This window comes from Camellia sinensis, chromosome 12 (genome assembly GCF_055761805.1).
Source record: "Camellia sinensis isolate YWXY chromosome 12, ASM5576180v1, whole genome shotgun sequence".
Lineage (NCBI taxonomy): Eukaryota > Viridiplantae > Streptophyta > Magnoliopsida > Ericales > Theaceae > Camellia > Camellia sinensis.
In genome coordinates this window covers 84,061,682-84,205,860 of record NC_138972.1, presented here as the reverse complement: position 1 = coordinate 84,205,860, position 144,179 = coordinate 84,061,682, and the positions used below count along the sequence as shown (strand labels likewise).

Here is a 144,179-nt window from a genome sequence, read left to right as displayed (position 1 = left end):
ATGTCAAAAAAATTCATCACACATGGAGGGTAATAGTGACAAAATGTGATAATATTTTTCGTCATGACAAATTCATTTAGCAATGAAATAAAGAATTCATGACAAAATTAATCATCCACCTAAGCCAACTATTGGACAAAAAATTTCTTTAGGGATGAAAAATTTTGTCACTAATTCCATAATATTTTTTTCTACATTATATACCTATTTTTATCAAAATCTAAATTTTAGTTCAACAAATATAACCCAATTCATGTTGAAACCTGTTTAATGTAACAATTCCATCACAATTTAACTTAACCTGCTATAAATCAACACATTTATGAATTAACAAAATGAAAATATTCATTCATTACAAATAATTTCATCCTAATACAACAAAATAGTACAATATCCACAAAATATCCAACAATTATGACTAGTGCAATTCCATAAAACATCCAACAATAACTAGTACAATTCTACAAAGTACGTGTCCTTATCAAACAAAAATGAATATTCAAGCAAATTAGATCATTGTTGCAAGTAAAAATGCCACCACAATCCAATCTGCAAATAAATAAATAAATTAAAAGCTTTAGTAACTAATCAATTATACAAACAATTAAAAATATTAGTAACTAATTAATTCACAATTAGATCAATTATACAATTTATTCCTCTAACGAATTTTTTTCAAGATTATGGGAACAAAAAATTAATTTTAAGGCTAATTCACAAATGGTGTATCCCATTAATGTGTCGTAAGTTTATACAACTTATATTGGTCCCTCCCAAGGTGTTTCTATTGGTTCCTAAACAAATCTGTGGCTATGTGATAATTTAGCCTTTTGACAGTCTTTTTTGAAGCTTCAAGTATGGAGGAAAAAGCATTTTTTAGGCTAATTGACAATTTATACATCCCTTGCACGTGTTGTAAGTTTCTACAACTTATATTGGTCCCTCCCAAGGAGTTTGTATCGGTTCTTGGACACATTTGTGGCTGTTTAACAATTTAGCAATTTGAGGGGCTTTTTTTAATGCAAGTACGAAACATTTTTTTGTATCTAATACACAAATAGTGCATCCTATGCATGTGTTGTAAGTTCCTACAAGTAATATTGGTCTTTCTCAATGTGTTTGAGCCAAATCAAGGGAACTTTCATGGCTGTTTGATGATTTGGCCTTCAAGCCTAATTATTTAAAAATCGATTTTCTAATCTAATTCTCAAATGATGCACCCCGTGCATATTTCGTAAGTTTTTACGAGGTATATTGGTTATTCTTGTGGTGTGTGTGTTGGTTCTAATGACATTCGTGACTATTTGAAAATTTTGCCATTCATTGGCCATTTTTTAAGCCTAAGTATAGGAAAAAAGCATTTTCCAGGCTAATTCAAAGATGGAGAATAGTGCCATAAGTTCCTACAAGTTAAATTGGTCCCTCCTAAGGTTTTTGTGTTAGTTCTCATGTACATTCGTAGTTATTTGATAATATAATCCTCCAACGGAATTTTTCTAATATTATGGAGAAAAAAAAAGAAGAAGTGTTTTTTAGGCAAATTCACAAATGGTACATCCCATTCATGTGACTTAACTTCTTACAAGTTATATTGGTCCCTTCCAACGTGTTTGTGTTGATTCCCATGCACATTCGTAGTTGTGCGATAATTTAGCCCTTCAACAACCCTTTTTTTGAAGCTTAAGTATGAAAAAAATCATTTTTTTTGTCTAATACATAAACAGTGCATCTCATGCATATGCCGTAAGTTCCTACTAGTTATAATGGTCCCTCCCAAGTTGGGTGTTTTTGTTTTCAGGCACTTCCATAGCTGTTTAACTATATGGCCCTCCAATAGCTTTTTTTGAACTAGTTCCCAAATTGGGTGTCCTATGCGTGTTTCCAATACTTCCTAATTCTTCAAACATATATTCTTTTATAAAAATTGTTATATTAAATTTACTATACTTTACCAAGAAGTATGTCACCTTGGGGAATTCCGCTATAACATAATCAATTATCTAACTAAGAAATTGATCTCTTCGTTATGAAATTTTTTATACAATAATCTCTTGTAGACACCCCATTTTTGACCGACCTTAAGACTCAGACGTCACCAATCGAGCGCTCGATGATGATGCATATTGTGCTCGTTCTGAGGTTTCAGAGTCTCGGCTGCGAGCCTGGTCTCCGGACTTCGGGGCTCTTTTGTGCTTTGCCTCGGTTTGCGAACCAGGTCCTGTTTTCTCTGTTTTCTCTTCCCGAAGGGAGGGAGAGGTCTCGTAGACCATCTCTCAGTAGCCGTAGGCTACGTTTCGTGGTCGTAGGCCATTTTTCCCATTTGGAGACCGGTTTTCGATTTTCAGAGCCATCGGCCGTGTGCCTTGGTTCGGGACCGCTTAACTACCTCCGTTTGCTCCGATTTTTGGCACACACCTTGTTTCCTCTCTTTTGAGGGACGCTGTGGCCTGAGAGACCACTTTCGTGGTCGCACGCCACTTCTAGTACCTAACAGCCTGTTTTCGGGGCCCCAGGCCGCGTGTTTTGGCCCCCGAACCTTCGTTTTGCATCGGTTAGGGTTCATTTTTGGTATGGACCCTATTTTCATTGTTAGGAGGGTGGTAGTATGGTGGGAGACCAGCAATTCTTTTGGAAACCATTTTCTCTCTCGTCCAGCCGGTTGTCTTGGCAGAAAGCTGGTTTTCCTCACTTTTGGCCATCATTTCTGGTCTCCCATACCACTATTGTGTTTTACTCACCTGGGAGGCCACCAATATGGGTAGGCCGACCAGCTTTTCTTCCTGACCCTTTTAAACCTTGCTAGAAAGCTGGTTTTTCTCACTCCTGGGCCACATTTTCTGGTCTCCCACCATACAGCTGTATTCTACTCATCTGGGAGGCCACCTTTCTAGTATGGCTGACCAGCTTTACACCTTGACCCTTTTGAACCCTGGTCGGCCGACCACTTGAATTGGTCGGCCAACCATCTCCTTTTTGGCCCTCCTGAGTGCAACACAACTGTGCCAGCTGTGAAGCACTTGACCCTTCCTCCGAGATTTTGAGCCTTTTGTTTGTCTTCTTAAGGAAGATTTGATCCTTTTGCTTAGCTTCAAGGAGAAGCTTGACCCTTTTGGTTAAGCTTCTTTAAGAAGCTTTGACCCTTTCTTGAGGCTTCTCCAAGAAGCCTTAGCTCTCTCCCTCTATAAAACAAACCTTCCCTCTCCATTTGCAAGGGTTAGACACATTTGGCTAAGATAGATACACCCCACCCTCTATAGCTCTCTTCTTCAAGCTCCAAACCCTAATATTCTTGGCTATTTACACTACACCTCATAGCCTACCACCTCCACCATCCATTCAATCACCCCAGAGCTGTTTTTCAGAGGTTGAAGGCTCACCTTCTTGGTCCAAAACTTGCTGCATTACTGTGCTACAAGGGTAAGTCATCATTTCTCCCATTTTTGCATTATTTTGCTTCATAAATTAGCCCTATTTGCAAGCATTTATGAGTTTCGTCTCAAACTTAAAAGTGTCTTATTTTGGGCTCCTCTTGAAGTTTGATTAAGGATACTTTTCTGTTTGAGGTCATCTACCTTCTTGTATGCCCCATCCCTTTTTGTAGGCTTATTTTGCTTCCTATCTTAGCCTTGCTTACAAGCGTTTTTGGGTTTTGACATGAACTGAAAAATTTTTCTTTTGAGCTTATAAACATGTTTTCTTAAGATCATTTTTCTATTGGGGGTCATCTACCCCCTTTCATGCTTCATTTCCTCATGTTTTGAGCTATGCATTTGAGCATTTGCATTGGCCTTGGTTTGGCCTTTTAGCCACTGAAATCCAGTGGCTTAGATGTGTCTTTGAGCTTCAAAATCATAGAGGGGTGGCCCTCTCACCCCTTGTTCTCTTTACTAGCTTTATTGGCCTTCCAAAGGAGCCCCTACTTGCATGTTGTGAAGTCACATTTTCGGCCCTATTTGGTGAGTTTTAAGGTCTGCCTTAGCTTTGTCCGGAGCCCTTTTGGACATATTTTGTCTCCCTCATGCATGTGTGGAACAATCCTCTTCAAGGCCTTTCAAAGGGACCTTTCATTGCATGCTTCATTGACCCCATTTCAGGGCCTTTTTGGTGAGTTTTAGGACCCTCATAACTGATTTCCAGAGGTGGTTTTGCCATGTTGCATGTCTATCTTGTATGTGTTGAACAACCCTCTTATTGGCCTCTCAAGGGAGCACCTCATTCTAGTATGTGTTCACTGAGTTTACATGGGTTTTTGGGGTTTATTTGACATGCCATGTCTCTGTTTTTAGTTGGTTTGGTGACCTCTCTTGTGCTTCATATACATTTAGTGAAAACCATGCTTACTAGCCTATGTTGCATGCTGTTTTGGCTCTTCATGTTAGCACTTTTTGGCCACGCCTTAAACTGATCTTAGGCATATTTGGACTGCTTTAGCTCTGTTTTTTGGTCTCATGGTCGAATGATGTTTGTTTTGCATGCTTGTGGTTCAATACACTTGCTTAGCTTTGAGTTTCGGGGTCTATTACATGCATATACTGAGGTATTTTCTTGTTTTGGGCCCATTATACATCATATTTCAGAGCTTGTTTGAATGCCACATTTCCATGTTTTATACTCCTTAAGTGTGCTTGAGAGTCGGGCTTGTATGCCTCATTTACCGACCATTGAATGAGCTCCATTTCGTTGCATTTCGAGCCATCATTTTAGGCCATTTCCCCACTATTTCAAACCTGCCTAGGGTCTATTTGGGGTTGTTTTTGCCATTAGTGCACCCTAGCTTGCATTGTGTGCCATGTTTGCATGTTTCGGGACCATTTTGTATCATGTTTCAGAGCTGAAATTTGTGTGTTTGTATGCCATATTGCATCCTTTTCCATGCTTTGGTAGAGTGGCATTTGATGCCTTAGGATCGATCCCTTGCATCGTGCATGTTTGTATGTATTTCGGTTGTCTCATTTCCATCATATGGCCACTGATGTAAGTGTGGCTAAGGTCCACTCATGTTGGTGTAAGTCCATCATGCATTGTGTATGCCATTTCAGTCCATAGCATTGCGTATGTTAGGTTGTATGTTAGAGCATTGTGTATGCCATGTTGCATCACGTGCATTGTGTATGCCATCTTAGTCCATAGCATTGCGTATGCTAGGTTACATGTTAGTCGCATTGTGTATGCCATCTCATTTGCATTGTGTTTGGGATAGGAGTTAGCCCAAGCACGGGAAACGGGAGATGTTCCGTACTCCAAGTGACGAAACGTGTCTCAATTCCCGGTCGCCGACACTCTGGATTAACCATGATGGAGTTTAGGTCTTGTTGTGTTTCCATGTGCATTCATTTCACATCGAGTCGTGCAATTCGACTCCTCGGCCATCTTGCATCGAGATGCGTGATTAGTGACACGAGGATCGAGGTGTGCATACATATGTAAAAATACTTTGCCATGCCCCTTTCTTGCTCTCTGTTGCAGCAAATCAAAAATTAGCAACTTTCTAAAGCCTTGCACAGCATTCCGGGATTAGTTGCAAACAGAGGCGAATCGGGACATCACAACGGATTTCCGCGCAAGGCAACTTGAGCATGCATCTTTCATCATTCGGAACAGAACTGAGGCGGTCCATGAATTTGCATGCTAGTTTATTTGCTTTCCTAGTTAATTTGTTAATTAATTAGGATTTTGTAATATTTAATCATTCATTCGGACTGTAATTATTTATTTGGATTGTATTATTTATTCGGACCCTCTGAGCGAGGGCAATGTTGTAATAAGTGTGCGTAAGTGTGATGCTTATCTTCCAACCCCACGTCTTTCTCTCTTTTATTTACCAGCTTCTGATGGTTAGATTAGGGCATGTTTCAATTAGCATACTTATGCTTGCATGTTTGCATCATTCATCTGTATTGCATGCACCAGGCTCGGCGCATCATGCTAACAGCATTGTACTTCAATTCCGAGTTGAATACATGTTATCCGTTGCATTTCATATGCCATGTTTAAAATAGCCGAGCCTATTGTAGTTGCATTTTTGCATGTATTGCATTAGGCATTTCTGTATAGTTAGGATCATGCATGGATTTCTAACATAGCTTCTGTTTTGGCTTGGAGTACTCGGTAAGTATTTATGCTTTAGCATCCTTGCATGTGTGTGAGTGATTACCATGATAGCATGCTTACCATGAGGCTAATTACTTATGTGATATATCTGCCCGAATGCTTGTGGGTGAAGGTTGGATTATCTGAATTGGAATAATGCATTGACTGTGAGTTTTAAGCCCACTAGATAGTGGCAAAACCATGTTTTCTAAGCCCATCCGAGGGTGGCAAAATCTGCATTTTAAGCCTACTTGTGAGTAGCAAACCGCTTTAAAAAATAAATATGAAATGTTTTGTTCCAATTCAGGCGATCCAGTCTATACTTGTATGCTGTGCGCATCACATAGTAAATCTAGGCTAATAATCGGAATAAGAGCACATAATATTTTCAAAACTTGATATCATGGTTAATAGAAGCCGATCTTTGATCGGGCGAGCGGGGGTGCTCACGAAGTGACCTTCCCCAATCGTACCCAAGTTTCCGAGCGAGGTAACTTTGGTGATGACGGACATGTGGCCTTAGGCAATGAGTCAGGATTTCCTAAATTTTCCCAAACAAAACATTTAGGTGGCGACTCTGTATCTGGCAAAGCAATCCATGCTTGGCACTTCTTTCAAAAAATCTGTTTTAAAAAATGATTTGTCAGATTTGGACTCTTTGATGATTCATCGGTCTTGCATTTCACTCTGCGAGATTAGATACAGGACCATGACATTGAGTCTTGAGCTGTAGTGAGCCTAATGAACAAAACGGGGGGGATTTCCCTCCCGGGACTTTCGGGGACGTCTACAGTTTCTGGCGACTCTGCTGGGGATGTTAGAGAACTTGACTCGAACTCATGATATCTTGTTTTGATTACACTTATGTGTTTCTTTGCATTGCATGTGCATTGGTGCGCCTAGGACACCGTGTTTGCCGTATGCTATTCCTGAACGGTTTGCCGGAGGCTCACTTCGAGAAGCGTGCCATAAGGCTGACCGGTTGCGGGCTCTGCCACGACGGGAACACAAATCTCGGTTTTACCGGGGCACCCTTTTTGACCATTTGACCTAGTGCATATCGAAATCCATAGTGACCATTCCAAAGCTAGAACAGGTTACTTACCCGATTATAGGTTGTTTGAAACCACTGCGTGCATAGTGAAATCTTAGTTCCTGACAAAATAGGACAGGGAAACCCTACCCCAACATAGGGGTGTTTTGGCTCTCACTTTTTTGTTATGTGCTTTAGAGTGCGTCTCTACAGGAATGCATGTATCAGTTTGGAAGTTTGGGTATCAGGCCTGCGGGTACCAGTTCAGTATTTTGGGAATTAGTTATTTGCGGGTATCAGATTCAATTTTTGGGGACAGCGATTTGGGGATAATGATCAGTGTTGGAGAACAGTATTTTCAGCTTATCAACTGTGTGTTGTGATGCCCAACTGTGTGTTGTGTATTTATTTTAAGCCGTTATGCTGTCCGTTTGTTTGGTTGTTTATTTCCTTATCATTGCTTTATTTGTCTTTCTGCTAGGGGTAGTTTAGCACAATTGCTTCAGACCAAGCAGATATTCCCCAAGCACACTGGACTAGAGGTCATCGACTTAATCGATTTGAGGATCTGGTTGACGGACAAACAGTGTTATACTCTTTACCCCTGGTTATCAGACGGAGGCCGAGAAAACGCAGTGTATCTGAGCAGAGGTTACCAGAGCAGTGGTCTACCCCGTCAGTGGACAGTCGAGCTGAGGTCTCAATTGTTGCCATAGAGATAGTTATACCAGTCAGTCAAATGGATTAGCAGAACACGTCAGGGATGGAGGCAATGATGCGTCAACTCCAAGAGAGCATGAAAGCCATGCAGGAGGACGCTGTCTGTCAAGCAGAATTTTCCAAACAGCAGGCCGTTGTCATGGCCCAACAGGCAGAGTTAATTACCCGGCTACAACAGCAAACCGGAGCATCTGCTTCGCACCAAGCTCCTCCCCTACCAGGAGTTCCGCCCCTCGCGGAGGTACCAGATGTCCAGGGAGAGACGGACATTCCGACAGGGCTGGCTCCGCCCCCGATTCTACCTCAATTGTCCAAGGCACCTACGCCTATCAATCAATCGGACTCTCCCTTCGAGTTCGAAGTGGACCCTACAGCATTAAAGTTGAGCAAGCTCGAAAAGTTGTTCAAGAAATCCCAAGGGGTGAAGTCTATCCTGGACATTGAAGACGGGTATACCGACGTGGCTGTGACGTTACCAAATAGGTTCAAAATGCCACAAATCGACCGCTTTTACGGATCCGGGGATCCCATGGTGCATCTCCAGTTGCTCTCAGATATACTACGGCCGATGGGCCTCACCAGACCGCAAAAGCTTTTATTATTCGGCCGAACCCTGTCGGGTGTGGCCGCTATCTGGTACGCAAAATTAGAAGACGATGTTAAGTGGAACTGGGATGAGATGGCCGAGGCTTTCATTGCACAATACTCCTATAATACTCAAATCGAGATTACGACCCGTGATCTTGAGACAACAAGGAAGGAGCCTAAAGAGAGCTTTTCGGATTTTATAGCCCGGTGGAGGGCCAAGGCCTCAATGATGGCCTTAAGGCCTACTGATAAAGATCAAATTCGGATGATTGTGCGCAGTCTCCAACCCAAACTGATGTAGAAAATGATTGTGCTCCCTTTCCCTACCTTTTCAGATTTGCACGAGATGGGGGTGCAAATTGAGGATGCTATGAAACAAGGTCTGATTGACCAAGATAGAGAGCAACCCAGAAGAACCTTCAACCGCAACAACAATACAGGCACCAGTAATGCCGTAAATGCTAGAGCTTCAGAAGTAAGCATGGTCACCACCATTCCCCCTCCCAGACCCATGGCAGCTACATCTTTCTCCGGCGCATCCAGAAGCAACACACAAACCACCAAATACCAACCTCGAGGCCAAAAACCTTCACCCCATTATATATGCCCCTGTCCAAGGCTCTAGGGGTATTAATCAGGAAAGGGCACTTAAAGCCCCTGGAGCCGAGGCCATTGCCAAATCCACTCCCTCCCTCTCATAACCCAGCAAAATACTGAGCATATCACCAACAATATGGTCACGACACTGACCAATGTTTTAGATTGCGTCACAAGATTCAGGATCTAGTTGACAAGCAGGTGATCATGCCTCCAGAAAAATCCAATGTAACAACAAACCCTCTCCCACCACACAACCAAGCTCCACCCCCAAACATATCAACTTTATCCAGACTGGGGTCGTGTCTTACGATCCTAGCATATGTATCACCCCGTCCCACCTACCCAAGCTGGAGGTGCTCCTTCTTGACTGCACTGACTTGTGCATGTTGGACATCTCCAGAACCCAACCTGGACCAATGGTGGTGACTGTCGAAGACAAAATAGGAGAGATTTCAGGGGAGAATGGGATTGTTGAGTCAGAATCTGAGGAATTTGGGAGTTTTGCTGAGGAGGAATATAGCCCGAGTGACTACATTCTATCAGTAGGCCAGGTTGGGCCAAATGTGGAATTGCCGGTAGGGGCAGAGCTTTGTGTGATACAGGGGGATGAATTTGGTCAGAGGATAGATGACGTGGTAGCTGTGGAAGAGGACTTTGCTAACCTCCAATTTTTCGACGAACAAGATCCAGAGGGCATGGTAGTCAACTGGTTAGATTTTGAGGAGTCAGCAGAGGTCACCGGGTGGCTTGATGACCTACCAGATGTTGTCGACGAAACTCAGTTGGAATGGGGCCCGGCAGGGGCAAGAACATCATTTGTGGCTGGAAGGGTCGGAGACCAGAATGCATTGCTGGAGAGCGCCGGTGCTAAGAATTTCGCTCAGGACTTGGGCATTGTGAATGCGGGAAGTGTCGAGCAGCCAGCTGTACTGATGCAGTTGGAACAAAAAGGAGTCAAAGAGTTTGAGGGAATCAGAAAAGCCAAGGCCCCTGAGGGGATTGAAAATGCTGCGTGCACAACGATAGAGAATGCTGCGAGCATGTGGACGGAAAATACTGTGAGTACAATTGAACCGGAGCTGGATAGGTGTCTGTTGGCTGCTGATGGAATGTGGTGGGAGGACGATGATCTATGTCTTGCCCACACAGATGAGGATTGGGGGAGCAACCAGCCAGACGATACTTGGTACATCGACGAAGTCGATCATATGAATAGAAGCAGGCGGTACTTTAAGCCCCCGCACCTAGATCAACCAGAGGCGCTGGGAAGGATAAGGAGGCTGAGAAACAGAAAGAAATGCAACTCGAAGAAGAGGCTGTATTGAAATAGTTGAAAAAGATACAAGCAAACATCTCCATCTGGGGACTGCTTATGGCATCGCGAGTGCATCGACAAGCTGTCTTATCGGCCATGGACAGGGCCAAGCTCTCAATAGACACCACGCCAGAACAACTGGTGGGCTTAGTTTTTCTGGGAGGGGCTACCCCGATGTTGACTTTCTCCAACAAAGAATTACCACCTGAGGGTGTGAACCACAACAAGCCACTCTACATCTCTGTGGAGTGCAGAAACAAATGGATACCCGTGTTGTTTGTCGACACAAGATCCGCCATCAATGTTTGCCCGGCAAGGACTGCATATGCAATAGGTTTAAAGACCGCGGACTTTGTGCCGACAGCCCAGGTGATTCGGGCATATGATAACACTAGCAGAGAAGTAATGGGGACAGTGAAAATTCAGCCCAAGGTTGGGCCGGGACAGCATGAGGTAGACTTTCACGTCTTAGAAGTTCCTGCGACCTTCAATCTACTTTTGGGGCGGCAGTGGTTGCACCAAGTGAAGGCAGTTTCGTCCACCTTACATCAGATGGTGAAATACCCCCATGGGAATGGAGTAGCCATTGTTTTTGGGAATTCATCGATCCATCCACCGCCAGAAGTGTCTACACCAGTCCTGGAAATTGAGCACGGTATGGAGGATGTGTTCTTATCCGGTTTCACTTTGGTTGAGGCCCGGGTCGTGCAGAACATCTTAGCTGTTAATGAGGGGGAGTATGTTAGCGCACAATCAGTATCCCTCATGAACAAGCTTCAACATATCCCCGGGATGAGATTGGGAAAGAGCGGCCGGAAGGGCGTTGTAGCGTTAGCCGAAGTTCCACACAACCCACACACCTTTGGCTTGGGTTATCTGCCCACCAAAGAGGATTGGGTGAGAAAAGGCAAGGAGATGGCCGGGAGAGCCAAAGCAAAGAGGGCAGGGAAGCCTTTTGAGTTAATGCACTGACCTATCCAGGGTACCCTAAACGGACGCTTTGTCCGGGAGGGGGAGGACTTTCCATTTTGTGGCTTCCCGGAACCATGGTTGAACGCGGAGAGGAAGCGCGTGCCCGGGTTTGAGATCTTCTTCGACCTGCATTTATTCGGGGATGATGTTGTCGAGGAGCAGACAGACCCATTGGCTGAGGCTGGGCAGAGCAAGAAAGTGGAGTCTGAGGACGCCGAAAGTGAAATGGGGGTAGCACTGGCGTGTCTACTTTCAGATCCTCCGATCAAACAGAAGTGCTTGGGAGATAACTTCTCGGTATACGTGATCGGGAATGAAACGGCTGCGGGCCTACCAGCAAACATTTTGGATGCATCTATCGCACCCTCTCTCATGTGGCAGTATGAAGAGGGATTTTTGTCAAGCAGCACCGGGTCAGGTAGTGAGCCAGAATCTGATTCCACCGAATTTGTTGAGTCGGAATCAGGTTCCAGCTCGACTGAGTATGAGTCCGGTATTCCAGGGAGTGATAACCCGGATACCACAGTCCTGTCCAGGTCGTCTTTTTCTTTCTCTTTTGAGTCTGTTATAACTGAAGAATCGGACGATTTGGATGTGCTTAACGAGAATGATGTAGGTGTGGTTTCTGAGTACTTTTCTATGCCCTTGATTTATTGCATTAACTTAGACTTTCAAAATTTTGATGAAAACGACGAGGAAGAAATTCCTCCGATTTTGTAACGCTTAATTGAACAAGAGCAGGAAAGATTTGTTAAACCCTTAATGGATGAAATCATTACTGTGAATATTGGTACTGAGGAGGACCCGTGGCTGGTCCAGATCGGGTCCACGTTGTCTTCGGAGGAACACGAACGCTTAGTCGTTTTATTAAAAGATTTCAAAGATGTTTTCACGTGGTCCTACGAAGACATGCCTGGAATCGATCCTGAGATTGTACAGCACCGGATCCCTCTTGACCCCGAGGCCTGACCCGTTAAACAAAAACTCAGAAGGATCCGCCCGGACTGGGCTCTCAAGATTAAGGAAGAGGTCACTAAGTAAATTGACGCAGGGTTCCTACTGGTATTCGAATACCCGACTTGGTTAGCCAACATAGTTCCGGTGCCGAAGAAGGATGGCAGGATCCGGGTGTGCTTGGATTTCAGGGATTTGAACAGAGCTAGTTCGAAGGACAACTTTCCCTTGCCGCATATTGACGAGTTAGTGGACTTCACAACGGGGCATGCTTTGCTTTCGTTCATGGATGGCTTCTCAGGCTATAATCAGATAGTGATGGCACTTGAAGACCGAGAAAAGACTGCATTCACCACCCCGTGGGGGACTTATTGCTACATGGTAATGCCATTTGGGCTGAAGAACGCTGGAGCTACATATTAACGGGCCGCAACCATAATATTGCACGACATGATCCACAAAGAGGTTGAGGTGTATGTGGACGACATGATTGTCAAGTCCAAAGAAAGAGAGAGCCACTACACCACCTTGCAAAAGTTCTTTCAAAGGATCAGAGAATTTCGGTTGCGGCTGAATCCTCAGAAATGTACGTTTGGGGTTACAGTAGGGAAAATGTTGGGGTTTCTGATCACATAGAGAGGTATCGAAGTCGACCCTTCCAAAATCAAGGCCATCTTAGAAATGCCACCACCAAGGACTGAAAAGGAGGTGCGAGGCTTTCTGGGTAAAGTGCAATTCATAAGACGGTTTATCTCAAAATTAACCTTGACTTGTGAACCACTTTTTGGCCTCCTGAAGAAAAGAAAGAAGTTCCAATGGGACGGCCGATGCCAAGTTGCTTTTGAACAAATCAAGGAATACTTACAGAACCCACCTGTGCTGTCACCGCCTGAGTCGGGGAAGCCGTTGATTTTGTATCTTTCAGTAACTGAGACTACAATGGGTTGTATTCTCGCGCAAGAATCAGAGGACAAAGTGGAGAGAGCCATCTACTACCTAAGCAAGAAGATGCTAGAGTATGAGACTCGCTACACACCATTGGAGAAGGCTTGCCTAGCTTTGGTATGGGCTACCAGGAAGCTGCGGCACTACCTGTTAGCTTACTTCGTAATGTTGGTTTCACGACTAGATCCCATCAAATATCTTTTCGAGAAATCGACACTTACGGGTAGGCTAGCTCGTTGGTTGCTGTTGCTTTCCGAATTCGATCTGAAGTATGTGACACGCAAGTCAGTCAAGGGAAGAGCGGTAGCAGAGTTCTTAGGCGATCATCCAATTGAAGGAGGTGAAGTAGTTGAGTACTTATTCCCAGATGAGGCCATTTTGCATATCGAAGATGAGTTTTGGATGATGTACTTTGACGGAGCGTCAAACCAATATGGGTATGGGATAGGGGTGTTGCTGATAGCACCTGACAACTCCCGTATCCTTTTAGCATTTAAACTCCGATTCAAAGTCTCGAACAATAAAGCAGAGTACGAAGCATGCATTGCTGGTTTAGAAGCGGCCCTGGAACTAGGGACAAGACGGTTGGACGTCATTGGGGACTTGAACCTTGTTGTATCCCAAGCTAAGGGGGATTGGAAGGTCAAAGAGGAAAAGATGATAATGTACCACCAAACCTTAGACCTACTGATTCCTTGGTTTGAGAAGCTAAACTTCACTCACCTACTAAGAGAAAACAATAGGTTCACAGATTCACTAGCAACTCTATCTTCCATGATAGACATCCCGTTTGGAGTCCGGATGTGTCCGGTCATTATCAACCAGAAATTTGTGCCGGCTTACGAGTCGATTGCCGCTATAGATGAGGTTCAAGATGAGAACCCCTGGTATTACGATATTTGGAATTTCTTGGAGAAGGAAGCATATCCACTAGGGGTAAATGCCAAGGATAAAAGGGCAATCAGAAGAATGGCCGTTCAGTTCATTATCTGCGGAGGTAAATTGTATAAGAGAGGTCATCTGGGAATGCATAAACTGTGCGTTGAAGCTGAAGAATCAAAATGCCTGATGGAGGCCATCTATAGAGGGGAATGCGGTGCGCATATGAACGGGGTAATGCTAGCGCGAAAGATCCTCAGACAAGGTTATTATTGGTCCACCATGGAGGAGGATTGTATCGGTTTTGTTCGGCGATGCCACAAGTGTCAGATCCACGCGAACCGCATGAACATTCCGTCGTCGAAGCTGTACAATATGACTTCGCCATGGCCATTTTCAGTTTGGGGAATCGATATGATCGGGGCTGTCACTCCAAAGGGGTCGAATGGGCATGAGTTCATCCTAGTTGCGATAGATTATTTCACGAAGTGGGTTGAGGCCCAATCTTATGCGGTGTTGAAGGCGTCGCACGTTGCAAAGTTTATCAGAAACATCATCTGTCGTTTTGGGATCCTAAATGAGGTCATTTCAGCTAATGGTTCCCACTTCAAGAAGGAAGTGATTGACTTGTTGGAGAAATACAACGTGGCTTTTCATAAGGCATCCATATACCGGCCACAAACCAATAGAGCGGTTGAGGCCGCCAACAAGAACATCAAGCACATACTGCAGAAGATGGTGGAAACCTATCGGGATTGGCCAGATAAGCTGCCGTTTGCTCTGTGGGGTTACCAGACTTCAATTAGAACTTCTACTAGGGCGACTCCGTATTCATTAGTTTATGGGATGGAGGCCATTCTACCTATCGAGATTGAGGTTCTGTCTTTACGAGTGTTGGCCGAGTGTCAAATAGCCGAAGCAGATTGGCAGCAGAGCAAATTTGAAGAACTCATACTCTTTGATGAGAGAAGACTGAAAGCACTGTACCATGTTCAAGGTTATCAGCGCAGAATTGCCAGGGCTTTCAACAAGAAAGTTAAGTCCAGGAATTTGAAAGAAAGAGATTTGGTGCTCAAAGACAACCGAGCTCCCATCCAGGACCCTAGGGGCAAGTTTAGACCCAATTGGACTGGTCCTTATATCATCAAGTCCATCTGGTCGGGTGGAGCTATCGTTCTGATGGACCTAGATGGCCTAGAGTTCTCACAACCGATCAATATGGATAAGTTGAAGAAATATTACCCCTGAGTGGCTCACTAGGCCGAAAACCCGAAAGGGCGACCTAGGCAAAAGTCAGAGCACAAAAATTTTTTGAAATTATAAAAACTGAGCTCGCAAGGTTGAAAACCCGCAAATGGCGGTCTTGAAAAAAGTTAGAGCATATAAGGAGAGTGAAAATACTCGAGTGAACCTAGGCCTGAACTATGTAAGGCTTGATTTCCATCTTTGGGATACGTAGGCAACTTCATCCTGAAGTTCAACCATAAACTTTTCCCCGATCAACTTTGCCCATTTGATCATCTTGGCCATCTTTGTCTATTCAGTATTCAAGAGTTCGGTTATGATCTCTGGTGCAGTGCTTTTCAGACTAGGGGCAACTTTCCGTTGCTGTGCAGTGCCGCGGTACTATTCAGACTAGGGGCAACTTTCCAGTTGCTAGGATCTGAGGTTGTGCATCTCAATGACGGATTTCAGGCGTGTCTAGTTCTGATCCATATCGAAAATGGTTTTGAAAAGTTTTAATAAAAGTTGACTTTGTTCAAAATTAATCTTTTTACAACTTAGACCATTTTTGGACCAGAGCGAAAAATTTTCAGTACCCACAACCTTCAATTTCATTGATTTCAAATACAGAGTCTTCCTGCTCTTGCATACAAATTGAAGTTATTTTTTATTACATTCATAAAGAAAAATTGAAAGTACTAATAAAGTAATAAATCCGGGGCATAGATAAGTTAGGTGTTCCTGCGCCCCCTCCCAGAGCTGGTCGAAGCCTCTGATGCCAAAGTGGGCCCTTCTTGTGCCTTTTCATTGAGCCAATCCAAGCACTCATCAGACAAAGTGCAACTAAAAGTGAGAGCGGGGGCTAGGAGCTCTCTGGTCCTCCATGCTGTAGCATACCTAGCAAGCTGTGCGCCTTGGACTAGGAATGCAGCAGGGTACTCTATCCCCTCTGGCGGGCAAGTCTAATCATGTCCGAACTGGCGCCGGAACCGGAACGGAAAATAGAAGGCACAGTGTGTCATGCCAATCAATTGAATCCCAGGTTGACGGGTCATGTTGTAACTCATTGCTGGCAGATTGAGCCAAGGGCAGCGCCAAGCGATGCGGTTTGCAAACAAACTGCACATCTACTTGTACCACCACCCCTCATCCAGGGCGTCGACCAGGCGTTGTCGAAAAAAGTAGCCGTGAGCTGAGTATGCTGGGCAAGACTCCACAATCTGTAACTTGTCTATCAACCACACCTCGGGAGGGATGAAAAATGAGAGAATAAAGAATAGAGAGATGTACGATGAGAGAAAAGAAAGAAAAGGGTTTTGTGAGAAAAACTGAGCCTGAGGGCCGAGTGATGTGAGCAATACATATATGAGGTTAGGTGGGAAACATTACCTGTAATAGTAGTGGGCTCCCAGCAAGCCTAGCCGTTTCCCGGTGATGAAAAGCATCTAAGCCCATCAATGTCTCAGCCAATGTCATGGCGATGCAGCTCTTGCCCTCCTTCAAACCTTGGGCAACCTCGATCAACCGGACACTGAATCCACCAGAACCTGGGGCAAGCAAGAAATGAGATAGCAAGCATAGGCAAAGCGCGTGTCGCCGATAGCCCTGCCAATGATGGTCGCCGCGGTCACCAGCATCAGAAAACCAGCGAACCAAGCTTGGGATGTCTAGCTCCCCGTCGTGAACCAATGATCGAGCATCATGCAAAGTGAGGCCGCACATTCGTACTAGGGCTTGAATGTGGCCAAATCGGAGTTGAGGCAAGATTTCCTCATTGCGCTCGGATTCCATCAAAGCTTGGAAATCTTCGAAAGTAGGACACATTTCTTGCCCGCTAAAGCTAAAAATGTGTGTTACCGGATTCTAGAACCTTGCCGCGGCATAAAGGAAAGGAAGATGCAGCGGAGTACGGCCCAGCGTGAATAGTGCATTCAAGCCGAAGCCCCGGAAGTTTAACTTTTCCGAGCCATCCAGAGAAGCAATCCAAGCTGTAAGATTTTGGATGAGGAATGCCTCCATTTTGATGCAAAACTGAGATAAAATGAATGAACCCCGAAGCTGGGACTTTTATAGAGGATAAGGCACTGTTCGGGGGACACGTGTCAACAAACTGGTGGTTGCCAAGCCAGGTGGTCGGCCGACCACCTTTTCTTGTAGGCCGACCACCCCTTTGGTCTTCATTGAAAAAACTGGTCGGCCAGCTCCCTTAGGTGGTCAGCCATGGAGGAAAGAGGGGCTTTGGTCTTGTCCTAGCCTCTAGAAGAAAGTTCCTAGCATTTCCATGCATCGGGAGTGTTGAAGGTGCGAGTTTTCCTCTATTTCGGATGCGTTCCGTCACTCCGATCGTCCGAAATACATTTTGTTTATCGAGTTGCTGTTAAGTCTTGCTTATCGAGTTGATGTTTTGTTTATCGAGTTGTCGTTTTGGTTATCGAGTCGCTGTTTTGTTTATGGAGTTGTTAGTTTTGTCGAGTTGGCGAGTTTTGTGTATCGAGTTGTTACTCTTTGTTTGATCAACATTGTTGTGTCTTACTTATCCAGTTGTAAGTTTAATCAACATTGTTGTGTCTTGCTTATTGAGTTGTAGACTTGCTAAGGTTTCGTTGTTTCTTAGTAAGTTAAGTTGTTAACTTGTTTAGTTTGTTGTGTCGGTTCACTACCTGACTCGGCAATTTTCGATGCACAATTCCATTCAATCTCATTTTTGTGCAAAATGATGCGATGCAATGCTAAGAACATAAAATACAACACTTTTTTCAAAAAGCTGTTTCATTCAATCATGCTTCCTTTGTTACAACATTTTACAACACGGGTACAAGTTTTACAGAAAATAAAACTGCCTAATAATGTACAATATACTACAACTACTAGTAAAAAAGGCAAATAAAGCAGGGAACAACTGCATCAGTGCTATCAACTGCAAGAATAAGAAGCCCCCTTCGTCCTCTTCTGCGGAACAGCCTCTGCACCATCATCATCATCTGAATTGGGGCTGTCATCCTCGGAACCCTCCTCGGTCTCATCTCTACTACCGGAATCGGAACCAGAGCCACCCTCTCTGTCAGCGGATGTCTCTGACTGGGGATGCGCAGGCTCCTCCTCCTCACTGGACTCCTCTTCTACAACAGGTGCTCTGCGTCTGCCTCGGCCGCGAGTCGAACCCCCCCTCCCAACTCCCCGGGAAGGCCTAGATGACCCGACCTGTGGCTCAGTATATAGCGGAGGCATCTAAAAAGAAAGAGTGCAATTCAAATACATCAGCCAAAATATGTATATCAGATGCACAGACAAGAAAGCTACATAGAGTGGATGTATGCAGATATAGTACATGAATGTGGTGTGTGTGTCAAATGTGCTCTACACATACAGTCAATCAATGCAGTGAAATGTTCAAGTTCAGCATGTCATCAAAAGTATGATAAATGCAAGAAAACGAAAGAGTACCGGGACACCGAGGATAGGCAACTGTGCCTCCCTCTGCAAGACCATGCCCTCAAGTGAGGCCACCAATCTGAGCATCCCCTTCATGTACTCTCTGGGTGGTTGCAGATACAAGCTCAAATCATCAATGAATAAATGAGTGCCTAAATATTTGAGTGATAAATGAAAAGCAGTGGAGCATACCGATGGTGAGTCAGGATCACTGACGTATCGGTGATCAGGCATAGGAGGCTCTATTGGAATCGGGTAGGAAGTCCCGTATCGCCAACCCGTCAACTCAGTCGGAATGTTTGGCCATTCGGCATGATGATAAGTCGGGGGGATAGGGGGAACCAGTCTAGCCCCATCTCTCGATGTGCCGGCTCTGCTGGTCGAAGGGACATCTACAGCCCGGGGTCGGCTCGATGATGGCATGCCAGTAGACCTCCTCGTGGAAGTACGAACACTGTCAACGGGGGCATCAAGTATGTATGACGGTAGGTCGCATAGTCCCCCTCCTCTGAATGTAGCAATACGTCTGTACCCAACATGGCACTAGCGACCTCTTGGGGAGTGAGCCTCCCAGTGAGCCGCATATCGTCCGGAGGTGCTAAGGGGATATCCTGATGAGGGTAGCCCATCGTCTGGCGCATGAAACGTTCCCCCAGGAACCAGGCCCTGCCAGCTGGCCCCTCAAACAGGATCCTGTACCGAGAAGAGGCCCATCCCCCAACATACTGAAATCGGGTGTTTCCATCCAAGGGCGCCCAGGGCTGCAATGTGACCTGCGGATAACCGATGCATAAGCTAATTAGAAATCGTAAATGTGCAAGATGAGTCAAAGATGAAAACACGGAGGACTGAGAGTTCTGAATTACCTCTGTCAGCTGCACTGTGTCAAAAAACAGCCGCGGTAGGGTAAAGTCTCTCGAGCTCTGGGCCAATACTGGCCCTCAAACACGAGCGAGTAAGGGATCATAAGAGGCACCTCCACCTCAAGCTCCGGGGCTAGTGTAGAGAAGTATGCGAAAACTCATAGCTGTGGAAAATAGGGCAATAGCCATCAGAATACAGAATGCTGAGTGCAGAATGTACAGAGAATGCAGAATGTTGAGAGCAGAGTGCAAAGTACAGAATGTGAAGTGTGCCGTATGTACAATGTACAAATAATGAAAAACAAATATAAATCAAGAGGGTAGAAAATACCTCCCAGGCTCTCCAGTAGCCACCGACTATGTTCCCCCGTCCGCGAGAGGTCGCGTTCATGAAGCAGTAAAAGGTAGCTAAGCTGGCGCCACCCCAATCATACTGGCTGACCCGTGAGAGGTCTACCAGAGCACTTAGCAGATAAAGCCCGACAGTGTTCCCCCTATCGGAGAATAGAGTGGTCCTGAAGAGGAACATCAAAAACCCTCGAGTATACTGCTCTACCTCCTCGGGAGTCTCGGGCACCATCTCTCTGAAATGTGTAGAAAACCAGGTGTACCGGACCCTGCCTGAGGATTTGTCCACCGGTGGGTGAGCTCCCAACAGATAGATCCAGGCGGCCTCCCACTCGCCCATATCCTCATCATAAGGGATCGGCCAGCCTCCCATGTCAAGGCCTGTCAGTATGGCAAAATCGAACGGGGTCATAGTCATGTCTCCGGTGGCTGAGAAATGGAAGGAGTTGGTGGTGTCCCACCATCTCTCTACAAGAGCCCCCATCAATGTCTTGCTAGCAGGATAGTGAGATATCCTTATGCAAAAGGGTCCGAACCCTGCCTGGTCAACCCAATCACGAACGGCCTCCGGGAGCTTTGTGTACCACTCCCTCGCAACGATGGAGCCATATCCTTGTGTAACACGGGAAGACACCTACATTCATAATGAACACATGTATTCAGTTTCAGAATAAAATGAATAAGCTGCGTGCAAATGAAATGTATGAGTTGTGTGCAAACCAAATCAGATACAATGCTGTGAGCTGCGTACAAATACAAGTATGCACTGTGCGTTCACCTCAAATTTGGGCTGCGTGTTCACATTAATTTCAAGTTCTAAGATTGTGATGTCTCAAGCAATCGGAGCCTAAATGCATATGTACTGCAGTCCTCCAGAATTAGCTACATGAAACATGAATTTATTGTTTTAAACTTAACATTCATGTTTGGATAAATTTTTTTTTTTTTTTTTGATAAGTAATAATTCATGTTTTGATTTTGCTGCTAAAAGAAGAAGGTTCAACTAAAAATCAAACTTACATCATCCAGCAACATACTATTGCAATAAGAACCAATGTAAGATGGATCCTGCATCACATAATGCGCATTAACCACACACACACACACACACACACAAGGAAAAGAAAAAGATTTGTATTCTGAACATTATTAGCAAGCTTAGTGAACTACATTAAGACGTCTTCCTAAACATTATTAGCAAGCTTAGTGAACTACATTAAGACGTCTTCCTAAACATTATTAGCAAGTTTAGTGAACTACATGAATCTAGATGTTCTTTAGACTCTTATGAAACAGTCAATCTAAGTACCTCCCAAATTCATAAATTCACTAGTACCATAAACAAAATTGAAAAGATTTGTATTCTGAAAGATAAATCCAAAACTGTTCACTATCCAATCCAATTATGATAGACTATGAACAGAGATTTATGAAATTGATGAGAGGACCATGTGACAAGGGTTTGTTAAAAAATAAAAAAAATAATAAAAAAAGTAAACAGAGCTGTAATGTATATATATATATATATATAATTTAATAAGTAATTAGAAACTAAGAGGGGAATAGACATCTTTGCTAGGACACTAAAATAGGGTTGAGGCTGCAGAACTCCCAAATATATTGATTTACTAGAAATTTTGAGTCAATATATCAAATAGCATTCCCGATCCATTAATGAAATACACTCATATGTGACATCAAGAAATTCAAAAATAAATAAAAAAAGGAAGAAGAAGAAGTTCAAAACTCACAAAAAACATATCTTAATGATGTATATAAATATTGGCTTATTAGAATTTTAGTATATACTTAAACGTCTAACTTTATTTCCTCATAAATTTATAATAGACTAATTTTTCACATGTATTATGAACGGAATAGAACTAAATGAAGGTCCAACAAAATCTCACATGTCTCTAGAATGAATCACAAGTAAATATATATATATATATATATATATATATATATATTTCAAAAGAAACTTTAACCAATCAAATAGACCATATTGAATAGCCTAAGACTATGAAGCATTATAACAGCTCTTATAAAAGTTTATATCAAGAGAGTGGAAAACGTTTGCATGCCCATGAATCTGATTAACAATTTGACTAAGTTATGTGAGACTCTACACATTAGGTTACTCAAGAGTGCCAATTAGAAAAGAGCATCCTCTGTAAACCCTGCCACTGACGCATTTTGTGTCACTATCTAAAGCCTGGAAGGAAGAACTGCATTAGATAGCTAACTATAAACTTACGGTTTAAAATTTTGTTTTTCAAAAAAAAAAAAAGTTTGGTTACACAAAGCCTGATAGCTGGATTATGTATCAACCACCACGTTGGTGTGGTTTTCTCGAGTATCTTGGTATCCTGATTGTTAAAAAAATTCAATAGAAATTTTGATAATATCTAAGTTATGATTTCTGGCATATGGCATCATCAAAACAATTCCACCTCAATACCATTTTTCATGATGAGAATGCTATTAAAGTAATAACCAATGGTCAGCGGTCATTGTAGAAACAAAATAATGATGCTCATAGTCCTAATCATAGTGGAATACTTACAAGTTCAAGCTGTCGAACACTGCGAATTTCTCTTGGCAGAGTAACTTTTTTGTTTGGATCTTGTTGACATGATCTCATTAATAATTCTAAACAAAACTCTAACATAAGTTGTTACTAATAGCGGGAATCAATCACAGAAAAATAACCGAGATTCTAATACCAGAATTAAACAAGACAACAATGAAATGGAAAAAAAAGAAAAAGAAAGAAGAAGTGAAAATAATTTCGGAACTATATGACTAACCTCTCTTTGTTTCTAGTTCAGCAAGTTTGATGTAAATCTCCACCATTTGTTTCATCTATATATTGATTTTTAGGATGAACTACAGTCTACTGTTTAAATAATTTTTTTATTAAATTAAAAATTTAGTCTAAAAATAATTAACTTCTTTTTGTGGTAAAAATAATTTTTTTATTAAATTAAAAATTTAGTCTAAAAAAAATTAACTTCTTTTGATTTTTATGAGAAAATTAAAAATTATATTCGATTTGATTTTTTAAAATTTTTTTTTTGAATTATCATTTTTGTTTATAAATATTTTCGTCAATGTTTTATACTTAATAGTTACACCTAACCTAAATGCATCTAAAAAAAATTAAAAAATAAATTGACTAAAATATCATAAAAATTCATTACGAACAGATGAAAATTTGAATAAAAATCTGTGCACATTTTTGTTCAGATTTTTGTTTGCTTTTAATAATTTTTCTTTTCATATTTAGTTATTATTTTTATTTTTTTACATGTGTCTATTCTTAATATATTTACAAAGTACAAAATGTTGACTAAAATATGGAAATTTTTTTTTATAAAAACAAACGAAAATCCGTTTAAAATAATTTCTGAGAATTTAAACCAACAAAATTAAAAGTCCAAAAACTAGTGAAGAATAACATTTTTATCACTAATTTGTTTGGTTTTGAGTTTTCATTTTTCGTTTGTCTTTAGAAAACTTTTTTAAGTTGTAGTTATTATTTTTTTTCTTTTTTTAAATACACCTAATCTAAATATATACTTAAAAAAAATTATATTTGTGAAAAAATATATAAATAATTCAATAAAAATATGAAAATACACTAAATTTTTATATTTTTTGTAGTGAATTTTTGAAAGTGTTTTCATAAATTTTATGCTTTTTAAGTTTACCTGAATTAAAGGGATATAAAAAGTAAATAAGTATATATATATATATATATATTAAACTATTAAAAAAAGGTTGACTGAAAAAATACAGATTAGAAATTTATTCTTTAAAACTTCAAAATAAACAGGGGGATGCTATCTTAATTTTGAAAATTGGCAAGAAATTCTTATTTTTTTTCATCTGTATTTTTGCTCACAAAAAAATAGCTACATTAATCATCTTTTTTGTTTCCTTATTTAATTAATATTATAAATTTTTTCTTTTTGTGGAGGGGGATTTACTATGAGAAAGAATAGTAGCTTTGCATAAAATATCTTCTTGGATAATGCACAAACGGCTTAAATGTGAGACAAAATAGAGGAGCTTCGATGCAAAATAGAATAGATGGTTTATAGAGATTGTTTTGTTAAGTCACGGCTTCAATACTTCTAAGAGAGGAGGCTCAAGTGCGAGAAAGAAATAAGGGTTTGTAGAATGTGTCTTTTTGGGTCACGACTTTAGTATTTGTGTGTGTGAAAGTAAGGGATTAAGGTGAGAGTGTCTTTTAGTTTCTGACAATATTTTAATAAAGAGAAATAATTAGTGATAAAATATTTTCGTCTCAAACTCATATGTCCGTTGTCTAATCAATAAAAATACAAAAACAACATTGCTTGGGGATGGAGAATTTATTGGTGATGAAATATTTTTGTCTCCTTCAACTTAACCTTATGAGACAAAAATATATTTGTCACGCAATCAATCAAAATGCAATACGATACATGGAAAATTTATTAGTGTCGAAATATTTTTGTCCCCCAAAACATATCCTTCCAAGACAAAAATATATTTGTCGCCCAATTAACAAAAAGATAAAACGAGCATGGAGAGTTTATTAGTTGTAACGCCCCAAATTTCTAGCCTAAATGATAATACAACAATCATGGCTCTTTCAAGGAAAACCGAATATAAATTTCTAAACTTACATTACATGATACAATAGTTCTTCATGCAACAATACATTAATCCAACAACAAGTAAATAAACAAATAAATACCTTCAAGAGTTTACAAATTTTCAAGGCTAGAGCTTGGTTACACAAAACGGTTATTCAAACTCACACAAACACAGCTCTTGGCTTACACACAGAGTCACAGCAAAATGAGAGCATTGTACTCCCAACACACATACTTCCACGCCCCTAGTTGGGTGGGATCACCACATCTTTTCCTGCACAAAAATCCCGTAGAGTGAGCATAAAGCCCAATAGGAAATTCTTAACAAAGTATATGCATTTTATACAAGTCTCAAGAGATAAAATGCACATGCCATGCTATGCTCTTTTTGAACATAAATCGCATTTTCATCTTTTGAAAACCATCAATGCTCAATGATATCATTCAATTTCAATTGTTCAAAACTTAACAATTTATTTCAAGGGCGGTAAATATGACTCTAGTAATCCCTAGGTCGGTGTCTGCAAGTAGACTATACAAGTGCTACCAATTTGTCATTTTTACCGGTATTAACCAGAAGGCTCGACACCTATCCGCGCGGGTTTTCAGTCTTTCACCCCGAACTCTCAGGCCAACTTATTCAATATCATCTACACCACCTATCAAGACTTACCAACGTATTTACCGCAAAACCATTCCATGAAAACTTGTTTCTCAACATTCTTTTCTCAATACAAGTTTTCAAATCAACTTTCAAAGTTTAATGTAATCAAATGAATTGATATGCCAATAACACAAGATGAATATAAATATTTTTATTCCAATTCATCATCCAAGGAATAACACAATTCCCTCTTCTCAAGTATCCTCAACAATTAGTCATTTCAAGACTATTTCACGTTTTGAACAATAATTTCCAAAATGAACAATAATTCTCATATTACTTGAAATTCATCATTTATATAAATATAAATAAGAAAATTTCCAAATATCCATTTATTTTGACACACAAAATAAATTAACAATATTATTCATGGATTTTCAGTCTTTTAAAAAAAATCCCCAAATTCTAGGTTTCTCACCAAAACTATACAACTCAAATATTTTGAAAGAAAACTTTCCAAAATCGTCTTTTCTTCAATCAACAAAGATCAAAACCCATAAGATCATTTTAAAAGAACAAGAGACAAACCCACTTTCAAAATCGTTCAACTTCTTAAATCAACAATCAAGTTTCAAAGCTATCGAAGGATGATTTCGAAAATCATATAGATCTTGCAAAAACATATATATAACTCTAAGAAAATCCCTACCTCAAGTTTTGAAGAAGAAATGAGATGAAACCCTCAAAATCAACGGTGTTGAAACTCGATCTTCACTGTACACAATGAAGCCCTCCAGATGACAACCAACTTTGGTGAAGAACTTAAGTCTAAATCCCAATGGATTTGGAGAAATCAAAGAGGAAAGATAACTTCTAGAGAGAGAAGCTCCCGATTTGGAATTCTGGAGAGTTTTAGAGAGAGAGGACTGAAAAAGTGATTTGAAATATCAGATTCACGAACTGATATAACATGGTCTGCTCGAGCGTGGAAAGCCCCACTCAAGTGTCAAATACAGTAACTCAGTATTTTTGCAGACAGGTCAAACTTCTGAAACCAAACTTCTCCGCTCGAGCGCATAAACGGCTGCTCGAGCGGAAAAGTAACTTTGAATGTATTTTGCATTTTTCCATCGGGGGCGTTGCCCATCGACCCCGCCAGGGCGCTGCTGCCCCCTCGACCCCTGCGAGTTGACCGGGCAGCTCAATCTCCAACTGGCCCAGTCGAAGTGGCAAACACATGAAAGAATGATCGATACCGGGATCGCTACATTAGTGACGAAATATTTTCGTATCCCATAACTTATCCTTCCCAGACAAAAAATATATTTGTCACCAAATAAATAAGAAAATGAAGCGTCATCGTCTAATAGGTTTGGAATTTATTGGTGACGAATTCCTTTTGTCGCGAAAACTTTAAATTTTGTGACAAAAATGTTCGTCTCCAATGAGCTAAAATAATTGGCACCAACAGGGAAAAAAAATTGGCGCCTCTTTTTTTCTGACAAATTTATTTTTTGCGTCTCCTATAATTTTGAAAAAAATTAAAAGAAACTACAAAAGTAATATTTCGTCATGCTTGGGTTATATTCTAAGACGAAAATAAATTTTATCACCAAATTTTAAAAATTAATTATTGAAAACTCCATTCTAAACAAGGTAATGTTTTTTTTATTAATTTTGAAAATTAAAATTTTCTGATTATTTTTTTCTCTGTATTTTTCTTATAAAAAAAAGCTACATTAATTATCTCTCTCTTTTTTTTTTTTGTGGAGAGAGGTTTTGACCTTTGATTTTTCTGAAATGGGTGTTCTAGACGAACAGGGTAGAGTTGGTTTAGACAATGAGAAAAAGTGCTTGCGTGCAAGAGGGGCCTTCACTGTGAGAAAGAATAGTGAGTTTGCATAGGGTGCCTTTTTGGATAATAGCTTCAACGCTGGCATGCACAAAGGGCTTAAGTGTGAGATAGAACAGAGGGGCTTTAGTACGAAATAGAAGAAATGGTTTACAGAGTGTGTTCTTGAGTCACAACTTCAATATTTGTGAGAGAGGAATAGGCTCAAGTGCGAGAGAGAAATGAGGGTTTGTAAAAAGTGTCTTCTTGGGTCACAACTTCAGCGTCCGTGTACATGAAAATGAGTGATAAGGGTCAAAGTGTATCTCTTGGGGTCACGGTTTCAATGCTCCGAAACACAAAACCATGACATTTAAATAAAGAGAAATAATTAGTGATAAAATATTTTTGTCTCCTTACATACAAGAACAAAGAATTTATTATTGGTGACAAAATATTTTTGTCTTCCACAACTTAACCTTATGAGATGAAAAATATATTCGTTGCATAATCAATCAGAATTTATTAGTGATGAAATATTGATGTCTCCCACAACTTATTCTTCCGAGACAAAAATATATTTGTCACCCATTTAATAGAAAGATGAAACGACATTGTCTACATGATGGAGTGTTTATTGGTGATAAAATATTTTCGTCTTTCATAACTTATCCTTCTCAGACAAAAATATATTTGTCGGCTAATAAATGAAAATATGCAACGATATCGTTTAATAGGTAGGGAATTTATTGGCAACAAATTACGTTCGTCACAAAAAAAATTATATTTTGTGACAAAAATGTTCGTCTCCAATGAGCTAAAATAATTCGCGCCAATGCAATTGAAATTGGCACCTCATTTTTGCAGACGAAATTGTGTTTTCGTCTCCTATACTATTGAAAAAAATTACAACGACAAAATTAATATTTCGTCATCTTTGGATTAAGTTTTAAGACAAAAAAAATTTCGTCACCAAATTTCGTCACAATAGCCTAGATTTCTTGTACACACGCTCGGCTGCTCTCTCTATTTCTTTTCTTTTCTTTTGATTACCTAATCCCCTATTCTAACCTAGTTGACTATTATATAATATTATATAAATACACATAAATATAACGTATATAAATATAAGTATAAGATCAATATATATATATATATATACATAACAACAATCTATGGAGTCATGGTGGAGTATAAGGAATTTATCTATAGGTTCCTAATTAATTTTAATTTCATATATCCATGAGCGTGATTACAACTATAAAATAAATACATATAAAAACCCTAAACCTGACATACACAACTAATCAAAATAATTAAAATCAGTCTATCATTTTTATGTAAATACAAAATCAAACTAACATCAAATAAATAAATAAAAATAACGAATTAAACATAAATTAAGAGAAGTGGGTTTTGTACTCACAATTATTTTTCGATGATCAAAAAAAATATTTGAAGAATTATTTAAGCCACCAGAACAAAACCCTAATTTTTTTTTTCTTCACCACTCTCCGTCTCACCACTCTCTCCAAGCCCTCTCTCTTCTCTCGTACTCACTTGCACACATAGAGTGCACTCTCTCTCTCTCTCTCTCTCGGCTGCTTTTCTTTTATTTTCTTTTCTGTTTTTTTTCCAACACCTCTCTAATGCTTATAACTTATAAGCTAATTTGACAACATATTATATTATTTAGATACAACATAATTACAACATATATATAAATATAAATATAAAACACCTTTTATATATATAAAAAAATATATGGGAAAATTAGTCTAAGGTTCCTCTCTCATTTTTAGTAATGGAAGAGATCCACAATATTATTTTTTGATGTTTAAGGTCCTTGAATCCACACCCATATATCAGATGAGAGAAATTTGCCTCTCTCTCTCTTTCCGATCACCATCACCATGCCTCTCTCATTTCCCAGATTTATCTCTATCTAAGTCCAGTGAGTAATGTCAGAGATTGACAACGACGGTGATGGATTCATTGATCTCCACGAGTTTGCCGATTTTCACTAGAGAACTTACCTCTGATTTCATTGCCAAGGATTCCCACGTCCTCTTCTCCGACCACGCCTGGACATTTAGACTCTCCGATGCCTGCAAACAATTGGAGCAAGTTCCAGGTTTGGTTGAAAGTATGGCTTCAGTAATGTGTGTTGATATTGATTTTAATTTGGATGCACAAGAAGTGGTAGACGATTCTGCTAGTGGAGGATCAGATGTGAATGTTACCAAATTGAATGTGGTGGAAATTGTGGAGACTAAAATTCGTAATGCAAAAGAGAAGGAGATGACACTGTGAGATGGTTGGAGCTTGAGGACCTTCACATGGACGATGCTTTGTTATAGTCTCTTGACTTGCCTAGTAAATTTCTTGTAAATAATTTCTATTATTTATTTTTCTTGTAAACAATTGAATGAGTTTTTTCTGACTTGTTAATATTTTGTTCTGATCAATTTATTTATTTATTTTGTTCTTGTGAACCATGGAACACATTTTGCCTGAGGTTTATGATTTTCAACCAGAAAAGATTGTGAGGGGGAATTTCTTTAGGTTAGAGAGGGGGATTTTCTCTGGTTTGAGTGAATTTCTCTGGGTTCGAACTGAATTTTCTCTGGGTTTGAGTTAATTTCTCTAGTTTTGAAGAATTTTTCTAGGTTGAAGGATCCAGAGAAATTTCAAAGACCAAAAACAGAATTAAAAAGGTACCTGATAAAATCATTACGGTTATTTGAAGAGTTAGCTGTTTCATTTATTAGAACCCATAAACAGAAATTAGCAAGATGAGAAAATTAAGATCATTTTCCTTCATTTTCTTACAAAACAAACGGTCTTATGATCATAAAGATAGAATGCAGCCCAAATAAATTAGCATTTCTAATTCTGAAGATAGCAACAGAGGATGCAAATAAGAAATTTCAGATAATGAATGCATACAAAGGCATTTACAATTCAATGAGATCTTCAAATCTGATGGAATTCTTGAAGCTATCGTCATGAAATATGAGTAATACATCATGTTCAGGTATCTGTTGGTTGAGTCTATAGCCCGATGTTGTTAGAGAGCATAGCCTAATTGAACACTATGGCATACGTCTCTCTCTCTCTCTCTCTCTCTCTCTCTCTCTATGTGATCTGGGTGAACTACAATGTGGTTGCTGTCTTGACAGCCCATTTCAGAAAACATCTAAGATGTGTACATATTGTGTATGCTGCTTGGTTTAGGGATGAATGGTGTTCATATTGTACACAGATGATCTGTATATTGTAACATGCATGGATGCTAAATTTTGGAGGTTATTGTACATAAATTTCCTGATTCAACTTTCCGTTAATTTGACAGGAAATGTCTCAATAGCATTTCTTATTGCGTTTAGTTGCTAAAAGAAATTTTAGCAACAATGCCCACCCTCTTTCTATCTATACATTAATATTTGACGAGATAAAAAAAGTCAGTTTGAGTTTGCTAAAATTTTTCTGGGGTGGAGAGGGAAATTTCTCTGGGATGAATCTAGAGAAATTTTCTAGTGAGATTTTCTTTGTGATGTGTCCAAAGAAATTTGAAATTTTCTCTATGATTTCTCCAAAGAAATTATCTGGATCGAATTTTCTCTAGATCGATGTTGAGGGACCTTAGACATTATGAAAATATTGAGTGTTTTTTATGCTATAAAATCTTAATACCAGGGACCTTAAAAAAAAATTCCCAAAATATATCAATATATATAAATATTCAAATTATTTATATATAATTAAATTAATTAAATACCACATTAAATTCTTATGTAACCACACATTTAATAAAGTCAAAAATAAAATAAAGTAATAATAATAAATATGACTTACGAAAAAATTAGGGTCACTACAGTTTCAATTTTCTAAATTTAGTTTTCTGAAAATTGAGTTTTTTGTTTTTCGTATTTTTTTAGTGAAATTTTTTAAAATTTTAAGTAATTTTTTTTTTACTTTTTCAGATGCATCTTATTTGAATATATCTAAATAGTAAAATATTTGTGAAAAAAATAATAAATACACAAAAATACGAAAAATATATTGAATTTCATTTTATTTTATTTTTTTTGTATTTTTGGTATGAAGTAAAATTTTTAAAGATTTTTTTCACAAATATTATACTTTTTAAATTTTTTTATGTTAGGTGTGTCTAAAAATTAAAAAAGTTACTTAAAATTTTAAAAAAATTCAGTGAAAATATAAAAATACCACTACAAGAAATGTCACTTTTGGCTACCAAAATATTGGTCGCCAAAAGTCCAATATTTAGTCGCCGAAACCATTTAGCGACTAAAATATTTTGTCGCCAAACTCGTCGCCTATACCCTGTCGGCGATAGTATTGGCGACTAAACTATTTTTGGTCGCTGAAAGTTAACATTTTGGCTACTAAATTTTCGTTAGTCGGCAAAGGTTATGTTTTGGCGACTAAAATATAAGTAGCCAAAAGTAAGCATTTGGCTACGAAACTTTGAGTAGTCGGGAAAGGAGATATTTTGGCGACTAAATATTTAGTCGCCAAAAGTGTTCAAATAAAATTAATTAAACTTTCAGCGACTAAAACTTCTTGTCGCAGATAAGTTTTAGTCACAACATTACTACATTTAGGGACTAAAGAATTTAGTCGCCAAAAATATTATTTTTCATTTTATTAAACTTTTGGCTACTAACCATTTGGTAGCCGAAAGTGTTCATTATATTTTTAGCTACTAAATTTTTAGTCACCAAAAATCTTTGGGTTCTTTATGGCTACCAAATATTTGGTCACTAAAAATATTGATTTCCTTTTTGGCTACCAATTGGTTAGTCACTAACAAATTCACTTTTTTTTTTTTTTTTTCGCTACTAAACATTTAATGGAAAAAACTTTATTTTGTGTTTTTTTTTTGTTATAATTAATTTCTTCATAACCTGTATTTATTTCGTGCAACCTGCACCCTGTATTTAAACAAAATAATACATATATCTATTTCTATTTCGTTTCAACAATACAAAAATTTGATCTTTTAACATCAAATTCTATACAAATCTGAATTATCCAACACAAAATAATAATTCCATACAAATACAAAATCATACAAAAAAGATGTCCTATGTACAAAAAATTCTACATCAAATGTCATTTACAGAATATTTTGAAGGTGTAAACATGATGGGAAAATTAAATTTATTTACTAAAACACTTGCTTAATTTAACAATGAAGCCATTGATCTAAACGCTTCTCATCCTTCAAGCTTGCTTCATATAGTTTGGTACCTTTCTTTTTGAAGACACCAACTGCAAAATAATGCAAATGTAGTAATGCAATCAGAAAATCGAGAAATGGAATGGAAAAATGCAAGAACATTTTCCAATACACCCATTGCCCATGTCTTATAAAACATTGTAATAATCGCACCTTCAAATATAGTAGGAGGCTAAAAATCAAATATAGTAGGAGGCTAACACGTGATATATATTTTAATCCCTCTCTCGCTCTAGTCCCATCCCATCACCCCTTGATTTGTCCCACTCCCAATATGATAGGGAGCGGGTTAGGTTATTAAAAATCCACACCAAACCCAACCTATGTCCATCCCTATTGAAGAGTGCTATAGCCCCATTGACTCTCATGTAAAACATTCAACCTCTAAGATTCAAGGACATGAATTTCAAAAATAAATTCATTCTGATATTGAAATTTTTGTTTGCAACTATTATCAGAGCGTCGTCCAGTTGAATATCCTAACTAGTAAGCAATAGTACCAATAATGTTAAAAGCACTGAAACTGCCCCAATTGAAACCAAATTGCCAGTTACCAATGAGGACTGGTTGATATTCACAGCTTTGGCGAAATGTCAATTCATTTTTGTGGATGCAAATCTAACTTTGACCAAGGCCCAGAATGAAAATGAAAGCCCACATTTATGTAGTTCTGGACTTTAGACCAAACCCAATGCAAGGCTCAAGACACCAATTATGTTTTTTTTTTTTTTTTAATTTTCAAATTCAGCCCAAATAATCAGAGGCCTAAATAAACATCTAATTTGGATCAGTGAGAACTTAGAAATATGAGTCATTTTAGATAATGGGTGTTCAGTGGATCACAACCTCTTCAACTATATATATCTGGGTCAGACATATTGTGAGTCTTTTCCTTTCAACAATTAATGTAGTCTAGCTTGCAATTGAAAATTATGTAGGATTTCAAATTTAAGGTATCATAATAAATAAGTGTCTTAGAGGCTAACTTTTTTTCGTTTCTATATGGGGAAAAAAATTTGTAGCAAAAAATATTAGGAGACCACTAATTATCATATGAGTCAACACGAAAAGACCGTCTTAAAATGTCAAAAAAAGACTTAATGAATTTTTTTTTTAAAATGCCGCTAATAAATACACTTTTAGGAACAAAATAATTTATTGTAAAATACGTTGACTTTTGTAAATGAAAATTTTAGTCCCAAAAGAATAGTATTGTGCAATTTTCTCACTTAAAAATAGGGGATGACTCTTTTCCATGTCACTACTATCCTCCATATTTCATCATACTCTATTTTATTGGCTTCATTTTGGGTCCACAATGATAATTCAAACCATTCATCTTGTAAATCTCATAGTAAAAATGTATGTACAAAAAATTAGCTTCATCGAATATCATTAGATACGTGAACAAATTATATATATATATATTTAAATGGACGACAACTATGTTTTTAAATTTAAACCACTTATTTTATTAAAAACAAATATGATTTTTTCATCTATTTATTGATATCTAATGAAATTTATTTTTTGCAGAAACGATTTTTAGCATGAGATTTACCAGATGAACAGTGCTGTGGATCAGGAATGAGGCCCCAAAATAAAGTATAGTCAAGTACAAAAAATAGTGATATGGGGAAGAGCCATTCTCCTAAAAATATGACATTTTTAACAACTAAAATATTTCGTCCCTAAATTTTTGTCTGAAGTTCTTAATTTGTTGTACTGAGATATAAATTTAAAGCTCTTGTTATAAGACTATACCTCAATAAATCTAAATTAAAAATAAAAACAACAATAACAATAACAATACAAAGGTGCCAAATAAAAGAAGCAAAATATTATTCCAAATGTAGCAATAAAAGAATTTTGAAATCTATGAATATGGCCAAGGTCCCATTCTTGAAGGTAATCAGTGTAGAATTGAATTGGGTATGATAATCACAGGCTGCTCTATTCATGAAAAAGTGTGCTCCTTAACAACCCCTTTGGTGGATTAGTTTTATCAATGTTCCCTTACCAACTGGCCATTATGGATCTTACTTTGTGTCCTAATCTCTATCAAGAGAGCCAAAAAGTAGGATTTATAAGAGACAAACGCCTAGATTATAATATATCTTTTCCTTTATTCTATTATATGAAGTGTTCATTCTATTATATGAAGTGCTATTGTTATGACAACACATTAGATATTAAGGAATCAATCAGTTATGGAAATCAACCTAGTGGCGAGGAGTACGATATTAAGGAAGACATGGAGAAGATATTAAGGAAGCACATTAGAAATTATAACTTCATCAGCTAAATAAACGAACAAGTATGACAACACGACAATGATATCACTTCTGCATCTCCACTAAAGGCATTGTTTAGATTTACTAAAAGAGAAGGAGAGTCTAGAGAAAAGTATCTTTTTGGATATTACTTTTACTCAGTTTTTCAAGTGGCATTTCCGACATATTGATCCCAAATTCCATCATTGCAGCTCTGCAATAGTTAAAAAGTTCTTGCAAAGACATTCTCTAAAAATTAAAATGCAGAGTAAATTGAATAAATAGTAAATATGTCATAACCTGTATGCATTAAAGAGCATCTTCATCAATTCTCCTAATGGGGGTGCAAGTTGGCTTCCTGCATCGTTAATATTTTTCTTCTTAGGGACCACCTCTTTATTGACCCCCCATAATCCTACAAAAACAAATATTCTGACATCAGGAAAAGAATACTAGATATGGGCCCAATAAGGGAGCTTAAACATTTGGAAAAAGAAAAAACAACCTGAACCTTTATCCTCTTGAATGATTTAAAGGATATCGTAACTTCAAAGAGAAAAACAAACAAAAGTTTAGATTTATTAATACAAAAAAAGAAGCACATGGAAATTAGGGCTCTAAAAAGGAAATATTATATCAATTCATAAGTCCATTCCACAACAAATTACAGTTAAGCAAATTCAAGTGAGATAGAAACAGAATTTAGAAAGTAACCCCCCACCAATTGACCCAGGCACACTTTGGACATCTAGGTGGACACACACATAATAAGTTTGAAAAAATAAATTTGGATACAACATAAATTTATACATATTAATCCCTCCTACTTTAAACCTAAAAAATTAATGTTTATCATCTTTGAATGAAAATCATATATATGAAAAATAAAATTGACTCAGATGATTCTACTAGAGTTCCTAAATCAGGTGCTATCTTATCTCAGCAAATAAATTGTAATTCAAATGCATAAAATGTGATGATTAAGCATAAAGATTCATGAAGAATAGTAACACCTGTTGCAAATAACAATATTGTTATAGTCCCAATCCTCAACCCATCTACATATAGCACATCGTTCTGTTGTCCACTTTGCATGAACAGGTTCATATTTCTCTATCACAGTAAAAACAGTTGTAAAATCAATTAACTGCTCAGTAAGATTTACCCAACAAATGCTTTCACTCCATGTTCAACAAATAATACATAAACAACTTCAACATGTAAAAATTTCAGTGAAGTACAGTGTTACCTTGGAGAAAAGAAAGTAGCTACTTTTGAGAACCATACCTCCTCAACTCAGGCCATGGGCAATTTAGTTGGATTCCAATCCAGAAAAGAAAGTAGATACATACACAGATTCAACAAAAATTCTTAAGAACAAATTCAAACAAATTTCTTAACATACATACATACATACATACATACATACATACATACACAAATTTCTTAAGAACAAATTCAACAAAATCAGCATGAATCTAATTAACATACATACACACAGATTCAACAAATTCCTTAAGAACAAACACACAGAGAGTGATCGGTGCAGAATAAAATAAACAGAACAGATCAGATTCCAAAACAAAACAAACACACAGATTCCAAAACAAACAGAACAGATCTGTTGGTCCAAAACAAACAAGCAGAACAGATCTGTTCGATCGGTGCAGAGATGAGAGATCAGGGAGAGAGAGAGAGAGAGAGAGGCTTACCTGTGAGTCGATCAGTGCAGAGATGCAAAACCAGAGAGTGAGACTGATGAGATGAGAGAGTGAGGGAGACAGATTAGATCAGAGAGATATCTGATATATATATATATATATATATAAAATTAAAAAAAACAACGATCGGGGCGAGAGAGAGAGAAAGACAGAGATTGAGAGAGAGTTTACCTGTGAGTAGATCGGCGGTGCGATGATCGGTGCGATGAGATGAACGACGAGAGAGTCAGAGAGTGATCGGTGCAGATATGAAGAACAACGAAACGAGAGAGTGAGAGAGAGGGATAGTGATGAGTGGAACTTGAGATGAGACTGGAGAGTGAGGAGACGATTAGGGTTCTAAGAGATTGGGGATTTTTGGGGGCGCGGGAATGGAAAAAAATGGGGGAACCGAGCGGGCGGGATTGGGAAAAAAATATATATTTAAATAATAATAATTTTCATCATAAATGAATATTTAAATAATAATAATAAATTTTATTTTCATCGTAAATGAATATTTAATGAATGAAAAATTATTATTATTATTTTTTATTTGGTAGAAGTAAGGATAATATTTTAATGAAAAATACTTTCTATTAAGAGTGATGAGTGAGAGAGAGAGACGGAGAGAAAGAGAGAGAAACAAACAGACAAATAGAGAAAGAGATAGAGAGAGAGACAGAAAAAGAGAAAGAAACAAGAGATGAGCGATACAAAAAGAGAGATAAAGAGCGAAAAAAGATGAACGAGAGAGAGAATAGAAAAATAGAAAGATAGAGAGAAGAGAGATAAGCGAGAGAGACAGAGAGAGACAGAAAAAAAGAGATGAGCGAGAGAGACAGAGAGAGAAAAGAGATGAGAGAGATAGAGAGAAGAGAGAAGAGAGATGAGCGAGAGAGACAGAGAGAGAGAGAAGACAAATGGGAAGGATAGAGAGAAGAAAGATAAACGAAAGACACACAGACAGATAGACAAACAAACAGAGAAAGAAGAGTGATGAGTGAAAGAGAGAAATAGAAGAATCGTGGTAGTTGAATGGCATTTGCAGTAGTGGTAAATGTGGTAAAGAATATGGCTGGTGAGAGAGAGAGATGAGTGAGAGACGAATAGAGAAAAGAGATAGAGAGACAGAGTGATGAGCGAGAAAGAGACAAAGTGGTCGCTAAAAGTGCATTTTCTTATAGTGGATCGATAAATCGAAAGGGAGCTCAATAAATAAAGAAGAGATGAGGGAGAGAGTGAGCAAGGCGAACACAGTGGGGGGGAGAGACAAACAGACAGACAGGCAGACAGAAAGAGAGAAGCGTGATTAGTGAGAGAGAGAGAGAGACGGAGAGAGAGAGATAGACAGAAAGAGAGTGAGACAAGAGATGAGCAAGAGATAAACTAAAAGATAGAGAAAGAAAGTGAAAAGAGATTAACGAGAGAGACATAGAAAAAAAAAGAGACAGAGAGAGTGGTAGTGGTAGTGGTCATAGTTCCACCCATTAATTTAAGTGTGGTGTTTGTTTTGAGCTTTCAAATCATAATTCAACATCCATTTTTCAAAACTCAATTCAAAATATAATCATTACTTTTCAAAACTCATAACCAAACACATATTTTAAAAGTCTTTTCAAAGCTTAATTCAAATCAAATTTTTAAATATTTTAAAAATTTAAATATTTTAAAAATATTTTAATTTTGTGAGAGACAGATAAAGAAGAGAGATAGAGAGAGAGAGAGAGATAGAGATAGAGTGATGGGCGAGAGAGAAGGAGACAAAGTGGTTGCTAAAAGTGTATTTTCTTATAGTGGATCGATAAATTGAGAAAGAGCTCGATAAATAGAGAAGATGAGAGTAAGAGAGTGAGCAAGGTGAACATAGTGAGGGATAAATAGACAAATAGACAAGTAGACAGAGAGAGAGAAGAGTGATGAGTGAGAGAGAGACAAAAAAAGAGATAGAGAGAGAAAGAGATGGAGAGAGGTAGAGGGAGAGATAGAAAAAAAGAGAGAAACAAGAGATAAGCGAGAGATAGACAAAAAAAAAAAGAGAAATAGAGCGAAAAGAGATAAGCGAGAGAGAGAGAAAAGAAATGAGAGAGATAGAGAGAAGAGAGATGAGCGAGAGAGACAAAGAAAGAAAACAGATAAGAGTGATAGAGAGAAGAGAGATAGGCGAGAGACACAGAGAGAAAATGAGAGAGAGAAACAGATAGACAGAGAAAGAAGAGTGATGAGTGAAAAAAATAAAGAGAAGAGAGAGAGATAGAGACAGAGAGACAGGAAGATGAAAAAATGAATGAAAAGAGAAATGCTATATTAAAAGAGTAAGACGATATTGTTTTTTTTTTTAATTTTTTTTGCGACAGAAAAATACCGTTGAATTTATTCAAACCATTTTGTGACTGTATATATATGAAGCTATCTCAAAACCACAATCACTATGCTGGGTTAGAGTTTTCAAAAAACTCTTTTGAGAAAATTATACTTTCTTGTTTTTCGTGTTATATTGTTTTTACTGAATTTTTTAAAATTTTAAGTATTTTTTTTTAATTTTTAGACACATCTAACATAAATACACCTAAAAATTAAAAAAGTTGTAAAAAAAAATCTTTTAAAAATTCATTAAATACCAAAAAAAAAATACAATAATTCAATACATTTTTTTTTTTGTATTTTTATGTATTTATTAATTTTTAAAAATATTTTTTCATAATTTTTTTATTTTTTAAATACATCTAAGTAAGGTGCATCTTAAAAAAATATTTAAAATTTTAAAAATATTCACTAAAAGTAAAAAAAAAAAACACGAAAGTCACTTTTTGCGACGGCAGAAAATGCCGTCGCAAATACTCTCATTTTTTGAGACGACAATTAGTGCCGTCGCAAATGCTCTGCTTTTTTGAGACGGCAAACGGTGCTGTCGCAAATACTCTGTTTTTTTGAGACGGCATTTTCTGCCGTCGCAAAAAGTGACTTTTTGAGACGGCAAGTGTGCCATCACAAATAGTTCCGTCTCATAAACCCACTTTTCTTGTAGTGATTATTAAAAGATGTGTTCAACCCATCAAATGAAAGCCGACTACTTCTTCCATCTCAAAATAATAGTTTATTTTCAAAATTTAATTTCTTTTCATAATACAATTATTACATTTTAAAAATATTAATTTTTCAAAATTACCTTTTGATAGTATATTTTTTTAGAAATATCAATTGTCATAATTGTACTTTTTGTATTATTAATGGATTTAAAAAAAGGACAAAATAAGAAATTCATATTATTTTAATAATTAATTTTTTTAAAAAATTAATATTTTGAGATAATAAAAACTAAAATAAGATATTAATATTTTTGGATGGTGGGTGTACAACCTCTTCATAAAAATAAAAATAAAAATAAAATAAAATAACTATTTTGTTTAGTCAAATTTTCAAGTGGAGACTAATGGTATTGTTGTTAATAAAATAAAATAACTATTTTGTTAATTTTTTTATTTTCATTCAGCTACCAAACAATTTAGTAGCCAAAAGTAGGTCTACAGCGACTAAAAGGAATTTTGTCGCCGAAACCGAACATTTGGCGACCAAAATTTTGGTCGGCAAAGATTAAAAATTAATTTTTTTTATTGTCATTCGGCTACCAAACAATTTAGTAGCCAAAAGTAGGTCTACAGCAACTAAAAGGAGCTTTGTCGCCGAAACTTAACATTTGGCGACCAAAATTTTGGTCGGCAAAGATTAAAAATTAATTTTTTTATTTTCATTCGGCTACCAAAAAATTTAGTAGCCAAAAGTAGGTCTACAGCGACTAAAAGGAGTTTTGTCGCCGAAACTTAACATTTGGCGACCAAAATTTTGGTCGGCAAAGATTAAAAATTAATTTTTTTATTTTCATTCGGCTACCAAAAAATTTAGTAGCCAAAAGTAGGTCTACAGCGACTAACAGGAGCTTTGTCGCCGAAACTTAACATTTGGCGACCAAAATTTTGGTCGGCAAAGATTAAAAATTAATTTTTTTATTTTCATTCGGCTACCAAACAATTTAGTAGCTAAAGGTACCTCTACGGCTACTAAATTTTCTTTTAGTCGCTAATTGTGATATGTTTAGCCACTAAAAATTTTTTTAGTCGCCAATTGTAATATTTTTAGCTACTAAATTTTTTTTAGTCGCCAATAATCAACATTCCCCTACTAAAAAAAATTAGTAGCTAAAAAGTTGACTTTTGCCGACTAATATTATTTTTGGTAGCCAATTCCGTGACTTTTGGCGACTAAATTGTGTTTGGTAACCAAAAATGGTCGGTAAAAATGCATTTTCTTGTAGTGTACGGAAACAAAGTGAATTTTCTGAAAAGTAAATTTTGAAAATTGAAAACAAATATAGTGAATGTTTTTTTTTTTTTTGAAAAAATTGAAAAACTAAATTTTTTTTTTTTGTGTAAAATTGAAAATTTTGTGTCTATAAAGGAGCATGATTATGGAACATTGATATGCAAAATTGAAAAAAAAAATTAAAATAAAAAAACTGATAATATTCTTAGTTTTAAAAGTAAAAAAATTTGATAATGTTTTCGATTTTATTAGATAGCTAAATCAAACCAACAAATAGATGGACAAAAACGCTTAATCTCATACTATGATTTTTTTTTTCACCAGTTAGTGAAAAAATTATTTATAATTTTAGTATGCAAAATTAATAATGTTTTTAGTTTTAAAAATTAAAAAGGTTGATAATATCAGTTTTTCTAAATAGGACTTATTGACTTAAATTCTTTTAGAAAAAACTTGAACTATCATAACATTTGTAAATAAAATTTTTAGATGATTAACTCTCCATTTTAAGGTTTAATTAAGTGGATAGAGTACGAATTTATACAGATTTGTATGACTTTAACGGATTAAACAATATTTTACATTCAAAAAAATATTATACGTCTCAAATTCTTTACTAAATAAATAACCGAATATCTTGTATAAATATAGAACCTGCACTTTTAGGAACTACACACCTATTTAATCATTTATTTAGTAAAAGTTTTTATAAATTACACTTTGATAAAGGTAATGTACTAGACGAAAAACAGTTTTTCTTTTGGAAATGAGATAGAAATGTTTCATAGTTGAGTTCTTTTGGGTCCTCCACTTAAATTCAGCGAAATTATTAGGTTAGTATTATTAGCTCAATTTCAAGTGTTGGTATGAAATGTGTTTGTGGTAGAGTAACATTAAGTGGTAAAGATTTTTGACAATGATAATGCTGTTGTTCCTCTTTTGCTAATGGTATGTATTTGTGAACCAATTTCTCAGGACTTGGAAAGGAACCCTCTATGTCCCATTAAATGTAACTACCACTAACTTCTAATAGTTGGACTTTATTATTGAAAATAAGTCATAATAAAATTGTCGGTAAAAATAATTTTTTATGATGATTATTTTGCATATGTTGCTAAAAATTGACAATTAGTGACTTTTTTTGTCATGATTTTTATAAATTGTGGCTAAAACTTACAATTAGTGACGTTTTCCTATGAAGAATTTTTTAAACTGTAATTGAAAGTTGAAAATACGTGACTTTTTATGATGATTTTTTTAAATTGTTGCTAAAATTTATAATTAGTGACATTTTTTGTGACAAAATTATCAAATTGTCGCTGCAAATTAACAATTAGTGACCTTTTTTTTAATAGTGTTTAATGAAAATTTTCATTAATTATCATAGGACCTATTCGTCAATAAGTCCACTTATTAGGACTTAAATGTAAGCCTCCCTGAAATTAAATTCTCATTTCAGAAATGGTAATATGCACCTCACATGTACCTTCATTGAAGTTTCTATGTGTATAAATTGTTGGGAAAAAGAGTTATATATTTTTTGGTTTGATGAGTAAAGGAGTCGTGTAATTCTTCTTAGCCTACGAACAAATGTCTTTTTTTTTCTTCTTCGATAACTCTGCATAACAAATGTCTTTTAACCATGAGAATAGACTTTTATTTCTTGTTAGTCATGCCTTACTTGCATTTCTGGTGGTGGACACCATATACACTCAGTCAGTTCTTTTTTTCCGGTTGGCCAAATTTATGGCGTTAATTATTACTATTCATTTTCTTTTCGTTGTTTGTTAAATTATCTTCATCTCCTCTGTGAGAAATGTAAGATATCTGAAAGAAATGTTGTAATTTCTATATCTGTTGGTTACAAGAGTGATGCTTATTTATAGATAAAGCACTGAAAGGAGAAGACAAAAGTTATGCATAATAATGAAAGTGTGTGAGTGGTGTTTGGTCTTTACAACCGAAAGAAGAAAAAGAAAAGAATCCTATGCTTATGCTTTGTCCTATAATATATTATACTATATATATTATACATTACATTATACATTAACAGCCCCCCTCAAACTCAAGGTGGAAAAACATTGACCAACTGGAGTTTGGAGACAAGTTCAACGAAGCGGCCAGAAGAATGAGCTTTGGTGAAGATATCAGCAGGTTGATCAACAGAAGAGATCGGATGGAGATGGACAGTACCACGAGTAACGTGTTGACGAATAAAATGACAGTCAATCTCAATGTGCTTGGTGCGATCATGAAAAACATCATTGTGAGCAATTTGAAGAGCACTGTGATTGCCACAAAAGAGGTCAGTAGCACCAGAGGAGGTAACACCCAGATCAGCAAGAAGCCAACGAAGCCAGAAAAGCTCCTGAGTAGTATCAGCAAGAGCACGGTATTCAGACTCGGTACTGGAGCGAGCAGTAAGAGATTGTTTCTTGCTGCGCCAAGAAATAAAAGAATCACCTAGAAAAAAGTAGAATCCAGTAGTAGAGCGGCGGTCAGTAGGATCTCTAGCCCAATCAGCATCGGAAAAAGCACGAAGCTGGAGAGAGAAGCGGGCGGAATAATGAAGACCATGAAACATGGTGCCTTTGAGATACCGAAGGATACGAATTAAGGCAGCATAATGAGGGGTACGAGGAGCCGACATAAACTGGCTGACAATATGAACGGCATAGGCAATATCAGGACGAGTAACAGTGAGATAGACAAGACTGCCAACCAGCTGACGATATAGGGTAGCATCAGAGAGAAGAGTGCCGTCAAGAGGGGTAAGACGATGCTAAGGTTCGAGGGGAGTGGAGGCAGTTTTGCAATCCGTAAGACCAGCACGGGTGAGAAGATCAGAGGTATACTTAGCTTGAGAGAGAAAAGAGCCCGTAGAATCATGAAAGATTTCAAGACCTAAGAAATAGCTGAGAGGACCAAGGTCTTTCATCTCAAAATGATGGCTAAGAAACTGTTTAAGGTGAAGAATACCATCGATATCATCACCGGTGATAATCATGTCATCGACATAAAGCAAAAGCAAGGTGGTCCCTTGAGCGGTTTTCCGGATAAAAAGAGCAGTATCATAAGAGCTGGAGGTGAAACCACATTCATAAATGGTAGAGCTGAACTTGGCAAACCAAGCGCGTGGAGCTTGTTTGAGACCGTATAAGGCACGCTGAAGTTTGCAGACTTTATGAGGTGGATACGTAGACCTAGGGGGAGGTTGCATGTAGACCTTCTCGAGAAGAACACCATTAAGAAAAGCATTGGTGACGTCCAGTTGATAAAGATCCCATTGTCGGGAGGTAGCAACAACAATCAAGCTGCGAACAGAGGTGAGACGAGCAACAGGAGCAAAGGTCTCTTCATAGTCAATACCATATTCTTGGTTAAAGCCTTTGGCAACAAGGCGGGCTTTGTAGCGCTCAATAGATCCATCAGAACAAGTCTTGATTTTGTATACCCATTTGCAGCCAATGGCAGACTTGCCAGGAGGAAGATCAACAATGTCCCAAGTATGAGTTCTGGCTAAAGCCTGCAATTCAATAGTCATAGCTTGCTGCCAAAGAGGATTAGAGCGAGCCTCACGATAGGAGGTCGGTTCATAAGTAGAAAAAGCAGTAGAACCAACAATAAAGTCACGAAGACGAGTAGAAGGTTGGGTTACCCGGCGTGGTCGAACAGAGGGAGGAGGAGCCAGAGGAAGCGACTCAGCAGGAAGGGAGGAGCTCGAGGGAGCAAGAGCAGGACCATCAGAGGGAGCAGGGGCATGGGACAAACCAGGAGGCAAGGCGATCTCAAGAGAAGCTGGCAGGGGCGGTGGAGTAAGCGGATCAGAAAACTTGAGAGAGGCTGGCAGGGGTGGTGGAGTAAGATCATCAGAAAACAGATCGGTGGAAGGATCAGTAAAAAACAGAGAGGGTGAGGGAACGGACAAACAGAAGAGAGAGAGAGAGAGGAAAACATTTTGTGTTCCCAAAAGACCACATGACGAGAGATACGAAGTCGTTGGGAGAGAGGATCCCAACAACGATACCCTTTATGTTCAATACCATAGCCCAAGAAGCAACAAAGGCGGGAACGAGGTTCAAGTTTGGTACGTTCATGAGGTTGGAGAAGAACAAAACAGGCAGAGCCAAAGACCCGAAGGTTGGTGTAAGGGGGACGGGTGCCATGCAGACGCTCATAAGGAGTGTGATTATGAATGACAGGTGTAGGGATACAATTGATAGTGTAAGCAGCAGTGAGAGCTGCCTCTCTCCAAAAATGTTCCGGACAAGAGGAAGATAGAAGAAGAGCTCGAGTAGTGTCGAGAATATGCCGATGTTTCCGTTCAGCACATCCATTTTGTTGAGACGTACCGGGACAGGAACGATGAGGTTGAGTACCATGACTCTGAAGGAAGGAAAGAAAGTCAAAATCTTTATATTCCATGGCATTGTCGGAGCGAAAAATCTTAATAGTTTTAGAAAATTGTGTGTTAACCATTGCAGCAAAATTGTAATAAAGTTGTTTGAGCTCAGAGCGAGTTTTCATAAGGAACAACCATGTAAAACGGGAAAAATCATCTATAAAAACAACAAAATAGCGGGCTCCGCCCATAGTGGGAGTAGGAGAGGGTCCCCAAATATCAGAATGGATGAGATCAAATGGTGCAAGAGAAACAGAGTCACTTTTATTAAACGTCAACGCAGGTTGTTTAGCAAGTTGACAGGACACACAATCTAAAGCATCAGAACTTACAGGACCTAAATGACCACTAGAAATTAAAGTTTTTAAACGACCAGCAGAAAGATGGCCTAAACGACAGTGCCAAAGTTGAAAAGGAGATAAACGATGAGCAGTGGTAGCAGTGGTAGGAGCTGTGATTTGAGAGGAATCCGGAACATGAAGATGGATAAGTTCGTAGAGGCGTCCATGCTTACGGCCTATCCTAAGAGTTTGCCCCGTCCGAGGGTCCTGCACCAAACAACCAGTATGGGAAAAGGTAACAGTTAGACCATGCTCACATAATTGACTAATGGAGATAAGATTTAAAGTGAGAGCAGTCATAAGATATACATGGGATAAAGATAAGTGAGAGGTGGAAACAGAACCAACATGACTTACAGACAGAAGAGACCCATCAGCAGTATGGATAGAAGGAACAGGAGGAGTAAAAGAGAGAGGAGTAAAAATAGTAGAGTCAAAGGTCATGTGATTACAACAATCGGAGTCAAAGTACCAGGAAGTGTTACCTGCGGTGACAGACAAAGCAGTAGAGGGAGGGGTACCGGATTTTTGCCAAAAATGTTGAAACATGGCTTCGACATTTGTGTGAGAAAAGACTGGAGTAGAAGGATCTATAGGGACAGGGGAAGGTAAATCTTCTGAGGCAGCAGTAGCAGTGCGTTGAGCAGGGATTGGTTTAAACGGAGTCCCAGAATGATGTGAGGTGCTGCGGGAAAAATGCCCGGGGGAAGGACCATTGCGAGAAGCACGGGCGGGATTGTGGAAGCAATCTTGCTGGAGATGACCAGGACCAGTCTTGTTGCAAAACCGACAGAGGCGAACAGGACAATTAACCAGAAGATGAGTCGACGGAAGACTGCGATTTTGACAGTAGTTGCAGAAAGTTGACTTCTGTGGTGAAGGTGGGGAAGGAGAACTCCGAGTCTGGGGAGTATCAAGAACAGAGTCCACAGGGTGCGGATGGAGAGTACCAAACCGGGTTTCCTCTGATAGGAGTTCAGAAATTGCTTGCTCAAGAGTGGGTAAAGGAGTGCGATGAAGGAGAGATGCGCGTACTGGCTCAAAACGGGAAGTAAGAGCCATGAGAAACTGAACCAAGCGATGTTGGTCACGGTAAGTAGTAAACAAGGCAGCATCCTTAGTACAATCCCATGGAGGTTCAGAAAGAGTGAGCTGATCCCAAACATAATACATTTGGGAGAGGAAATCATTAATGGTCTGAGTTGTTTCTTGGCGCATACGGTGAAGATGACGCAGAAACTGATATTGGTGAGCAAGGCCAGTAGTCTGATAGCGTTCCTGTAAAAAATCCCAGATGGCCTTGGTTGGAGAGGAAGCAGAGTCAAGTTGGAACCGACCAAACTGAAGGCTGATAGATGTAATAGAAGTATTGCGAAACCAGGTAATGATCTGATAGTTTTTACTATCCTAATCCTCCAGACAGTCGACATATTTGGTAGTGGAGTCCGTGGTGGCAGCGGATTCCGTGGTTGCATGGATGGGTTTGCACACATCCCCAGTGATGATGCGCCAAAGTTTCTTTCCTTTGAGGAACCTAGACATAGCTTGTGCCCATAAGACATAGTTAGTCCCATCAAGAACAACGGAAATAGGGTGGTTAGAGTAGTCGAGGCGATCCATGAGGGAAAAATCGTACTTTCGATGTAGAATTTAAAAAATCCGAGGGTACCAATGAATTCAGAAGGTCGAAATCAGTGGGAAATGAGTGAACTGACCAAAAAATAGGACCAGAAAGGCACTAAATTGGCTGGTCAAAGTGAGTGGAGTGGTCAAATCCAGTCAAAGATGATGTCACGGGCGATAGTGATGATGTCATAGGCGCGGCGCACGTTAGCAGAGAAGTGCGCGGCGCACAATAGCAGAGGAGAGCAGGCGGCGCACGAAAGCAGTTAGGGCTGACGTCGGCTGACGTCAGAAACACGCGGCTCACGTTAGCAGAGGAGGCCGCGGCGCACGGTAGCACGGGACAGTGTAAGAGGCGCGTAGAGCGCGTCTGAAAACGAGGAAACGCGTGGCCTTAACTTCTGGCAGCGCGTGGAGGCGCGTTGAACGTCGGTTGGTGATGAAGTTGGTGGCGTTGGATTCGTCGTGAGGAGACGAAGGTACTGGTGTGGTCCAATATGGAAGACAGATAAGGTCGAGATATGCAACAATCTGTCAAAATGTGATGCAGACGAGAGACACAGCAATCTGCGAAAAAAATGTAGTGCAGCAGAAGAAGAGACTAGGCAAAACACCTGTGCTTTGATACCATGTGAGAAATGTAAGATATCTGAAAGAAATGTTGTAATTTCTATATCTGTTGGTTACAAGAGTGATGCTTATTTATAGATAAAGCACCGAAATGAGAAGACAAAAGTTATGCATAATAATGAAAGTGTGTGAGGGGTGTTTGGTCTTTACAACCGAAAGAAGAAAAAGAAAAGAATCCTATGCTTATGCTTTGTCCTATAATATATTATACTATATATATTATACATTACATTATACATTATATATATTATACAATACATTATACATTAACATCCTCAATTCCCAACTTTGTTGAATGGAAGCATATCATATGTTCCAAGGCAAAAGATAAGAAAGATAAGTGGTTGGTGATTGAACAATTTGCTAAGATTAGAACAATTAACCCTATTTGCTTTATTTGACAGAAGAGATTAAAGAATATATAGCAAAAAAGAAAGTGAAGACCAAATTAAGATGTTTTCAGATTTTGATGAAATGGATAATGATTTTGAAGAGGATGTGGTTGAGTTTAATAGCTGTGGTACATCCTTGGGAAGCAGTCAAGGTTCTGTTTCCATTGGATCCAAACCAAAAAGCAGAAGACAAATGGGCAGCCTATAGATGTTTTCTTTACACCCAATCTAGATGTCATGGTACAAAATTGCAAACCCCAAGGGAAAAGAAAAGAAACAAAAGATGATGGCAATGACCTACAAAAGGAAGAATTAAGAGAGGAAGCATTGATAAGATTCACAAGGTGGATGTATGATGCCAGTATGTCCTTTAATGCGATGAACTATGATAACTTTGGACCAACGATTGAAGCTATTGAGCAATATAGTCATGGTATGAAACCACTAAGTTACCATGAGGTGTGAGTTCCTTAAATCAGAAAAGAGTTGCATTATACTAATGAATTGATGAAGTGTCACAAAGAGGATTGGGCGAAATATGGATGTTGTATAATGGCTGATGGGTGGATTGACAAGAAAGGGAGAACCTTGATTAATTTTTTAGTTAATTGCCAAAGAGGAACCATGTTTGTTGAGTCCGTTGATGCCTCTAGCTATTCAAAGGATGGACAAAAAATGTTTGAACTACTTGACAAGTTTGTGGAACTTGTAGGAGAAGCTAATGTGGTCCAAGCTGTTACAGATACTGCTGCATCTAATGTGTTGGCTGGTAAGAATATTTTCCCATGATTTCTAAAAGAAATGTTATTAGTACTTAGCACTCATTGTGGAAAAAGTAATATTTTGTAAGATAATATTAAAAAATTGTTATCAAACAAATATTAAAATCGCTATTTGTTTTGGTTCCGACTTCTAATAGGAAAGCTTTTGGAGGCCAAGTGACAACACTTGTATTGGACACTGTGTGCTGCCCATTGCTTGGACTTGATATTGGGAGACATTTTCAAGATACCTCATCTCAAGATGACATTTGAAAATGCCATCGCGGTATGCCATTACATTTACGACCACCCATCTTTGTTGAATATGATGCGGCGCTTTATGCAGCTAAAGAATTTGATTAAACGGCAAAAAACTAGATTTCCCACTGCATTTCTCACCTTATTTAAGATTCATCAACAAAGAACAACTTGAGGAAGATGTTCACTTCAGAGGAATGGACAACAAGCAAATGGGCAAAGGAGCAACGAGGTAAAGGAGTAGCACAAATTATGTTGATGCCTTCATTTTAGAATAGTGTTGTCCATGCCATGAAGGTCTTTGGTCCTCTTGTTCATATACTTAGATTGGTTGATACTGAGGAAAAGCTTTCCATGGGATATGTTTATGAGGCTATGGACAAGGCTAAAGAAAGCGTTGCAAAATCATTTGGTGGGAATGAAGATAGATACAAGAACATCTTTGAAATCATTCACTGAAGGCGGGATATCCATTTGCAGCGTCCTTTGCATGCAGCTGTGCAATTTTTGTCCCAAAGTTGTTTTATTTGAACCCAAAGTTCTTTTATTCGAACCCAAATGCTAAGCAAGATTATGAAGACATGACAGGGGTGCATAATTACATATCAAAATGGGTCCCAAGCACTGATATTCAAAATAAAATCACTCAAGAGATAACTATATATATGAAAGCTGAAAATCTCTTTGGTGTCTGTTGGATGTTTATGATTAACCTATGAAGCATGAGAATTTTGACAAAACACAAAACACATCCAAATTTGTTCTACTTGTCATTCTTTTTTCTTCTCCTTTCTTTCAAGTTTGAACATTCTAGGACCAAAATCAACTTGGCAGGGGGAGCTTCAAAGACAATCAATATGGCATGATTGACAATCTGAAACCAGTGGGTTTAATAGGGGCACGGTGCCTTTGCCTTCGCACATATAGATGGTTATGTCAACATGGTAGGGAAAGGTTTTCTTTTTGAAGTTTGACCAATGAGAATAGAAGAGCAATGGTAAAGCATGTGATGAATGAGAACAAAAGACAGCGAGCCACACATGGGTTTGGACAATTATGGGTTCTGATTGCATTTGAAATTTCTAGTCACCTTCCATTTCGATAAATTATATAGTGGTCCATGTCAAATACTTATTTTTATTAATTTAAATGAAAATTTTTGTTCATTTTGTATTGAATTTTATAAAATAACTGAATAATTATCACACAAAAAAAAAAAAGTAAAATATTACTTCGAGACTATCAAACAACTTCTTGCTTGTTAAGACATTCACAATTAAGAGGGTTCAAGGCATGTCTGCTAGCACTTTCCTTTGTAGAATGTACTTTTAATGGGTGGGTTGGGTTTAAGCTTTTCACTACAAGAAAATACACAATTGGCGACCACTTTTGCCGACTAAAAATATTTTGGTTGCCAAAAGTTGTGGAATTGGCGACCAAAGATTATGTTAGTCGGTAAAAGTACAATATTTACCTACTAAATTTTTTTAGTCGGGGTATATTAATTTTTGGCGACTAAAAAAAAATTTAGTCGCTAAAAATCTCACAATTGGCGACTAAAAAAAATTTAGTTGCTAAATTTGCCACAATAAAAATATTTTTGTCGTTGTATATATAGTTTTGGCAACTAAAATAATTTAGTCGCTGAAATAAAAATAAAAAATTATTTTTTATCTTTCGCGACCAAAAGTTTGGTCGGCAAAACCTTAATTTCAGCGACTAAAAATTTGTTTGGTCGCGGTATATATAGTTTTGGCAACAAAAAAATTTTCGTCGCTGAAAGAAAAATAAAAAATTATTTTTTATCTTTCGCGACCAAAGGTTTGGTCGGCAAAAGCTTAATTTCAGCGACTAAAAATTATTTTGGTCGCGGTATATATAGTTTTGCCCACTAAAATATTTTCGTCGCTGAAAGAAAAATAAAAAATTATTTTTTATCTTTCGCGACCAAAAGTTTGGTCGGCAAAACCTTAATTTCAGCGACCAAAAATTTGTTTGGTCGCGGTATATATAGTTTTGGAAACAAAAATATTTTCGTCGCTGAAAGAAAACTAAAAAATTATTTTTTATCATTCGCGACCAAAAGTTTGGTCGGCAAAACCTTAATTTCAGCGACTAAAAATTATTTTGGTCGCGGTATATATAGTTTTGCCCACTAAAATATTTTCGTCGCTGAAAGAAAAATAAAAAATTATTTTTTATCTTTCGCGACCAAAAGTTTGGTTGGCAAAACCTTAATTTCAGCGACTAAAAATTTGTTTGGTCACGGTATATATAGTTTTGGCAACAAAAATATTTTCGTCGCTGAAAGAAAACTAAAAAATTATTTTTTATCATTCGCGACCAAAAGTTTGGTCGGCAAAACCTTAATTTCAGCGACTAAAAATTATTTTGGTCGCGGTATATATAGTTTTGCCAACTAAAATATTTTCGTCGCTGAAAGAAAAATAAAAAATTATTTTTTATCTTTCGCGACCAAAAGTTTGGTCGGCAAAATTATTTTCTGTCTCTCACTCTCTATCTCTTTCTCTCTTTGTCTCTCTCTCTCTCTCGTCTTTTTCTCTCTCTCGCTCATCTCTCTTCTTTATATCTCTCTTACTTATCTCTCTTCTTTCTCTCTATCTCTTTCTCTGTCTCTCTCGCTCATCTTTCTTCTCTCTCTATCTCTCTCTTTTTCTATGTTTTTCACTCGATCATCTCTTTTCGCTCTCTTTCTCTCTCTCTCTCTTTGTCTATCTGTTACTAATCTTTTGTTTCTCTCTGTCTCTATCTCTTTCTCTCCCTGTCTCTCTCTTTCTCTATCTCTATCTCTTTCTCTCTCCGTCTCTCTCTCACTTCTCTCTCACGCCGATTGCCCTTCTCCTGATATTGAATCTCTGTCGCTTTGTTTCCATCGTCGTCGGGTAAGGAGCATCACTGCTATCGAGCACCACCGTCGATCCACTATTGGACCATTACCCTAGTATGTCTCCACCTGCTCTCATTCCTCTCTCTCGTTTGTTCAGATTCCAATTTCACATTTCTTTTTCTTTTTCTTCTTCTTCTTCGTCTTCTTCTCTTTCTCTCTCTCACATTTTCCTCGTAATCTCTCTCATGAATTTGCTTTCAGCCATTGAAAGCTTCACCTAAACTTTTAATCCCTCTTTCATCTATTTCAATATGTGTGTTGCTTGAATTGATCAAAACTACATTACTTGTCAATTTTATATAATTTTACGAAGGATATGACTAGCTTGTTTGGTTTGGATTTTCAGCATTCACTTTTCAGAAAATTAAATTTTTTTATTTTCCGTATTTTTTATTTCCATTAAATGTTATATTCTAATGTTTTTTAAAAAATTTCGATATACTAAACATAAATACACTTTAAAAGTATAATATTTGTGAAAAAATATTTAAAAAATTCACTGCATACTAAAAATAATTTTTTTTGAGAAATCATTACATTTTTTGTATTCTTGTGTATTTATTAATTTTTTAAAATATTTTTTGACAAATATTTTAATTTTTTGATACATCTAAGTAAGGTAAATCTAAACAAATCTAAAAAAATGCTTAAAATTTTAAAAATATTCACTAAAAGTAAAAATAAAAATCTCAAATTTCAAAAAATTAAAACCAAAAATTCAAAAAAATATTTTCCAAAAAAAAATCAACCAAACAGCACCTAATATTTTATCTTCCTCCCAAATTCGCCAATGTTCAAATTTCCCTCTAAACTATCTCATTTCGGCGCCTTTGTTACCTTATCCCCAAATCTCTCTAAAGGTTCACGGCGACGCAATCGTGAGCGATCCACAGCGAGTCCTAGGCCGAGATCACACCATCGTGAGCGATCCACAGCGACGCAATGGCTTCCAAATCCTACAACAAGATCAGTGATATCTACGACGACCTCATCCTTCAGGTGCATACACTAACCCTCATATTCCATGATTGATCTCTCTTCTTATCAAACCCTAATCCTACGACGTTTCTCCTGCCTCGTATCTCTCTCTCTCTCTCTCTCTCTCTCTCTCTCCTTGATATCTACGCCGTCTCACCGAGCTTCAAGCAGTTCGATTTCGTCTGAAGGTTCGATCGATTTCAATCTCTCTTTCTCTCTCTATTTCAATCTGTGTGGGGGTATCTCTCTATTTCCCATCAACTTAGTATTCACAAAATGCTTTTAAGGAAAACGACACTAATCACGAGCAGACAACGCACAACCCCCCCTCTCTCTCTCTCTCTCTTTCTCTCTCTGGCCACAGCAGAACAAAGCTGCGACCCACACAAATCAAAGCTGCGAACAGCACAAATCGGCCGCAACGGTACAGATCGACGACTACTATCTTGAAGGTTCCTCTGTGTGTGTGTGTGTGTCTGTCTATCAATTTGTTTTTGAAGAGTAAATTATTGTCCATTTTGTATAGTTGGTTTCTGGGATTGTTAATCCATCCTTGAACCATTTTTTGGATTTTGTAAAGACTCGCAACTTGTGATTAGTCTTTGAGGTCATTTGGTATCACCTTTTTGTATACAGGTTGACCCCCCTTGGCGCCCCTTTGTTAATGAATTATACTTTAAAAAAAAAATAATGGTAAATTACGGGCCAATCCTATGTGATAGATTTAAATTCCTACTAGTCCTGTCCTTTTTTTTAATGCACCAGTAAGTCCTAAAATTCTTATTTTGCCCCAACACTTTTTGAGCATATTGACAGGTGAAATAAGGATCATGACTTATAGGTATTTTTAAGTCTGGTCAATAGGACTGGCTCGTAAGTCCCCCCTAAAAAAATTGATAATGATTGTTATTTGTAAGATTTGATCTTAAATTGTATCAATATTTTTGAGCTACAGGAGATACTATTTTTCTTTTTCACCTTGGTGTGGATAATTTTGTCTAAAGAATGTTCTTTTTTTCTGCCAGAGACATTTTTTAGTAGTATTATAAGTTTTACATATTTAAATTATGTGACCAATCTGTGAGCAATCCCTATACTTTCTCAAGATTGATGTGAATTTCTCTCTCTCAATTCATGTAGCTCCTCAAATTCTCCAATGCCAATGGATAATGCCGAGCTAACTACCGAGCAGGTAATTTATATATATACACATCTTTGTATGTTCGTTGGATTCTTAGCTTAAGTTTTTATTTGGCCCTTTTTTGGCCTAATTCAACTTTTACATCAGTTTGATTTCTGTTATAATATGTTTACATGATTTGGATTTGGATATCGTTGGCTCTCAAGAAACAATGTAATATATGAAGGCTTCTATTTTCTTAAGAATTAGACCACAGAAAATATAAAATGAGTCACCTATTAATACCCTATAACATTTTATTGTTGGTTAGAATTCTGTACCATGAGAATGATCTCTAGAATTGTTGCTACTGACAAATGAAGTGTAAACAAAGAGTAAAAACAAGTATCAAGCATGAAGCCTTTCAGGCAGTTTTCCTTAAAAGCATTTTGTGAATATTCACACATATGGTATCTCTCTATTTCCCATCAACTTAGTATAACATTAGGTCATCCAGTTCTGGGATATATGGGGGTTTGTTGATCAAAGGATATCTTTGTATTGAGGATTAGAGTTACGCCAAAAGAGGGTGATGTCATTTTGAGTCTCTGTTCTTGGATAAGCAACTACACATGCTTTCTTGAATGTGTGAACCTGCTCATTATGTCCGAACATCATAATAATAGACCACATATGTAAGAAGCTACATTAATATGTGAACATAAATTAAATCTGGTGAAGGAAGATGATAAACCAAGGAAGATATTCAGTTTAGACTTAAATAATGCCAGATCCATGTTTGTTAAAAATATACAACAACTATATTCAATGCCAAACATAATCTTTAACTAGTTTGCTTTGAAGATCAAGAACATCATCAAACAGTAAAGCAGCCCCATACATACACTCCCAATGCTAATTAGAGTCAAGTGAATGGATTTCTTGAGCAATTTTCTGAATTGGGAAATCATTGTTGCTTCTGGGCCACCATTGTTGGCTTCTTGGCCACCATTGTTGCTACAACTTGTTAGTTTTTTAACTTCTTTTCTTTGCTTTTCTATTATTTTCTCAGTAGGACATAAGCAGAGGAATATATTAAGGACAAGGCTCTGCTTTTCTTCTTGAAACTATCAACACTTCAAATTCCAAACTATCAACACTCTCTCTCTCTGTGACACCTCTTGTCATATATATATATATATATAAACATAGCATTATAATACTAAATTATTTACAAAGGAAGGTAGAGCAAATGTTGTTGATGCCAAGACCCAATAATAGGTTGATGATTCCTTTCACCAACCTCACATGGAAATCCAGTTAATGACAACCTACCAACTCCAACCTTTGAATGTTTTCTGATTAGTCAATAAATGGGTTTCGACCAGGTAATCATTAAACAGATGTAGCATTAAAATTGTTGCCACTTTAGGTACTATTACATGTTAAAATTTTTATTTATTTATTTATTTTTAATTTCCTCTGGCCTTGGAATGAAATGGAATATTAATGTCCTAAAACACTGTACCACGGTGGTAGGACAACACTGGTGAACAATATTGATGTAGAAAGTACTCTCTTTCCTGTCTTGTTAATCACATAGGATCCATCTTCAAGTGCACCATCAATTGGAAGCTCTTTGAAGTTGAGAATATGTATATTAGCCTCGTTAGCAAAAATACATGATGATTCTGTGTCTGTTCAATAACAGTAAATTATCTTGTTATACATTTTACTTTAATATTATGACATACAGGTTGCTCGTTATCATACTAATTATAAGTACCCTATTGTCTTTAGTGTAATGGGCAGTGAATTGGCAATGGCATTATTAGTATTAGCAATTACATTTGAAAATGGTCATTTTTAGTCGATAGTTTGAAGCTGATAACTATTGCTCTATTTGATCAACCTATCTGTCTAGATGCCCTTTTTGATAACAATTACCAGGTGGACCATAACATAGAACACCCTTAGGAGGGTCGATTCTGGGGTTCACAAACTTTTCAAGATCATTCCTTTGAAGTAACTACATAAGGAGAAACAAATAAACCATAAACAAAGAAAAAGAAAAGAAAAGAAATGAAAAAACAGAGAAAACCATAAATAAGAGAAAGATTGTTTTCAACACTGTAGTAGTCTTCTATGTCTGTCTGTGCTTGTCAAGCTTGATTGTGTTTGCCATGACCATATATGAACCTTGCACTTTTCTCTGTGTAAACATGAGTCTCATTGTCCAATCTGTTAATACCCATTTTAAATTTGTAATTAGCAGCTTATACTCTGAAATTGATAATTTAATTACCTGTAAATGAGTTAGAAATTTTGATTTGAACTTACGATTCTCTGAAATTGATAATTTAATTACCCATTTCAAATATTGTCATTAAAAACAAACCTAACATTATTTCTCATTTTCTTTGGTATAGATGGATGATGGATGATCTCGTGCACGAAGCTAAATTGTACAAGACTACTTGGCAGTATAAGCATTTTTGGGAGGATTAAATATTTTTGGATGGATGTGTATGGATAACAAATATTAGTAGTTTTATTTGTTGATAGCTGAGCATAGATAACAAATAGTTATGTTTCAAATTGTTATACTAGATAGATGTGACTTGTGAATGAAAACTTAGAATAGTTGTATTGTGTCGAATGTTAATGAATTATGTATTTTGTCGAATGTTAATGATTCAGTTGATTTGAATGATGCTTTAAAATTATAGGTTTATTATGGATTGAATGAATTATTAGAAATTACAGGTGTATTGTTTTCTTGCTTTTGGCGACCAATTTATTAGTCGCGACAAATAAATAATTCTTTTTCTCAAAAAATGACAATTGTCGACCAAGAGTTTTGGTCGCAAAAAATACATCTATTGCCGACCAAAACAGTTCTTGGTCGTGGAATTTCACTTTTGCCGACCAAAAGTTTTGGTTGCGAAAAGTAACAAATGGCGACCAAATTTTTTGGTCGTAGAAAAAATATATTTAGCGACGAAGAAGTTTTGGTCGTGGAATGTAATTTTTGGCGACCAATTTTGTTGGTCGTTGAAAATAATTTTTGCCGACCAAATTAGCGACTAACATGTATGGTCATTGAATGTAATTTTTGCCGACCAAAGTCTTTTCGCGACTGAATAGGTTTGTCGCAATAATTATATGTTTAGCGACCAACAATTTAGTCGCCAAATAGAATGTTTTGCCGACTAAAAATCTTTTTAGTCGCTAATTACTTTCCGCGACCCTCAATTGCCGACCAACTTGGCGACCAAAAAAATTGGTCGGGAATATGTTTTGCCGACCAAAAATTAGACTTTTGCCGACCAATGTTTTGGTCGGCAAATGTGTTAATTCTTGTAGTGTTTGCTAGATTTTTTTGTAGGCTTTTCAAATATAGCATTTAAAAAGGGATATTGACAATAAAATATTCATAACAATTATAATATATTGTTATTGAGCTTATTTGATGTAATTTTTTTTCATAGCATTTAAAAAGGGATATTGACAATCATATATTCATGGCAATTATAATATATTGTTAATGAGCTTATTTGATGTAATTTTTTTTTTCAAGTTGAAAGTTAATAATCGTAAAATAACAGTTAAAAATATTCATTTATCAATTTTCCTATAATTAGTAAGCAAAAAATGTATCAAAATAGGTTAATACATACTCTCAAAATAATTTTTATTATTATTTATCAATGCCATCCTTAGTAGGTAAGAAACGGACCTTATTCAAAAGAAATATGGTGTACAGTTGCACTGATGCGAGGCCACTAAAGGCTTGCATCAAATTTAAAAAAAAAATTAGGGTTAATTATACAAAAAAATCCCAAGGTTTTGCGTCTTTTTCATTTTAAATCCTAGGTTTTCAATTTCAACAAATTAAGCCCCATCCTTCCACCCATGTTTCAATCTGGCTGTCCATCCCCGTCAAATTGAATTAATGGAAATCTAGGTAAAATTTTAGATTCAAAGCCGCATGTTGAAATACTTGTATCTCCCTCGTCGTAACTCCATTTCATCTTATTTTTATGTCGTTGGATTCATCTCATAACCTAGTGTTTATTCTATCCCTCATACGCCTTGTTTCACATCTTTTTACATGCCATCGGAGCTCTAAAATTGGGCTAAAAATAAGATTTTCTCTTTTTAGGTAAAATTTTCAAATTCAAATCCACTTGGTCAAGCACTTGTATCTTGCTGGTTATAATTTCATTCCGCCTCGTTTTTGCATCGTTAGATTCACCTCATGGCCTAGTTTTCATTTCACTCCTCATACCATTGTTTCATCTCTTTTTGCATGTCATTGGAGCTTTGAAAATTGGCCAAAAATAAGATTTTTTTTTTTCTCTATGCTCCTTCCTTTCTCTTTTCTTTCCACAATTATTCTCTCTTTTCCTCTTCTTTCATGGCCCTTCCACCAAGCTCGTGGTGGCTACCGAACTTCCAACGGTAGTGGTGCCGTCGAGTATAAAGGTATATGACTTACAAGAAGGAGAAGAAACATAAGGGTGCGGGAAGGGCCATGAAAGAAAAAGAAAAGAGAGAATAATTGTGGAAATGAAGAAGCATGTAGATAAAAGATAAAGAAAAAGTATTTACAAAAAAAAAAAAGAGAAAAATCTTATTTTCGGCCAAATTTTGGAACTTTGACGGCATGCAAAAAGAGGTGGAACAAGGCATATGAGGGGTAGAATGAAAACTAGGTCATAAGATGAATCCAATGGCATGAAAATGAAGTGAAACGAAATTACGACAAGGGAGATATAAGTGTTTGAACATGTGGGTTTGAATTTGAAAATTTTGTCCAAAGAGAGAAAATTTTTATTTTTGGCCAACTTTTGGAGATCCAACGGCACGCGATGGAACAAGGCATTTGAGGGGTGGAATGAAAACTAGCCCATAAGGTGAATCCAACGACACGAAAATGAGGTTAAACGGAGTTACAATGAGGGAGAAACAAACGCTTGAATATGTGTGTTTGAATTTAAAATTTTATCCAGATTTTTGTTAGTCCAATATGATGGAGATTGACGGGGGGCTGGATTGAAACACAGGTGAAAGGATATAGTTTAATTTGTCAAATTAAAAACCTGGAGTTTAAAATGAAAAATGCGTGAAACTTTGAAATTTTTTTGTGTAATTAACCAAAAAAATTATTAACAACCAAAAATATATCTCTCCCTTTTTAATGATTGTTAATATTTATTTTTAGGAAATATTACTTTATAAGCACCTAAAATGTAAAACAATTCATTAAAAATTGGGAAAAAATTATTTAAAAAAAAGAAGATTACTCTAGAAGCATAAAAAAGAAAAACCAGAGCCGAGCGGGCTGTGGTTCTGTGCTCCATAAGGCTTTGTAAGATGCTACTGCCCCCACTATATTTGAGGATTCTATTAAGTGGTTTTGGTTTTAATTTTTTGAATTTAATTTTTTGAAAATTAAGTTTTTTATTTTTTGTATTTTTTATTTTTAGTAAATATTTTTTAAAATTATAAATATTTTTCTTAATTTTTTAGATACACCTTATTTAGATGTGTTTAAAATGTAAAATATTTGTAAAAAAATATTTTAAAAAATCAATAAATATACAAAAATACGAATTATGTGTTGAATTCTAGTATTTTTTTATTTTATATTTTTTGTATTTAGTGAATTTTCTAAAGTTTTTTTTTTTCAAATATTATATTTTTTAAGTGCATTTATATTAGATGTATCTCAAAAATTTTAAAAATTACTTAGAATATTAGAAAGAAAAAAAAATCAGTAAAAATTAAAAAAATATGAAAAAAAAAAATTTAATTTTCTAAAAAGTGAATTCTGAAAATCCAAACTAAACACACTGATTTATACTAAAAAAGTTAATTACTATGCTCAACATCTTGGTACGTTATATTAAATTATGTAAATATATAATATATTTTCAATACACCTTATCACTCTGTTTTGTTTTGATTTTCAAACTTCATTTTTCAGAAAATTTTACTTTTTTGCTTTTCATATTTTTTTGTTTCAATGAATTTTTAAAAATATTTTAAGCATTTTTTTTTTAGTTTTTAGACACACCTAACTAATTTTTTTAAAAAGTATAATATTTGTGAAAAAAATATTTAAAAATTTCAATAAATACCAAAAAAAAGAAAAAGAAAATTCAAGACATTTTTTTTGTATTTTTGTGTATTTATTAATTTTTTAAAATATTTTTTCACAAATATTTTGCTTTTTAGATACATCTAAGTAGGATTTCATTAACAAAGTAAAAAAATTACATGAAATTTTAAATATATTCACTAAAAAAAAAAAATTTGGGGGAAGAGTCTACAAATTTTCTTGGTTTATTTGGTTGTATATTTTGAAAATAATTTTGGAGTTTGAGAGTTTGGAAGAGAGAAAAAGTGATTGAGAAGGAGGGAGGAGAGAGAAAAAGTGATTGATTGATGTGCAATAGATAGAGAAGTAATTTTAGAATTTTTTTTGAGAAAATTTGTACCCAAACATGTTTTTAGAATTTTTTTTCCAAAAACATGTTTCAAAACACAAACCAAACACACCCAATTTCAAGAAAATTGAAACCAAACACATGTATATTTTTGTATAAATTATCCTTGAATAATATAATATTTTAATTTTATGATACGCCCAAATAATAACCTTAATATAAAATATACTAAAAAAACTCCTTCTCTTATCTTCTAGCCATTGTCGGGCACAACATCATCTTCTCAGTCTTTTCATTGCCAATTACTGAAGAAGATTGTTTTGTTTAGATTTTTAAACCCGAACAAAGTGAATTTATTTGGATTTGAAAGTCCGAACAATATTGACGTAAAACAAACTAAATATTCATTTTTGCGTTAAAAAAAAAACATAGAAATTAAGAAATGTACTTTGATATTTATGTGAATACTTATCTCATTTGTGATGGATTATTTCAAGAAAAAGTTTTGATTATTATTCTCATTCATTGTTTGGTTTTGTTCATATTTTATTTATTTTATTTTAATTTTCTATTTGTAAATAACAACACAATAAGAAACAATGATATTGATGATAATGGTGAGTGTTGATGGGGTGAATTGGAGTTTTGGTGTGCAAAAGAAAAAAGAAAATTAAAACTTGGAAAAGAAGTTGAAGAGACTTGAATATGAAAAATACGTAAAAATGATTCAGGTGCACCATGAGAAAAAAAAAATTTAAATTTAATGTGTTGTTCTTATTAATAAATTTACATTAAGATATAATAAAAATAAAAATTTCAAAATTTTAATTAAGTGTACTAAATTATTTTTTTTTAGTGCAAATCGAATCACCCCTACTTTTCGGCTTCATTTGCAAGTTTCAAGCTGGGCCTATAAACTATTTAGTGGTCTGGGCCGGCCCAGTATACTCAATTCCCACAAAAAACGCAGAATGGGAAACTTAAAAAAAAAAAAAAAAAAAAAAAAAAAAAAAAAAAAAAAAAAAAATCAGGATTTCACTATTGTAATAAAATAAATTTTAAATTTCGTCAATTTAAATTTAATTTTTTAAATTTATTTTCAGGTGAAATTACCTATCTATTTTTGTTAAGTATAACTCATAGAAAACAAATAATATTTTAGTCCTTAAATTTAACAAAAAAATGATATTTTAGAGATTTTATATACGTTTATATTTCCTTCAATGACTAAAATATTAATTTTTTTTTTATCAATTTTACTTGATGAAAAAAGGGATGATTGTTTAGATTAAAAATATATATAAAAAATTAAGGTTTAAATTGATAAAATTAAAAATTTAATAGAGAAAATTGTTGAAAAATTTAATGTAAGGATGGTATAAGACATTAGGTCCTATGGATGTTGTTTCTTGGTGATAAATTCACACTTTGTAAAATATTGTGATGACAAGTCTATTTATTATTTTGGAGGATACTTTGTTCTTAATTTTACTCTTTAATCTGCCTGTTGACTTTTTTTTGTCTATTTGTTGACCTTTTTTTTATCTGTTTAATTTTTTTTGACTATCTGTTTAAATTTGTATCTATCTGTTCGTTTTTCCTCTATACATTTAATTTTTTCCCCTTATCTGTTGAAATTCTATCTGTGTTAAATTCTTGTCCTAATTTTTATCTGTTTAGAATTTATTTGTTCAATTTCTATCCTCCCAAATTTTTTCTTATTTGTTCAATTTTTACCAACAATGATGTGTTGAAACCAACCATGGTCTGATCTGTTGAAACAGATTTGGGTCCAAAAGAAATGGATTTATCAATATATTTTCCATATTACATAGATCACACTTAGAGAGAGGAGAAAGAAGAGATGGGCCTTTGATTTTGATTAACCTCCCAACAACCACACCCAAATTCCTCGACTCTGATACCTTAAAACCCTACTACACAACCCTCAATGGCATTACCACCAAGAGGCCTTGCATCTATAACCGAGCCACCTCGTTCCCGATCGATTCCTTCGACATGTCGAAGTTGAGCTTGTTTTGTGATGATCACTCCATTTCCTCACACAAGGGCAAGAGTCTTCAGTGTATTGCTCGGAAGAGACGCCGCTACTTGTTCCAATCGATTTCTGGACGAAGCAGTGATTGGGCTGTGCATTGACACCGAAGAGAGATCTGTAATTGTAAATGGCTTCGTGAGGTTTTCGATGGGGACAAGTTTTAGGGTTTGGTGGTGGTCAAGATCTGTTTTTCCACTGAAGAAGAGAGAGAGAGAGAGAAGTTGTAGTGATCGAGATCTGCTTTTCCACCAAAGAAGAGAAAAAGAAGATGGACGGTGGGTGGTGGTAGTGTTTGATTTGTTTTTCCATCGTATAGCATATATATATATATATATATATATATGGGTAGTTTGGTTATTTTACAGGAATATGTCTTTATGAACAAAGTATTTTAGAGTATGGACTTTTGAGTAAGGATAATCCAAAATTAAATTTATAAACCGAGTGTCCAATTTAATATTTATTTTAATATTTGTTTGATACTTAAAACCAAAAAAACAAAAACAAAAACAAAAACAAAAAAGCATGCGCAAACCAATCATGAAAACTCTCTCACAAAGACCCACCCATTGTTTCAATTATAGGTGTGCGTAGTGCGGTTCGGATGATTTGATAGTAAAATTATAAATTAAATGGCAGATTGGTGGATTAACAAATTGTGGTTTGGGTAATTTTGGACGAATTGGCAAGTTGAAAAATATTCTAACTAATTATTAAATATTTACATAATATATAACGCTAATTTGCATAATATTTTTCATATATATAACATGAATAATTGTAGTGACCCTAATTTTTCTTAAGTCATTATTTATTTTTATTATTACTTTATTTTATTTTTTTTGACTTTATTAATTGCGTGGATACATAAGAATTTAATGTGATATTTAATTATATATTATTAATCCAAATATATATATATATATATTCATCTTATATATATCAAAGGTGTTAGGGTGATAATAGGAAATTAGGTTATAATAGTGTTGTCACTATATATATATATATATATATATATATATAGAGAGAGAGAGAGAGAGAGAGAGAGAGAGACTCAGTGATTAGGGTTTTGAAGCCATAGCAGCCACGAGGAGAAAGAGGAGAGGAGGAAAAAAAAAGTTAGGGTTTAATCCAAGTATTCTTTGATTTTCGAAAAAATAATTGTGAGTGAAAAACTCACTTCCCTTAATTTATATTTATTTCGTTATTTTTATTTATTTGATGTTGGTTTGATATCGTACTTGTTTGTAGATGATGGATTTATTTCAACTATGTCAGTTAGTTGTGTATGCAATCTTTAAGGTTTATATATATATATTTATTTTATGGACGTAATCACACTCATTGATATATGAAAGTAAAATAAACTAGGAATCCATAGATAAATTCTAAATATTCTACCATGACTCCATGAATTATTATTTTATTTGAGTACGGGTGAGAAAAATTGTATAAAAAAAATAAGGATTTATGAGGTTTATTTGAATGCCTTAGGCTCGACATTGTTATGTTTGCTCTCATGAGTAGATAAGGGGTTGTGTATATATATATATATTGTTGCTTCGTTCTTAGGAGTAAACGAGTGCTTTGATTTATACGCGTACATAGATGAGGTTTATTTGAATGCCTTAGGCTCGACATTGTTATGTTTGCTCTCATGAGTAGATGAGGGGTTGTGTATATATATTGTTGCTTTGTTCTTAGGAGTAAACGAGTGCTTTGATTTATACCCGTACGTATATGCTAACCGTCCGGGGAGTGTGGGTCAAACTTGGAATGATATTCCCGTGCAAGTTTGGCTTTGGAGTGGTGTTAGGTATACGGGAGGCACATGGGATATAAGTGTAGGCCAGAAGCCAAGGGCCGAAGTAGTGGAGTTAAGGTACAAAGAATTAAATATGAGTTTATTGGTATAATTTGAATTGTATTGATTTGTGCATCTTGAAAAATAGTAAACGACCTTGATAAAATACGAAATTTGGACAGAGGCATGTATACGTAATTCTAGACAATTTTTGTATTTTAACTTTTTACTAAAAAAAAATCAATTAGAATTTATAATCGGATGATCTTGGTTATAATAGTTTTTATTCATTTTAGTAATATAGACTTTAGATGTTGTTTTAATCCACGAAACGAGCTCATTTTCATTGATTTCGTATGAAATAAAGTAAAAGATTATTCTGAACACTTTTTATGTTTTGAACTTTTCCAAAACAAATCATCCTAGGGTAGTTTCTTTTCATTTTCGGCTTTAGGTTTTTTAGTCAAATTTCGTCTAGATTTTTCTATCAAGTTTTTCTCTCAACTTGTTTAGTTTATACTAAATCCTTCCCCTATAGCTTTTAGGAAATTTAATTCTGTATAACTTTTGTTCTTTGAGTTTTGGTCAATTCGAATGAGTTAAGCATGAAGCGGTGCATTTTTATACTTCTTCAGTAATTTACTTATGATTAAATTACACTAACTTTATTTTTTGCAGGATGGTGAGACTTTCTAATTTTTTTATGCAAGGCTGACCCACCATATTTATTTTTTATTTTTATTATACTCAATTATATTTAGTTCTATACGAGTAAGAAACTAAATGCCACCGTATCTCGGGAAGCTACCCCTTCATCTTGGTGGGAGTGGAACTATCTGTCTTGTCCCGTAACACGAATTAAATGTACTTTTATTTCTGTTTGGTGGACACGTGGGTGTCAAATCTTGTACTCATACCAATATATTTTTATACTAACTCGTTTTGTCTCTTGGCATCTCGAGTGCGTTCTGTTTGAGCACAACCGAGCTTCCTTTGTAAGATTAGTTGGGACTACTGTGGTGACGATAAATAATTATGGTTATAGGACATGTCTCTCATATTTCTTTTGTTTTCTTGAGTTTGGGATTGATATTAGTTTATTTATTTATTTATTTTTTAATAAGCTTAGAGTATCCTCATCAAGCTCTTCAAAATATTTTTTTAGTTAATAAACTTCAAAAAATCAACTCCATCAAACTCGCTTGCAGCTCGTCAAAATTTACAATGGCTACAGTAACTCGTTACAACAAGCAAGTTATTGTTCATCGCTACTTGTTTGTTACCGGAAGTCCGCCCGGAAGTTCGGCCGGTCAACCGGCCAAAGGCAATTTTTTTTTAAAGAATTGTTTAGCTGGTAACTTATCAATTTAATAGAAAAAGAAAGACTAACAAATATAATAAGAAAATAATATTTAATAAGAATAAGTTATAATAGAGAGTTTGGTGTAGTAGGTACTAAGGTGACTAGCGAAAATACAAAAAATAGCTTTAATTTGACTAAAAATTTGAAGAGATTGGTGTGGATGCTCTTAGTATTTTGATAATTTGACATTGTGAGTTATTTTCTAACTTTACATTATTTAAGTTGTTTTGACTATTTGTTATTATTTAATGTTGGAGGTATTAGATAGTTATGAATTTATGATGGATGGTTTGGTTGTCATTTTAATATGTATATATTTTTATCCTTTGTAATTTTTTTTGAGTATTAAAATTTACTTAAAACATATTGAGACGAAAACATTTAGATTTTGTTTCGCCTTTAAGATTTAGAGGATTGAATATTGGTTGAGATTTAATCTTAATTTAATATTTAATTGTCCAAATTTTAAAGCGTAACACTAATTTTACATAATATGTTTCATATATACGACTACTACTTTATAACAAATTTTACATTTTTAACATTTTTCACATTAATTTTTATTTTGATGTTTAATTAGAGATTAAAAAATATATACGTATAATTTTGAAAGTAGATTATAAATTTTAGGGGCATCTCTAATTTATGAATTTATACTCCATTAAGTCATAATTAAGATTTTTTAGACCTTCAAGTCCCATTAAATGTTTAATAGTCGGAATTGCCTTTCAAATAACGATTGTTCATCATTTATGATTATCTATAAATGAACATGATGATTTGATATTTTGATTTTCAAAACTTTAAAACATTGAAAAAAACTATAAAAAAAAAATTTATGTGCCAAAAAAAAAAAAAAAAACTAACAAGTGTATTTGGTTTCAGTTTTCTAAATTTATTTTTCTGAAAATTGATTTTTTTTGTTTTTCGTATTTTTTTTAGTGAATATTTTTAAAATGTTAAGTAATTTTTTTACTTTTTTGGATGCATCTTATTTAAATATATCTAAATAGTAAAATATTTGTGAAAAAAATTTAATAAATACACAAAAATATGAAAAATATATTGAATTTTCATATTTTTTTTTTGTATTTTTGGTATTAAGTAAATTTTTTAAAGATTTTTTTTTTTACAAATATTATACTTTTTAAGTGTATTTATGTTAGACGTGTTTAAAAATTAAAAAAGTTGCTTAAAATTTTAAAAAAATTCAGTGAAAATAAAAAATAAGGAAACAAAGTGAATTTTTTGAAAAGTAAATTTTGAAAATTGAAAACAAACATAGTGAATGTTTTTTTTTTTTTTTTGAAAAAATTGAAAAACTAAGTTATTTTTTTGTGTGCAAAACTGAAAATTTTGAATTTATAAAGGAGCATGATTATGAAACATTGATATGCAAAACTGAAAAAAAAATTAAAAATAAAAAAATTGATAATATTCTCAGTTGTAAAACTGAAAAGATTTGATAATGTTTTCGATTTTATTAAATAGTAAAATCAAATCAACAAATAGATGACAAAAACGTTTAATCTCATATTTTGTTTTTTTTTTTTCACCAGTTAGTGAAACAATTATTTAGAATATTAGTATGCAAATGTTTTTAGTTTTAAAAATTAAAAAGTTGATGATATCAATTTTACTAAATAGGACTTATTGACTTAAAATTTTTTAGATAAAACTTCAACTATCATAACATTTGTAAATAAGATTTTTAGATGATTAACTCTCAATTTTAGAGTTTAATTAAGTGGATAGAGAACGAATTAATATAGATTTGTATGATTTTAACAGATTAGACGATATTTTACATCTAAAAAAAATTATATGTTTCAAATCTTTTACTAAATGAATGACTGAATATCTCGTATAAGTATTGACCTTACACTTTTAAGAACTCAACACCTATTTAATCATTTATTTAATACAAAATTTGATAAATTACACTTTGCACCCGCCACTACTCTCCCCACACACAACGCTAGTTTTTTTTTTTTCTCTCTCTCTCTCTCTATTCAAAATCAATCGATCTATTAATTGTGTGGAGCACACTGTGGCGATCGATCGATAGCTTCTCTCTCCATTGCTTCAAGTAAGTAATAAATTCATGTATTTGGTTAGAAACTCTTTTTTATCTTGCTGAGAGGATAATTTATAAACAAATTGGGCCAAGTTAGGAAGAGTCTTCTTTGGGAGTTGGACCGCATAATGGGCCGAGATAAGGGCTGGTGTAGCTCGGTCTTAGGCCAAGAAGACATCTCATATTTTGAGTTTAGGCCAAATTATGGGCCGAGGTAAATATTTATGTAGCACGGTCCTTGATCATCTAAACATCGAGTCGGTCAGAGATGGGCTACCAGTGACCTGACCTAGCTATCCTGGACCGAGGTATCAGTCGAGGGAGAATCGAGCTAAAGGATAGCTCTGCAGGGCGTCATCTCAGAGACAAGACTGACAGTGGTGCTTAAAGTATCACCAAGCCGAAATAACTTGGTTGACCGCAATGTCAGTCGAGGTAAATGGCAGGGGACCGAGATAAGGCAGTTCAGTTAGAAATGTATAACCGAGGTAAAGGGTTCAGCCATCTCGCTTGGCTTGCAGTGATGAGACTCCTAGGAGGACTCTGCTAAGGAGAGTAGAGTCCTACTAGGATTTTGCAAAACCATCTCACTTGGTTGGTAGTGAGTAGGAGTGTGACTCCTAGGAGGACTCTGCTAAGGAGAGTTAGAGTCCTACTGGGATTGTGCAAACCATCTCACTTGGTTGGTAGTGAGTAGGGTGTGTGATTCCTAGGAGGACTCTTATAGGGAGAGTTGGAATCCTACTAGGATCGTGCCAAGCAAAGTCTATAAAAGCTCATAACCAGACCTATGTACAGGTATCCCAATTCTTACTCCAAAATACACAGAGTTTATTTTCTATTGTCTAGTTAGTGACTTAGGCATCGGAGGGGTTTCCGGCATACGTTGGTTAGCTCACATTTGTGTTTTCAGGAAATAAAGTGACGAAGTTTAGAGGAGCGCAAACTTGATCAACAGGATCATACGAGAAGAATTATTTCGTGCTCGTACAATTGGCGCCGTCTGTGGAAATTTCATAAAGAGCAAAACCTTTTGATTGAGTTTTCCTCTCTAGTTGAAATCAATGGCTCACAACGAAGATTTTCTGCAATCTGCTATAGATGGGCAAACCCCAGAAGGGGGTGAGAGGCACGAAGGTTTACCTTCTATCCCACCCATGGCGGAATTAGATCCCCAACGAAGGAATCCGCGGAGAGAAACGAGAGAAAGATGGGGCTCAAGTCCACACCGCTCTCAAAGCCCTGATAGACAGAGGCGGAAGATGGATCCTCAAGTTCTCGAAGATTGCGTAAGGGAGCAAGACGAAGTAATAAGAAGAATGGCGGATGACATAGAGTCTATGAAGAGCCAGATAAAGGGCAAAGTGGGTTGGCAGGATTGACCAACTCTTTATAAATAAAATTAGAGTTTGCCGGAATAACCAACTTTGAGCTCTCTTCAGCTAGGATTAGGATCTAAGTTGAAGAGGTTGGCTGGAAAAACCAACACTTATTGTTCTTCAGCCGAGATAAGGATCTAGGCTGCAGAGGTTGGTTGGAAAAACCAGCACTTATTGTTCTTCAACCGAGATAAGGATCTAGGCCAAAGCAGGTTGATAGGTATGACTAACAAAATTTTTTGAACTCTTTAGCCGGGATGATGGTTACTTCGGCCAAAGCAGGTTGGCATGTATGACCAAAATTTTTGAAACTCTTTGGCCGGGATGATGGTTACCTCGGCCAAAGCAGGTTGGCAGGTTTGACCAACAAACTTTTGAACTCTTTGGCCGGGATGATGGTTACCTCGACCAAAGCAGGTTGGCAGGTTTGACTAACAAATTTTTTTCTGGACCGAGATGGTTATCTCGGCCAAAGCAGGTTGGCAGGGTTAGTATAAACCGAGTTAGTCTGCTCGGCGAGACATAGAAAAAACCACTCGCCATACGATTGCAAACTCGAAGGATATATACGTTGAAGGCAAAAAAACAAGGCTATTCAAATTTTCGGCATGACGGTGGTAACAGGAGAACGAGGATTTTGGGGGCACACCATGTATCCTGGGAATGACGTCGTACCAGATTAGTGGAAGGACATGTTGAGCAACTGACAAGGCTTATTGGGGGCCGAACAAACTTTTTAACTTAGCAGAGTGGGGGCGTTCTTAGCTCGACTGGAGGAAAAATAATCCCAATCATGCTACGCAGACAGAATTAAGGGGCAATTGAGAGGGTAATTTGTAAACAAATTGGGCCGAGCTAGGAAGAGTCTTCTTTGGGAGTTGGACCGTGTAATGGACCAAGATAAGGGCTGGTGTAGCTCGGTCTTAGGCCAAGAAGACATCTCATATTTCGGGTTTGGGGCAAACTATGGGCCGAGGTAAATATTTATGTAGCACGGTCCTTGATCATCTAAACATCGGGTCGGTCAGAGATGGGCTACCAGTGACCTAACCTAGCTATCCTGGACCGAGGTGTTAGTGGAGGGAGAACCGAGCTAAAGGATAGCTCTGCAGAGCTTCATCTCAGAGTCAAGACTGATAGTGGTGCTTAAAGTATCACCGAGTCGAAATAACTTGGTTGACCGCAATGTCAGCCGAGGTAACTGGCAGGGGACCGAGATAAGGCAGTTCAGTTAGAAATGTATAACCGAGGTAAAGGGTTCAGCCATCTCGCTTGGCTTGCAGTGATGAGACTCCTAGGAGGACTCTGCTAAGGAGAGTAGAGTCCTACTAGGATTTTGCAAAACCATCTCACTTGGTTGGTAGTGAGTAGGAGTGTGACTCCTAGGAGGACTCTTCTAAGGAGAGTTAGAATCCTATTGGGATTGTGCAAATCATCTCACTTGGTTGGTAGTGAGTAGGGTGTGTGATTCCTAGGAGGACTCTTATAGGGAGAGTTGGAATCCTACTAGGATCGTGCCAAACAAAGTTTATAAAAGCTCATAACCAGACCTATGTACAGATATTCCAATTCTTACTCCAGAATACACAGAGTTTATTGTCTATTGTCTAGTTACTGACTTAGGCATCGGAGGGGTTTCCGGCACACACCCGCCAGTTAGCTCACGTTTGTGTTTTCAGGAAGTAAAGTGACGACGTTTAGAGGAGCGCAAACTTGATCAATAGGATCATACGAGAAGAATTAATTCGTGCTCGTACAAGTAATGTACTAGACGAAAAGCAGTTTATCTTTTGGAAATGAGATAGAAATGTTTGATAGTTGAGTTGTTTGGTGTCCTGCACTTAAATTCAACGAAATTATTAGGTTAGTATTTTTAGCTCAATTTCAAGTGTTGGTATGAAATGTGTTTGTGGTATACATTAAGGTGGTAAAGACGTTTGACAATGATAAAGCTGTTGTTCCTCTTTTGCTATTGGTATGAATTTGTGAACCAATTTCTCAGGACTTGGAAAGGTACCCTCTATGTCCCATTAGGTGTAGCTACCAATAGTTCTAATAGTCGGACTTTATTATTAAAAATAAAGTCTTATTAAAATCGTTACTAAAAATAATTTTTTGTGATGTTATTTTTTGCATATGTTGCTAAAAATTGACAATTAGTGGCATTTTTTGTCATGATTTTTATAAATTGTGGGTAAAACTTACAATTAGTGACGTTTTCCTATGAAGAATTTTTTAAATTGTAGTTGAAAGTTGAAAATACGTGACTTTTTGTGACGATTTTTTTAAACTGTTGCTAAAATTTATAATTAGTGACATTTTTTGTGACAAAATTATCAAATTGTCGCTGCAAATTAACAATTAGTGACGATTTTTTTAATAGTATTTGATGAAAAATTTCATTAATTATCATAGGATCTATTGGTCAATAAATCCACTTATTAGGACAAGTCTCCCTCAAATTAAATTCTCATTTCAGAAATGGTAATTTGCACCTCACGTGTACCTTCATTGAAGTTTCTATGTGTATAAATTGTTGGGAAAAAGAGATATATTTTTTGGTTTGATGAGTAAAGGAGTCGTGTAATTCTTCTTAGCCTACGAACAAATATCTTTTTTTTTTTTTTTTTCTTCTTTGATAACTCGGCATAACAAATGTCTTTTAACCATGAGAATAGATTTTTATTTCTTGTTAGTCATGCCTTACTTGCATTTCCGTTTGGCCAAATTTATGGCGTTAATTATTACTATTCATTTTCTTTTCGTTGTTTGTTAAATTATCTTCATCTCCCCAATTCCCAACTTTGTTGAGTGGAAGCATATCATATGTTCTAAGGCAAAAGATAAGAAAGATAAGTGGTTGGTGATTGAACAATATGCTAAGATTAGAACAATTAACCCTATGCTTATTTGACAGAAGAGATTAAAGAATATATAGCAAAAAAGAAAGTGAAGACCAAATTAAGATGTTTTCAGATTTTGATGAAATGGATAATGATTTTGAAGAGGATGTGGTTGAGTTCAATCGCTGTGGTAAATCCTTGGGAAGCAGTCAAGGTTCTGTTTCCATTGGATCCAAACCAAAAAAGCAGAAGACAAATGGGCGGCCTATAGATGTTTTCTTTACACCCAATCCAGATGTCGTGGTACAAAATTGCAAACCCCAAGGGAAAAGAAAAGAAACAAAAGATGATGGCAATGACCTACAAAAGGAAGAATTAAGAGAGGAAGCATTGATAAGATTCACAAGGTGGATGTATGATGCCGGTATGTCTTTTAATGCAATGAACTATGATAACTTTGGACCAACGATTGAAGCTATTGAGCAATATGGTCATGGTATGAAACCACCAAGTTACCATGAGGTGCGAGTTCCTTAAATTAGAAAAGAGTTGCATTATACTAATGAATTGATGAAGTGTCACAAAGAGGATTGGGTGAAATATGGATTTTGTATAGTGGCTGATGGGTGGATTGACAAGAAAGGGAGAACATTGATTAATTTTTTAGTAAATTGCCAAAGAGGAACCATGTTTGTTGAGTCCGTTGATGCCTCTAGCTATTCAAAGGATGGACAAAAAATGATTTTATATTTTCTGACAAGTTTGTGGATCTTGTAGGAGAAGCTAATGTGGTCCAAGTTGTTACAAATACTGCTGCATCTAATGTGTTGGCTGGTATGAATATTTTCCCGTGATTTCTAAAAAAAATGTTATTAGTACTTAGCACTCATTGTGGAAAAAGTAATATTTTTTAGGATAATATTAAAAAATCGCTATCAAACAAATATTAAAATCGCTATTTGTTTTGGTTCCAACTTCTAATAGGAAAGCTTTTGGAGGCCAAGTGACAACACTTGTATTGGACACTGTGTGCTTCCCATTGCTTGGACTTGATATTGGGAGACATTTTCAAGATACCTCATCTCAAGATGACATTTGAAAAGGCCATCGCGGTACGCCGTTACATTTATAACCGCCCAACTTTGTTGAATATGATGAGGCGCTTTATGCAGCTAAAGAATTTGATTAAACTGCAAAAACTAGATTTGCCACTGCATTTCTCACCTTATTTAAGATTCATCAACAAAAGAACAACTTGAAGAAGATGTTCACTTCAGAGGTATGGACAACAAGCAAATGGGCAAAGGAGCAACAGGGTAAAAGAGTAGCACAAATTATGTTGATGCCTTCATTTTGGAATAGTGTTGTCCATGCCATTAAGGTCTTGAGTCCTCTTGTTCATATACTTAGATTGGTTGATACTGAGGAAAAGCTTTCCATGGGATATGTTTATGAGGCTATGGACAAGGCTAAAGAAAGCGTTGCAAAATCATTTGGTGGGAATGAAGATAGATACAAGAACATCTTTGAAATCATTCACTGAAGGTGGGATATCCATTTGCAGCATCCGTTGCACGCAGCTGTGCAATTTTTGAATCCAAAGTTCTTTTATTTGAACCCAAAGTTCTTTTATTCGAACCCAAATGCTAAGCAAGATTATGAAGTCATGACAGGGGTGCATAATTACACAGGAAAATTTGGTCGCAAGCACTGATATTCAAAATAAAATCACTCAAGAGATAACTATATATATGAAAGCTGAAAATCTCTTTGGTGTCTGTTGGATGTTTATGATTAGCCTATGAAGCATGGGAACTTCGATAAACATGCCGTTCTTGTACTAGGTACACAAAACACATCCAAATTTGTTCTACTTGTCCTTCTTTTTTCTTCTCCTTTCTTTCAAGTTTGAACATTCTAGGACCAAAATCAACTTGGTGGGGGGAGCTTCAAAGACAATCAATATGGCATGCTTGACAATCTGAAACCAGTGGGCTTAATAGGGGTGGGGTGCCTTTGCCTTCGCACATATAGATGGTTATGTCAACATGTATGGATAATGTCATCAGCATGATCTAACAGCATTTTTTTGAGATGCCTTACTTGCTTTAACACCGTGTAAAGTTTCCATTGGATACTTCCCTTTATGCTTCCAATCTTATTTATGCTTCCAATCTTATGTACAGAATTCAAGTTTGGTTCTTTTAAGTATAAATGTTCATCCTAACTTCAGTATTAATAAATCAGAGAAATTACTCTTAATTTCATTTCAAACGAGTAATGTTCTGGTTTGTTCTCAATGCTTGGTTTTGTAAGACAAGAAGGCAGGCAACCATAGACCACAAATTTATTCTTGCATAAATAGCTTTTACTGCACTTTATTTAGATCATAAGAGCCAGTGGAGTTACTAGATTATGAACATTATTACTTAAGAAACAAATTGATGTTGTTATGCATCTGAAATACATTGACTTGTAACAAATAAACAGAAACAGAAAATTGAAGCTTGGTATTCAACAGCAAAGCATGACTTCTATGCCTGTATGTTGGTGTCAACCAATAGCTATAAGGTCTACGAGTAATTTTTTTATATTTTATTTTGGGAGTCAAGTGGGTTGAAAAAATTGAATATGGATTGCAAAACATGCAAAATCCATATAACAATGGATTCCCTGGGATTGGAGCCTGGAATTAGTTGGATGGATTAATCTTATAAATTGTCTGTTGAGCTTTTGGGCAATTTACGTCCTTCTAAAAATAGTTCTCCTAGTTTTGCACCCTGCATGATGATGTGCTTCCTTTGGTTATCATGTTGTCACCAGTTAGGTTGCATATCCAATATTACCATCACAATCTAGTACCTTTTGATGCTTGGACACTGTGGTAGTTTTCCTAATATCTGCGATAGTGTTGTTATAACAAGAAGACTAGATCGTTCTCACTTAGTATCAAACAATAATTGAATTTGTTCAGTGATTTTGTTGAATACATGAGTCCCTGATTTCCTCTGGAATTTGCATGCTCATTCACTTATTATGATTGCTTATCCTGTAAAATGAAAATCAGAATCTGTGCTTGTCCAAGAAGTTCCAATGATTTGATACAGCTGCCTGATCTTCTGCATTTTCAGTATCAAGTGAATAGCTTAAAACAGTTAGCCTCTCTTGAAAGAAATTGAGGAGCTAGGTGCTTGCATTTCAAGGAAAGACAATGATAGCTACCCACATTCTATTATCTGCAACAATTTTGTTCTTCTTCTAAAGGTCTACTGGTTCAGTGGCTAATACTCTGCCTACTAACCTTAAAGTTGTGAGTTCTAACCTGAGGAAAGCTACTTTGTGCGGTGATGCCAAAGGTTAAGTATGTATTCAATGTACCCCTCCCAGACCCCATCTAATGGGGAATTAAACTGAGCGTACTTTTTTTTTTCATCCCCCCCCCCCTCCCTTTTTTTCTCTGAAGTTTTACTTTTTCCTAGATGTCACTGACAGTTGTCATATATGTTGGAAAGAGATGATCATGGACCCTCGTGTATCCAATCTCACCCTTGTGATTGGTGTGAACCTTCCCATGCATTGATTGTTTTGTTGGACAGAATGTTTGATTGATTGTAGATGGATGAAGCACAGACCACTGCAATAGGTTGCTTCTGGTCTGAAACTGGCTAAATTATTTTCGACAAATCCTGAAAAGGGATATATACACATCAAAAACAGTTCATCCATGGAATTTTGAATCATTAGTACAAAATGAAAGCAGGGTAGAGGTGCTTTTAGATTGCTGCGTGATTATTGATTATTACCTGGTTATTCAATGCCATAACATAGCCTCATCATATGTAATTTCACCAATCAAATCAAATTTGACTAGTGAAATTAAATTTTGATTCTGTACTCTCATACACTGTTTTTACCATGCTTACTAGTCTTATTAAATGGAAAATTTAGAATGAAGTTATAAACAAACCCATGCTATATGCTTCAATAGTTAGACTGCCTGGCTGTCATGGAATAATAAATTCATATTATTGGGTGTAGCTATTATGATAAGTGTTGAGATGGATGAATTTATGTCTTTGCAAGCAATTATATGGTTCTGCTTGTTAGTGGTTAAAAGTGGCTCCAATCAGAGATAAAATGAGAGAGTTGGCTAAGATGGTTAATTTGTTAGGAAATTATTTGGTTCAAGTGTTCTTGTATCAATTAGAAGGCTTGGAAGAAACATGGCATTTCGGCCATTAGATGAGATATGATGGCCTTTTATTTAGAGAAAGATGGCCCAAGAACGAACAAAGTAGCAGAAAAGATTTGTAGAGCTACCAACAACAAATATTACCGTCTTTACAGTAGTGGTATCACTGCTTGCGACATGTCATAAAAGTTGGTGCATGTTGCTAGGTGTTGTGGTATTCCATAATAGAAGCTGTGAACTTCTTGTAGTCTTTGTTTTAGTCTGATAGCATTTATGTGAGAGATGGGCACTTTTTCTTCATTGTATTGGTTTTATTGATGCTGACTTGGTGAGTTTAAATCCCATGATATCTTTATTTAACCAACCTAAACTCATCATATTCTTGTTGGATTTGTTGGAAATCGAGTGAAATATGTTGGGCCTTGCTTGAAACCCTTTTATCACTTGCAGATATATATATATATATTTTCTGGTATCTTATAGTTAGCTGATATTGCACTTTCGAAACAGATAAAGATAGATGACTGCCATCAAACATGGTTGCATCTTCAGAATGCTCCAATCATGACGAAGATAGCTGATTGAGATTTGGTTTTCCAGACGCAAAGGTTTTCTGGATGCAGAGGTATTCTGTAGAGAGAATACTTTCTCCGCTGCTTCAACACAGAGTGAAGCTTTGATATGATCGGAGGAATTAGGTTAGTGTACTATGAATTCTGCCAACTTTCGTTATTTTTACGCTGTGGTTGGTTGGAGATTTGAGGAGGGATGTGGAAAGCGAAAAGAAAAAATTGTGTGAAATTAGGTGAAATATAAGTATATTTTATTCATATTTTATCTACCTTTTTTATTTTTCTTTTCAAATCTCTCATCAAATCAAATTTCCTAACCAAACACAGCAGTAGTAGGATGTCTCAGGAAAAGACTGAAAATTGTATGCTTCCGAGTACAAACTGCCTAATCAAATGAAGATCTGTTAGGCCAAAACAGAAAGTACAAAAACAAAATTATTTGCCAAAAATAAAACCCATTTCTAGCCAAACGGGGCTAGTCCATTTGGCTAGAAGATGCACATCTTACAGAGAGTAGTGACAAGACTCCACTTTCCAAACTACAATGTTCGATTTATCAAAAAACTAGAAAAGAAAACCCATTTATCTCTGTTTATTTCAATGGAAAATGTTATTTGGAAAACATGTTTTGCATTTAAGGAGCTAGGCCAAAAAAAGGCAAAAGAAAAGAAAAGAAAAGAAAAGAAAAGAAAGACAAAAAAGAAAAAAAAAGAAAAAAGAAAAAAAGAAAAAAGGACAGGGAAAAGAACAAAAGAAAAAAAGAAATATGGGAGGTGGGAGGTGGCAGAAAAATGTTAGGCCAAAATCTTCTTTTGAAATGACAGGCCATTTATTTCTCACAAAGAGGTCCATTGAATCAATTTAGTTGATGTCCACACCTTAGGAATAGAAATATTAGGTCATAGGTTTTTACCTAGGGCTAGGGGGCACATTCTGTTATGACAAAACGTTTTTCATAAATCAAGTTCTGTAGGCAAGAATAACCTTGGATATATACTGATGCCTTTAATGAATGCTCAATACAGGCATAGCCATAGGGTTATCTCAACTGTATAATTCGTTCAATTCAAATCGATTTGTATATGTATGGACGTTTTCGTAGATATAATTAGAAATATAGTATTATGGGAGATTTGGTCATAGCCCCCTCACTATCTAATTTCTCTTTCAAAAGGACAAGAATTATATAAGTACTTTCAAAACCCCTTGATATTTTAAAACTTGTTTCTTTTACTATATTACCTTTATATCTATCAGCTCTCCTATTAAGACATTTTCACTATATATTTTAGAGTAAAATTTTACTCTGTATAAAAGTAAAATTTTACTCTGAAAAATAAGTAAACTGTAAGACTCTGAAGCTAAAAGTAAAATTTTACTCTACATCATTCTCTCTACATTTTCACTATGTATTTCAGAGTAAAATTTTACTCTGTATGAAAGTAAAATTTTACACTCTGAAACTAAAAGTAAAATTTTACTCTGGTTCTGTCAAATGAAAAAAACAGAGCAATACTCTGGTTCTATCAAATGAAATTTGATGTTTACTCTGAAAAATCGATGGAACTTTGAGCTTTGAGCTTTGAATCAGGCCTATAATCCTTGAATCAATCGATGTTTACTTTGAAAAACATTGAATCATGCCTATAATCCTTGAATCAGGCCTATAATCTGAAAATTTTAGAGAAATCTCAATTTTTCATACCCCGGTTCTTCAGATTTTACAGATTTTTAAAACTTTGAGCTTTCAAAAATCTATATATTCGAATTCAAATCTCAAAACACACAAACACACACACACACACACATATATATATATATATATATATATATATATATATATATATTACAGATCGGAATATGTAGATATATATATTCGAATTCAAATCTCAAAACACACAAATACAGATCGGAATATGTAGATATATATATATTCGAATTCAAATCTCAAAACACACAAACACACACTTATATATAGATATATATATATATATGTATCAGCGCGATTTGCAAGTTCTCTACAGCTCCGGCCATGGAGGAAGCTAGGATTAGAAGAGAGAGACGAGATAGAAGATGAACAGTTGAAGGAGAGTTGAAGGAGGAGAGTTAAGAAGATGCAGAGAGCGATCGTCGGAGCTTAGGAATGACACAGCTCCGGCCATGGAGGAAGCTAGGGTTAGAAGTGAGAGACGAGAGAGAAGATAAATTTTGTATCTGGATTATGTATATGTGAGGGTATAATAGTCTGATAAAATATTTAAATAATAATTTTTGTCCTTTATGCAAGATTTTATAATTATGAGGGGGTTTAGAAAGTATAATTTTTTTCTTAGTCCTTCTAACAATGAAAGGAAGATAAATGGGGTTTATAGCCAAATTTCCCTAGTATTATTGCGGATTGCGGGTGGTTTTACTCCGCACCCGCAAGAATCCGGCGACACTTAGGTTTTTTTTTTTATTATTTATTTGTAACCTAGACCATTGATTCTATTCATCATATCCTAGATATTTTTGAATTTTGAATGATTTTACTTCAATTGTGTTGTTGGGTAGTGAATGATTTTGATGTAAAACCCAAGTTGTGTGTAGGATTATTTTATTGGATAGATTAGTAATTAAATTAATTTATATGGGTCATTTATTAATATCAAAAAATTAGTTATGAGATGACATTATATTTTCTATTACTTAGATGGGTAATTTTGTAACTTTGAGAAATTAGGTTAATAAACCCACCTATTGTGGCTTTAAGTCTTGGGAAACAAACAAAATAGAGGCTGTGAATTGCTCCATAGGCGGCTAGGGTTTGAGAAGGTAAAAGAAAAATTAAACAAAACAAAACAAAACCAAAGTGAAGAAGGAGGATTCATAGAGTGGTGATTTTTCTTTATTCATCACTTAAGGTAAGATTTATTTTATTGTATTCTTATCTATGATTTTGGTGTTAATATATCAATAGATGATTTTATGGGCATATATGATTAAATAGATATATTGATGTAGTCTATGTTGGGAGTCTCGATTTTGTTCAATTTTAGAGTGTATTTTGCATCCCGTTTGGGTGGTTCATATTTTGAGATTGATATGTGATGGGTTAAGTTTAATGGTGATGTATTTGTGGGATACACGATTGACTACAAGCAATTACAAATTTTTACATGTATATAAACAACAATAGAATAATATGGCTTGAGAATTTTTGAAGCCGTGATGGCTTTGTTTTGATGCTAAAATCGTGGGAGTTCCTAATAGACTATTGGGATAATTTATTCTATTGTTGTTACAAGAAGAGATGGATGGGTGCACATAATAATTTTTTAAGCGTTGTAATATTTTATTAGGTTTGTGAGATTGAGGTGGATCTTGGTAATTTGAGATTAGCTTGGGAAATATTATTTTAGCTGTTTGAGGTAAGTAACCCTCTATCACTGTTGGTTCATTTTTTTTATTCCTATCGAATCGTTTAAAATCATAAATATTTATTTATAGCCTTCATGTTCTCTTAAAATAAAATATGGGTCAAGTGTAAAACAACATCGAATATTATTATGAAAATTATTTGAATATTTGGTGAAACTATTCTGAAAATTGTATTAAACGTTTATTCTGAAAATATCGAATGTTTTATTTAAAAGTTGTGTATTGTTTGAATTTTGAACATCACTCTAGTCTGACTATGATTTGGACCCTAGCCAATGGGGGTTATTTATTGGCATAGAAACTAGTTTCTTTTGGGGCTTTATCACCGGCCTATGTGTGGTTCTGGGCCTTGTCACGGGCTAAGTGACCGTAGTCATTAAGACTTGGGTTTTGTGAATCAAATCATTGAACCATTTGAATATCAAACCATCGATTTGAACAACGAATTACTTTGAATTATCTTGTTGGCTTTGCATTTAAAATGTATTGTACATTGTTTATTTTTCGCTATGAAACCACCTTACAAATAATTGTTCATTTATTGAACTGTAGAAAAAATTATATTTATTGGTTATCGATTTATTTATTTATTTTTGTATACTTGATCCAGCTAGCAGTGATGTCTAGTTATTTACTGGGCTATCTAGCTTACCTTTATTTTTTTCAGATTCTGAAGAGTAGAGCTGCGCCGGAGTTTTTACCGGTGGGAGTGCCGAGAGTAGGACCATGATTTAAGTACTTGGATTATTGTTTTGTTAGTGGATTAAATTAGTGGACTTGGTGGACATTTTCATATAAGAACTATTTATTTTTATGGATTTTGGCATTATGACAATTAAGGATTTAATTTGAGTATGTTACATTGTGGGTTATGTGATTGGATTCTTAGCCTTGCATGCTCACTTATATGAGTGTGTGGCGTTGTCACAGAGCTTGGGGCGTGACAATTTTGTGGTATCAGAGCCAGGTTGTAATTTTAAAGGCTAGTATAGAATAGTGGTAAGATTGGGTAGATATAGGATTGGGAACGCCTATAATTTGATATAATGTTAACTTTATTTACATGTTATAGGGACTTAAGAATAGAATAAGATGAGGTTTTATTACTAGTACATATAGGTTGCAATGAAACATGAGGAGACATTGGCAAATCTCGTGTGGTTAGTATAGATAGCAGGAGATTGCTTGTAGACTTGACTGTTTTAGATATGCAGGACTTTGACATAATTCTTGGAATGGATTGGTTAGCAACCAATTATGCTTTTGTTGATTGCCGAGGCAAAAGGGTAGTATTTCAATTTCCTGATCAACCAGAATTTTGTTTTGTGGATAGTGGAGTTAACACTCCTTCTTTGATAATCTCAGCTTTGCAAGCTAGACGATTGTTGATGAATGGTTGCGAGGGTTATTTAGCTTTTGTGAGAGATACCCGTGAGACTGAATTGAAGTTAGAGGATATTCTAGTTGTGAAGGAATTTCACGATGTTTTTCCTGAAGAGTTACCGAGGTTTCCACTAGATAGAGAGATTGAGTTTGCCATCGAATTGATACCCGATACGGGTCTTATCTCCAAGGCTCCGTATCGGATGGCCCCAGCAGAGTTGAAAGAGTTGAAGGAACAGTTACAAGAGTTACTAGATAAGGGCTTTATTAGGCCTAGTGTTTCTCCTTAGGGTGCGCCCGTTTTATTTGTGAAAAAGAATGATGGTAGTTTTCGCTTTTGCATTGATTATCGCGAGTTGAACAAGGTGACAATCCAAAATAAATATCCTTTGCCTAGGATAGATGACCTATTTGATCAATCGCAAAGATTACAAGGCTTTTCTAAGATTGACCTTCGTTCTGGCTATCACCAATTGAAGGTTAAGGCGGAAGATATACCTAAGACAGCCTTTCGAACTTGATATGGGCATTATGAATTTTTAGTGATGCCGTTTGGGTTGACCAATGCGCCTGCAGCTTTTATGGATTTAATGAACAGGGTATTTAAACCCTTCTTAGATCAGTTTGTGGTAGTTTATATTGATAACATTCTTGTGTACTCGAAGAGTAAAAAGCAACACGAAGAACATCTGAGAATAGTGTTGCAGATATTAAGGGAGAAAAAGTTATTTTCTAAATTGAAGAAGTGTGAATTTTGATTGGAGAGTGTATCATTTTTGGGTCATGTGATATCTAAAGATGGGGTATCTGTTGACCCCAAGAAAGTGGAGGCGGTGGTGGAGTGGAATCGGCTTACTAGTGTCACTGAAATTCGTAGCTTCTTAGGTTTAGCAGGATATTATAGAAGGTTTGTTGAGGGATTTTCTCGAATTTCTATGCCTTTGACTCGTTTAACACAAAAAAGAGTTAAATTTGAGTGGTCTGATGATTGTGAGAAGAGTTTCCAAGATCTAAAGAGTCGATTGGTGTGTGCTCCAGTACTTATAGTTCTGTCCGGAGATGAAGGTTTTACCATCTATAGTGATGCATCGAAGATGAGCTTGGGTTGTGTCCTGATACAGAATGATAAGTTAGTGGCATATGCGTCTAGGCAGTTGAAGCCATATGAGCAGAATTATCCTACGCATGATTTGAAGTTGGTTGTCGTGGTGTTTGCATTGAATATCTAGAGGCACTACCTGTATGAGATGAAATGTGAGATATTCACTGATCATAAAAGTTTGAAGTATATTTTCACTCAAAAAGAATTGAATATGAGGCAAGGGCGATGGTTGGAGCTATTAAATGACTATGATTTGACTATTAATTATCATCCAGGAAAACTCAATGTAGTGGCGGATGCCTTGAGTAGAAAGACCCTGAGTAATTTGGCTACCTTGATCACTGACCAAAAGAATATCTTGGAGGACTTGCAGAGGTTGAATATTGAGATTAGATGGCATAGCCATGGAGTGCAGCTGTCAAACCTTAGAGTTCAACCCACATTGATTGATAGAATTAAAGATGCCCAGGGAAGAGATCCTCAGTTGCAAAAACAAAGGCTGAAATGAAAATAGGGCTACAGATGGAATTTGTATGCATAAAGATGGAACCTTGAGATTTGGAGAGAGGTTGTGTGTGCCTAATGATTTAGAGCTCAAGAGAGAAATCCTGAGAGAAGCTCACAGTTCAGGGTATACTGTACATCCAGGGAGCACTAAAATGTATAAAGATTTGAAGAGGAACTTTTGGTGGAATAATATGAAGAGGGAAATTGCTCAGTATGTTGCTCAATGTATGGTATGTCAACAAGTGAAAGTTAAACATCAGAGACCTGCAGGTAAGTTACAACCTTTTCTTATTCCCGAGTGGAAGTGGGAACATATTACCATGGATTTTGTGACGGGGCTGCCTAGGACCCAAGGTGGTAACAATGCTATTTGGGTTATCGTTGATCGATTGACCGAATCCGTTCACTTTCTAGCTTTTAAGGTGGGGTTCTCCTTAGAGAAGTTTGCAAAATTGTATATCAAGGAGATTGTGAAGTTGCATGGTATTCCGGTGACCATAGTGTCTGATAGAGATAACAGATTTGTATCTATGTTTTGGAGGAGTTTGCATACAACTTTGGGCACTAGTTTGAATTTTAGCACTGCCTTTCATCCTCAAACTGATGGACAGTCAGAGAGAACTATTCAAACCTTGGAAGACATGTTGAGGGCTTGTGTTATTGATCTTGGAGGTCCTTGGGATGAGCATTTGGCCTTAGTGGAATTCTCTTATAATAACAGTTATCATGCGAGCACTCAGATGGCACCATATGAGGCTTTATATGGACGAAAGTGTAGATCACCTATTTGTTGGGATGATGTGGGTGAAAGGAAGTTATTAGGGCCTGAGATTGTGCAACAACTAGTGGACAAGGTCAATCTTATTAGAGAGCGACTTTGCACGACACAGAGTAGACAGAAAAGTTATGCAGATAACAGGAGACGCAATTTGGTGTTTGGGGTTGGAGACCATGTGTTCCTTAAGGTGTCTCCTATGAAAGGAGTAATAAGGTTTGGTGTTCGTGGTAAATTGAGTCCTAGATTTGTTGGGCCATTTGAGGTTTTAGATCGAATTGGTGAGGTAGCTTACAGACTTGCCCTACCACCTTCACTAGTTGCAGTTCATAATGTCTTCCATGTTTCGATTTGAGGAAGTATATACCGAATCCTAATCATGTGATTGATCATGCACCGTTACAGTTTAAGGAGGATTTGACCTATGAGGAACACCCTGTAGGGATTGTTGATAAGGAGCAGGTTTTGAGACGTCGAGTCATCCACTACGTTAAGGTTCAATGGAGCAATCACTCGAAGAGAGAAACTACTTGGGAACTTGAGGATGAAATGAGACAAAAGTATCCACAACTTTTTGAGACTACAGGTATGTCAAATTTCGAGGACGAAATTTCTTTTAAGAGGGGAAGAATGTAAAACCCAAGTTGTGTGTAGGATTATTTTATTGGATAGATTAGTAATTAAATTAATTTATATGGGTCATTTATTAATATCAAAGAATTAGTTATGAGATGGCATTATATTTTCTATTACTTAGATGGGTAATTTTGTAACTTTGAGAAATTATGTTAATAAGCCCACCTATTGTGGCTTTAAGTCTTGGGAAACAAACAAAATAGAGGCTGTGAATTGCTCCATAGGCGGCTAGGGTTTGAGAAGGTAAAAGAAAAATTAAAGAAAACAAAACAAAACCAAAGTGAAGAAGGAGGATTCATAGAGTGGTGATTGTTCTTTATTCATCACTTAAGGTAAGATTTATTTTATTGTATTCTTATCTATAATTTTGGTGTTAATATATCAATAGATGATTTTATGGGCATATATGATTAAATAGATATATTGATGTAGTCTATGTTGGGAGTCTCGATTTTGTTCAATTTTAGAGTGTATTTTGTATCCCGTTTGGGTGGTTCATATTTTGAGATTGATATGTGATGGGTTAAGTTTAATGGTGGTGTATTTGTGGGATACATGATTGACTACAAGCAATTACAAATTTTTACATGTATATAAACAACAATAGAATAATATGGCTTGAGAATTTCTGAAGCCGTGATGGCTTTGTTTTGATGCTAAAATCGTGGGAGTTCCTAATAGACTATTGGGATAATTTATTCTATTGTTGTTACAAGAAGAGATGGATGGGTGCACATAATAATTTTTTAAGCGTTGTAATATTTTATTAGGTTTGTGAGATTGAGGTGGATCTTGGCAATTTGAGATTAGCTTGGGAAATATTATTTTAGCTGTTTGAGGTAAGTAACCCTCTATCACTGTTGGTTCATTTTTTTTTATTCCTATCGAATCGTTTAAAATCATAAATATTTATTTATAGCCTTCATGTTCTCTTAAAATAAAATATGGGTCAAGTGTAAAACAACATCGAATATTATTATGAAAATTATTTGAATATTTGGTGAAACTATTCTGAAAATTGTATTAAACGTTTAATCTGAAAATATCGAATGTTTTATTTAAAAGTTGTGTATTATTTGAATTTTGAACATCACTCTAGTCTGACTATGATTTGGACCCTAGCCAATGGGGGTTATTTATTGGCACAGAAACTAGTTTCTTTTGGGGCTTTACCACCGGCCTATGTGTAGTTCTGGGCCTTATCACGGGCTAAGTGACCGTAGTCATTAAGACTTGGGTTTTGTGAATCAAATCATTGAACCATTTGAATATCAAACCATCGATTTGAACAATGAATTACTTTGAATTATCTTGTTGGCTTTGCATTTAAAATGTATTGTACATTGTTTATTTTTCGCTATGAAACCACCTTACAAATAATTGTTCATTTATTGAACTGTAGAAAAAATTATATTTATTGGTTATCGATTTATTTATTTATTTTTGTATACTTGATCCAGCTAGCAGTGATGGCTAGTTATTTACTGGGCTATCTAGCTTATCTTTATTTTTTTCAAAATCTGAAGAGTAGAGCTGCGCGGGATTTTTTACATGCGGGAGTGCCGAGAGTAGGACCATGATTTAAGTACTTGGATTATTGTTTTGTTAGTGGATTAAATTAGTGGACTTGGTGGACATTTTCATATAAGAACTATTTATTTTTATGGATTTTGGCATTATGACAATTAAGGATTTAATTTGAGTATGTTACATTGTGGGTTATGTGATTGGATTCTTAGCCTTGCATGCTCACTTATATGAGTGTGCGGCGTTGTCACGGAGCTTGGAGCGTGACATTTGATGACTTAGTTTGAGATTTTGAAAGAATTGTTTGTATTAGTTTATGATTTTATTTAAAAGTTTAGAATTTTGAATGATTTGCTTGTGTTATGAATTGATTTTGTTGTATTTTTAATTTTATAAGTTTTAATTCATTAATTATTAATGTTGAGCATTTTAGAAAACGAGAGGAAAATAATCCAAAATAAATATTTACATAGCTAGAAAAAGGCCTAAAAATAAATTTTTAAAGAAAAAAGTCCAATCCGCAAACCTCATGCACATCTGTGAACCATATTTGCACAAACCGCAATCTGCAACGTGGGCGGTTGCGGGTTCAATTTTTCCTAAATTGCACATATGTGGGCGGTTTCAAACCGCAAACTAAGTCATCCAAAATCGAACCGCGAGCACCCCTAGTAAGTACTTACATTTTTATTTATTTGCTAGTACTCGAGACAAATTCTTCTTGCATATGTAATCACCAAAATTAAATACAAAAATTTACTTGCATGGATAGATCAAAACATGAAGAAATATTACAAGGACTCAAAATGGGAAAATACGATCTTGTTACTTTATAATTCAACAAAATGCAACTTACAAGAAGAAAAAAATATCACCCAAATCTATAAAAAGAAAAGAAAGAAACATTAAATAAATCTAAAATTATAATACCAAATAATACCAAAAAAAAAAAAAAATCCAGCTACAACAAAATATTAAGTAAATATTACTCTTCTTGTGTTTTTGGATGCAAAATTACTATTTAAGCTTGCATAATTTGCAAGGGCCCTTTAGTTTAGATTAGATTATGAACAGGGCCCTTAAATTTTGTGAAAATTTGGAGCCCAAGGCCACTGATGGCCTTGCCTTAGGGCCGGGCTTGGCTAAAATGATATTGTTTTGTTTTAATTTTAAATTTGGACTATGGATTTTCATAACAAGATTGTTGGAGAGAAAAAATGAAAGGGCATCTTGATAACGTACTTTCTGTTCCAAGTCATCAGTAGTTTCTTCGATCTGAAGGACTAAGCCAGCGCCACTACCTGTACAACAAATGAAAAGCTTGAAGCTTTTTCATATATAATTAACCGACTTATTATATTCTCATGATGCTGCTGCCTTTTTTGCGTTTATGAAACACAAGTTTTTTGTTTATTGGAAAAACATAAAATAATGTAAAACTTTTGGGAAAAGTAGTGTGAGGTACGTAATTCCATCTCCTTTACATTAACAAAGCCGTCTTGTCAAAATTAGAGCAACTTTTTCTCTATCCTACCTTTAAAGTTTAAAGTCTCTGGCCGCCCATCCAAATACTATTTAACTACTCTCTCTCTCTCTCTCTCGCTTAAATTGCAAACATGAAGATATCAGAAAAATATCAAACGATACATATCAGAAATTTGGTGCTACTGTTATGAATTTTTCAAAAATCATCAGCTGAGAAAAAGAATTAATAACAGCTGAATCAGCCGTTGTTGGCTATGAATCGACTTGTGAATTGCTTATGAATCGATACGTATCTGGAATCAATTGATGTGCATATCGATATACAGGGATGTATCAGTATCAAGAGGACAAAAATCCTATAAGGCCTAGTTTGGGAAGATTGAAAAAAGACAAAAAGTCAAAAAGTCACTATCCTATTTAAGTCACATCATCTTATTTAAGTCACATCATCTCTCTAACACATCACTTCAAACCCAACCCAAACCTAACTCATATTTCATAAAAAGTCAAAAAGTGCACTTATTTAGTCTTCCCAAACTAATCCTAAGTATCAACTAATATTTAACATCATGCTCTGCCTCTCTGAGTTTTTTCCCCCTCATAGATATTGCTTTCACCCACATGGCCACGTATAAACCAAAGATGCTTATTTGAAGCTCAAAAGCATAAATGAGCGGCCCTTTTGAGTAGATAATGCCATATTTTACTTTTAATATTGCTTTTATGATAGAGTGCTTTACTTTAAACAAAAGAATAGATATACATGCATACACATATTAGCATAATATGAACATAATGTAATGCAATGCAATGTGTTTACTTGCAAGAAGGAAAAGAAAAAACAGAAGAAGAAGAAAAGCATTAAAGGACTTGATAGTGAAAGAACAGAAAAGATAAACCCTAATTAACTTTCACTTTGTCACATATCTCATGGTGCCCAAAACACAAAACTAGAAACCAACTGTTGTGATGTGAGTGGCTTTTGTTACACCTACACTTTTTTGAACTATTACTCAACTGTTCTGTGTGATTGGAGTACTGTATTGTATTTCTGAGGAACAGGAAATATATTCCTTTCTTTCCATTCAAACACTCCTTTTCTAGCATTGCAGAATACTTTGCATTCAAATTATATGCTGCTCTTTGTATGTCTTTTTAGGCCAACAAAGAGAGAGAAGCTTTTTGACTGGGACTGAGAATGCTCACTTGAAATTTGGAAAGAAGAAATACTTGGAGTCATCAAGTGGTCAGTGTATGTAAATACATTTAGGTCCCTCTTACCTGCCTACTACATAGGCATGGTGCATTACTTTTTCATGAACTATTTTACATGAACAGGGTTTATGCTGATACACTTGTGTGTTACCTAGACATTTATGGAAATTTAGAGGTTTATAAACTCAGTTAAAACAATATATTCTCTGCAAGTAGAGTTACACACATATTATTCCATAGAAGTTTATAAAAATGTGGTGCTGACAACATTGCATTTAGTGGTGGAGCTACTATAGGTCCAGGAGGGGCACATGACCCTCAAATTTCAAAAATTACGTTTTAGCCTAAGATTTTGAATATATTTTCCAATTTTTCCCAAAAAAATTACATATATGTCCTCTAAATTTTTTCAATTACTCTTCCAATACACCCAACAAACCATCGATTAGAATATGGATGTATATTGACTTCTGATTTGCTTAACAAATAAAACTATGAAAACATTTCCTTTTATTTTGTGCATTTTATTGGTATTTTTTATTTTCATTCCCTATTACTTGAGAATTCTACATATTTGAATGGTATGATAATTTTATTGTAGATATGATATTGGAATAATTTTGAACTATGAATTATAAATTTGTTTTTACCAAATCAAATCAAACTAAACTTTATGTCCCAGTTTGATCCGACTTAATAATTTTCCTTAATATTGTTCCCTCAACTAAATTTCTGACTCCGCAAACAGTTGCATTGATCATAGATGAAGCCTACACTCCACTAAGATAAATGTAGTCCTGTCAACACCGCATCATGCAAAACATTTGTGTGTGTGAACAATTTTGATACATCGAAAGAGTTGTTGGTTGCATGAAGTTTTTGAAGTGGTGGTCCTAAAACTCCTAACATAATTAGAGTTGGAATTTGGAGACATTCCCAACCATGAAAGCCCCTTGTCGTGTCATCCTAGTCAAGTCATGGGGACATACGCTCTACCTTCTTGGGTCCCTATAACAAAACATTCTCATAGTTGTTTGGGTCTTCTTTTTTCCAATTGGATATCTATGATTGGTGGATTTTATCTTTCTTTGAGTTTTTCTTAAATCTGTTTTTTTAGTTTTATTTTTTTGGGTTTTGTTTCTTTTGAATGACTTCTATTTCAAGGAGACATTAAAGACTTAAAGTTATTACCAGTAAGCATTACTTTGTTATGGGTTTTTGTGGAAAACAAGTAAAAGTCGAAGATGATTGAGGCATGAAAGCGAGATCTCTCGTTTGCTGTGCAAAGGAATATTTGTTTTACGAACTTGTTTTTATATGGGTTTTTTTTGGGAGTGTTTTTAATTTTAAAAATGTTACTCTCCTTTCTATGAAATGGCACACTAAGGAATGTGAGACCACTAACTTCAAATAGGCCACATCAAAGCAAAATCTGGCCCCCACATTTTCACTTGTGCAGTTGAGTAAACAAATTATAATTATTCAATAGTCGTGGGATATTATGTGACACTGTCTGTGTGATATTTTAAATCAATCAGGTAACGTGTTTTGAGTAGAACATGTTGAGTCATTTTTGTTATATTATTGATAGAAAAAATGACCCATTTGCTATAATTTTCCAAGAAGATGGCTCAACTTGGAGCTGATATGCTAACAATAATATTAAAAACACTAACTATTGTACTAACAAAAATATCAAGTAAGCACAATGTTTACACAAGTCTCACGTCTAGTGGTCAGTCTTAATTGGTGTACTTGTCAATAATATAGTAGTTAGTGTTTGTAGCATTATTGGACTAGCTAAACATCCATAATCTAAATGTAAAAATAAATTATGTTTTTCTTTATTTGTCACCAATTACTTTATTTAAGTCATTTTTGTCTCATCAATTATGTATTAAACAATTTGAACAAACTCACCAAACAATAAAATAAAATAAAATAAATTACATTACAAGCACCCTCATAAATTGTACCAAATAGCCACAATGTCTTATGCTTTATAACATACCTTGATTCTCGATTACCACATTTTTAGTTGAGTATAATTTCACAGCAACTCATCATCTTTTTGGGTCCATTTTCTTAATTCCTCACTTTTTTAGTAGGTTTTTGCTAAACCTCATTCTTTATTATATTAGCAAGGTGTGAATCTCATGGCAAGGTGTATAATAGCAATTTTTTGATTAGGAAGATATGACACTTTTTCAAGATTATGAAAACTAGGTTTTATTAGTGTGCGCAAAATAGTCTTTGTAATTTTTCAGTTTAAATCAAAATTAATTGGAATCTTTTAGTAATAGAAACCCTAATGCTGTTGTTGGTTGGGGGATTTGAGCAGGGATTTGGAAAGAGAAATGAAAAAAGCAGGTGAAATGTGAATAAAATATGCCTATATTTCACCTGGTTTCACACACATTTTTTTCTTTCTCTTTCTAAATTCCTCTCCAAATCTCCCAACCAAACACAACATAAGAGAACAAGGAAATCAAATTCCAAACCCAAAGTTGTGCATCAAAGGACGTGTTTGAATAGTAAGCACACCTATGTAAACAATGTGCTTAGTGTGACCAAATAGAAGGTGCATTGTGTTAGAACGAACTGTGCCGCGTTCAAATGATGAATGCACAATAAAGTATGGCTAGTTCTCATTCAACTAAAGCTTCCTTGCATTCGAACACGCAAGGCTTTGTTGCAATATGTTCATAACATAACTATTCAGATGCACACGACTCAAAGATCAAACTTTTGAGTCCTTGTAGTTTAAACTACATATATTAGTGTAGATTAAGTTTTCATTTAAACTACAGGAATTAGTACATGTGTAGATTGACTTGCTTTTAGTGTATTGTCATTATACTTGCATGGGACATCTCAATTTGATTGGCACATCCAACAACAAATCTCGAGATCTATCCAAAATCTTGAAAGGAAGAGGACCAGTTGGTTGGCAAGATGCCAAAAAACTAGCAAACCCAAAAGAGAACATCCTTAACAAAAGAAGATGGGGGCATAGTTATGTGAGTATTGCCATATTAGAATGAGATAAATGCTCGAAAAGAAGAGGTGGTTGTGGTGGATTTTGGAGGAGAAATGTATTAATTTCTCTGTTATGCCCCTACAAAGTGGTAATGTGAGTCGTACTAATTTTATGTTTAAAAAATAATTAATAACTATTAATTGGATCAATTAAACACAAATAACAAAATTTAAGGAGTAAATATCTTTTAATCAAAATCATAAGAACCAAAGTGACACAAGGACAAACTATAATGACCATTAATGTAATGAATATTTATAAGTTTTCTATTTTTCCTTACAGAATGTATACTTGAGGGGCACACGATTATTTCTTGCCAAATATTAAAGAATAAAATTGTTATAAAAAGTAACTATTAAGACTATTGCATAATTTGGCCAATTTTTTTTTCTTAAAATAGTAGGAGTGAGTTAGAAGTTATTAACATGCTCTTAGGGAAAATATGTGATTCCCCACAAGTAAATCAATCAATGAAAATAAAAATTAATGTGAAAAAATTAAATCAAAAGCAACACAAGAATTTTACGTGGTTCTCTCAATGTGAGGTACGTCTACGAGATCGAAGTCCAATTCCACTATCAACCAAATAAGTTTTCAAACGATTACAAACGAGACACGAATGGTCTCACAAAATCACCCTTAGGTGAATTCCAAATAATCACAAATAAATAAGAGGAAAGACCTCACAAAATAAATGAATCAAAATCTTCAGAACTAGAGTTGTAGAAGATCCAAAATAACAACCCAAATCAACACCGAACACCGAATCCCGAACCAGCCGCTTCAAAGTAGAGTAGCAAACCAAGGCACCAATTCTTGAATTGACCAAGTCAAATCCAGAGCATCAATCTATACCAATTGAAACCCACCAAAGCACTGTTGCTGAAAAATGTGTTGCTGCCGCTCACCTCTTTTTTCTTAGGAGAAAAAAATCGATACCAAATATATATGATTAAAACTTGGGTTTGTTTTTATCAAAACCCTAGTTGTATCCAAATTGAATTAGGTCTCCACAAATTAGATATAATATATAAAAATTTATTATAACTAATACCAAACCAAATTAAAATTGTTTAATAAAAACCAATTGGGTCTCAAAACTCCAATAAGGAGATATACCTCAACAATTCTCTTCCTATCGACTTAGGTGAAAACATCAACCATACCCGCTAAAGTTCGACACTTCAAATGTTTGTCCCTTTACAAAGTCTTTGTCAACATATCCGAAATATTATTGTCTGTGTGAATCTTTTTGAGTTACAATAATTTCGAATTTAAAGCATCACGAATCCAATGATATCTCATATCAATGTGTTTCGATCTCGAATGAAAAGTAGAATTTTTACTCATATGAATAGCACTTTGACTATCACAATAAAGCACATACTTTTCTTGCTTCAAACCCAACACTTGCAAAAAAAATTTCAACCATAACTCCTCTTGCAAGCTTCCGTAATGGCAATAAATTCAGCTTTGGTAGTTGAGAGAGCAACACATTTTTGTAATTTAGATTGTCATGCCACAGCTCCCCCTGCAAAAGTCATCAAATACCCCGAAATAGATTTTCTAGAATTAACATCACCAGCCATGTCAGAATCCATGAACCCATCAAGTATCAGCTTACCATCTCCAAAACAAAAACACACCTTCGAAGTCCCTCAAAGATACCTTAGAATACATTTTACCGTTGCCCAATGTTCTTTTCCCGGATTAGAGAGAAATCAACTCACTACACCAACGGCGTGAGCAATATCCAGCCTTGTACAAACCATGGCGTACATCAAAGAACCAACTGCTGAAGCATAAGGAACTTTCAACATCTATTCTTTGTCTTTCTCGCTTGTAGGACATTGATTCAAACTAAGGTTGAAGTGACCCACAAGTGGACAACCAACTGGCTTTGCTTTATCCATGTTGAACCTCTCAAGAACTTTTTCAATGTAGCTTTCTTGAGACAACCAAATCAGCCCCTCTTTGCGATCACGAACAATTTTCATACCAAGTATTTGCTTTGCCGGTCCCAAATCTTTCATAGCAAAAGATTTACTCAACTCTAACTTCAACTTGTTAATCATGGTAGAATCTTGACCCACAATTAACATGTCATCAACATAAAACAAAAGAATAATAAATTTACCATTCGGGAAATTTTTCACAAACACACAATGGTTCGAAGTGGTTTTAGAAAAACCATTACTCATTATGAAAGAGTCAAATTTTTTGTACTATTGTCGCGGAGCTTGCTTGAGACTATACAAACTTTTCTTCAATTTGCAAATAAATTTCTTTTTCCCTTTCTCTACAAAACCTTCCGGTTGCTCCATGTAAACTTTTTCTTCAAGGTCACCATGAAGAAATGCGGTCTTTACATCAAGTTGCTCAACTTCAAGGTTCATACTTGCAGCTATGCCAAGTACAACCCAAATAGAAGACATCTTCACAATTGGCGAGAAAATCTCATCAAAGTCAATGCCTTTCTTTTGCCCAAAGCCTTTCACAACAAGACGTGCTTTGTACCTCAGATTCTTCCTATCATTCTTTAATTTGAAAACCCACTTATTTTTTAGAATTTTCCTCCCCTTAGGCAACTTCACTAAATCATTGGTGTGATTTTCAAGTAAGAAATTCATCTCCTCTTCCATGGCCTTTTTCCAATCGCCTTTCTTTGCATGCTCAATTACTTCTTGGTAGCTTTCAGGCTCCCATTGATCAGAAATCAACACAAACTCATTAGGAGGATACTTTCTCGGAGGTTGCCGATCCCTTGTAGATTTCCTCAACTCAAGTTGTAGTGGCAATTCTTGCATTGGATGCTCTTCCTCAATTTCTAGCTCAACTTCGTTAGGACTAGCATCATCTTCTATATCTTCAATAGGTGGCTGCACATCTCCCCCATTTTTATCATCAACTGAAGATGAAGGAGATGGATCGATGTCAATGAGATCACTAGTTTTTGGCTCTGGTTGATCACCTTTGCCAAAGTCTTCAATTGTTTGGTCTTCAAGAAACACAACATCACGGCTTCAAATGACTTTCTTGTCGACCGGATCCCATAATCTATACCCGAATTCATCACGCCCATAGCCAAGAAAAATACATTGTCTTGACTTACTATCAAGCTTGGACCTCTCATCCTTTGGAAAGTGAACAAAAGCTCGGCACCCAAACACTCTCAAGTACTCATAAGACACATCTTTACTAGACCAAACTTTTTCTGAAACATCACCATTCAAAGGATAGGAAGGAGACAAATTAATCACGTCAACCGTTGTCTTCATTGCCTCACCCCAAAAGGATCTTGACAATTTAACTTGTGAAAGCAAACACCTTATTCTTTCTACAATGGTGCGGTTCATCCTCTCGGCAACGCCATTTTGTTAAGAAGTCTTCTTAACTGTCTTTTGGTGCCGAATACCTTGGCTGCGACAATACTCATCAAATGGCCCGATGTATTCACCACTATTGTCTGATCGGATGCACTTCAATTTCTGCCCTTTTTCTCTTTCAACCATGGCCTGAAAATGCTTAAATATTTCTAGAACTTGATCTTTAGTTTTTAATAGAAAAGCCCAAACTTTCCTTAAATAATCATCAATGAAAGTAACAAAATAAAGTGCACCACGATGTGTTCTACCTTTTAAAGGACCACAAACATCCGAATGAATCAACTCCAAAACGTTTTCTTTTCTAGAAGTAACATTTTTCTGAAAAGAAACTCTATGTTGTTTACCAGCCAAACAATGAACACAAGTTTTAAGATGGGTACCATTTAAACCGGGTAGAAACTCTTTCTTGAACAAAACTTGTAGCCCCTTCTCACTCATATGGCCAAGCCGCTTGTGCCACAATTCGGTAGAAGTATTATCTTCAAGTGCATTGACAACACCTTTACAAATTTTTCCTTGCATCAAATAAAGTGTATGAGTCTTCTTGCACTTAGCCACTACCAAAGAACCCTTTGTGAGCTTCCATATTTCATCACCAAATTTTTTGTTGAAGCCTTAATCATCTACTTTCCCAGTAGAGATCAAATTGAGGTGAATGTCAGGAACATGCCCCACATCTTTAAGCAACAACTTGTAGCCCAAATTTGTTTCCAAGCAAACATCATCCATGCCAATAATCTTGGACAAACCTTCATTACCCATTCAAACAAAACTATAATCTCCTTTGGTGTAAGTAGTGAAGAAATCAACTTAAGAAGTCACATGAAAAGAAGCACCGGAATCAATCACCCAATTGCTCTCTTGGCCTACAAAATTAATACAATCATCTTCACAAACGACCATGAGATCACCATTGGTAGTAACTGCTGTTGTGTCTTCTTGCTTCTTATCCACACTTTTATCACGCCTTTTCTTATTATTCTTGAGCTTTCGGAATTCTCGCTGCATGTGCCATTTCTCATGGCAATAATAGCACTTAATGTTTTTCTTTGAAAAAGAACCATCTTTTGATTTGTTGCGGCTTTGATCACGACCATGAGGAGTCTTATTCCTCCCCCTTATTTTGCTTCGGCCTCTCACAACAAATGCTTTCGAATGAGAGGAGCCCGCTGATTTTCTTCTAGTTTTTTCATTCAACAAACTACTGGTGACTTGGCCCATTGTGACAACTCCATCAGGCGCCGAATTACTAACTGTTACAACCAAAGTCTCCCAACTTCGGACAAAGAACTAAGCAGCATCAAAGCCTGCAACTCATCATAAAAAATAATTTTCATAGAAGCAAGTTGGTTAACAATACTCTTTATTTCATTCAGATGTTCAGGAATAGGGCTGCCCTCTTTATATTTTAAATTAACCAACTTACGAAACATAAAAACTTTATTTGTGACTGATTTCCTATCATAAAGGCCTTTTAATTTTTTTCATAAATCATGTGTTGAAGTTTCAGTAGCAACATGATGAAATACACTGTCATCAATCCATTGACGGATAACACCAACGACTTTTTAATTAAGCTTGTTCCATTCATCATCTTTCATATCATCAGGTTTGTCACTATCACCTTCAATTGGTCCATACAAATCTTTACAAAATAATAGGTCCTCCATTTTAGTTTTCCAAGTTATCCAATTGCTTCCATTGAAGCTAGACATATGACTCACATTTCCCTCTATTGATTTACACAAATAAATATACCCAAATAAATCGTAAGCTCTGATACCAGTTGTTAGGGAAAATATGTGATTGCCCACAAGTAAATCAATCAATGAGAATAAAAATTAATTCGGAAAAATTAAATAAAAAACAACACAAAAATTTTACGTGGTTCCCTCAATGTGAGGTACGTTCACGGGATCGAAATCCGATTCCACTATAAACCAAATAAGTTTTCAAACGATTACAAACGAGACACGAATGGTCTTACAAAACTACCCTTAGCTAAATTCCAAACAATTACAAATAAATAAGAGGAAAGAACTCACCAAATAGATGAATCAAAATCTTCAGAACCAGAGTTGTAGAAGACCCAAAATAACAACCCAAATCAACACCGAACACCGAACCAGCCGCTTCAAAGTAGAGTAGCAAACCAAGGCATCAATTCTTGAATTGACCAAGTCAAATCCAGAGCATCAATCTATACCAATTGAAACCCACCAAAGCACTGTTGCCGAAAAATGTGTTGCTGCCGCTCTCCTCTTTTTTCTTAGGAGAAAAAAACCAATACTAAATATATATGATTAAAACTTTGGATTATTTTATCAAAATTCTAATTGTATCTAAATTGAATTAGGTCTCCACAAATTAGATATAATATATAAAAATATATTATAACTAATACCAAATCAAATTAAAATTATTTAACAAAAATCAATTCGGTCTCAAACTCCAATAAGGAGATATATCCTAACACATGCTACTAACTTCTTCCCTAGGCATGATTTTAGAGTCCAATTTTTCTGTTATGGTTTTCATGATTACCACAACAAGACTAAGAGATTCATATAGAGAATCTTGATCCGTGAATTTCATGTTTCTCGTTTAAAATTTTCTATTACTCTGATTTTGTATCAAAGCAGATAAACTCTTCTTCCCTTTGTTTGTACCCAAAATAAAAAAATAAATAAAAACAAATAAACTCTTTATCTTTTGCCAAGATGAGGTATGCATGACAAATTTTATGATATGGTTGGTTCCAATTAATAAAGTGAATAAAAATTAAATGCAAAATAATAAAAAAGAAAACAAGAAAATCAGAGCCCCCCCTCTGCAACTGCTTTCTGGGCAACTAATGAAATGAGTCTTCAGACTCTGTAATCTTTGTGACTGAAGACCCAGTTCATTATCAGTTTTTATCTTCACTTTATGACTCTTGTTTCTTCTAATTTTTCAATGAATCAAAGCTGGTCCAAAAGCTTCTACTTTATCCCAAAAAAAAAAAAAAAAAAAAAAAAAACAGAGAGAGAGAGAGAATGAGGATGAGGGAATGTTTTGTTTTGTGGGGTTGTTAATAATCCCCATGCATTCGAAGCTAGCGTCAAGGAAAGGACTGTGAATTGTGAATATATATGGGAAATGATTGAGCGTGCAATGTATATATCATATGTATCTCACACATATTCATAATTTATCTCATAAATTACATAAGTTTTTACAGATATAAAAACTTACCTAAGTTTATAAAAAATTATTCAATTTTATGAGATAACTTAATATTTTTGTGAGAATTTACATAAGTGTAGGTTGTATCCTCTCGTATATTTAAAAATTATTTTAAATATATAAATAAATAAATATAAAGAAATAAGAATAATAAATATGGATGGAATCTAATAACTAAATGGAATCCCTTTATTCCCTGTTTGTCTTTGAGACCGTACACAGTTCCCGATTCCTTCAGACAGGCAGTCCCCCCACTTCCTTCGTTTCTTTTCAGGTCCTTTTTTTTTGGTGCATTATATAGTCGGTGTTTTGGAATTGATTTTTTTTTTTTTTTAATGATGTTTTAATTTTTATGAAAAAATATAACAAAAAAATAGAGATAACGATTTAATTATTTATAATAAATTTTTGATTAAAAATTAAGATTTCCAAACAAGGCCATAATAGAGACTATCCTTTCTCTTTCATAAGTGAGTTGAAAGTGTGTGAACGATATACTCTTCATCTTGATTGATCTAAACAAAATGAAGTCAATATATTTTTTAAATATAAGATCCACTATTTGAACCGATTAAATGTTATATTTTGTTTACTTATGCATATGAAAATTTAAGATAACTTTTATTTACACTACATTTTTTAATCTAATTACACTCATATATTTTTTTTTCTTTTTAAAATTTAAAATACAAAATTTTTCTATACCTTTATTTTTATTTTTTTTTGATAGGCAAAAGAAATCTTTATTGATGAACCACATATAAATTACCACTACAACAAAAAGCAGATTTGGCGACTAAAATTAAATTTTTCGTCGCTGAAAGTAGTAGAATTGGCAACTAAAATAGAATTAGTCGCCAAAATTGGTCACTTTTGCCGACTAAAAGACTTTAGTGGCCAAATATAAGAGTTTTAGCGACTAAAAGTCAATTTAGTCTTCGAATATAGGGGTTTTAGCGACTAAAAAAATTTTAGTAGCCAAAGGTTAAGGTTTTTGGGGACTAAAAACATTTAGTAGCCAAAAGTATAGCTTTTGGCGACTAAAAAACAGTTTGGTCGCCAATTCTATGTGTTTTGCCGACTAAAAACTGTTTGGTTGCTGAAAGTCAAGCTTTTTGGCTATTAAAAAAAAATTAATAGTTAAAAACTGTCAATTGGCGACTAAAATTCACTTTAGTAGCCAAAAGGGGACGTTTTTGGCGACTAAAAACAGGTTTAGTCGCCAAAAGGGATAGTTTTTAGGCGGAACATATTTCTTTAGCGACGGAAAATTAATTAGTAGCCCAAAATTATAGAATTGGCGACTAAATAATGGATTTAGTAGCCAAAAGTGATCTAAAATTTTTTTTGGTAAATAATTTATTTTTTACATAAATTATATTGAATATATATAATTATATTTATATATATAGTTTTGTATTAATACCGGTCCAAGTAATATATAAATAATATTTGTTGCAATCATATTCATGTGATGGTTTAGTGGCATAGTGGGGGTGAGGGGAGTGTGTTGTAAAGTTTTGGAACTTGGAGGTCTCAGGTTCGAAACGTGGGAGGTCTCAGGCACAGAGGGTAATTTTTTTTTTTTTCAAACATGCTTTTGGCGACTAAACTCTGTGGTCGCCAAAAGATTGACTATTGGCGACGAAAAAAATAGTCGGCAAATGTATAAATAAAAAAAAAAATTCACTATTGACGACTAAAACTTTAGTCGCTAAATGTATAATTTCCAAAAATGGGAGTGACTATTGGCGACAAATTTTTTGGTCGCTGAAGACATGTATATTGCCGACTAACACTTTTTTAGTCGCCAAAGGTATTGGCGACCGTGTATTTGCGACAAAACCGACGACTAAAATATTTAGTTGGGAAAAGTGAAAATTCGATTTTTGGCGACTAAAAAAGGACTTTTGGCGACTAAAAATTTAGTCGCCAAAGGTGTGTTTTCTTGTAGTGTACATATGATAGGCAAAACATCAATAAAGAGGAGTTTAGAGCTAAAAAAAGCACCAACCTCCAGGTTGGTGAGAACTATACTTTTATACAATCACCCTTTTACCACCACCACTCCCACCTCTCCCATCAACCACCGCCACCACTCTTCTTCTCTCTCTCTCTCACCCCTCCCATTCTCACTTTGATGCTGTCCACTAGCTTTGCTTCAACACCTTACCCCTTTCTACTTACTTGAACCTATTGGAACCCTAGTTTTGAAAACTCACTCCCTTGAAACTAGTTATCCCCATCTCTTTCTCACGTGCATGCACGAATTGTAGGGTTCGGTCATGAAAGGAGGGGTTGAGGTTTACGAGAAGGGTTAGGGGTGTTACAGTGGTGGGAGATGGGTTAGCGTGGTGAAGAAAATGGTGGTTGTGGCAGCCAAAGATGGAGGTAGTGGTTGAAGTAGGTGTGAGGTTAGGATTTAAAAAGTTAAGAGTGTAAAGAAAGAAGAGAGATTAGGGAGGAGTATATATTGGAATCAGAATGGATGTAAATAGAAAAAATAAGAGCAAAGCTATCACCTTTATAATCACAATTTATTTATTATCTTATGTGATACAATCACAATCATTAATTTAGCTGGTCTTACGTAAATCTCATTTAATATTTAATCACAATCATTAATTTAGCAAGTCTTACGTAAATCTCATTTAATATTTAACAACGGTAATTATAACACATTGATTAATAAACAAAATGTGATAGAAAAATATAATAAATATAAAATTACTGAAATGAAAGTTATTAGTAATTTTTAGAGTGGATGTAATGAAAAAGAAAGTATAAAATAAAAAAAAATCAGCACCTTAATTAAGTTAGGTCTTGGTTACTTTAATTATGTTCTTCTCAAAAATGGTATGATACCAGAGGATAAGATTGGTAAAGAAATAATAAGAATATTTGTTGATATACAAGACACATGTTGATTTCTAGGTTAGCACCCTACTAATAATACTGAATACTTGCATAAAAGAGAGTGACCCACTTCCCTATCTTTATCACAATTTTGAGCTACAGAGAACAAGAGAGAGAGAGCACAAAGCTGAATTGCCTTTGGTACTGGTGCATTCGTCCTGCTTGTCAGCACATGCATTCCACTTTCCACTACAAAATCCACTTTGGACCCAAAATTTTACCTCACCTTCAAGAAAAGAACACCCCTACCCTCCCATATATTTCACTCTCTTCTCTCTCCTCTCTGCACAAATCTAGACTAGATTACAAGTTCCATGTCACCATACTCTTCATAGTTGAATACATAAAGGAGTCTTCAAACCTATCAACAACACACACCACTATATATCAAAACCTCCTATCTCCAATTTTCCATCTTATGTATCATTTGTTTTTCCACTCCAAACCTAGACATGACAAGCCCTTTTGCTCTTTTCTCTCTTTCAAATCCAATTAAAAAACACCCTTGAAACCAAGATTAATAAAAGACCTTCCTTGATCTTCCACAGTTCAAGTTTCTCTCTAATACTTTTTTGTAAGAATACTTGAGAGAGAAAGAAGATGAGATCAGGAGGTTGCACAGTGCAACAAGCACTAACTCCAGAGGCTGCAAATGTTGTAAAACAAGCCCTAACCCTAGCCAAGCGACGCGGCCATGCCCAAGTGACTCCCCTCCATGTAGCCAACACCATGCTTGCCCCTTCCACCGGCCTACTCCGCACGGCTTGCCTTCAATCCCACTCTCACTCCCACCCTCTCCAATGCAAAGCCCTAGAGCTTTGCTTCAATGTTGCCCTAAACCGCCTTCCTGCTTCTTCCTCGAGCCCCATGATGGGCCCTCACTCTCACTCCCAACATCCCTCCATCTCCAACGCGTTGATCGCGGCCTTCAAGAGGGCTCAAGCCCACCAACGCCGTGGCTCGATTGAAAACCAGCAACAACCCCTCCTGGCTGTGAAGATCGAGCTTGAGCAGCTCATAATTTCCATCCTCGATGATCCTAGTGTGAGTAGAGTCATGAGAGAAGCTGGTTTCTTAAGTACCCAAGTGAAGAGCAATGTTGAAAAAGTAGTTTCTTTGGAACTATGCTCCCAAACACCTCTTCCAACTAATAACAAGTCTAAAGAAAACAACAACCTTCTAGTTGGAGGTAAAGTAGGGAGGCCAAGGGCATCAAATCAAGCAAGGAATGAGGATGTGATGAGTGTGATAGAAAACATGATGAACAAGAGAAGAAAAAGTATTGTGATTGTAGGAGAGTGTGTTGCTACCCTAGAAGGTGTAGTTGGAGGATTGATGGATAAGGTTGACAATAAAGGAAGTGAAGTTCCTGAGGCTTTAAGAGAAGTGAAGTTTATAAGCCTCCCTCTATTTTCTTTGGAGAATCGCTCGAGAGAAAAGGTTGAAGAGAAGCTTGGGGAGCTAAGTTTCCTTGTAAAGAGCTGTGTAGAGAAAGGGGTTGTTTTGTATTTGGGAGACCTAAAGTGGATCACAGAGTATAGGGCTAGGTCAGAAGATCATCCAGGGACGGGATACTATTGTCCTGTGGATCATATGGTGATGGAGCTTGGAAGATTGGTTTGTGGGGTTGGTGAAAGTGGGAGGTTTTGGCTAATGGGTATTGCAACTTTTCAGACTTACATGAGATGTAGGACTGGTTGCCCTTCATTGGAAACTGTTTGGGGTCTGCACGCTCTTACAATTCCTGATGGAAGTTTGAGTTTGAGTCTCATTCCTGAGAGGTAAAACAGTTGATAGTTAATTTTTGGATTTATTTGAATTTCTATGTGTTAATCTTGCCTGCATAGTTCAGTTTCTTCTGAATTAAGTCATGAACTGAAATTGTGATTTTTTCCCTCATATTTTTCAAAATTTCATGCCGAATAATGGGGAAAAAAAGAATATGGTTATTCTTTCCCTTTTTTCAAAAAAAAAAAAAAAAGATTGGCAATTTGTATTTCTAGATTGGAAAATGATTCACAAGAATGTTTTATTCATAAAAGTCATCTATAATGATGTGACTGATGTTTTTAAAATTATGAATAGATTGTTGCTTTGAAATAAAAAAAAAGGTCATAAAAGTTCACAACGAGAATTCTTTACAGAAAAAGTTATTTATCACTGTTTTTTTTGTTCTTTATGTGATTGTTAATTTTCCTCCATTCTTCTTCTTCTTCTTCTTCTTCTTCTTCTCTCTCTCTGTCTCTCTCTCTCATTACATTAAATTATCAAACTGAAATTGAGGAATTTTAAATGAAGAACAAAAATATATTAAAAAAAAGTGTATACTTTTCCCCTTGTTGCAATGAATCTCTTATAGTCATCTTCATTATATACATCTACCAGTGATGTACAAAGTGGGTCTAGCAGCAAGAAGGCTGGAAATGGGTCTAGTTGGCTTCTTGTTGAAGGTGGAAATGAGACCAAGGAACTCAACTGCTGTGATGAATGCTCCACAAAGTTCAAGACTGAAGCCCAAAGCTTGAGAAGCAGCACTTGTACCAGTGAGGCCACCACCTCCAGTCTTCCTTCATGGCTTCAACAATACAAGGATCAAAACAAAAGACTTGCTAACAATGATCAGGTTTCAATCCCATTTCAACTTTTTTGACTAAAGACACACACAGCACGAGATCTCTGTATCTAAATTCTTCTGTTCTTCTATCTACGTACTGAATTATTAAATTATGTCTCGAGATTCTCATGTCTTGATCTTGATATTCTCACATAATCTGAAAGTGCATTGCTTGTATAATTTTAAATATATGTATAGGAATTTTTTATTTTCAATACTGATAATCAGTTGTATATCAGTTGATATTGTTTGATATCAGTCAATATATAAGTGTATTGTTGATGCCATACTATTAGTTAAAATTAATATTGGTTGAAAAAAAAAAAAAAAAAAAAAATTGGAGAAAGAGAAGTGGTGGCACTAAAGACACTTCTTTTAACACCTATACTAGTTGCAATCTAACTTTTTCTTTATATATCATGACTTCTCTTTATCAGGAGGACTGTGTCCCAGTCAAAGATCTCTGTGAAAAATGGAACTCATTTTGCAGCTCTGCCCACAAACAGCCCTACTCATCATCTGAGAGAACTATCAACTTCTCTTCTATATCACTATCACCTTCCTGCTCTACTTCTGGCTTTACATATGATCATCAATGCCCTAATTTCCACCCTATTCACCGGGGTTGGCCAGTCTATGAACCCAAACAGTATTGGAATGACCAGCATTTTTCAACTTCTGAACTAGTTAATAGCAGAAACTGTGAAGAACCAAGTTTGAGAATGTACATTCCTGAGCACAAAAATCCATTTTTGTCGAATCCCAACTCAACCCCTAACTCTGCTTCGTCTAGTGATGTCATGGAGACTGATGAGTATGTTCAGAGGTTCAACGAGTTGAATTCTGAGAATTTGAAAACCCTTTGTGACGCGTTGGAGAAGAAAGTCCCGTGGCAGAAAGACATCGTTCCAGAAATTGCTACCACAGTATTGAAATGCCGGTCTGGAATGGCAAGGAGAAAAGGGAAGGTGAGAAGTACTAGTGAGGCAAAAGAAGTGACTTGGCTTGTCTTCCAAGGAGTGGATGTGGATGCCAAAGAAAAGATTGCTAGAGAACTAGCTAGGCTTGTTTTTAGCTCACATTCGAGCCTTGTATCGATTGCCTTGAACAGCTTTTCATCACCAAGAGCTGATTCAACTGAGGACTTCAGAAACAAAAGATCAAGAGATGAGCAAAGTTGCAGCTATGTCGAGAGATTTGCTGAGGCAGTGAGTGCTAATCCTCATAGGGTGTTCTTGGTTGAAGATGTAGAGCAAGCAGACTATTTTTCACAAATGGGCATCAAAAGGGCTATTGAAAGAGGAAGAATTGGGAATTCTAATGGCAAAGAGGTGAGTCTTTACGATGCTATCGTGATTTTGAGCTGTGAAAGCTTTAGTTCAAGGTCACGAGCATGCTCTCCTCCGATCAAACAGAAATCGGATGGCTGTGAAGAAGAGGCTAGCCCTTGTGTCTCTTTGGACTTGAACATTTCATTCGAGGATGATAGTAATGCAGAAAATCAGTCAATCGACGATATAGGGCTCTTAGAATCTGTTGATGGGTTGATCATTTTCAAAATTCAGGAGTTGTAACAGAAGATAAAACTTCCAGCCACCAGATGGTTTTGACTTTTTTTTCTTTTTCTTTTCCTCTTTGTATTCTTAATTCTCAAACATCCATTTCCTATGGATGTAGACATATATGTTGGCAATCAATGAAAACCGTCATGTAGATTATTATATGTGATCAAACCTGTTATAGGCTTTCCATCACTTTGTGTGTGTGTGTGTGCCTTTTTTTTTTCTATTATATTTTTTCTTTGTATGCTTATTAGAATAGTTTCCTTCTGTAAATTGAGAAATTCAATAGCATTTTGGAATTCTGTTTTCTCCGTCGTTCTTCTTCTTCTTGTTAAGAAGATCACGAAGTTATGACAAGCTTCATTCATTTTTATGTGTGTGTGTGTGTTTCACTCATCCCTCAAATGCATGTAGTCTCTTTAGTTTCATTTTATGCATTTGCTCCTCTGTCTTGTACAGACACATGAGATAATAAATAACTTTTGATATATGAAAATGTGATCATTAATTATATTTCTAAAAAACATCACCACAGATTCTCATTTTCATAGTATTCTATCCATATCAACTTCAAAAAATTAACATGGTATTGGCTTGCTCCAATTGAAAAAACATAAGTTCATAATAATCTTATTTTATGAATCAGTATAATTTAGTGGGCCGAATATTGAGTTATCAAAAAAGAAAAAAAAAAGTTGCTGACTGTTAAAATCCAATGAGTTTAACCATTTACATGCCTTTCTAAAAAATGAAATTTGTGAAAAAGTTATTTGTTGAACAGAATCAACTTAGTAAAATAACCAAATCTTGATATTTTTTATTTTTTTGTTTTATTGACATGATTCAATGTCTAGTTAATTTTTTTTTGGAGAACTGCAGTTTTAATTGACTAGATTTGCCTATCATTTTTTTTTTAAATTTTTTTTGTCTCATTTTGTTATTATATTTAAGTTTATAAATGCTTGATGAAAGAACTTTAATAGTTTTGTAGGTTAATCTCCTTAGTAAACCAACACTCCCATGATGATATCTGTTGTTTGTGCAATCATAAGCAATCAGTAATAACAACCTTTCTTTCTAAATCTTCCTGGGTTTTTGGGTGTGGGGCCTTATGATATTTGTTAGTTTTCTTTCTCTGAATGATTTTTTTTATTATTTATTATTATATAAAAAACTGTACTTTGTATTGTATATGGGATACACTAATAATGAAGGTTACCCAAGAATTATCATTAAATTTTTCTCCCAAAAAGTTCATAGAGGGGTGTTGGGGTATATCTCCTTAGTGAATTATGAGACCCAATTAGTTTTGTTAAAAGAATTTTAATTTGGTTTAGTTTGGATATAATATATTTTATATATTATACCTAATTTTTAGAGGCTCAATGGGTATTTTTAATCAGTTTGATAACAGTTAGGGTTTTAATAAAAAAAGTAAAAAATTTAATCATATATGAATATATATTGTTATGTTCATCCGAGATATAAGACCCGTTTGGTAGAGATGTGGGAAAGTGATTATAACTTATAACCTAACAGCTTATAGGTTATAGTTGTGAATATAAATTGATTTTTGACTTATAAATTAAGTTTCTTCTCCCCTACTTAAAAAATAAGTTAATTTTTGACTTATAAAAAACTATAAGTTGTATTGTTAAGCTGAACCAAACACATCAAAATAGCTTAAATTAAGTTAAAAGCTGAAATAAGCTGGAAATAAGCTCTACCAAACAGGGCCATAGTGTCGCGGCAAATATATTATTTGTTTTCTTCGACGGGTGCTGTTTCAGACTGATGCTTGGAAGGTTCTCTTGGTTTTGAATCTTTGTTTGCTTTGAAGCATTGTCAGTGTTTTCGGCTGGTGCGTGGTGAAGCTGATTTGGTTCGTTATTTTGAATCTTTTACAACTTTGTTATGAAGATTTTTATTAGTCTATTTGGTGAGATCTTTCTTCTTATTTATTTGTGATTATTTAGAATTTATCTAAGGGCGGTTTGTGAGATCATTCGTATTTATTTTGTAATCATTTGGAAACTTTTTGATTGATAGTGGAATCAGATTTCGATCCCGTAGATATACCTTACATTAAGGGAACCACGTAAAAATTCTTGTATCGTTCTTGATTTAATTTTTTTTACATTAATTTTTATTTTCATTAATTGATTTACTTGTAAGAAATTATCTATTTTTCTTAACAAGGAGGAACATGAAATGCAGGGTAAGTTTTGAACATAAACACATAATAAGGTTATCATTTGCATAGTGTCATTCCAAGGATGAGTCAGGGATGCTGTGTGCACTCTATTATTTTAACATTACCCAACCACTCATAATTTATATACAAAATTTAAGTTTCAGATTGCTGGAGGTGTCAGAGTCTCAAACAAGCTCGGTGCGAATTTAATTCGGATTTCCAAGTATTGAATTTAAAAATATGTTACTAAATCTTAAAAAAAAAAAAATTGGTCTAAATTCGGATTGCTCAAGATGAATTGCTCAAATTGCACAATTAATTGGAACCTAATTTTGTGTTACGACTCACTAAGTCGTTAGAGTTATGACACATAATATCATTGGATTATAACTTTGAACACATTGTGACTTAACTTAAAATACATTACATTGTGAATCAGAGTTGGCAATAGGGATAGGCTGTGACTTGTGAATTTATTATACAAATAATTTAAATTATCACAAAATTATTTTAAAAGTGTCCCATTTTTATTTTTTTATTGATACCGAACAGAGTCGTTTGCTATACTATAATAACATATTTAATCACCAATTTGGTCTCTTTTCTTTGGCTCTAAAATTTAATTTCTTTTTATCCAAATCGTGCATTTATTTGAAGTATTTTTTTTCACCTAACTCTCTATTAAGATTCAATCATATTTCAAACTAACCTTTTGATTGATCTCATGACTTTTGGCTAGATGAGTGGGTCCAAAATTGTATGATTCTGCACATCAAGCAAAAGTTGAAAGTGCAAAGTCCTATAGCTTCTTGGTTTACACTCTATTGCAATACTAAGAAAGAAATCGACTGGGTTAAAAAATAAATAAATAAATAAAAGAAAAGAGGAAAAAGATAAAGAGGCAAAGGTAAAAGCTTTTGCTTTTGGTTTTCGATGGCTCATATGAAAATATCTATAAGATTATTCGACGCTAGCCCGCCTGACTATTCAGTGTTTTTTTTTTTTTTATAATTTTTTTTAATTTATATATATATATATATATATATATATATATTTTTAAACAATTTGCTGTTAATATTTAAGTTTATAAGGTGGAATTGAGGGGTGCCTCTATTCACACACCACATTTAGCCTTAAGGCACACCACGACTTAGTTCACACCTTTAATAATTTGAAAAAACATACAGCTTGTTTGATTCTGGTTTTCAGAAAATAATTTTTCAGAAAATTTTACTTTTTTATTTTTCATATTTTAATGTTTTCAATGAATTTTTTTTAATGTTTTAAACAATTTTTTTTTAATTTTTTGACACACTTAACATAAATACACTTAAAAAGTATAATATTTATGAAATTTTTTTTAAAAAATACACTAAATACCAAAAAATACAAAAATATATATATATATATATATATGAAAATTCACTACAATTTTTGTATTTTTGTGTATTTTTTAATTTTTAAAAATATTTTTCACAAATATTATTCTTTTAAGTGTATTTATGTTAGGTGTGTCTAAAAATTAAAAAAAAAATTGTTAAAACATTAAAAAATTCATTGAAAACATTAGAATATGAAAAATATGAAAAAATATATATATAATTTACTGAAAACCAAAACCAAACAAGTTGTATAATTTTTCAAATTATTAAAAGTGTGAATTGAGTAGTGGTATGTCTTGAGATCAAATGTGATATGTAAATAGAGCCACCCGAATTGAGATGACCTTTTAAGTCCATTTAATAAATGGGCCAGGCTTACAAAAGTTCATGCAGCCTCGCCCGATTATTAATATACATTATATACATGTATATGTTATATATATATATATATATATATATACAATTTATGTTGTTTTATGATTTATTTAAAATGGAAAATATATTTACCAAAATTTACATTTAGAATGTAATGGCTAAACATTAAATTTTGGGTAAATTATGTGAATGGTGTCTGAAATTTATACGATATGTCAATTTGATTCATATTATTTTAATTTGCTCGATTTTGTCTATTAATTTAACAGATTGTGTCATATTATTCCAATAAATAACGGTTGTTAGGTTTGGTGGACGGAAAGTCAAACGATGTGTCAATTTGGTCCTTATAGTTTATACGATCGAGTAAATTAAAATAATAAGGACTAAATTGACACATTGTGTAAACTACATAAACCAAATTGACACATAATTTGGCTTTTCATCCACTAAACCTAATAGTCGTTATTTATTGGACTAATATGACACAATCCATTAAATCAAGAGGCAAAATCGAGCAAATTGAAATAACTGAGATTAAATTGACACATCGTGTAAATTATAAGAACCATTTGCATGATTTACCCTTAAATTTTTGTGCAAACTCAATTACAAAATTATTAATTATTAATGTTATAATATACTTTTATTTAATATGTGGGTTTTTTGGGCGGGCTCGTTATTGTAATACCATTTTAGGGCTAGGCTTGAAAGAGATTTGCAGGTCCGAAATCTCAGCTTGGGCACGATAATTTTTTGTATTTCTTAACTTAGATCTAGTCCAGTATTTATCTATCCCTAGGTGTCACTCATGGAAAAAATATGTAGCCCGAAAAAGTTTGAACAATTTTATTTTAAAATTAAAGTACGTGATGTAAATTTAACTTGGTGTTGCGTGCGTTATTTCAAAATAAATTTGATCCACACTCTTTTTCTTATTTGTGAATATTACCTTGGTCACTTATTGAAGGTTGCTCAATTATTTGTGACTATTACCTTGGTCACTTATTGGGGGCTGCTCAGTTAGTGATTAAAGCTTAAAATCAATAGAAAACAGCTGGTTGGCCTAAATTAATTATTCCATGAGCTTTAATACTTCTTTATGATATCAAGTATCATTTTTAGAGAATCTAACAGCTCTTTGCTTGGATAAATCGTTAGGTGGACAATAAAGTGGTAGCACTGTTAAACATACTTTCAACTACTTTGCTTACATTTTTTTTTTTCCTTTCCAAAAAATATAGAAGAGACCATATTGTAGTATCTGTAAATATCAGCTAGCTTGTACATATCGTATCGATTGACACATATCAAGTTTTTATCTTTCAATTGTCGATACATTCTAGTATATTGATTAGAATGAAAATCACATATCTATCGGTTAATTATCCAATACATATCGGCTATTTGATGATTCATAGCTGATATCACTACAACAAAATTGGTCTATAACCACGTTTTTTAGACAACGTTTTTTTGAAAAACGCTGTGCAAAACCTAAAGTGAAATTAAAGACACGCATGTTCCACTTAATAACGGTGCTCCGTGTCCCTCTGCCCCCATTTCTCTTTCCGTCATTTTGTTTTCTCTCTTCATCTCTCTCTATCGTTTTCTCTCTCTGTCCTAGATCTAGGATTTTCTCTATCTCCTCACTACAAAAAAAACACTTTTGACGACTAAATTTTTAGTTGCCAAAAGTCTGTTTTCAGTCGCCGAAAGTCGAAATTTTACTTTCCTCGACAAAATTTTTTAGTTGCCACATTTGTCGCGTATAGGTGGTCGGCGGAGGTATTGGCGACTAAAACTTTTTTAGTCGCCAAAATAAAAGTCTTTAGCGACCAAAGTTTTAGTTGCCAATAGTGTTTTACACTTTTGAAAATCATACATTTACCGACTAATAATTTAGTCGCCAATACTCACTCAATCGCCGACTATACTGTTTAGTCTCCAAAATAAAGACTTTTGGCGACTAATAATTTTAGTCGCCAAAGGTGTCGTCGAAAAAAAAAACCCCACTTTTTTTCGCTTTTCTTGAGTTTCGAACCCCAACTGTCCACATTCCAAACCTTTTTGCAACACACTCCCTCCACTGTGCCACTACAACATCACATGAATATATATGTAATATATATTATTTATATAGTATATTAATCAGTATTAACACAAAATAATATATATAACACTACAACAAAATGGTTTTTTAATGACAAAATCACTTCGTCTCCAATAGTGAAATTTTCGTCACCAAATTGATCTGTGACGAAATAATTTCGTCACCACATTCGTCATCAATTCGTCGTCACTAAAAGTACCTGATGACGAAAATTTATTTTGTCACCTATTATTGATATTTGGTGACGAAATATTTCGTCACTAAATGTTAAATATTTTGTCACCTATAACGTTCATTTCGTCATTAACATTAAATAAAATTTTATTATATATGTTTTGGGTGACAAAATATTTCGTCATTAAAAATAGCGATAGAATTTTTAGTGACGAAAATATCATCACCAAAACATGGAAAAAAAAAACCCTTCAGTGACGAAAACTTTTGTCAACAAATATTTTAATTTAGTGAGAAAATAGTGAATATGTGTGACGAAATTATTTGTTAGGATTAGAAAGTTTGAGTGTCAATTTTTTTTCGTCGCCAATAATAAATAAATTTTAAAAATTGGGAGGGAAGGGTTATATTTGCAATTTATATATTTTTTTTCAATAAACAATACTTGTACATTTTAATAATCTATTAAATAAAATATATAATACAAATCAATATAAAATTAAACTGTTCATTATCATAAAACAACCCAAGCAAAATAGATGTCTCATAGTATCAAGAAATTAATATATAACATCCAAACGATAACATCTATTCTAGTAAAATCAAAAACTACAACACAATCAAAATAATTTGTGCATTTTAATAACCTGCTGAATATAATACCCATTACAAATCATTACAAAAACCTGTTCATTTGGCAATATCAACAACCTGTTCTTTTAATCTATTCAATAAAACATCAACAAAAAGATAAGATCCAACACAATATAATCATAACCCACAACCACATAGTCAAAATACATGTTTGGTAATATTAACAAAAAGTACAACTACACTGTGATGGATGTGTCTGGTAATATCAACAAAAAAACTCTTGCTATGCAGGTCACCAAATTCGTTCATCTCCAACCTGCCATTTAAAAAAGAAAAAAAAAAAAAACGACAACAACAACAAAAGGTTAAGGTAACCATTCACTAAATATGTTAATATGCAACCTAGAAGAGAGAGAACAAAAATTTCAAAGTAAATTTGAAACCAAATTTTACTGTGCTTGTTTCGTAAATTTTTACAACTTACATTAGTTCCTCCCAAGGTGTTCATGATATTTCTCGGCCTTTTAACGACTATTTCAAGATTTTACTCCCTCACGGCCTATTTTCAAGGCTAAATGTTTTCCAACCGAGAGTCCTATGATTGTTCTGCAAGTTTTCACAACTTATGTTGATCCCTCCCAAAGTGTTCATGATAGTTTCTGATAATCTCAAGGTGTTTGTGATGTTTTTCGGGCCTTTAGATGCATATTTCACTATTTTCCCGGAACCTTTGCCTAAATGTCAAAAGTAATTTTTTATTCTGCCTAGTTGAAGAAGAAATGTTCTACTAAATTAACATATAAACATAATATACTAACCAAGAAGCTTGTCCATCAGAATCTGAACTTTCCCCACTCTCCCCTACTAAATTTGTTCATTTTGCTGTGCTATTTGCATGTTCATCGGGTGGAGAACTGTCAGCATTATCCTAAAAGACGGAATAAAGTAGAAATTAACATAGCAAGTTTTAAAATAGGAGAAAACTTTATCACAATCAATGAAAATATGAATCCAATAATACATGGTTCCACAATAAGGGTTTCATAATTCACTAGCTTAGTTTAACAACCATGGAATAAATGTAAAAATGTCAGTGTTAAACACAAAGTACCTTGGAACATTTAGAAGTGAATTTGAATGAATATATGACACTGGAACTTTTCCAGTGTCAAAAGGCAATAGTGTGCCTTGGTGCTGAATTATCATATATAGAACCAAAGAAGTTATTCTGCCATATGTCGAGTCTAATCAGATTATTTAGCATGGAAAGAGAATCGGGAAGGCTACCTGAGAACCTGTTCCTACCTAAATTGAGATGGGTGAGTTGTCTGCAACTTGCAATCTGATCAAGGTTCCCCCCACCAAGACCGTTGTTACTGAGACCAAGAATAGTAAGAGATGTGGCAATAGATTGAACATTGCAAATAGTGCTAGCATCGAAAGTTCCGGTAAAACCTAAGCCACCAAGGTCGATTTTCTTCACAGAAAGAGCCTGCTCATCACAATATACACCAAACTATGAATCCTTGCAAGGATCAGAGGTCATATTCCAACCTAAACTACTATCAGATGGCCTACTGTTGTTTGAGAGTTTTCTGTAAAAAATCATTAATGAGTTTCTGATTTCTACCATGTTGGATTTCGTTGTGTGGAGGAGAGAGAACAAAATCAAGGCTACCCAGATAGAGATTCTATTCATTTTGGATGATGAGAAAAGAATTGATGCAGGTAAGTAAGCAAATATGTTGCAATTTTGAGGAAGTGAGAGTTCTAGTACTATTTGTTCAGAGTGCTTGTGATTGTGGAAGGAGGAGAATATCCCAATGTTCATGTTATGGTGGGGAATTTGTTATTTTGCCAAATGGCGGACTTCACAAGGATAATTTGTACCATAATGACTTTGATTGTCCCTAAGAGTTAAATAATAAGCCATTGGATATAAGTAATCACTAGAATTAGGGGGCCGGCAATTACAAACAGATGAGATGGGATTGTCATGTCCTCAGCAGTGGTGTTTTTCAAGAATCATGGACTAAGTTTTATGGACTCTTTCAAATTTGTAAAATATTTTGGCAAGTTTCGTCGGACACTTTCACAGTTAAGTAATAGTCTGAGATATGTGTTTGATATTGCCTAAATGTGCATACACCCACCCAAGCGTGTATAACGAGTCTACCACATAACTAAAATGTTATTTTAATGTAAATATTATTTTACACTTCAAAAATAAAGAGGATTTAAGAAATATGAAATCTAGGTGTCTTAGTATATCCTTAACTTGAGAATTAGATAAATATACTTGAACAGATGCCTGCATCAGACACCCCTAGCACCTGAATTCATGTAGCATAAATACATATAGTCTTGAAATCGACCAAACTTCTTCGGTATTTAGATGGAATATTTACAACTGATGATATGACAGGAATTAATCAGATCAAATAGGTTCAAATTTCAGGCAAAGATATACTCAAACCTCACACAACTTCATTGAAGATTCAGATGGATGAAAATTCCACCTAGCTCATGCAATGCATTTTTTATTCTTGTCCTTTGCTTTCTCTCTGCCGCTGCAACTGTTAAAAGCATGAAAGCATTCACATTATAAAGAATTTATTCATTCCAATAGCTATCAGTAATACCTAAATTAATATAACCAAAACACCCATCACTGAAAGACGTATCAGTCCACTTTCAAGGTTAAAAAAAAAAAGGAGTTTTAAAAACCCAAACATGTGACAGCTCATGACTTAGAAGCTGAAATCAACATAAAAGTTGTAACGTGTCCTGGACTATTCTCAATTGTTAACATGCCACTTATCATCCAATGGGTTGGCTTTTGGATGAGCCCTCATGGACATGATGTCCTGATTTAATTAGTGCAAATTTCAATCGTAAGTCATTCAAAACATAAGAGAATCATTATGGCACCTGGTTTCATATTTTGAATTGAATTAAATACACAGAGTGAAGGCCACAAGGAAAATAATATGATGAGTGAACGAGAGAGAAAGACAGGTACAGATTAACAAAATGCAGATAAACAAACATGTAAATGAACGCATCGAACATTTAGCATTTTTAACATATGAAACACTTCAAAATAAGCGAAATGAAATCAAAATGACTTTTGTGATATAGAACAGAGAAGGGGCTGAGATCTGAGAGATCGAAAATTATAGTTAGGGTTTGAAATTGGGGGAGAGGGGGCAGAGAGAGAGAGAGATATATATAGAGCAAAAATCAAGGGTTGATTTCAACAAAAATCAAGGGCTAGTTTCAACAAAAATCGAAAATCAAGGGTTGATTTTAACAAAAATCGAATTAGCAAAATAGTAGAAGAATAGAAGAAGATAAGAGAAGAAGAAAATAGAAGAGAAGAAAATACCTCAGTCGCCGCTGTTGCTCGCCGATTGCTGCCATTGCCGCCGCTCGCCGATCGCTGCTGCTGCTGGTCACTCTCAGCTGGTCGAACGGGTGCCGGGCGATCAAGTATGTGCAGAAGACTAGGGTTAGCGCTTGAAGAGAGAGAGAGAGGGGGAGAGAGGATTGAGAGATATGTTTGGAATCTCAAAAATAAAATAAAAAATGATTTGTTTCTTTGTGGGGGTGTGGGCTGTTGAAATAAATAAATAAAAAATAAAAAAAAGTTACTTCACACATTTTTTTTTATCACACATTGAATTAAAAGTGGGATGGTTTTAAACATTGAATTCATCGAGTACTATATACCTATAAAATATCACGTTGATCGGATATCAATAACTATGTGATCAAATCAGTTTTGTAGTGAAAGGCTGTCGGCGGTGAGCCGATCGACACACCGGTGATGTGTGTGAATCGATGAAATGTTAGCAGCGGCGATGAGGAAACTCAGTCCCGTGAATGAGTATAAGGTGTGTGTGTGAAATTAGGTTTGATGGAGAAATTATTGTGTTTGTGAGGTCTGTTTGTACAACCAAGCATAACAGGTTTTTTATTTTATTTTATTTTTAAGAAGAATTATCTGCTTCCATAGGCGCCAATATATTTTCATTTCCCTCTAAAATATTTAGCAACTAAATCATTTATTAGTGACAAAATTATTTCTTCACCAAAGATAAAAATATTGGCCACAAAAATAGTTTTGTCACTAAATGATATTGAAATATTAAAAATTATTGGTGACAAAAATATATTTGTCATTAATAATTTTATAATTGGTGACCAATTGTTTCGTCACCAAAAGTCTCAAAATTTTGATACCTTCCGAAAAAATAGCGGGAAAATCTTCAGTGACAAAAAAAATATAAATAATGACGAAAAATAATTTCGTCACCTAATTTTTTTATTATGTATTTAGATTGGTGACGAAATTTTATTTTTATCTCTAAAAATGGTACATTTGGAGACAAAATATTATTTTCGTCATTAAAAGATACGTATTTTGTGACAAAATTTATTTTCGTCATTAGCTTTCGTCTCTAAAGACTATTTTTGTTGTAGTGTAAATATAATTTTTTCAATTCAATATAATTTATGTAAAAAATAAATTATTTACTTAAAAAAAATTTAGGCCACTTTTGGCGACTAAATTAAATTTTTAGTTGCCAATTCTATCATTTTTGGCTACTAATTATTATTTAGTCGCTTAAAAATTAAGTTCCGCCTAGAAATAAGAGGTTTTGGCGACTAAACCTGTTTTTAGTCGCCAAAAACGTCCCCTTTTGGCTACTAAACTGAATTTTAGTCGGCAATGGACTGTTTTTAGCTACTAATTTTTTTTTGTAGCCAAAAAGCTTCACTTTCAGCGACTAAACTGTATTTAGTCGCCAAAACCATCACTTTTGGCTACTAAATCATTTTTAGTCGCCAAAAACCGTGACTTTTGGTTACTAAATCATTTTTAGTCGCTAAAACCCCTACATTCGGCGACTAAACTGCCTTTTAGGCACTAATACCCTCATATTTGGCGACTAAACTCTTTTAGTTGGCAAAAGTTATCAATTTTGGCGACTAATTCCATTTTAGTCGCCAATTGTACTACTTTCAGCGACGAAAAATGTAATTTTAGTCACCAAAAATGCTTTTGTTGTAGTGCCTCATGCTTCTTGAGAGATTCACCAGGGTTCATGTCACGACCCAAACCCGGCCCTATGGGTTTAGCACCGTAACCGGCCAGTAATCCGAGATTACCGAAGGCCTGCTTAACAGTAATACAGTAAAACAGAGTACAGGGCCTGGCGGAAGCCAATACAGTAATTAAACAATGTCCAATGAGCTGTGACAGTCTGTATGCCAAAAAGATTTTTCATGCATTCATACATACACAAACAGTACAGTCTATACAGAATTTACAATCACACAGTACAGGGACCTAATCCCTTGATAACAGTACGGTAAACATTCAGTCTATACAGAACAGTTAGACAGTATGAAGACAGGCGGGGGAAAACAAACAAAACACCCCCAAGCCATAGCATGGCAACTCGGAACCTCGCAGTGAGGCACAAAGGCTGGCTTGACAAAACTGGAGTTACCCTGACGCTCCTAGCTCCGATCTGGTGCCTGTACACCTACATATATATATGAGCAGTGAGCTAAAGCCCAGTGAATAACATAAAGCGTAAAGGGGTTTAGAATGAATGTCCTTACAGTAATGAAAACAGTTCAATTCAATCAGTATTTCAGTTGTTCAGTACAGTAAACAGTCATATGTGGTACATCCATTAGCATAACAGTAACAGTAGGTCTTGAAAGACCGAACAGTAATGATGGCCATCAGTCAGTAAACAGTAGTGGTTTCACGAGGGAACCGACAGAGATCTCTGTAACAGTAACCGTAACAGTAAACAGTAGGTACTAAGGATGCCACAGTACAGTTCAGAAATAAAGGACATACATTCATTCAGTAATACCAGTTCAGTAAACAGTTCAGTTCAGTATTCAAAAGATATCAGTTGAACATATCTTTACACAATTGTTACTCACAGAGTTTGGGCTACAGTATGCTAGAGCGTGTCTCCCCAGTCGCCAACCCTACACAGTTAACAGATTGAACACACACTAAGCTACCCAATTGTGAACGGTAATAACTTAATTCCTAATGCCTCGGTGTGTTCTACATCTATATCCTCAACAAGATGCCTTAAACTAGGCCTAAGAATGCCTAGAATGGGATGAGGATGCAAAGATGTACATTAAAAGCATTTTCAGAAAAACAGAGTCCCGCTCGAGCGCAAGTTTCCCCGCTCGAGCGGTCATGCAACAAAGGTACACGCTCGAGTGTAAACTTACCCGCTCGAGCGTACTGTAAAAGTACTGGATGGGTGAAATCTCCGCTCGACGCCCGCTCGAGCGTACTGTAAAAGTACTGGATGGGTGAAATCTCCGCTCGACGCCCGCTCGAGCTTGAGACAAGACTCCGCTCGAGCGCCCAATCCTCCGCTCGAGCGGACTGTAAAACAGTGCAGAGAGATGCTGGATGCTCGGATTCCACGCTCGAGCGGCATTTCCCCCGCTCGAGCGGAAGTGCGAAATCTGGAAAACCCAGATTGCACCTCCAAGCTCAAAACCAAGTTCAAAAGCATCAAAACTCGACCTCTTGGGCTAAATTTCCAGAAAACACATGTAAACTCATAGTTAAACATGATTCAAAACTCAATTTGAGAAATCACAGCCCAAGGGTGTTTTATTCAAACCCAATTTCAAACCAATTTCAAGAACAATATGAACATGCAACATGCATGATCTCAAATCATTTTCAGAGCTTTAATGCTGTTTCAAAAGAGCTCAAACCTTCAAAAACAAGATGAACTCATGGCGTATGACAAAATTATGAACATGCATGCACCATTATACCGTGAATTCAACTCAAAACTCATTAATTCAAACATGCATGCGTGAAATGAGCTTCAATTCACCATTAATGAACCAATTCATGACTTAGCTCTACAACTAGACATGAACCATGCAAGAACCAGTTCAAACACAAGAATGAGAAGATAAAATCCTTACCTAGAGCTTGTATTCAAGGTTTAGGAGTCCAATTAGGCAAATCTCCTATGATCTCTTCAAGCCTTTCAAGCCAATTCTCTAGAACAATTCCACTCTCTCACTTCCTCTCTCTCTAGTTCGGTGGTGTGCTCAAAAAATGGCTGAAGAAATGTTTTGATAAAGCATACACAAGGCTCAAATATGAGTAAACAAAGGCCCCACTAGATGGCAAATGTGTAATTACGTCAAACTCTTTAATTGGCTTATTTTAATCTAATTTAATCATACCTAATCGGTTTTCAGATAATTATACCATAAAATTACATTAATTATGAGGATCATAAAACACTGACCAATTCCGGATTCGGTCGCCGATAAGGCCTTCAATTAGCAGTTTAAACATATAAGCATGAACAGATAATCATACAGTCAAACAGATAGAATGCAATTCAAACAGATGTATTCATTTAATTCAGTTTAAATTTCGGTCAGTTAGTTCAGTATTTTAATCAGTTCAATTATCAGTCAGTTATCAGTCATTATCAGTTCCGTTTAGCAGTAATCGGTGATTATCGGTAATCAATCAGTCATTAATCAGTAAACAGCATGAGGGTTGTTACAGTTCAGATCTAATTCTAAATCCATTGATTCTTGCATCGATTTGTTTGAAATTTCTTGATGGTTTTTTTGGTTTTCTTGATTCTGATTCTAATGATTTTGTAGAGGAAGATGGTTCGGTTGAGTTGCACAAATCGACTGAGGAGTGAAGAAGGATCAAGATCATCGGGATCGAGACAGGGACCGAGATCGAGTCTGATCGAGTCGGAGCAAGAGGAAACCAACCGATGAAATGATAGGCTTTTCTCCATTTCTTCTTTCCTGCTTGCAATCAGTCTCAAGATCTTTTTCCACAACTCAAACTCACAAAAAGCTCTCCTCTCTCGCAGTCCAGCCCCTTCTCCCTCTGCCCAACTCTCTCTCTCAGGTAACCCTTCCCTTACATCTATTTTCTCAACTGCATATAGATACATGCTTATATATATACACACTTACACATACATTTATTTGTATAAGCACCATGTTTTTCTTTTTACAGATTCTCTGTTCGTATTTTGGACTATCTTTCTCTAATTGATAGAACTTTCCCCTAAAGATTGATTGTTTCAATTTCTCAAAATTTAGGATATAATGAAGTTTTAACTGTCAGATAGTTTTTGGTTCGATGGAATGAAATGAAACGAATGATTCCATCAAATTGTTCATTTCCATGTCTGTTAAACACATTGCAAAACGGAATATAACATTGTAAAGGAATGATCATTCCATTCCATCTCATTTTAATCAACCAAACACAGCATTAGAGTTTTGATTTTGCCAAATTATGTTTGATAAGCTTGCTATAGCATTGTGTTTTGGACTCAACAGTCAACAGAGTTTTCACCACTGGCTTTTTTGTTCTTTATTTCCACAATTGGCCCTGTTGTAACATGCTTGGTAGCTCTGTGTTGCTTTTGCATTCTGGTTTCAAATAGATAGTTTTACTTAAAGATCGGTTCTAGTTTATAGTTTGTGTTTTTGTGACTTTTAGTAAGAGTTCTCATTTGTATGTTTTTTGGGAGTTGTATTTTGAAAAGATTCTTTTCTTGTCTGTTGATAGACCAGATAGACCTTTGGTCTAAAGAATATGATAACAGCTATTTCTTGGGTCCCTAAAGGGGTCTCAAGGTCTATCCCAACTGTGGCTGAGCCTCCTTCAAAAGAGGAAATTAAAGAGATTTTGAACAGCAGGACTTTTGAGAGAAAGTAAAACTTTTTACATCCTCACTTCTTTCAATTTAGCTGAATATTATTATGTTGGGTAATTTTGTATACAGTATCATTGATTAAAAAGACATTTTGCAACTAAATCAGTTGACTTTAGATGCCATTTGCCCCCCCAATTCTCCACCCATCTCTCTTGCTTCTTCTTATGATTGTAACTTGGAATGACAGAATCAGCTCTTGTTGTCCTTGTAGATGTTAATTTGTGATTAGCTTCTTGACATTACATGATGTGTTACCAAAAAAATTTAAATTAAAAATGTGAAAAGGAAAGTGATTATACAAAAGTGCACCTCTTATTTGTAACCGTGTTTCCTCACCCCCTCTTGTATTGTAATATGCTGTTCTTTATACAAGGATACTATTTAGTTCCATAGACAAAGTAATTTATTGCGGTAAAAGAATGGGATTTTATGTAATTTTGGTGTAGTATATACCTATGTGTATTTCTGATTCTTTTGCAGTGAAGAGAGTGAAAATGAGGACCATGATGAAGATATGGTTGTTGATGCTGCTAAACAGGGTGATGAAGTTGCCCGTGCATTAGTTGCTGCAGATGCACTTGGCAAAGCCCTCCTTGAGCACCACTTCAGTTCCTTTTCAGGACATGGTAGATTCTTTGCAGGAACTAGACATGGAACACTATGATGAAGAGGATGATGGTAACCCCTCTCCTGTTTTCTTATATTCTAATGGGGAATAGTTTCTTTGATTCTGTATATTTGAAGGCATGGCTTAATCTTGAAGCATTATAATTATTTGGTCAACTGTCCCTTTTTTTTATTTATGTGCAAAAAGTATCAAATGAACTTTTAAGCAAGCATGCATTTGTTTCCTGGTTGTTGCAGGTGTTGAGCTGATTGGCATGGGAATTGGGGATGCTTATTATCCAAGTAATGACATGGACCCATATTTGAAGGATCAGAATGTAAGTTTGTTTGACCAATGTTGTACATTATTGTTTGACTTTTGTTACTTCTTTTGTTTTTGTTGAAGGAAATAGAATTCTCTGTCTTATTATTTCTTTGCCCTTTTAGGATGATGACTCTAAAAAGGTTGAGGACATGACCATAACAGCTGAGGATGCTGTCATAGTGTGTGCTTGTAATGAAGATGTTGTCAGTCATCTTGAGGCATGTAGTACTTAGTTGGAGAATATATAGTTTCATTTCTCCCATCTCTTCTTATATTAGCCAGCCAGTTTATTTGGTGAGCTCAATGTGTACAAATAGGTTTGGATTTATGAGGACCTTGCTGATGGTGATTCAAACATGTACGTTCACCATGATATCATCATTCCAGCTTTTCCCCTCTGCACAGCATGGCTTGATTGCCCGATTAAAGGTGAAGAAAAAGGTATGAACATATTTACACTTCTTTGTTGAAAAAAACTGCTTTTGGCCTTTGTTTTTTGTTTTTGGTTTGTCATTCTTTTTCTCTTCAATGTTTTGGTTGATTTCCAAATTTAATGAGGTCCTGTTAGGTACAATAGAACTATATATGATTAGATTAGATTCTCAGCATTGCTGTGGATTATGTTCATGTTATTTCATGGAATGTGGAGCTTAGTAGGTTTTATCTTTTTTTTGTCGGATTCTAATTTTGAAATTTTATATACTTCGTTGCCTACTATGACATCACCTATAGGTCATGTTTTGCGATCTTGATGGTGTTTGGACAGCTGGATAAGCTATCCAGTTCTACTATTTGGAATTCTATATGGTTCTTGTTTTTTGGGAAACAATTTTGTTACCCACATTCCAAATTGATCTTTCTATTGGGATCTTTGGAACTTGGGTTGGTGGAGTTTTGGAACTTCTTTGTACATGGAGCTAGATATCAGACTTGCTGTCTTGCAATTGCAATGATTAATTTGTTCATTTGAGTAGGTGGTGTTAGTTATGCCGTTTTTTATTTTTTGAATTGTAAATGGAGCTAGATATCAAAAAGTGTTTTTTTTAGTAGTGACCAGTGCTAACAGTTAGATGTGGTGGCTGTTAAATTTTCTTTTTTACTTGGGCATTGCTTTAGTTTCCATTTATGGTAGGAATTTTTTACCTACTCATCACCTCATGGTTTTTAAGCAAACAAGAGTTGATTCTCTGTATGATTGGTTAGTGGTTAGTAGCAAAATGTAAAGCAGTGCTGCATTGATTGACAAACATGAGAATTAACTTTTACAATTCATACATGTACAGGCCTTAAATGCCTACCTCCAGTTTTTGCTTCAGCCTGCTACGGAAATACTATTTGAGTTTGTCAACGAAATGCCCAAGCTTGAGACCCAAATCAAGATAGATCTCGCTTCTATCCTTGGACCACTATTCTTTACATGGGTCATTCTTCAATTACTCCCTGTGAGAATTTTTTCCCCCTTCTTTTTCACCAACAGTGGTGTTTGTTTGAATTAGAGTATTTGGAGCATGCATGTTATGTTTTATAGTTAATGAAATGATTGCATCTGATATCTGTTGGTATATTATTTAAGAAGATGTTATTTGTTTCATTCTTATATATGGTAATAAACTTCAATTATTTTCCCTATATATGCAGGCCATATTGACATCTTTGGTTTATGAGAAGCAACAAAAGCTAAGAATCATGATGAAAATGCATGGGCTTGGCGCCGACCCTTATTGGATGATTACTTATGATTATTTTCTTGTCATATATTTGGCCTACATGTTATGTTTTTAGCTCGTGGTCTTACCTCTTTCGTGAGAAAAGATTGCGTTTCAGAGAATATTTTTGCATCCAACACTGATAATTATCCTGAAGAAAGCATTCAAAATAATCTGAAACCAGGTGATAGGGTTGAATAGAGAGCTTCATACTGGTCAAGTGAAGGTGAAGTGATCCTACAGTTCCCGAGATATTAGACTATAAGTTGATTGCAAAGTTGTGTGTCATCACTGAAATGCATGTACAACCATTCCAAGGTTATTTTCGTAACTCCATTTACACTCGTATTGTACTTGTTGCGTACACCGATTCATTTTATTTTATTTACACACAAAAAAGTACGTTTTCTTATCGGCATATTTTTAGTTAGGATTTCCTATATATTCAGCAAAGGCTGTACGATTTCGAATGGGACGTCCCAGATCCTCAATGGAAATAGAAAGTGACTTCAGAGATGAGTTTGAAGCTGGTCGTAAGTCACCTGACTACGCATTCAAATGGACATACACCTCACCAGAATTTCCAATGGCTCAGGTAAGAGGGAGAGGTGGCGTCATTTTCTTTTCTTTGTAGGAAGGCAATGGTAGGAGGAAGGAATAGTTGTGTGAAAATCTCTCAGGGTCAACAAAATTAATCACTAAAAAAATGGGTCAAAAGAAGGGAAAAAAAATCAAGTGCATTTTTGACTTTCAAATATTTGCTCTTCAATACAACACCTGTATGTAAATACTTGGAATGATATTGGTAAATGAACATAACTCCTCTCTGCTCAACACACCTAGCCGAGGAAAAGGTATGAATTTTTTTAGTCGGTGTGGCAAAAAAGATTTATCGTTATTTGTTTTTTGTCAAGCTAAGTAAAAACTATGAAGCTTTGAATATTTATCAATTTTTTGTGGTATTGTATTCATTGCAGGATATGTTTTAAGTAAGGAAAAATTACAAAACATGTCTACCATTATGCAACTACGTCAAATTAAATGAATATAAAAGATCACATGGAAAGCTTAAGATACAGTAACTCAAGCAAACTTAAATTACATCATCAAGATGCTATATTTGGAACAAGCTGAGGTCCTAATTAGCCCTCTTTTTTGATATTTCAAGCATTTTTGGTGAATTTTTGAATTATCTCAAAATCTAAAATGTTTAGATGATTTCTTCATGGATATTAGGAGAATTTCTTGCAAAATTCAAGCTTCCAGAGCCTGTTCTTTGCATCGGTGGAATCCTGCAAGTAGAGCTTTTAGGCAGAGTACAGAGACAAGAATTGAATGGTTTGTTTTATATATAGTTAGTTCCTTGCAGTTCTATCTACTATTTATTGTTACTCAGCGTGATTTCTTTTAATGGATTGAATTGTGATGCATTAGCATGCTAGATAAATTTTAGTGTTTGAATGTGTCCATACGATTAGAGCTACATCTAAAGAAGAAAGTCCAGGAACCTATAAAATTTATGATCTGAATGAACAGATCTGTGAGGGTACACCTTTAGGCTTGCCTAAAGAAGAATTTTTAGGTTAGGCCGAAGTATGATGTATAGAAATTGTATACCCTTCACATGAAACCCTTGTGTCACAGACCCATGCACCTCACAAGACGGTCATCCCAACACGTGGCTGCATGACCAAGATCATTTCCACACAGTTGATAAGGTTGTGATGCACTTCAACCTGCTTTGATATTACTACAAGTCCAGACCTCTCAAAAGGGTCTACCCCCGAAAGACTACCCAACCTAGGGATCTTATATGCAAGTGGCAACCCTTTCGAGAGACATGGGTCCATGACACTTGGCTACTAAAAGATGCCAGTTGTTTGACAGGCATTATGATGGTCTGCATTTCTTTCTTTTTGTGGCTTTTTGATTTCTTTTACTTTGCAAGAGTTACAGGGGAAAATTTAGTATGAGGCTGTGTATTTTGAACAATTTGACAACTTAATTGTTAAATCTACTGGTTGAATATATTTTTTGCAGTTATAAATGTAGAGTCTTCTCTATAAATATATTTTTTGCAATTATATTCATAAGCGAGTTGATGTTCTCAAAGAGCTTTAGGTTTGCTTTCAATATATATGATCTTATTGATAGGACTGAAAATTGATGTTGTATAGCTTGGTTTCTATTCACCAACATGTTTTAGTGATGTTGAATTGTTGATTACATGGATATTTATGGAAATGTCCTTAATTCTCTTGAACATATGATTTATTGGGTGTGTTGATGTGTAATGCTTTGCTCTATTATTGCAGAGCCAAGATGATGAGCTGGGGTGAAGTTTTTCGATAGAGCAGCCCTTGAAGCTAACTTGAAGCTAAATACCAGAGCGCACTCTATATTATTTTATTTTTTTCCGTTAAAATGAGAAAATATTAGCATATTTTATTTTTATGTATTGAGTTAACATATTGTGTTAAAAGGGCTTTTTTTTTTGTAGTGGAAAATTGAAAAATGAGTACTCCATATTAGTAATTTTTTTTATTTTTTATTTATTTTTTTATATATTTTGAAAATGGTGATGGATGGGTGGTTTGCTTTGAACAGCAGTAAAAAAAATCATTAATTATGATTTTTTTTTTAAAAGCAAAGAAAAAGAGGCGCTTTCATAAAAACGTCGCAAAATGTCGTCATTGCTTACGTCAGAGTTAACTCTGACGGAAATAGTCAAACAGTTGTTAAAAATTAGTGACGTTTTAAAAAATGTCGTCTAAACTCTATAGTGGCGTTTTGAAAGCGCCACATAGATATGACGGCGGCCGTATTAGCGACGAATTTTTTAAACGTCGTCTTATCTTTTTGCGGCGTTTTCCTGGCCTTTTGCGACGTTTTTAACACGCCGCTAATTTGCGATTTTCCTATAGTGTATGGCTAGTTTAGAACTAATAGAGTTTGTTTGACTACTAAAGATTCAAAATTTTTGCGAATGTGACACGATTCACAAAACGTATCACTCAATACTCCACATACTATTACGTTGAGACCAATAATAATACATCTCGTGTTGGTTTTTTAAAACCATGATCATTACATAGAGATGGATTTAGAATTATTATTATGAGAGTGCAAAAGTATGTTTAGGGGTACAAACCCTTATAGTTTTAGATTTTCTAGTATAATTTGTAACACTTTCCAAAATTTTAGAGGTGTGATTGTCCCCTAGATCCATCATTGTCACTACATGTGTGTTGGTTTATTTGTGTTTTGTAGGATTTGATCACCACAACTATATACATCCTATTGTGTTGAGAAGAGAAATTCATTGCAATTAGAAGAAAGTAGTTTTGGTTCATTCAATTTAATGGATTAGATGACCCTTTTTTCCCAAGATGTTAACAAGAAATAGTCTATGCAAACCGATCACAAAATCAGATACAATCCCCTCACATTTGATGGGTCCCATCTTTTGTGTATGTCACATCCATGTTAGAAAATTGTGTCGAGTTCTATGATTAGTTTTTGTGTAAATAAAAGAAAGCAAGTCATGATGCAAGGAATACATTAAGCATTTTCTTATTTCTTTTTTTTTTATCAACAAAGAAAAAGAACTTTATTAATGAAACAGAAAACTATTACATCAATAAAATAAAAAGGAGGATGAGTGCAAAAAGTATCATAGCAAACCTAATCAATCCCAACTAGGTTGACACTAATAAGACCGCCCAATCATATGGTAGCACACCATTATGAGTTAGTGAGAAACCAACCACAAACACCAAAAACAACCTCACCCAATAAAAAGCTATCCAAACCTGATACAGACCAAACAACCCAAAACTACCAAACAGCAATAAAATAATGAAATAAACAGACCAAAACTAGTTGACAGATCAAAGTAGATCAAAACAACATTCCATACATATAGCAGCAGAGTCCACCAAAGAGTAAGTACTCCTTTTATCAGTAGCCCATCTTCACCAATAAACAGACCAAAACTACCACACAGCTCACCAACAATCCAAATATAGCAGCAGCAGCAGCAGCCACCACAGGGTAATTAATCCTTTTATCAGTAGTCCATCTTCACCAATACCAACCCAAACTAGAGAGTTAGCCAATATCAAGTCAGATTTTTGCTTCTACACCTAATAGCTACTGGTTGGTAGAATTGCTACATCTTGTCTGTTCACAACCTCAATGCGCTTGTTGGCTATTGCACTAGCATACATTGATGATCCTTCACATGTCATAAACACCAAAACAAATACACAAAGCAAGAAACCAAGACAACAACAAAGATAACAGCTGCAATCCATATAGCCCACACAGATCAACAGCAGTTAACTGAAGTGAACACCCAATAGCAACATCAAACTAGCATAAGCTCTAATGCGTGTTTCTCAGGACCCTTGTAACCTATTGGAGCTTCTATGAAGATACAAACAGTGAGATGACCACTTGTTAGCCTTAAGAAGGATATGGGCATTAACATCTGACCCTCACCACCATACTTAGCAGTGAAGTAGAATGTAGGGATGAGCAAGAAACGAGACAGTGTTGCAATCATTAGTCCCATTTGAGATTTTATCTTGACACTTTTCCATAAAGGAATGTAACTTGACATCAGATTCCATACATTGTACATTGTTATCAACACTAATTCCGAAACCAAAATACATCAAGATATAGTTACTACTCCAACAAATGTTCCAAAGAAAAGCCCTTGCAACCTTAGTACAGACCCCAGCATCATACCAGCAAAGGTAAACAAAGAAGAACACATAGTGACAAAGCAACAAACAGAGCTTCACAGGAGCTAGAGCAGAATAGCAGATTTGCAGTAGCTAATTAGACCAGAAAGCCAGCAGCACAGCAAACTAGAGCACATTGACACCAACAAAGCCAGAACATAGCAAACTAGCAACAAAATCAAAATAGCCAAATCAGAAGCAAAGCAAAGCAAAGCAAAGCAAAGCAAACCAAAACAGAAAAGCTAAACCAGACAGAGAAACACCACAGCCAGCCAAGTGAAGAAGCAACAGAGGTAACAACCAATCAATCTTCAATAATCACCAACCACCTCCAATCCTTATAGGCTTTGTCTCACCCATTTTATATTTGAAACAATCTCATGAATGGAGTAGAAGCAACCCATATCATAGGACTTCAACCACATGGCCACTCTAATTTTTATTAACTCACACAAATCTACAACAGTAGGTTGAGTATTGTTAAATATGCAATCATTTTTGTATGTCCACAAGGACCAAACACAAGAAATGAAAACCACTCTCCAAACTAGCTTTTCCTTTTTCCTGAACTTCCACCCAACCACCATTGCATCAACTCTTCAAAAGATCCTGGTGTCACTCATTGAATTCCCCACCAGTCCATAATATTAGACCAAACATGCCACACAAAAGAACAAGACAGAAGAAGGTGATTAGAATATTCCACCTTAGCTTTGCACAACACATAGGGCAAAATCCCAGAACCTGACAACACTTCAATACTACAAAGGGAGGCAGATGTTTTGAGCCTACCTTTCCATGCAAACCAAGTAATAAATTTAGCCTTAAGAGGGGCAAAGTTATACCATACCAGATCTGGTGAGCTGAGAACATGACCAACACTTTGCTTATACTAGTTATACACACATCCAACTGTAAAAAGCCCTGACTACTCAACCTTTCACCATATTGAGTCCTTTTGATCCAGATGAATGCAAGGCCTTGCTCCCAACAGATTTTGCAACCTTAACACCTCATCTTCTTCCCAACCAAATGGAGACCTTCTAAAATTAAAACACCATCTATTTGTACTATTTCCACAAGAAATCTGCATTTTAAGGGTGATCTCTTTATCTAGATTCAGCTGGTATAACCTAGGAAATTGGGATTTAAGACTTGATGATCCTATCCAAACATCATCCCAAAACTTCACCATATTCTCATCACCAATCCTAATCTCCACATTTTCCATAAAGAAGTTATAAAACCTAGGATTTGAATATGGTATAGCAATCACATCTCTCCAGATAACAGAAACATAACCACGATCATTCAATGTAGGGAACCACTGACCCCCAGAAACACCATATTTGGCGCATATCATAGATTTCCATAAAGCCTATCTTCCAAGGCATATCTCCACCATCATTTAAGTATCAAACACTTATTAGTCACTCTAATATCTCTTATTCCAAGACCCCATTGATTCTTATGCAGCTGCACCTCTTTCCATTTTACTAAATGGATCTTCCTTTTAGATTCATCCCCTCCCTATAGGAATTTAGCTTGAATCTTATCAATTTCTTTAGCAACAAACTCAGGTATCTTAAACAAAGACATATAATATATAGGTAAGGAGGACAAAACAGATTTAATCAGAGTGACTCTTCCTGCATAAGAAAGTATTCTTCTCTTCTAACCAGATAATTTCTTTTTAAATTTATCCACCATTGGCTGCCAAGTTTGTTTCCTACTTGGGTTGGCACCATGAGGCATTCCAAGATACTTTAATAGGAGCTTATGACTCAGATCGTTGAGTTTGGCTGCAAACTCTTCAACCAACCCAGCATCCACTCCCACACCATAAATCATGCTTTAATGAAAATTTATCTTTAACCCTGAGATCACTTCAAAGCATCTCAAAATGCGTTTCACAACCACAATCTCAGCCTAGTCAGCCTCACAAAATAGAATGGTGTCTGTAGACACCCCATTTTTGACCGACCTTAAGTCTCAGACGTCATCGATTGAGCGCCCGGTGATGATGCATGTTGTGCTCATTTTGAGGTTACAGAGTCTCGGCTGAGAGCCTTGCCTTCGGACCTCGGGACTCTTTTGTGCTTTGCCTCGATTTGCGAACTAGGTTCTGTTTTCTCTTCCCGAAGGGAGGGAAAGGTCTTGTAGACCATCTCTCAGTGGCCGTAAGCTACTTTTCATGGTCGTAGACCACTGTTCCCGTTTGGAGACCAGTTTCTGATTTTCGGAGCCGTCAGTAGTGCACCTCGGTTCGGGATCGCTTAACTTTCTCCGTTTGGCATGGTTTTTGGAAAGCTTGAACCTTTTAAACCTTTTGGAGGCACTTCTTTCTTGAGGAAGCTTGAACATTTTGAACCTTTGTTTTAGCTTCTTAAGGAAGCTTGAACCTTTTGAACCCTTGTTTTAGTTTCTTGAGGAAGCTTGAACCTTTTGAACCCTTGTTTTAGCTTCTTGAGGAAGTTTGAACCTCTTGAACCTTTGCTCTAGCTTCTCCAAGAAGCTTGAACCCTCTTGTTTCTCTATAAGAGAGGGCCTCCCTCTCCTGTAGAGAGGTTGAAAAAATTTGTCTAAGGAAAAGCACATATATCTCTCTATATCTTTACATTCTAGGCTTAGAAAAGGTGTTTGTTCTTGGCTTTTAACACCACACCTCATAGCCACACACCTCCACCATTGATCTAAGGTTCTTGGAGGGTCTTGAGAGGTCTCAAAGAGCTGGTTTTTGGTCCAAGAAGCTACTGGTTTTGCTGAAGCTACAAGGGTAACACACTATTCCCTCTTTTGAGCTTTATTTTGCTTCATCTTTTAGCCATACTTGCAAGCATATTTGACTTTTGGTGTAAACTGAAAAAAGTCTTATTTTGAGGCTCTTAACATGTTTGTTTAAGATCATTTTTCCGTTGGGGGTCATCTACCCCCTTGCATGCTTCATTTTACCTTGTTTTGAGCCATGCCTTAGAGCATTTGTGTTGGCCTTTGTTTGGCCTTTTAGCCACTGAAATATAGTGGATTTTCAGTGGCTAACATGCTATTTTGAGTGCCAAAATCAGAGAGGGGTGACCCACTCTCTCCTTGTCTTGTTTTCTAGCATATTTGGCCTAACAAAGGAGACTATACTTGCATGCCTCCAAGCCTTGTTTCAGGCCTTTTTTGGTGTTTTTTGGGACCTACATAAGCTCTGTCCAGAGCTGATTTTGTCATATTGGATGTCCACCTTGCATGTGTAGAACAATCCTCTTCATAACTTATCAAAGGAGCATGTCATTCTTGCATGCATTGACCATGTTTTAGTGGATTTTTGGGCTTTATTTGGCATGTCACATCTCTAAATTTTGCTGGTTTAGTGGCCTCTTGATGGCCTCACATGCTTGTAGTGCAAATCCTCTTTACTAGCTTACATTGTATGCTATTTTGGCCTTTGATTCTAGCACCTTTTGGCCATGCCTTAAACTGATTTTGTGCATGTTTTGGACTGCCTTAGCTCTATTTTTGGGCCTCATGGTCGAATGATGTTTGCTATGCATGGTTGTAGTTCAATACCCTTGCCTAGCTTTAAGTTTTGAAACCTATTGCATGCGTATTTTGAGGTGTTTTCATGTTTTGGCATCATTGTGAATCATATTTCAGAACTTATATGTATGCCATATTCCCATGTTTTCCACTCTTTAAATGTGTTTGAGAGTTATGCATGAATACCTCATTTTTTGACCATTGCATGAGCTTTATTTCCATGCTTTGCGAGCCATCATTTTAGTCCATATTTACTACTGTTTTGGCCTAAATAGGGACTGTTTGGGGTTGGTTTGGCTATTTGAGTATTGCTTTGCATGCATATAGTGTAATCCACTTCACTAGTTTCGGTATTTGAGCCATCTAGCATGCATTGTGTGAGGTGTTTGCATGATTCGGGACCATCTTGCATGCCATTTAAGAGCTGAAATATGTGATTGTATGGCATATTTCATGCTTACCATGCTTTGGTGGAGTTGCACTTTGTGCCTTAGGTTTGGCCCCTTGCATTTGTGCATGTTTGCATGTGTGTTGTTGTTTCGTTTTCATCATGTTTGGCCACTGAGTTGGGTGTGGTCGAGGCCCATCCATCTTGGTTTAAGTCGATCTTGCATTGTGTATGCCATATAATCCATGTTGTTGCATGTTCGATCATTGCATTGAGTATGCCTCGTTCATAACATCGCCTATGTTAGTGCATTGTGTATGCATGCCATATAATCCATGTACATTGAGTATGCCATTGATTAGTTCATAGCATTGTGTATGCCATTTGCATGCTTGCATGTCATCCTTTGCATGTTTGCATCACTTAGTCGCATTACATTTAGGATTGCATACTAGAGTTGCATTTTGTACATGCCATTCCATTTTATTTGTTGCATTGTGTTTGGAGTAGGGTTTAGTGCAAACACGGGAAACGAGGAATGTTTCATACTCCAAGTGATCAAACGTGCCTCGATTCCTGGTCACCGACACTCTTGACCATCCATGATGGAGTTGTTGGTTTTAGTTATTTATATGTGCATTCATGTCCCATTGAGTCGTGCAATCCGACTCTTTGGCCATCATGCATCGAGATGCGTGATTGGTGGCACGAGGATCAAGGACTACACTCCTTGGAGATTGTGCAATGATTGGAAGAGTGGTCATGCACACATATGTTGAAAATACTTTGCCATGCCCCTTTCGGCTCTCTATTGCAGCAAACCAGAAACCAACAGCAAAAACTGGTCAGCAGCCTTTTGGAGCTTTGTACAGTGTTTTGGGACCAGTTGCAAATAGAGGCAAATCGGGGTATCGCGATGGATTTCCCGACAAGGCGACTTGAGCATGCATGCATCCCTTATCATTCAAAGCAGAGCTGAGGCAGTCCATTTTGTTTAATTTGCATGCTAGTTTCCTTACTTACTTAGTTAATTCGCTAATTAATTAATGTTGTGTAATAATTAGTTTAATTAGCTTAGATTAGCTAGTTTATTCTGTACTATCCATTCGGACCCTCCGAGGAGGGCAATGTTGTAATAAGTGTGTGTGTGTGTGTGTGATGCATGCCTTCCAACTCCACGTCTTTCTCCATTTTATTTACCAGCTTATGATGGTTAGTTTAGGGCATGTTTCAATTAGCATACTTATGCTCGCATGTTTGCATCCATTTATCTGTCTTGCATGCACTAGGCTCGGCGCATCATACTAACTGCATCGCATTTCAATTCTGAGTTGAATACGTATATCAGTTGTTGCATTTCATATGCCATTTTAGAATAGCTGAGCTTATCTTAGTTGCATTTTTGCATGTGTTGCATTAGGCATTTCAGCATAGTTAGGATTCATGCATGATTTCTAATTAGCTTCTTTCTTTGGCTTGGAGTACTCGGTAAGTATTTATGCTTTAGCATCCTTGCATGCGTATGAGGGACTGCCATGATAACATGCTTACCATGAGGCTATTTGCTTATGTGATATAACTGTCTGAATGCCTGTGGGTGAAGGTTGGTTTATTTGAATTGGAACAATTCACCAATTGAGAGTTTTAAGCCCACTAGAGAGTGGCAAAATCATGTTTTCTTAAGCCCACTTGAGGGTGGCAAATCCACGTCTTAGCCTACTTGCGAGTAGCACCATCAAACCATCTTTCAAATAAACAAACATGAAATGTTTTGTTCCAACTCAAACGATCCAGTCTATACTTGTATATTGTGTGCATCACATAGTAATTCTAGGCTAATAACTGGAATAAGAGTACATAATGTTTTCAAAACTCGATATCATGGTTAGTAGAGGCCGATCTTTGATCGAGCGAGCGGGGATGCTCACGAAGTGACCTTCCCCAATCGTACCCAAGTTCCCGAGCCGAGGCAACTTTGGTGATGACGGACACATGGCCTTAGGCACGAGTCAGGGTTTCCTAAATTCTCCCAAAATAAAATATTTAGGTGGCGACTCTGTATCTGGCAAAGCAGTCCATGTTTGGCACTTCTTTCTAATAATCAGTTTTTCAAAATGATTTGCCAGATTTGGACTCTTTGGTGATTTATCGATCTTGCATTGCACTTTGTGAGATTAGATTCAGAACCGTGACATGGAGTCTGAATTGTAGTAAGCCCAATGAACAAAACGGGATTTCTCCCGGGACGTTCGGGATGTCTACAGTGTCGTCAGCGAATTGTAGATGAGATATGTTAACCTCTTTATCACCCACTACAGCTCCTTTTATAATTCCCAACTCCTTACCTCTTCTCAACAATACGTTCAGCCCTTCCGCAACAACATTAAATAAGAAAGGAGAAAGATGATCGCCTTGTCTTAGCCCTTTTTGTAGACAAAATTCAACGGACGGTGAGCCATTGACCAAAATAAAAATTCTAGCAGATTCCAAACATTCTTTCATCCATCTAATCCAGCTTGATCCAAACCCAAAACTAGACAACATCTGCAACAAACAATTCTAGTTAACAATGTCGTCAGCTTTCTAAAAATCCAATTTGAGAATGAGGCCTTTTTTTATTTTTTATTTTTTTCCACCAATTCACTACCTCATTTGCTATCAACACTCCATCCATAATATTTCTTCCCCCTACAAAAGCAGACCGAGCCTTCTCAATCACACTCGGTAAGACTAGCTTGATTCTATTGGCCAAAACTTTGGACAACACTTTATAAGGAGAATTTATCAAACTAATAGAACGGTAATCAATAAGAGAGTTAGGATTATACTTCTTCCTTCTTGGGGATAAGAGTAACAAAAGAGCAATTTACCCCATAACCCAATTTACTATTACTGTAAAACTCCCTCATGAACTTCATGATGTCACATTTCAAAAACTTCCAGCCTTTTTGAAAAAACAGCATATTGAACCCATCAGGGCTCGGGGCTTTGTTACCATGACATTCTTTTATAGCAGCCCATATTTCTTTCTTTGTGAATTCTCTCCAGAATATCAACTGCTTGGTTAGCCTTAATCTTCTTGAACTCTCCTCTAATGCTTGGCCTATACCTCCAGTGTTCAGTGAATACATTCTGGAAATGATGACAAACTACTTGTTTGACCTCACTAGGTTATTCAACCCCAACCCCATTAACCTCAATAGAAGCAATCAAGTTTCTGTTGTGTCTCTTAGTAGCCATAATATGGAAAAATTTAGTATTTTTGTCCCCCTTAAGGGCCTAGTCCAACCTAGATTTTTGCACCGATATCCACTCTTTTCTTTTCTCGAGCTTCCAAATCACCCCTGACCTCCTTTCGTCTACCCTGTTCCACCGCATCTAGCTCACTTGACTCAGATTGTAAATCCAGGAAATGTAATTCAGATTCAGCATCTTGTAAGTTTGAGTCCACATTCCATATTTTTGGAACAGCTTTTAAAGCTCTCAGCTTTACCATAATGGTGTAGCTTGCCCATCCATGTACATTTGTTTATTCCCAGACTCTTTTTACTTCATCAAGAAATGTGGGGTAGAGAACCCAGGAATTGATGAACTTGAAGGGTTTCGGTCCCAAATTCCTAACATCCTCCGTTAACATAATGGGGCTATGATCAGAAAACAGTCTAGGTAACCCCCAGACTTTATATTTATGCCATTCCAACCACTCGGGGTAAACCAGAAAACAGTCAATCCTACTCCAGCTTTGAGAGTTTCCCCAAGTGTATTTCCTACCCAACATGGGGATATCAACCAATTCAAGGTTACTAATGAAATTACCAAACTCACCCATACCTCTATCTCTCTTAATACACCATTTCCTTTCACTAATAGTTTTAACTTCATTGAAATCCCCTCCTAAACACCATGGATTAGGGAAAATAGACTTCAAATTAGATAAAGTACTCCACAGCCTCTATTCAAATCATCATTTGGTGCATAAATATTACCAACTACATAATTAATAGAAGAGTGCATAATACCTGCCAAAAGATAAAACTTCTAGAGCAATAACACTCCTGTAATGAGAATACCTCAGGATTCCAGATATAGAGAATCAATAGGCCATATAGATCTAACAACACATCTGTCATCCACGTCTACTACTATGAACTCTAGCTAATCAATAGGCCATATAGATCTAACAACATTGACATCAATACTTGATCGTTTTGTTTCTTGAAGCAACACAATATCAACACTTTTTAGCCTTAGTAATTCCTTAACCCTTAATCTCCTATCTACCCTACCAAGCCCTCTAACATTTCAGGATATAGTCTTCATAAATACAGAAGTATTCACCAAAACCCCTTATCAAGTGCTGGAATTAAGCACTTGATCCCACCCCTTGTACTTTTACTCTATCAATGTCATCGTTTTCAATCTGAATTATTCGATCCACAACTTTAGCTTTATTCCCATACAGTGCCAAACCCAACGTGGTGCCCAACTGAACTGTGGCCTCTGCTTATTTTCTGATTTTCTTTTACTTACATCCTGGGTTGCTAATAGAAAGTGATGATGAGGTAGCCATTGCTGTAGCTCGAACAACGGCACCTCTTTGGAATTCATTTTTGAATGGTGCCCTAATTCTTCTCTTTCTACTCCAGAATTTTCCTTGCACTCCAAGATTGTTAATCTTCTCCTTACCACTGCATCCTCTTTGTAATCTTATCCTTTTACTTTCGTTTAATTGGGTCTTTATTTTATTAGCCCAAACCAGTGCACCAGATTGAAACACTTTTCTTTCATTTTCACTTGGGTTGAGCTCATCATCACTATCCCCAACTTCTTCACTTGGGCTTTCCTCTCCAGCTAGAGTTGCCTTATCATTTTTTGACCCCTTACCATGCCTATCAGCTTGGGTTGTATCCAGAACCACTTCTAAAGATATGTTGGGCTGAATAAGATCTCTATCACTTAAACTTCTCATGAGCCCAATAGGCTCATTTGAAGTCTCCACTATAACAACAGCTCGTCTTCCATTCCCCTCCACCTCCTGTAATAAAGATGTCTGCAAGTCGACATTGTGTAGTGGGTTTGCCTCAACATGATTACAAATTCCTAACACCACACTTGTCTCACTAACCATAGATACAGAGGCTGACTTACACATGTGTGTAGACGTCCCCGAACGTCCTGGGAGGATAAATCCCCCGTTCTGTTCATTTGGGCTCACTACAGTTCAGGACTCAATGTCACGGTCCTGTATCTAATCTCGCAGAGTGCAATGCAAGACCGATGAAATCATCAAAGAGTCCAAATTCGGCAAATCATTTTTGAAAACAGATTTTTTTGAAAGAAGTGCCAAACATGGACTGCTTTGCCAGATACAGAGTCGCCACCTAAATATTTTATTTCGGGAAATTTAGGAAACCCTGACTCGTTGCCTAAGGCCATGTGTCCGTCATCACCAAAGTTGCCTCGGCTCGGGAACTTGGGTACGATTGGGGAAGGTCACTTCGTGAGCACCCCCGCTCGCCCGATCAAAGATCGGCCTCTACTAACCATGATATCTAGTTTTGAAAACATTATGCGTTCTTATTCCAGTTATTAGTCTAGATTTACTATGTGATGCGCTCAGCACACAAGTATAGACTGGATCGCCTGAATTGGAACGAAACATCTCATGTTTGTTTTGAAAACGGTTTGCTACTCGCAAGTAGGCTAAAATGTGGATTTGCCACCCTCAGGTGGGCTTAGAAAACAAGATGATTTACCACTATCTAGTGGGCTTAAAACTCACAATTGATGAATTGTTCCAATCCAAATAACCCAACCTTCACCCACAGGCATTCAGGTAGTTATATCACACCAGCAATTAGCCTCATGGTAAGCATGTTATCATGGCAGTCACTCAAACACATGCAAGGATGCTAAAGCGTAAGTACTTACTGAGTACTCCAAGCCAAAACAGAAACTATGTTAGAAATCTATACATGATCCTAACTATACAGAAATGCCTAATGCAACACATGCAAAAATGCAACTGCGATAGGCTCGGCTATTCTAAGGATGGCATGTGAACTGCTACAACTAACAAGTATGCAACTCGAAATTGAAATACAAATGCAGTTAGTATGATGCGCCGAGCCCGGTGTATGCAATACAGATGAATGATGCAAACATGTAAACATAAGTATGCTAATTGAAACATGCCCTAATCTAACCATCATAAGCAATTAAATAAAAGGGAGAAAGACGTGGGGTTGAAAGACATACATCACACGCACGCACACTTATTACAATTGTGCCCTCACTTGGAGGGTCCAATTAAATAATACAGTCCGAAATGAATAACGAATTACAGCTAATTATTACACAACCGCTAACTAATTAACAAATTAGCTAAGTAAGCTATAAACTGGCATGCGAATGAACGGCCCCAGCTCTGTTTTGGATGATAATGGATGTATACATGCTTGATGCGCTTTGCCGGTAAATTCCATCGCAATGCCTTGTCTTGCCATTGTTTACAGCTGATTTCAGAAACTTACACAAAGCTCCAGGAGGCTGAAACTCCACCTTAGGAAAGCCACCGACCAGGTATTGGCTTGGAAACCCCTGCCGACCACCCCTCATGGTGAAAACCAAAAAAGGTGGTCGGCCTACCAGAAAACCTGGTCGGCCGACCACTTTCTGCCCCTGGACTCTGGTTTTTCTGCAACAAAGGCAAGAAAGAGAGAAAGCAATGTATTTTCAACATATGTATGCGCAACCAGTCCTCCCCGTCCTTGCACAAGCTCTAGGGAGTGTGGCCCTCGGTTTTCGAGCCACCAATCACGCATCTCGATGCATGATGGCCGAGAGACCGAATTGCACGTTTTAATATGACATGAATGCAGGTATGAACATATGAAGCCAACAATTCTATCATAGATAATCAAGAACGTCGGGGACCGGGAATCGAGGCACATTTCGTCACTTGGAGTACGAAACGCCCCTCGCTTCCCGTGCTTGGACTAAACCCTATTCCAAGCACCATGCAAATGGAATGGCATGCTGTAGACACCCCATTTTTGACCGACCTTGAGACTCAGACGTCACCAGTTGAGCGCTTAGTGATGTTGCATATCGTGCTCGTTCAGAGGTTTTAGAGTTTCGGCTGCGAGCCTTGCCTCCCAACTTCCGGACTCTTTTGTGCTTTGTCTCGGTTTGCGAACCAGGCTCTGTTTTCTCTGTTTTCTCTTTCCAAAGGGAGGGAGAGGTCCCGTAGATCATCTCTCAGTAGCCGTAGGCTACGTTTCATGGTCGTAGGCCATTTTGCCCGTTCAAGGTCCGGTTTTCAATTTTTCAGAGCTGTTGGCCGTGCGCCTCGGTTCGGGACCGCTTAACCATCTCCGTTTGCTCTGGTTTTTGTCATACGTCTTATTTGCTCCCTTTTGAGGGACACTGTGGTCTGAGAAACCGACTTCGTGGTCGAACACCACTCCCGGTGCCTAACAGTCAGTTTTTAGGGCCACGAGCTGCGCGTTTCGACCCCCGAACCTTCATTTTGCATCGGTTTTGGTTCGTTTTTGGCAGGGGCCTCTGTTTCATTGGTAAGAAGGTCGTAGAAGGGTGGGAGGCCAACAATTGTTCAGACAACCAGTTTTATTCCTCCATCGCCCTCCGTCGCCCGTTTTTCCTCACTTCAAAGCCAATGTTGACCACCCTTGGGCCATTTTCTTGCACCCTAAACCCCATATTTGTGATGTACACATCTGGGAGGCCACCACCAGTAATTGCTTTTGAACCTTTTGAACCCCTTTGAAAATTGGATTGTTCTCTCTCTTGGTTCATTGTCTCCAGTTTTTAACCACTTGGTTGTGTTGTGCACACATCAGAGACTCTCTTTTTGGGGTGGCCGACCACTAATGCTTCTTGACCCTGTTGACCCCTAGCCGACCGGCCATGGGAGGTAGCCGGCCGGCCACCTATACCCTAGATAACTGGTCAGCCAGAATCCTTGCACCAAGTACAGTGCAGATACACCCTCCTTTTCCCCCCAGATTCTGTATCCGGGGGGGCCAACTTTTGGAGGGAAACTTGGCTTTATTTCCCTCCATTTTTCCCCCATTTCCCCCCCCCTCTTTTGCCTATATAACAGGCCCTCCAGCTGCATGTTTTAGGGTTACAAAATTTGCCTTAAGCCCCTTGCATTGCATCTCCCTCTCTCTACACTTCAACCCTCCAAACCTTTAAGTTCCTACACCCCTTTCTACACCACCACCTAGCACCATACCTCCAACCTCCATTGCAGCCACTTGAAGATGTTTTCCAGAGCTAAGGAGCCACCAAACTCAAGCCAAGAGGCTGTCAAAGATTGGTCTTCAAGGGTGAGTCCCTATTCTCCTTTTTTGTGCTTTATTTTGTTCAATACATTAGCCATACTTGCTTGCTGTTTCGGGCTCCGATCCTAACTGGAGCTAGGCTTATTTTGAGCTATTTTTCATGTTTGTTTAAGGGCCTCTCACTGTTTGAGGCCTCCTTGTTGCACTTGCTTCATTAGCTCCCTTGTATGCCATTTTCTTGTGTAGTATTTTTGGCCTATGTATAAATTGTTTTGAGGCATGTCATAAACTGTAAAGTGGCTTATTTTGAGCCCTTATTCAACATTGTTGAAGGGCTCATCAATTTTTGAGGCTTCCATTTGCCACTTGCCTTTGTATCTCTCTTTTGGCTCCATTTTTGCATGATTTGTTAGCCTCTTATGCTTCTGTTTTTGGGCTCTGGTCCGAACTAAAAATGACCTTATTTTGACCCCCTATTCATGTTTCATTAAGGGTATTTCATTGTTTGAGGCATCCTTTTTATACTTTGTGTTATAGCTCTCTTTTTGGCCTTGTTTTGCATAGTATTTTGAGCATGCTTGTGCACTGTTTTGGGCTTGATCATAACTGTAAAATGCCATGTTTTGGGTCCCTCTTCAACATTGTTGAAGGGCCCTTCTCTATTTGGGGTCAGAGACTGTCACGTGCTTCATTAGCTTACTTTCGGGGCCATTTTTGCATGCTAGTTTAGCCCCATTTGCATTCGTTGTTTTACCTTGCTTAGAACTGTAAATGTGCTTATTTTTGGGCTGTCTTGACTCTGTCTTTACATTCCATGTTCAAATAATGCATGCTTTGTATAGCTATAGGTCATTGCGTATGCCTAGTTTTGCATTTCGGGTCTCATTTCATGTATCGGGTGTCATTTTGCCATCTTTCGGGGCTGTTTTACATCACTTTTTGCTGCTGAAATTTTCATGCTAGTATGCCACATTCCATGTTTTGTCATGTCTTGTTAGAGTGGCATTTCGTGCCTTAGGGTCGGTCCTCGGTTTGCATGCATGTGTGTACGCATCTCGAGTGTCTCATTTTCATCTTATGGCCTCTTATGTGAGTGTGGATGAGGTCCACTCATGTTGGTGTAAGCCCATATTGCATTGTGTATGCCATTTCATTTCATAGCATCGCGTATGCTAGGTTGTATGTTAGCGTATTGTGTATGCCATGTTATCTCGTGCATCGTGTATGCCATTTCATAGCATTGTTGCATGTTAGGTTGTATATTAGTTGCATTCATGCATATCATGCATATTGCATTGTGCTTGGGATAGGAGTTAGCCCGAGCACGGGAAACGAGGGACGTTTCGTACTTCGAGTGACGGAACGTGTCTCAATTCCCTGTCACCGACACTCTGGATTATCCATGATGGAGTTAGGTTTTAGTTGAGTTTTCATGTGCATTCATTCTATATTGAGTTGCACAATTCGACTCCTCGACCATCATGCATCGGGATGCGTAATTGGTAGCACGAGGATCGAGGCATGCATACATCTGTAAAAATACATTGCTATGCCCCTCTCCTGCTCTCTGTCGTAGCAAATCAAGAATCAGCAGCCTTCCGGGGCTTGGCGCGCTTTCCAAAAAAATATTGCAAAACAGAGGCTAATTGGGGCATCACATGGATTTCCGTGCAATGGCGACACGGATACGCATCATTCATCATCTGAAGAAGAGTCAAGGCAGTCCCTGGCTTGCATTCCAGTTTATTATTTTCTTAGTTAATTTGGTAATTAATTAGGATTTTTCTACATATTTGGACTGTATTATTTACTTGGACTGTACTATTTATTTGGGACTGTATTATTCTTTCGAACCCTCTGCGCGAGGGCAATGTTGTAATAAGTGTGCGTGTGTGTGATGTATGTCTTCCAACCCCACGTCTTTCTCCCTTTTATTTACCCGCTTATGATGGTTAGATTAGGGCATGTTTCAATTAGCATACAGTATGATAGCATGTTTGTATTCATTCATCTGTTTTGCATGCACCGGGCTCGGCGCATCATACTAACTGCATTGTATTTTCAATTCCAAGTTGAATACATGTTAGCTGTAGCATTTCATATGCCATGTTTAGAATAGCCGAGCCTGCTATAGTTGCATTTTTGCATGTGTTGCATTAGGCATTTTCGTATAATTAGGATCATGCATGGATTTCTAATTAGCTTCTGTTTTGGCTTGGAGTACTCGGTAAGTTTTATGCTTTAGCATCCTTGCATGCGTGTGAGTGACTGCCATGAATAGCATTCTTACCATGAGGCTATATGCTTATGTGATATAACTGCCTGAATGCTTGTGGGTGGAGGTTGGGTTATTTGAATTGGAACAATTCATCAAATGTGTATTTTAAGCCCACTAGATAGTGGCAAAATCATGTTTTTCTAAGCCCACCCGAGGGTGGCAAATCCACGTCTTAACCTACTTGCGGGTAGCACCATCAAACCATTTTCAAAACAAACAAACATGAAATGCTTTGTTCCAATTCAGGCGATCCAGTCTATACTTGTATGATGTGCGCATCACATAGTAATCTAGGCTAATAACCGGAATAAGAACACATAATGTTTTCAAAAATAGATATCATGGTTAGTAGAGGCCGATCTTTGATCGGGCGAGCGGGGGTGCTCACGAAGTGACCTTCCCCAATCGTACCCAAGTTCCCGAGCCGAGGCAACTTTGGTGATGACGGACACGTGGCTTGAGGCAAACGAGTCAGGGTTTCCTAAATTTCCCCAAAATAAAACATTTAGGTGGCGACTCTGTATCTGGCAAAGCAGTCCATGTTTGGCACTTCTTTCAAAATCTGTTTTCTCAAAACGATTTGCCGGATTTGGACTCTTTGGTTCAGATTTAGAACCATGACAATTTGAGAGTCCTGAGCTGTAGTGACCCAATAACGAACAAAACGGGGTCGACTCGTTCCTCCCCGGGGGCGTTCGGGGGACGTCTACACATGCACAATGCGACTAACATACAACCTAGCATACACAATGCTCTGTACTAAAATGGCATACACAATGCGCATGATGTAACATGACATACACAATGCTCTAAAATGCAACCTCGCATACGCAATGTTATGGATTGAAATGACATACACAATGCACGATGGACTTACACCAACATGAATAGACCTCAGCCACACTCACATCAGTGGCCATTGGATGGAAAAGAGACAACCGAAATGCGTGTACACGTGCACGCATACCGAGGACCGAACCTAAGGCATAAAATGCCACTCTACCAAAGCATGGAAAGGGATGAAAGATGGCATAGAAACATGTGATCTCCAGCACTGAAACATGATGCTAAATGATCCCGAAACATGGAAATAAGGCACCCGATGCATGAAATAAGCCTCGAA

The 144,179-nt window shown here is 36.1% G+C and overlaps 3 protein-coding genes and 3 long non-coding RNA genes across 10 annotated transcripts; 3 read left to right on the top strand and 3 right to left on the bottom strand.

Moving 5' to 3' along the window:
* Positions 1-18,062: 18,062 nt before the first annotated feature.
* LOC114277275 (protein MAIN-LIKE 2) lies at positions 18,063-22,871 on the bottom strand. 2 transcript variants are annotated; one of them, XM_082899110.1, is made up of 7 exons: positions 22,530-22,871; positions 20,984-21,031; positions 19,947-20,597; positions 19,619-19,779; positions 18,945-19,525; positions 18,765-18,855; positions 18,063-18,548 (listed from the first exon to the last, which is right to left on the bottom strand). In XM_082899110.1, exons 1-4 carry the CDS (start codon positions 22,632-22,634, stop codon positions 19,774-19,776), a joined length of 810 nt encoding a protein of 269 aa, XP_082755236.1. In that variant the 5' UTR covers positions 22,635-22,871; the 3' UTR covers positions 18,063-18,548; positions 18,765-18,855; positions 18,945-19,525; positions 19,619-19,773. The 2 variants fall into 2 exon arrangements, 1 of the variants encoding a protein (XP_082755236.1); XR_014346726.1 differs by lacking the exon at positions 18,765-18,855 and having other exon boundaries at positions 18,064-18,548; positions 20,742-22,871.
* A 9,176-nt stretch (positions 22,872-32,047) lies between these two features.
* On the bottom strand, positions 32,048-35,981 carry LOC114313559 (uncharacterized). 2 transcript variants are annotated; one of them, XR_014345827.1, is made up of 5 exons: positions 35,836-35,981; positions 35,600-35,699; positions 35,092-35,132; positions 34,887-35,001; positions 32,048-32,345 (listed from the first exon to the last, which is right to left on the bottom strand). It is a non-coding gene; the product is annotated as an uncharacterized LOC114313559 (long non-coding RNA). The 2 variants fall into 2 exon arrangements; XR_014345826.1 differs by lacking the exon at positions 35,092-35,132.
* Positions 35,982-67,693: 31,712 nt separating this feature from the next.
* LOC145804607 (uncharacterized) lies at positions 67,694-85,517 on the top strand. 2 transcript variants are annotated; one of them, XR_014346724.1, is made up of 5 exons: positions 67,694-67,789; positions 72,074-72,833; positions 72,984-76,889; positions 80,105-80,173; positions 85,357-85,517. It is a non-coding gene; the product is annotated as an uncharacterized LOC145804607 (long non-coding RNA). The 2 variants fall into 2 exon arrangements; XR_014346725.1 differs by lacking the exon at positions 80,105-80,173 and having other exon boundaries at positions 85,357-85,515.
* A 15,926-nt stretch (positions 85,518-101,443) lies between these two features.
* LOC114277273 (Double Clp-N motif-containing P-loop nucleoside triphosphate hydrolases superfamily protein) lies at positions 101,444-105,748 on the top strand. Its single transcript, XM_028219156.2, has 3 exons — positions 101,444-103,161; positions 103,766-104,003; positions 104,432-105,748. The coding sequence occupies exons 1-3, from the start codon at positions 101,981-101,983 to the stop codon at positions 105,566-105,568; spliced, it is 2,556 nt and encodes an 851-aa protein (XP_028074957.2). The 5' UTR covers positions 101,444-101,980; the 3' UTR covers positions 105,569-105,748.
* A 6,812-nt stretch (positions 105,749-112,560) lies between these two features.
* Positions 112,561-115,839, bottom strand: LOC145804200 (uncharacterized). Of its 2 annotated transcripts, none has more exons than XR_014345824.1 (3): positions 115,777-115,839; positions 114,865-114,964; positions 112,561-112,704 (listed from the first exon to the last, which is right to left on the bottom strand). It is a non-coding gene; the product is annotated as an uncharacterized LOC145804200 (long non-coding RNA). The 2 variants fall into 2 exon arrangements; XR_014345825.1 differs by lacking the exon at positions 112,561-112,704 and adding an exon at positions 113,700-113,880.
* A 6,409-nt stretch (positions 115,840-122,248) lies between these two features.
* LOC114258282 (F-box protein At4g00755) lies at positions 122,249-125,160 on the top strand. The gene is given in 6 exon segments (XM_082897022.1): positions 122,249-122,317; positions 122,417-122,540; positions 123,882-124,031; positions 124,034-124,132; positions 124,231-124,400; positions 125,020-125,160. Coding segments are annotated over 6 exon segments (753 nt in total).
* The last annotated feature ends 19,019 nt before the right edge of the window (positions 125,161-144,179 follow it).

Coding starts and splice junctions, on each gene's coding strand:
- LOC114277275 (XM_082899110.1), bottom strand. CDS start 22,634: ATGTTAGAGTTTTGTTTAGAATTATTAATGAGATCATGTCAACAAGAT. Junction 21,032..22,529: donor GTGTTCGACAGCTTGAACTT/GTAAGTATTCCA, acceptor TATGTGATGCAG/GATCCATCTTACATTGGTTC. Junction 20,598..20,983: donor ATAGTATGTTGCTGGATGAT/GTAAGTTTGATT, acceptor TTATGAATGTAG/GTGTCTTCCCGTGTTACACA.
- LOC114277273 (XM_028219156.2), top strand. CDS start 101,981: ATGAGATCAGGAGGTTGCACAGTGCAACAAGCACTAACTCCAGAGGCT. Junction 103,162..103,765: donor TTGAGTCTCATTCCTGAGAG/GTAAAACAGTTG, acceptor TACATCTACCAG/TGATGTACAAAGTGGGTCTA. Junction 104,004..104,431: donor GACTTGCTAACAATGATCAG/GTTTCAATCCCA, acceptor TCTCTTTATCAG/GAGGACTGTGTCCCAGTCAA.